The sequence below is a fragment of the Nymphaea colorata genome, chromosome 4 (genome assembly GCF_008831285.2).
Source record: "Nymphaea colorata isolate Beijing-Zhang1983 chromosome 4, ASM883128v2, whole genome shotgun sequence".
Lineage (NCBI taxonomy): Eukaryota > Viridiplantae > Streptophyta > Magnoliopsida > Nymphaeales > Nymphaeaceae > Nymphaea > Nymphaea colorata.
Window position 1 is genome coordinate 21922109 of NC_045141.1, and position 118531 is coordinate 22040639.

The window sequence follows — 118531 nt, forward strand, 5'->3', positions numbered from 1 at the left end:
GGTAGTGATCCAATGGAATTTATGGGGATGATGGAGCGTTCGCTTTCAAGCAGGTAGTAAGATGGAATACTTTGCTGCTCACCTTCGGTGTATATTTACTAGTAACCTACTTTTATTATGATTTTGACTTAGTTTAAGTAACTTAATTGTATATTTAGTTATTTCTTGTACATATATATATATATATATATATATTATAAAGTTTGTATATTTTAGTTTTTTAACGTTTTTTATAATTTCAAAAGTTTTTCTTTTTTACTTTAATGGAGGCATTTTAGTTATTACGCACCTCTCTGCATCATCAGCAGGTTTGAAAAGAAAGGGCTGATGCCGATATTTTGCCGTTAATTGGCATATCAAAAAGGAATAATCCCAGTCTTCAAAATGCTTGAGAAATTTGTCATTCTATAAGGAATCAGTTTGATCGTTGATGTTTTCGGATGAATGTGGATCGATGGTGAAAGATGATTCCTTATGAGTCTTGTACTTATGGAAACATAGCAACCAATCTCTCCCTCCCTCAATATATAAAGCAACTGAAACTCACTTTTACCATTTTTAATAACTCTCACTTGTAAATACTTTTTTTTTTTTTTCTTTAAATGTGAAGGGAGAGAATGAAATGATCACTAAATGAGCTTGCTATAAATATAAAAATATTGGCTGTCAAAGCGTGAAGGAAAGCATTAACAATGACGTAAAGCAACTAAAATACGTTGAGTGTGGTAGGGATAACGAAAGAAGTGGGACGCAGAGTATATATTCACGTTTTTTTAAATCTTTAAAATGGACGCTTTTGTTTTCGCGATAAGATGCAAACTCCCCATGTCCATGTCAAACTTTTTTATTCTCATATTGTTGCACTTCTCTCTCTCTCATTTCAAATATGGACATTGGATATCTTTTCCATGCGTCATGGAATCACCGTTCTCTCTTCATGTCGGAGCAATCTTTTGCACGTGACCTCCTCTTTGGTTTATGAGAGATCCACAAATCTAAGAGATGGCATTTTCTTTGGAGTATTTGGCTATGTTGTTTTTGGTGGCGGAAGTCACTACTATCGTTAAGACGTTGCCCGGATTTTATCTCTAACTTTACTCATCATTTTTTGTTATAATTTGTTTGTTGTATGTTTTATATCCATTGCTCTTCGATGTGTTTCGTTAGAATGAAGTCAGTTTCATCTCTTTCTTTCTTTCTTTCTTTCTTTCTTTCTTTCTTTCCTAGCTTTTTTAGCTGGTCACATTATCATTTATTTTAACAATGATAAACAAATGGTGACTTCTTATTTCTTAGAAACCAGACTTAAGCAAGATGTTGGGATGTAGCGCAGTTGGTTGGGCAAGTAAAAGCGTGATTGGCAGACGACAGTTCGACTTTCATGGACGCTACTCTTCTAAAGTGCAAATAGTGGATACGCTACTTGCACTCTAATTGACAAGTTTCTCGCTTTTTACGCAAGTCGGGAACCACCCTTGAACTCCAGGGATGGGAGCAAATGGGGTTTGTTTGGACCTCCTTTTGAATCACCATACCTAAGCAAGAGAATGATCAAATCTGTCATGATTCAGATCTCTCCATTGTCACTTTTTCACAAGCCAAAGCCATCAAGATTGTGTTTGATTGTTTTGGATCTTAAGCAGATTTTAGAACCTTGGATTTGAGATCGGAGGTTTTAAAAGCTTATGTTTAGTGTACTCCCTCAGTCTCTCACTCTCCTCCCCTCTGTACGTAGATTTGGAATCCACATTTAAAGTCATAAACCGCCCCTTCCGATTTGAGATCCATTGATTTGAGATCCATTCGTATTTATTCAGCAAATCCAACCTCGAATTTGAGATCCGAAGCAGATCTGAGGTTATCAAACGCAACCTAAGTACATCAACTACTAAGATTAAGATTAAGAAGTCATTTATATTATACTCTAGTGCGGGGTGGTGCTCGGCCTTGAAGGGTGGGGGACATTTTTCTTGGCTTTTTTTTATTTTTGTTGAGGGTATTTTCAAAAGTAAATATTTCAAGTTTCCACTTCTGTCCTATTTTTGGGCAGTTACGTCATTTGTCCTCCGAGCATTGGCATTTGATGTGCAGTGCCGACACATTGGATCTAGGGATGTACAACGAGCTCGAGCTCGACTCGTTTAAGCTCATGTTCCTTAGTATATATTTTTTGCTTAAAATCTTCATGTTTTTATTTAAGCCATTTTAAGTTTTTGAGATTACAAAAATAAGTATTAGTGTTAAACAAACTTAATTGGGTCAAGTTCATTCAACTCAAACTCGATTCGTTTACAAACTCGAATCATCAGTTAAGCTTGAATTCTACTCATTTAACTTATGAGCCAAGCTGAGTCGAGCTTAACCAAGCGAGTTTGAGTTGAGCTCGAGTTGGCTCGACTCGTTGTACATTCCTAAGCAAATCGGTAAGAAGTCTTACCACTGCTTCTCATAGTAGGGCGAAGTCAGGTTAATTGAACAGATCAGAACCATTTTCAAGGTTTCAAATGGTGTTAGATAGAGTGGAGTTATAATATAGAAATCGTGTACAACGCATGATACCAGTTAATTTACTTGTATCCTCAAGTCTTTCCTTCGACCAACTGAGGTTCTTTTCCATATTTATCTGCCTTTATTTTATGAGTTGTTCATTGTTAAAGATTGCCTAGTCGAACTATTTTTTTTAATAAAATGGCTCAAAGAGAATTGAAATCAGCCGGCGAACATTCATAGCTAGATGATTTTTTTAAAAAAATATTTTGTAACACTAAAAACTGCCAGTAAATGGTACATGTGTCAATGAGAGTTGATTGGCTATGGTTTTTAATTATAGAATGTACCATTTGCAATGTTTTTTAGCATTGCAAAATATAAAATATCATCCAGCCATAGACGTTGGCCGACTAATTTCATTTCCTCAAATGACTCATGACTCATGTTTCATTTAAAGGAGAAGATATTTCCCAAGTATTGCTCACACAAAAAAGTTAGAGCTTTCTCTCTCTCCTTCTTCTCTCTCTCCTTTTTGCCTCTAAATTTTGTTATATATTTTTATTTAATCGATTCTCTCTCTCTCTCTCTCTAGATTACTCATTCAAGACCATATCATGAAAATAACATTAATTATTTAATTCTTGTCTTCTTGGACTTGAAGGTCTGGAGTTGATCAACCTCCCGGTCGGGCATATGATTGTCCCTTTTCTTAATTTTACGAATTTGGTGTGACAAAAGATCCACACTAAGATCTGGCTCATAAAATTCAAAATTTTAAGACCCAAACCAGATTTCCATTTTGCTTTTTAATACTTATAACAAACCAGAGAAAGGTATGATCTTAAGTCCACATATCCTTAAAGATCAAACGATATGGGAACTCAAAAAATGTTCAATACAGCACTCACAAGCCAGTTATCTATATCATATGGTAAAACAATTCCACCAACAGTAAATATATAACTCTCAAGGCAGGATCACCAGCGCCATTGAGGATCACCCTCATGCATGTTATTTTCTTTTTTTAGAAGGGAAAAAGGAAAAGCTCCTTCAGGATTCTACCAATAAAGTTTTTTCCTTTTCTCTAAAGTAGAATAAACGCATGAAATACTGAAAGAAGACAAATCAGGTTTGATCAGTTCATGCTTGCTAGAATACATTTTCTTTTTTCGATACTACATTTTTCTTTCCTTTTAAACTGCAATTTTGGGTTCTGCATCTTCGTATTCCGTCCAAGTTGCGGGGCCAAAAAAATGCCTTCTCAGATAGTTCCACCCGAGTTACGCCAGTTTGTGCCCCCTGGTGCAGGAAGAAGAAGCAGGAAGATCTGGAGCCGATTGAATCCTCAAGATACAGATCAAAGAACTGGTATGTGGAAAGGTGGGGAAGGATCACAAAACTGGCTTCGACTCAGACATGACTTGTCTGATTGCATCAGCCTATCCTTGGGAGATGCAAAGAAAAATACCTTCTCTTGATTTTTTTTTTAGAGAGAGAAAGAGATGGGTCTCTGTTGTTTCTCTTTCACACGGCTGTAGTCGTCTACTGTAGATCAAATCTTTTAAAGCTGCACCCTTTCGAGCGCCGATGGCTTTGACTGTTGACTGGATCCATCCACTCCCTCCTCGGTTGAGTGTAGATATGAGGAATCTTCGCTTGGTTGAACTTCCAACATCTCAGGGCCTCTCTCAAAGAGAGGAAGGCTGACAAAGAAGGGGAAGAAGCTATTGTCCATAGCGAGATTCCCTCATTTTGCACTCTCTTTCTCTGGGCATCATTCTGCCGTTGAAAACTCAAATTGGTAGTGCATTGTTTCGATGAAGAGTGACTCTGTAATGAGTTTCAGTATCGCCTACTTGAGAAGCTTGGTGTTCGAGCAGAAGCTGCACGCTTTTTTCCTTTATTTTCTTTCTAAGTTTGTGCATTGTATAATTGTACGCTAAGTCCAGTTATGAATAATATATAGCTGAAGGCTTCCAAGGAATCGTTCTTCTTTTCTGACTTCTGTTCTCGGAATGTGCGACTCAGAGTCAAATGCATGCAAAACGAACGCGCGTCTGCAACAACATGGCCGTCACTGTAGCTGAAATGACAAGCAAGCGTAACTTTTCGGACGGCGTATAACAGGGAGGATCAGGTGATGTCTCTCCTGCACTCGAGCTTGTGAGTGTAATAGTGCATGTTTCATGGTGTGTGTGAGTCCAAACACCTACTCACACTCGTTCATATTCACATTCGAGCGTGTGTACTTGGGTGTATGTGTGTCAATTTGTGTGTGTGAATGCCTCACATTCTAGTTGTGGCAGAGCTAAAAATTTTAAGAGGATAGATTGTTTTGAAAATTTTCAAGAGCATCAATATATATAAACAAGTAAATAATTGAAGACATCCATATAAAAGTAAAAAAAATTTACGATTGGTGGGGGCACACACCTATACCAGCACACACGTGACTCAAACATCTCCAACAAATGTATGTCTGTAATGTATGTGTGTTTGTATGTGTCTTTGTTTGTGCAAACATGTCTACGAGGAATTTCCATGATTTGATCTAAGAAGGTAACCGGAGGATCCAAACTCAAGCCTGTCTTCTTTGTCATAGAAAAAAAAAAAAAACCCACTCAATATGGGATCTGGCATACTCGGTTTGGCACTTTATTGGATCCCAGTTGGATATCAAACTCGGATTTGGATTCAGTAATGAAATTACAAGACAGCTTAAGTGAATAGTCAGATAGATATCAGACTCGTTTACATCTCTAATGAGATCCGTATACAAGGACTTTGGAGACAAAGACACCTTGGTTGCCATTCACCTCGAAGATGAAATAAGGCTGGCTGCGTCCATCGATGGATTGGGGTATGGGCCGGGACGAAACGGACGGCCATGATGCGTTTAAAGAGATGGTTGCTCCTTCCCCTCAAGAACGCGCCAGCCAACGAAAGCCAGTTGTCATACGGCAGTGTCCGGATGACATGGTGCGGTCATTTTTCTGGCGAGCGCATTTTCTTCCTTTCCTTTCGTTTTTTTTTTTGTCTCATCTAAATGTCGAAGGAGGATGCGTGTTAAATTCTCTCTTATTAACGTGAAAGGACTCAATCACCTAACGATACGTGGCATACTGCTACCTGTCATGCTACGTGTCTCATGTAATTGAAATCTTTCACTAGACTCAAGTTGCCCATATCTAAACTTAGAGTTGTCGAACTTACTCTAAAAAGCTTGACTCATCGCTAGAATTTAATTTTATACTTTCGAGTTATAAGAACTTGTCTAGTTTAAATTTGTCTCAACTCGTTTATAAATGAGTCGAGCTTGAATTCAAATTTACACTCAAAATGTTAAATGAGTAGAATTCGAGTTGTAAGAACTCGGCTCATTTAAATTCGAGGGGGCAGTGTAAGGGCCGAGAGGTGGTGGTGAGGAAGAACCACGCCCTAGCGCTTGTTGGATCCTAAGTAAAAGGTTGAAGGTACGCATTGGCTTGGCATCTTTTAGAAAATATTTTTATTAAAATTATGATAATTTTTTTTTATTGGAAGCTATGATATTCTCTGAAAATTTCAAGGACAGAGACATATTTTATGAAAATTTATGAAGCGGCCATTTGTGCCCTTTGGAAAAAAAGTCTACCATTCAAATTTTCAAATGGCTCTGGCAACCATCCACTCAAGTATACAAAAGACATACCACCTTTCAAGTAACAAGTGTAGTCTAGGTATGAACTCGAGATGCACTGCCTCTTCAGATGTTAAAAACATTAAAAATTTATATATAAATCTAAAAAAAAAGTTTAATATATATATATATAATTTAAAAAATTCTATTTTGACCCTTATTAAAATTTTGAAACTATAATTCCTATCCACCACTAGCCCACCCTTGTTGCACTATGCCCCTCGGGGCCCTCTTAGTTCTTCCCTTGAGCTATCTCGTTTGACTTGAAATTCCTAAGCTTAAAAATCAAATCTTACTGCTACTTTTTTGAAAATAAATGAATTTCAAGGCAGAAGTTGGTTCTAACGTTGATCATTTCAGCTTCATTTTTCTTGTCAGTTTGAACATGTCTCAATTCCAGGTATGTAATGACATGAACTAGATTTAAGTTCTTTGCTTGCATAATTGTACCTCAATCAATGAGATTAACTTATAATTATATACATAGAATTACAACTGAATGATAGTAATCACACACATATGTTGACACAAACGATATCTAATTCTCTCAATTACATAATTATATTTCGTTCAATGAAATTGACTTAATATTATAAGTATAGAACCACAATTGAATTATTATAATCATGTGTGTGCAATAACACAAGTAAGGTTTAAGTCTTTCATTTGGACAATTGTACTTTATTCAGTGAGTTACACTTGTAGTTACATGTATACAAACTGCAATTAAATTAAATCACATGCATATAATAACATAAACAAAATCTAAGTCTTTTATTTGCATAATTGTATTTTGTTCATTGACATTATCTTGTAATTACATATACAACAATTCTGCTTATAACCACATGTCATTAGGGTTAAGCATGAACCCAATTGTCAGTCACAGAAGTTCATGCAGCTTTATTTTACCATCAAACAACCCCGTTAAGATTGTTTGATAACTAATTAGATCCCATGTAGTCACAAGAGCTTGAGGTTTTGAAATCTGTCAATCCAAATCAGATCCCCTACTCTCTCTCATCTTAAATTACATTAAAAAGTGCCGATAAAATGAAAATGTATATCAAAATTTAGGAACAAAAAGTTCCCTAGTTACATTAAAAAGTGGAATGTAAAATAGATTGTATCATTTTTTTAAATATTGCAATTTGAAAACTAACTTTAAATTGCCATCACACTTACTGCATTGGATTTAATAATGTTTATCCCATCCCACCAAAAGAATGCAGGTCCAACACGGGGGCGAAAATTATCTGCAAGCTCGAAGTGTCCATGACAAAGCGTACATTGGCTTTCTACATCAAAATATATTAATGTTAAGATAAAGTATGATCAGAAAACTCAGTTTTCAAAACACTGTTTCAAGCGGACACTGCCCGATTCACTACACTGACATCGGGAGAGCGTCGCCCAGCAGTTCGCGCCATTCACTGAGCCACCATGCATCAGGAGGGCCTGCGAATCTGTACTCACCATCAGTTTATTGGTTCAAACTATTAGGCGACTCAACAAGGTGGCCATCTTATCTCAATTCATTATATATATTATATATATTCCTACTTTAAAATTCACCAATCTTTGAATGTACCTATGGAATGGCTGCGAAAGTAAGAACTTAAAAAAGAGAGGAAGAAAGGGAAAAGTGAAGGACAAAAAATTTAAAAAATGGTTCTTCTTGAACTTATATACTCTCTCTCTCTCTCTCTCTCTCTCTCTCTCTCTCTATATATATATATATATATATATATATATATATATATATATATATAGTCTCTTTCTCTCTTTAAAATTCACGGATCTTTGAATGTTCCTATGGAATGGTTGTGAAAATAAGAGAGCAAAAACAGAGAAAGAAGAGGAAAAGTGAAAGACAAAAAGTCTAAAAAATGGGTTCAGTTGAATTCATACTCTCTCTCTCTTTCTCGATATATATATATATATATATATAGGGACTCCTTTTGCTGCAAGAATACGGGGAGCTGCTTTTGTACTTAAAAATATAAAAATGTGCCTCCGGGTTGGAAGATGGATCTGCACAAGGGAGACGCCGGTAGCCTGCTTCGGAACTCTACACTCTTCTACAGTTTTCAACAGTAACTGGTCCATATCCTGTCATATGAGCTGAGAAAAACTGCATGCAGAACGAGCCAAGTTAGCCACCCTCCATTTCTGATCACCGTCTCTGCGCTTGACCAGGAGCTCACTCAGAGAGAGAGAGAGAGAGAGAGGGGCTGGGCGTTAATGCATGCCGACGGCTACCAAGGGAAAGGTGGGAGCACATGGGCTGCTACTCCAAAAAACCTGACCTCTCAGAATCACAGAGCCAGTATGCGCCTATTACTCACTGCTGCCATGGGCTTTGATTTTATTAGTACTAATAATAATATTATTATTATTATTGTGAGGGAAAAGGATGAGTTTTTTTCCAAAATATCATTATCCTCCAGAGTGTACACTGCATCGTCAAATTTTTTGCAATCTGCAGATTCTGTACCATGTTTGATTAATTTTGTTTTTTTCTCGTTATTTTTTGGGAACTTCAGCGCACCGCATTGAACTTCGAGAAGTGCTATCATGATCTCTCTTTTTTCACCTTTTTCTTTATTTTTGGCTTGTCCACAGGTGTCTTTCCTTCATACGTTTTCTTCTTATTTTCCCTCCCCTGAAAAACTTCATTATTTATTTACAGTTTACTGGTTCTAGATTGTTCTGATATTGCCGCAGTCAATACATACTTTTGCTCACTGTCTTGTGTCCTGCCGCGCTGCGACCTTTCCCTGTCCATGGTGAAGAAGAGTCGCACTGCTTCAGCCTTCGTAATGGCCAGTTTTCAACAATGGCGTATTCCTCAGAATGTATGAATGCCACAGAAGCCAGTTCAGGCTAGCTGGCCAACATGCTAATTTTTCACATCGAGTCCGAACCTTCGTTTTCAAACTTGGCCCACAACAGTGCAATTCAGACTATGGTTCAGCCTGCATGCATGTGATACTTGACCGGGTTAATTCGATCGAGTACTGCACTGGCTGTAGGCCTAGCCAAGCCCCAGTCTTGCACACTAGACGCGAGCCCAGAGGGGACCAAGTCAAAGCAATGGCGCAAAGAGGCTGCATATTCATTTAGAACATACTGTGTTTGTAAGAGAGAGCAAAAGAGACGTTGGTCTTATGTTATTCATGGGGACTTTGCTGATGTATGTTGGTCTCTACATGGTGCCTAGAGTTCTCCCGGAAAATAAAACCAAGAGAATTTTAGGAAAGGAATATCGTTGATCAGGTTTTCATTTGACCATGGAAAGGGAACATATTCCCTGGTCTTTTCACTAGTTAAAAATCTTCTTACGACATGATTAAGAAACGGATTGCATAGTCATAATTTTATTCTCTTCTTCCACTGTCTTTCTGTTTCCCGTGAGAATGACAAACGCATCATGTCTCTAGGTTTTATATGTGCAAAGAAATTCAAAATGGTCTCGCTGGAAATGAGTGAAGAAGATAACATCTCCCTCAGATTTGAGGTACCAATCTCTCTCTCTCTCTCTCTCTCTCTCTCTAGCATATGGGCAGTGTACCTGCTTATGGATGCTGCTTTGGGTTGCAGCAAGTATTACGCGGAGAGTTTTGTCTTTTGTACTAATTGCAGTCACTTAATAGAAACAGTGTTGCATGAGCATCTACCTTTTGTGTTTGTCCATTGGCGCCTGGTAGTGTGAGATTGCCACATTCAGGCCCTCCCTACCAAAAAAGAGGGGCCTGACACCAACCTTATAAAAATTAATGGAATATGTTTCCATACTTATGAAAGTTTTCCCTTTCCTGAAATAACGAATATATCCCTGAATTTGATGGTACACAGTACAAGAGGCAGCATGACATTAGATCCACAATGATTGTCTAGAAGCCCACAAACAACAGTGCCCATGACAAGCTTACCCGGTTCCATTTTGAATCCACCCTCCTAATTCCCTTTGTTATCTGTTCCTCTAACTTAATATATATACTTTACATTTTATCATTCATGGTTTCATGGCTGACTATTTAGTTCTGTTTTTCTGTGTGTATATATATATATATATATATATATATATATATATATATATATCTGTTTGTGTGTATATATGTATGTGAGCAAAATAAGAAAAATTAGCTTTATGCAGGTGATTATAGTATATGGGTTCAGCGCATATGATTCTCTCTGCTTATTCTTCAGTCCTACTTACAAGCTGGGGATGTCAGAGGTTTCCATCTGTAGCTTTTCAATAAGATATACAGATCTATTATTGATCCTGAAATGGGTCTTCATTGTTATACCTGAAATCTCTCTCTCTCTCTCTCTCTCTCTCTCTTTCCTGATCTCTGCCTGTCTCTATCATCCTGAATCCTAAAGGTGTGTGGCCTTTTCCCCGGTCCCGACCGTGGAATTGGTCACGGTGGTAAGTCTAGTAGAAGATTCAGCCGCATTCCGGTGAGAAGAAGTGGGAACTGAATGAGAAGAACTTGGATATAATCCACCGTATCTTTGGTTAGATGTTTGGTTTTATAATTTCTGTAAAAAAGGTAAATGAGTGTTTGGTCCCCTCAGAGCCAGAGTATGGCAGCAAACAGATGAAAGACACAGCAATGTCAGGATCTATGTACCTGGAAAACCAAAACACCTTTTTCCTTCACTTTTTTGAAGCAGGAAAAAAAAACTCTACTGCCCTCTTTTCCTGGTTTCTCACGTGCATATCTCTCTCTCTCTCTCTCTCTCTCTCTCTCTTTCTCTCTCTCTCTCTCTCTTTCTCTCTGGTATGGTGATATGGGTTAAAAGCAAGTGAAAAGCTGGGTTTTGGTTCTAAGCACTTACAAGGCTTTTGATTTTTCCTTCTCACAAGAGGAGCTTATAAGACCCGATCATGTTCTTCCCACCCACCACCACAGCCCCAAGTCTGGCATTGGCTTCTCTCGTTTGTTGAAGGAAGAAACAGGTCTTCTAAGTCCTTATCATGGCTCTAGAAGCAATTACATCTCGTTACCTCTCCAACTTCAACACCAACGAACTCTCTTCCTCCTCCTCTTCGTTTGTCGTCGGTCATGAAACCCATGAAACACAAGAAGTAATTGGTTTCTGCTTAAAGGGGAAAGAAGCAGGCAGCTTCCCTGCTTTCCCACATTTTCCATCATACGACTTGCCTTCCTACTCATCTTCTGCTGCTTTGTGCCAATCTTCTTCTGCCTTGGCCTCTTCCTTCGGTCCCATGGATGCCAACGATCAACAAAGGCTGGAGGGCCTGTCTGCAGAGAACCAGAAGAAACGAAGACGGTCCCGGAGCTCAAAGAACAGACAGGATCTGGAGACTCAGAGGATGACGCACATCACCGTGGAGCGCAACCGCAGGAGGCAGATGAATGAACATCTCGCCATGCTACGTTCTCTCATGCCTGAGTCTTACATTCAGAGGGTGAACTCTTTGTGATACCAATGTCAAAATCTTTTTCATGAATAGCTCTCCCGTTGCTTCAATTGCTGCAATTTTCCATTTGCTTCTATCTGTTCTCCATTGGAGCAAATGGGGAGAGTGGTGCCAAGAACTATTTGAGCTTCTTGGAGCTCCCTCTGCTCCCAGAGAACAGCTTAATGCATTGCTGAAAGTTACTCGGGTGCTCCCTTGGTAGTATACTTACCAACCAGTGTCTTTTTGAGACTTGGCAGACAATCTCTTGCTAGACTTTATCATAAATAGGTCGCATTTTCTGAATTTAAATGCAAACCTAATCCACTTTTCTGGAAACACAGTCATGTTCACATTAAGAATAAATAAATCCCATTTTTTTAGTTTTTATTATGAGCATTTTTGCTTTTGCGCTGGCTATTCAATTAGATTACCCTCGTAGACCAGCCTCCAACGTAATCTAGAGAATCAGGAATACAGTAAAATAGTTCAGAATTCAGATTATCCCAAGCCTCTAGATATTATAAGGCTGCCTTGGATGTGACGTACTTGCTCATTCCTGGCAGAGTCAAATGGAAAAAGAAATTTGCCGTTCTTGTATGGGGTTCCTAGTAGCCCTTATTAATGTCTTTTTGTTTTGTTTGAAAGCTGCCCACATTGGATGGCACTAGAACTTGTCATACTTAAACCGTAAGCATGTGGGTAGGTGGCCGGACGCGGCTCAACTGCCTATAATGCCCAGCAAGGCTTGTTGGTCTAAGCGCGTACATCTTTTTACCCTACCAAGTAATTCTTCATGAACTTGGCAGAACCTGTTTATAAGGGAAACTGGGCGCTGCTGGGTACAGTAAAATTCGAGCGGCCTGGACGAAAGGTAAAAACCAGGACACAAGAAAGAAAGAGGAACAATTGCGTACAAAAATTAAGTACATTCTAGAAGATTAAAGAGAGAGTAATTAATTAATACTACTTAACATAGTAGATTGCAATTTTATGAATACAAGTTTTTAGAGTACAATTCTTATGTTTCTTTTTTCTCTTTGGGTTGTTCAGGGAGACCAGGCTTCCATCGTAGGTGGTGCTATTGATTTTGTGAAGGAGTTGGAGCAGTTGGTCCAGTCTCTAGAGGTAGAAAAGAGAGAGAGCGACAAGACGAGGGCCAACCTCTCACAGACGCCCTTCTCCAGATTCTTTACATGCCCACAGTACGCGTTCACCAGCAGGGTGTCTAAAGATCCCTCGCCGGAGAACCCGCGGGCCTTGGCCGACATCGAAGTCACCATGTCTGAGACACATGCCAACCTCAAGGTCCTGTCCCTCAGGAGGCCCAAGCAGCTCCTGCAAATGGTGGCTGGGTTGCAGAGCCTCCATCTCACAGTTCTTCACCTCAATGTTACCACCATGGACCCCTTTGTGCTCTACACCTTTAGTACAAAGGTCTCTCTCTCTCTCTCTCTCTCTCTCTTGTGACGCCTTGTCGCTATATTTTGCTTTGGATGAATTTCTCGGCACACTCTCTCTATGTGATATTAGTGCAACCGGTTGAGTATTTCTCGAGGATGCTATGATGATGATGATGATATTAAAGAGTATTCTTAATCTTAAGATTCCATTATGAAGCCGTGTGTGACTGAAAGAATTGTGTATTGATGGTGGTGAATTGCAGGTTGAAGAAGAATGCAAGCTGAGCAGTGTAGAGGACATCGCTGCAGCTACTTATCAGTTGTTGATAATAATCCACGAAGAGGCGGCCATGTCTGGCTTGGACCCCAAACTGGAAAAATATTCTTGATCTGCCTCCACCCACCCCATTCTAGCTACCCAAAATGATCATATGTCTCTACCCCTGTCTGCTGATTCTGTAATTTTTTTTTTCTTTCGTTCATCAGTATATATATTTATACCATGTGATCTGATGTCTTATAACGCTTCGGTGGGACGTGCCATTTCTATTCTTCATCAATTCGTTTCAAATATTTTAACAAAAAATGCTTGTGACCTGTCGATTCTGTAAACTTTTCGCACCAATTTTATGCTTGTTTTCTCCCCACGACAAACTTCTTTGAGTTACGGTGGCAGTTTAGTTGTCTCGGAAAGCTCGTTCTGGAACTGATTCTAAGTTAGTACCCTTTTTTCATTCTAAAACTGAAGCAGGAACTTGAAATAAAATAAAAAAACAAGGTAAAAAAGATTCCCTGATGTTCAAAGATGGGTTGGTTCCTGGCGGCTTATAAGTTTATCAACTGTCTCTTTCTCTTTACTCAATCAATAATCTTGTTCTTCTTTTCTTTATGACTTGCTTATTCTTGCACAGAGTCGACCTTGCGCGACTGTGACATAGTAGGTCGACTGTATTGATTCGTTCCTAGCAGCTTTAGTGTGTGTTTGTGTGTGTGTGCGTGCACAATTGTGTGTGTAATCAGCATGTTTCTTAAAACAAGAAAGTAATGGCCCTATTAGAACATGTGTTCGAAGAATACAATGTTCTTATCAAATTTCCACTTAAGAGATCCTCAAATAATTAAAAAACATATCTAAACACAAAACCACTTCAGCATTCATTCTCATTGAGTGCATTAACATATTTTAGACTTTCCATCTTATTGGGTTGTCCATAATTAGTTATATTTTGGAATGTAAAAATAGGTTTAGACTTAACAGCTCTTGCTAAATCTGCTAAAACATTACAGTTTTTACCAAAAAAAAAAGTGGAAAAGAATTTCAACAAACTTGCAAACTGAAATGTCTAGACACAATATATTGGGGGACTCAATTTTGCATAAACTGGTCATTGATGGCGGCATTCAACAATGCCATTTAATACACTAAAACTCTTCCCAGTGAACTCCATTTTCTCCTTTATTTAATTGGAGGCTTGATCATAGAGGGAGCAAACAATAATATGAGTCATTATGAGCTTCCAGTCTTAATCTTGTCTCCTGAACGGACCTATACCTCAATAACATCAAGTACTGAAGTTGGGCTATGAACAATCTCTTTCAAAAGTGAGTCCTCATTGAATGACAGAAGGTAAGCACGAGAAGGAGGGACCATCCTCATGGATGACAAGAAATCCTCATGGGTGATAAGAGGAGATCATTTTTTACGCCCCTAGCTAGCAATTACCAGTCAGAGCCACGAAAAAGCTAAGCCCATGTACCTAACTAGGAGGTTGAACTTAAGACTTCAAGTTGAAGTAGGTCAGGAGTTTTATATTATATTATATATATTCAAATCAGTCAGATACTTCTATAGTAACAGAACACATCTTTTGCAACATTTTTTAACGATACAAAATTTAAAAAAAAAAAAATCATTTGGCCATAGAGGTAGGTCAAATACTTCGTTAGTAACAAGATATATCTTTTGCAACAGTTTTTAACTATACAAAGTGAAAAAAAAAAAACATACAGATGGTCATTGTTTATTTTATAGCATTAAAAACCATCGTAAAAGATGTGTCTTATAGCCGTAAAGGCAGCTGGTCATTCAAGTACTTCGTTGCAATTTCTTCCTCATTCCAAACTATCCAATCAATGGTGACTGGCTCTCAAGCCTCGATCGAATGGCCTGATAAGAACTTTTGGAGCAGCTAAACCTGCCTCTTTCAAAAGAAGGGTCAAGGGGCAGCCCATAAACCGTGCGAATGTGCATCAACTAGATTCATGTGCTAATCAATTTACCTTCTCACTGTACTACCCTTTCACTATAGGGCATGACAAATACGAGCACTACCATAAAAAGCTAGAGCTGTTTGTATGTTCACCAGATTTGTTGTCTGTAATAATGGAACTAGCTGTTATTCCAAAGCGATTGCCAAAAGATATATCGGTAAACCTCTCAAGACTTCGCTCATAATCCTGAGCCATATTAGAAATAGGATATAAAGTACACCAAGAGTACTGCCTTTTCTACATGGGGTAAGGGTGGGCATCGGGTCGGCCTGGCTCGGGCCCGGCCCGGTAAAGGCCAGCCCGGGCCCGGCCAGGGTCTCGGTCTAGCTCGGCCCGTTTAAAAATAAAAAACAAATTTTTAATCATAAAATAAAAATTTTAAATATAAAATATATTTATTAATAATAAATATATATTATTAAAAAAAAACTTAAACGGGCCGACCTAATGCCCACCCCTAGTATGGAGCAGAAAGCTAGCATTGGAACCTCGAATAGGCCCACGAATATGAACTCCTTACGAGTTAATTAGGCTAACCGGAAAAGGGCTCCAGCTCCAACTAGTAAGTTCCAGGGATGGTTTCTTCCATGTGAAGGTCTCCAAAATAGAGAACTCCCTCTATTTTGCCCTTGTATTTAATGAGGAAATAGATCAAAGACACTATTTTGCAACTCTATGTCAAGATGAACATTGAAAGATTTTCAAGTAAAGAATTGAAAGATCTTCAAGTAAAGATGAAGTTTTTTAGCTGGTCGGGTTAGACGGCTATAAAAAGACATGTCTTGAATTCAATTTTCGTGAGTGGTATGTCTTTGTCTAAGTGATAGGGCACAATACCTAAGTTGAATAGTCATCACTAATGCTGAAGCAACCCAAGACCTAAACAGTGAAATGTGCAAGCCTGTTATTGTTGTATTGGTGCACGAAATTTTTGTGCGCCAATAAAGTTAGTGACTAAAATACCTTAAATTCACACACACAAAAAAAAAAAGAAAACTTTTGGTAAGGATAAAAATGAAATTAAAAAAATAAAAAGACTAAAAAAGACCCTTCTTTTTTAAAAATTACTAAAACGTCCCCTATGCTATTACGACATATATATGGGTTGCGTGTACACATGCAACTCAGTCCAAAAGGGGTGAGGGTTAAAGCCCTCCGGTGGGTTGTTAACCTCCCACTCACACTCACCCTGAAAGACAAAACGTAGCTAACAAACTGACCTCAATGTTCAGTTTTTGTTGAAAGATCTTAATGCCCTCTTCTCACGCCCATATCAGCACATCATATTGTGTTCTTCCTCAATAATGAACGGTCTGAACAACTTCTACCGTGCTAATTTAGCTACCATCTGTCCCACCAAATGCCGACCACCAATTTTTTACACCTAAGCAGCGTCGTCATCATGGTCGATGAATTGATCTCTCAACGAGTTAGATGAACATCCCTCAGAAAATTGCGAGTTGACTCTGTCCTGATCGAATGCGTAGTGTTAGAGAGCGGGACTAAATACAAACGTAGCATCAGCACCCCTAAGCAACGACCCTTCTGATACAATTCCAAAAATAACTCAAGTACTGAGCTGCAGATCAAAAGCTTTAGGTGAAAGTCTCGACAAATTTGCTTACGCACAGTATGGCTTTTGAAAACCACCTAATATTAATGGAGTTTTTCCGATTGTTGCCTCACAATGATGCCACTTCGCATCACCAAGCGTGCTTCTTCAGCTCGTCACCCTCATTTAGGAATCGGTCGACCAAAATTCTCTGGCTCTCTTCTTTCCATTTGCCGGTTTTTGGAATAGGAAGAATGAAGAACGATCTAGAGACAGAGTCTCAAGGGAACGCCTCACCCGACGAAGCGCAATTCTTGAAAGTTTTGTCCATGCCATGCATCCCTTCCACTGGTAGGTGGCGTTTTGGCCGCCTAATTCCCAACTTGTCCTTTAAAATAAAGTGGAAACTGAAAGAAAGGTGGGGAACTACATATTCCCATATCATAAAAAATCAGAAGAATCAATTGGTTATTTCGTTCTTTAATATATAAGAACCATTAATTATATATGTTATTGTGTTTCTGTACAGGCTTTTCCCTTCACTGAAGAGAAGAATTATTAGCATCAAAGGGATTAACTCCCACAAAGCCCTACCCAGCCCTACGCAGTAGTTGGTATGTCCTAATCTGTTTTATATCCCAAACAAGTCCAGAGGCCTAAAACTATATGTTTGACGTGATTTTTACCTAATCCAAGCACTTGCCTGTCTTTAGTTTTTCTTTGTTTCAGTAAAATTTACGAAAGAAATTAATTAGGCCTTCCTCTTAAGTTAACATTTTTTTTTTACATAATATGAGTTCATTTTTGCTTACTTGGAAACATATTTAAGCATTAAAATAATCAGTCTTAAAAATTTGTTATTAAATGAATTAAAAGATCCTGACTACAGGTTAATTTAGATCAGTTAAAAAAAACATGCAAAACTATGTTAAGCACCCAATATATACCAAAGATAGACCAGTGTTAGGGATAAAGAGAATTTGACAGTGTAAGGCTGTTCAAATTGTAGCTACCAGGATCCAGTTTATCTTTCTCTGTATTTTTTTTTATAGGAGAAATCCTTGCATGTGCAAGTAGTTGACACAGTAAGGGCTCAGGCTCTCTAGAGAAGCGGCAGGCAGAAAATCTTCTCGATTACGATATCTCTTTAGTTGCAATTGTTTATTGTTTTCTAATATATCGATCATAAGCTAACGCCGATCAGGAGAATCTTTTGCATTTCCATAACACAGTTTACAAAAAAATGAACATGTGAAATTCAAATGACTTGAATTCCAGACTCTGTTAGGCCACTTGATGTAGGCTGACAGACCAGCATTTACATCAAGATTGGTGCTGCCCATCTTGGGTTCCGCTTTGCGTGAAATCGTTTGATTTCTTAAGATTATTGTGCCAATAAGCCGTCATCACAAGTGGCGTTACTGTAGTTATCAAAAAATGTTAATCCTTGGGCTTAATGAAGTCACAGAGGAACTTATCATCATTCCCAGATGCTGAAGAACAATTGCCCATTTCAATAAACGTTGGGAATATAGAAAAGCTAGTCTTCTCTGCTGGAAGTCTTTCAGAAAAGGTGATGAAGATTCTCCATCAACGAATAAAGTGAAAAATGCAGTACTTGGCTTTAAACATGCATCCTGTTCTGTACCACATTCATGTAACAAAAGAATATATATATATTTATAGAGAGAGAGAGAGAGCAGGGGAGAGAATTTCTGAACATATCGTAGGGAAGAGATTCTAACCTTGTCTGGTACAAAACAGCCAAGCAGGCGGACTCTTGTATATGAACTTGCAGCTGCAAATTTACCATATTATATTCAACATAAGCATCAAATCCGTATCCTATTTCCTGATCACACCTTCACTGTACTACAAAAAAGAAAAGCCCAACTATTCCACCAATCAGGCCTGTCTTGGATTTGAGCTTACAGTCTGCAGTTTACACCCACTTTCACAAAACTTTATGAAGCACAAAATGATTCCTCAATAAAGATGGAGAAATCAAGAGAGAGACAAATAAATGGATTTTATCTCTGTAACATGAATTTTAATCATACTGCGCCATCACAGTGGAAGAATTGCATTCTTTCCTATGCCATATCTAGAGAACAGGAACTTCCCACCGGATAATGGCCTTTTCATCTTCAATGGCGCTCTTACGGAATAAAAATTCTTGCATCTTGAAACCCTCAACCTGCTCTGCTCCTCAGTTACGGTTTCCGAACATTCAACACCCTCCCCTGTGGGTTCACGTTCAGCATCCTTTTCCATCCGGTTGATCAGTAACATATCAGCAACAGACCTGCAATTCATGCTTGAGGAATCCATCGAAAATGACCGCCTTAGAGCTTGAATCTCTTCCTCACTGATCTCAATCAGCACATCTTCTTCCCTACCCAAGTCGCTTAGAGTTCTTAAAGGAATCTGAGGAACACTACTCATAAATCTTTCTCCATCTTGATCTGACCCACCCGTAATATCTGAGTTCCCCGCACCGGTGGTGCTGCTCCCAGCATCTTGGACCGCTGGAATTTCAACGCGGGCTCCATTCTCTGGAGAGTTTGTTGGTTCTGCCACCGATTCCTCAGGCACCACTATAGCGATTTCCGGCGGCGGCAATGGGGGCGAAATTGGAATGGAGTGGTATACAACGCTTGCTCTACAAAGAGGACAACTGGAGTGTGCTTGCAACCATCGATCAATACAGGAAAGGTGGAAAGCATGACAGCACTTTGGCAGCAATCGGAGGCTTTCACCTTCTTGAAACTCACCCAAACATACAGAGCAATCAGTGCCTTCAATGAGCCCATCACCTTTTTTATACTTGCAAACAGTAATAGATCTTATCACAGATTCATCCAATCCAGAGTTTAGCGCATGCCACGGTTCATATAGAGAAACATGATGAGTTTCGTCAAAACCTGGGTCCCCTTGAGAACGCCTTGTGAATCTATCCCAATTGCCACAGTACTTGGACACTACGGTATAGTAGCTAACAAGAAGGAAAGCACTGGCAAGGATACCTATGATAGCGATCACCAGAGGCGAGAAACTTGAGCCTGAGTCCTGGTCATCGAGACCAAAGGGGGGAGGAGGGGGATATGTCAGATAGCACCACTGAGGGCAATAGATGCTACAGAAGCGCTGCGAGCAATCTGTTGCATTCGATGGTGGCCATATTGGTTGGTACTCTGGAGAGCTCATTGAATCGAAGCAAATGGGATTAGTCAGTCAACCTACAGAAAGGAAGAGTTGTCACCTGATTCGATGCAATTTGCAGGCGGCGCAGAAAGAAAGAAACATGGCAGATTGCAATGACAGGAGGAACAAACAGAAGGGCGACTCCTAGAAGGTGATTCGTCCTGGAATTGTTCTGAAGGGAACCACTGGAATAATAAAAAGTCGAAGGCTTTGCAGGAGAATACTGGGTAGGGGAGCAGGGGAGAGACTGAGAAAGGAGCTAAACTGCTCCGGGTTAGTGCGTGGTGACACATATCATGCCATGGCTTGGCGTCTGAACTGCAGCTTGATGTGATTTCTCTTGAAGTGGGGAATGGGTGGCGATGGTGATATCAGACCAATGAATAGAAAACTATCGGAATTTATGTGCTCTACGTTAGGCGTGGAATTTGGAGTGAAACAAGACTATCTTCTACATCTTTAACTTTAAGGAGATAGCTGTTTGGACGTGCTGTCTAAAGAATAATGGGGAATTTAGGTACAGTGGTGTATGGCCATCTTCTTTGGCTGAACTGGAATCTGGGTCACCTATCTTGGAAATTGGGTGGTTTTGCTTTAGCTTTTCAAATACTTTTTTCCTTCTTTTTAATTTGTGGGCTTGCCCTCTGCACCATAGAACCTGCTAATTTTTGAAGCTGCGGAGTCAGGATTTGAGAGAATCAGCGCAGAGAGAAAGAGAAAGGGTTGACGATACCTGTGGACAATCGATTGTCTTTTCTCAACCAATAAATTATGATATCTTGAGTATTGGAATCTTGTGGACATCGTAGGCTGATTTTCAAAGATTTTAAGAAACATAAGCTTGCAAGCCGGTGATCTAACAGTTAATTCTGTGTCAAAATTTTAACTTGAAGTTCACATGCACATGGTTAAAGGCTCTACAATGCCAGAGAAAATGACAAAAAGCTTTTTTTTTTTTTGAAAAATGCGGGTTGCAGTCAATGATGAGAATGAGAATACGAGAATTCGTTAGAATTACTTTGAGCCATCAATTAAATTGTCGACGTCCAAAGCATGTTACAAAGTAAATCCTCCTGTTTTCGTTTACACTGAGAAAGTATTTTTAATGGGTCAAGCTAATAATCATTCAATTACATTAATTGAATGGTTCAGTGTGGTTTTCATGGCGGCTTTTATGTGTGTGTATATATATATATATATATATATATATATATATATATATATATATATATATTACTACTTCGGGTCAATCCTCCCCACTATGGTTTGCTGGTCCCTATGATATTCGTATCGTTTGAATATCTTAAAAACTTCATAAGCACGATTACTCGGGTTTGATCCTTTACTTATTTTACACTAAGCAACATAAATTATATTCGGCAATACAGAATTTGCAGAAGGATTGACAAATTATAGTCCTATATTGGTGAGGGAGTGCAAACGAAGCACCCTCCTCCTAAATTTTGAGGGACCATATACATGCCAATACCATATAATCTATAATTTGTTTTATGTTAAAGCAACCTATCACAATCACATCATTATGCTTGGTCGGCAAAAGGAGGTAGAAGAGTTATAAAAATCATATTTCTATTATGTAGGTGACTCTGCAACCTAAGCAACTTTTTGGGGTCATATCTTCGTGGCCCTTGCCTATTCTAAAACCATTCAATCAGGTGATCATATTGCCAAAATAGTTTGGCTAATGAGATTAACGTAGTTTATTTAACAAATAATGAATATTAACAAATAAGAACATTTCAAACCTTGCTATTTCAAGGTCTAAGGAAGATCAAGGACATAAAAAATCAGTCGATTTTAAAATGCATCAAAATTTGATGAGCCAAAAAAAGCACAAGTTCGTTTTCTAAATCTAAGCAGGATTTGATGTTAAACCCATCTTCAAGAAACTCATTTCCCTTAGCTGGAGGCACACACTTATATATATATGAATGGTGACTCCACTTTTATATATATGAATAGTGACTCTGGCTATTCTGAATCACGCAACTCTTGACTTATGAGGGTCATCCAATTTATCGCAAAAAAGGTTGAGAGAAAAGAATGGAAAAAGAGTGTGAGCTAATACTAAATGATTCTTTTTGTTTTTTTCTTACAGCTGTCTCTTATCATAAATTGGATGGCCCTTATTTTATATATATATATAAACAATTGCAGCCGACCAACCGTCATTAGAATCTGGTTCAATACTTCTTTTTGAGTGTCATATGTAAAGAAAAAGGAGGGAAGAAGTGAACGAAATGACTGGCGCGCTATGTTCAGTGGCCCAGCGTGGGGACCCAATACTCCATGGCATCTTCAATATTGGGCAGTAGGTGAAGGTGAGACGAAGCATGCAATCCTCACCGCTCATTCCTACGATGTAGTGTTCTCCATGACCCGGACTAATTTAAGAAAGGCTTTTCGTGAAAGACGCTGAAGGCATTTTGTTTTCTTCTTCTTCTTAACTACTAAGCCCCCTGTTAATGGTTCTTCTTTTTCTTCTTCTTCTATTATATCGTCAAATTAAAGACTTTTAGATTGTAACTGGTAAGGCACTCCAAGTAACGTCATAACCTTCATATTTTTTAAAGTAAACTTGAACGACGAAAATACAGATATAGTTAGTAAAGATGGACGCGTAAATATCGACGGGTGCGTCTCCTTTTCTGTATTGAGTTTTGTGGTTCACCCATACTTGACTTTCGAAAGAGTGATTATGACGATAACCCTCAGATCTTATGCATCCAAATAATACATGTACCGCCACTGCGGTGCATATATAAGCATATGATATATATTTATATAGATAATGGTAGATACACCGACGAACTTGAACAAAACAAGAGCAACTTCTTGTATTCTTTAGTTGGCAAGAGTTCTAATTTGGATCCTGTAACTTTCAGAAATTGTGGTCTTTCAATCGTTTGCTCTTATTAACTGCTCAACCTTTTCTCCGAATAGCAAAAAGAGAAACAGCACCGTTCATTTGGCCATCTAATTTAGCGATCTAAAGCAGCAGCTAGCGTGCTGTTTGATGGCTTTACGCGCGTGTCTTGTTGTCACCATCAATTAGATGGACTTTCGAGATGACAATCGATCAGCTAAAACACAAAAAATTGGATTTGGATCGGATTTGAAGAAGTTCAAAAATATAAAACCTCAAATCCAAGTACCCAAGCCTCTTTAACCCTTCTCCGTAATCCACCTAACAAGAGAGCCGAAGCCCCCACCCTTCCCCTTCCCCATGACTCAGGGTGATACACCGAAATTCTTCGACTTGCATATTAGTTCCTGCTTTTGTAGTACGGAGAGTTACTACCCTCAAACCTTGAAATGAAAACTAACCTCCTACCAGCCCCCACCTGTTCATTTCGCTATCCCTCTTGGGGATCTTCCATCATAATTAATTTTTCTTAGTTGCTGATAATTACCAATTAGGCTTGGATAGCAAGTTTTTAACTCCAAGGCAACGTTGACATTCAAACTACCAACAGTAGTTAACTGAATTTTATGTTAAACTATATCACCATCAAATCCTTTTAATTTTCCAATGCTTGTATCCACCTTAGTAATTCACTTATGCACGTTTTTGTCATAGTAAAGATAATAGCTAAACAAACAAATAATTGAATGGGCACTATTCCATATTAGGTCAATATCTCAAGATGCTTGCCTTACTATTACTTTCTTTTAATTAGCCATGGTATTAGTTAATTATTGGTCTTAAAGAGAAGATTTTCCGTGTGAGGCAGAGATAATTAATTGGAAATAGTAAATGAGCTTCCGGCTTAATTTGAACTTGTCACTGATCCTGCAGCTTTCTGGAACATCTCATGATATCTTTGACGAACCAAAAAAAATTAAAAATTATGAAGTAAAAACATATGAAAATATGTAAAAATAAAGAATGTCAACTAAAATGTTCATGTCATGAGGGTAACTCTGAACTCATTTGTTTTTTGATTTTTTAATGAGTTCATCTGACTTTGGGGCAGCAAAGGAACTGACCTGGTATTGGAATTGAAGTTAGGTCACTTCTTGCGAAGCTTACTCGGCCCATACACGATTCACCTCTGCTCTAAACAGCAACAAAAATACTTTGGTATTTAGTAAGAAAAATAGTGTGTTTTTGAAACTCAAGTTCTTAGAATTCATTATCCAAATTATCATACATACTTTTGTTTCAAGAAACATGATACGACACAGTTTTCTAGAAGAAGAATTTATTCTTGAAACGAGTGTTATAAGAACATGATGTTCTTCTTAGCAGATGCCCTTAAAACAGGTCTAACTTGAGACAGCTTATATAAATCCAGCCGGAATTTCAGGTTCAAGCAGGAACTCGAACATTCTCACACTTTTCATTCCAATATTTGATTCCTTGAATCCCATCAACCATGTTTAGATTAAAGATTTTGAAACCTTCGCTTTCTTACTTCAGCTTCACACGTCACGTCCCAATTTTCATATGGCTAGCTGGTGGAACTATGCCCCCGTCCACACTCAAACAGACAAGAAAATTTTTTGCAAGTAAAAAGTAAGAAAACATAAATGCAAGTTGAGTTCTTTGACGATCAAATTTCGCAAGGACGAGACTGGAGCAGTCCCAACCTTCAGCAAAGAACAACAATGACAATCATAAATCAATTAATAACACTGCCATCAACAACAACAGCAACAATAGTAAAGCTTGAAACGATCATGAGAAAATTAGAGGACTGTGTACCTCCGGAGGTCAATTTTTCTGCGGTGATTATGCAATTCCAAGGAAAATGAGTTATCTGAAAAAGAATAGCAGCAAAGCTTTATGGTCTCATCGTCACTAGGTTCAAAACTTCTCTTCATCCAATGTAAGTGAATGAACAACAGTTCATGCGTTGAAAGGAACGTCGGTAACAAACCAAGTGGCGCCAATACCACAAAATCTCTTTATTTTCGTACTGATACTTCAAAAGATATGCTCATTTAGTGCTCAGGTTTTATACTTAGTGCTCAGCTAAATTTTTTTGATTCCACGGCCGACCTACCCTGTTGGACTTGCATGCACCTTTTGCGTGGTTTAAAGAGAAATAGCGAAAGCAATAGTTCCATCTTTCCAGACAATGACAAGCAACCTAACCAACAACCCCGGCAAGGAGGACTGGGACGCATATTGCATTTGAAGAACAATATTCCATAAGAAGAAGCGCATGTGCTTTTTCTTAGAACATACGTATAATCTTGAGATAAATGTTATAAGAACGTTCTGTTCTTGTTCTAGGAAATGCAAAATAATTATAGATGTTATTTCTATATTTAACAATAAAAAAACATTGGATATATATAATCACTCCATCTTCTCCTGCACAAAAAAAATGTATATTTTACTGTGATTCTTCTTATGACGTACATATAATCACTCCATCTTCTCTGGCACAAAAAAAAAATGTATATTTTACTGTGATTCTTCTTATGACGCATATGTGCTGATGAGTGACAGTAACGGAGTGCATGCGAGTGCGGCTGCTTTTCATGCTTAATTCGGTCAAATTATTCTGATCAAGCTTGGGGAGTTTAAGTTGAAACATGAGGGAACAGTGCATACAAGGAGCAGCTATTAGCTGGGGACTAGCTTATCTTAGTGCATGCATCAACTAATTATGAAGCCCATGCGCCCAGACACGGCCTCCCTTCAGTATTAATTCCATCGCCATGTTAAAACTGCAGACGTCTCTAAGCGTGTGTATTTCACCATGACACGCTTTTTTTCTTTTCCACCTTAAAAGATTCAGAGTTTGTGACTTTGATTTACTCGGTAATTATGTCGCGGGAATGTCAACCGATTGCATTCAAATAGGATATACCATTAATCGCTTCCGTTTTGTAGATATTCATACATTGACATTCGAATACTAACAGAGGAAAGTCATATCTGAATGTAAATCTGAATTCTAATTTCATAATCTGAATCTAATTTTATATTCATATCCAAACTCGAATCTGACCAATTTTCATCATCATCTAAAACTAAATTTGATCTAAACCCAAATCTTAATCCGATTAGATATTTATATATATCTGAATCTGACAGATGTTATTTCTTAAATCTGAATTTGATTTGATTTCTTAATGAGATATGAGTTTTTCTTCACATCTGCTTTTTTTGGAAACGGTTCAATCAAATTATTCAACTCAAATCGGATATATTAATATTCCTAAGTTGCAACTGCGCAATCGCCTAGACAAGATCCCTCTTAAGTCAACTCAAATGTGGAATGAATACATGAGGACACGCCAACTCCACCAGGTAATCGCACCAAAAAAATTATGAAGTTATAGTTCAGAATTTAATATTTCAGCTTTCTTTTTTCTTTTACTGCTACCTCCCTTTGATGCAATCTTCACACCCTTACCCCCAAAACCTAAAAGTCAGATTTTGGATCGCCTTATTCGGACATACACATAATCTCACTAAATTTGGATCTTTGAATTTTCGGTACTCGCAAAGACCTGTCTACGGATCCAAATGAAATATGGAAGACATGAAAAGTTGGTTCTCCTAATCATAAAACGCGTTAATCAGTTGTTGGAATGTAAGTCGTGAAATTTATGGGTGTTGTAGTTAGTATTGGTTTATTAACTATGGCATGAATTGGATGGTATAACATGATGTGCTCCTGAATTTAAAAGTAGAGAACAATATATGTGTCGTCATTTTTTTAAAATCAGTCGAGACGAGTTGAATCGGCCTATTCAGGCCAATTAGCCGATTCAGCCGGAATTCAGATCGAATCCGCTGTGGCCCGACCTTTCTGCAGATAGTCTCTGAAAGCCTTACAAATCTAACCCAAAGATTAGGGCATGTTTATTACAGTACTTCACAGCTCTGCCTCAATTTTTGCAATAGGTTCATGGGATGGTAACAAAATGTTATTATCACCAAATATCGGCTAATAAAATTATTATATGCCGGTACATAAACCTGCCCAGAATTGGAGCCGATTCCGTAATCTGCCCCAATTTTTTAGTCAATTTTAGGACAATTTATGGAATAATGCTAGAATAATATTTCATGGAGGTGCCCCAATTTTAAGGCAGTTCATAAAATAGTAAAATAGTATGTAACTATTCTATTAATCAAACGACGTCTAAAAGACCGGTATGGATGCGACGGGCTGTAGGATTCAAAGGCCCACTTCTATTCAAAACGGGAAACTAATCAAAGTCAAACGAACATTCAGGCTCGTTCTTCTCTTTCACCATGTTTTTATCAGCCTGTAAATATGTTTATCATCGGCTATTTACGAAAACCTGTTCCTGGTATTGAAATGATTTTACTGAAAATCTGGGTGTATTTTTATTAACTCATTGATCTTTAATCACCCTAACGTGACATCCAAATATGAAAATTCATATTCACCTTCATGCCTCAAATCAAAACACACATCCAAAGCCGAGATAAAAAAAAGCTAGTCGCAAGGCCCACGGTTGTTCTTAAGGCTTCTAAAAGATCTTATTATTGCCATTGCTAAACAGCCCTTAAGCGTGTAAGAGGGTTACTTTTTCTGTGATTTTCAAGCAACTCTCCTGGATACGAAACTTTGAAGCATCCAACTAAAATGCAATTTTTACGTGTCTTCAAAATTTCCTTTACATTAGGACCTACAAATGATGGGTACTTTGAGAAAAGTGACCGAAGAGGTGTTAGATTCTCGTTCTTTGGAAACGCCAAGAACAGATGCCCTGTTTCAAGAGTTTCAAAAGCAGAAAGACAATGGCAGAGGCAGATGAGGCTTTCGCATACAGACCACAAATTGTTTACTATATATTATTGGCTCATAATCATTCTTTTATTTACATATTGGTGTCTTTTAAAGGTCTACAATGTGAAGTATTAGTACCCTTTGTTACAAACTGAACATGGCCGCTGCCGCATCTGATTCATAACAAAAGAATGTTTTACATAACATGTCCCTAAATCAAACATCCTCAAAGATGCATTCAAGTGAAAATGACGATCTGCTGTTACCTTCCTTTGTTCGTTTTACTGCCGAGAGACTTACCTGCGTCCAATGAATCACGCAAGGATAGACACTTGTTACTTTTTTGCAGTTCTCAGAAACCAAAGGTGCTATATTGGAAAGTCGCAAAAATGAGGTTATCTTTCGCATTTATGACAAAAGTTTCCCCATTAATAAGTAATTCATGAAGCCCACCTGGAACATGCTTGAGCTGTAGATATGCTCGAATTTCACTTTGCACAAAGTGCTTTATGTAAAGCTGAAACAGGTGAACTTAGGAAGGAAGTAAGGAATCTACGTATCAAGTGCTCTTTCTCAATTGATTTTCTCTTTAGTTTATACAACCAAATTCATGAACTGAATGAAGGAGGGTAAGGCCAAGGAGTTGTGAAAATTATTTCTTCAATCTCCTTGCTCTGCAAATCCCTTTCCACAAACTCATACTCAATCGTGAACCAGCAAAAAGAGATGCCAGTGGTCAGCAATGTGCTTGGAGCCGTCAACTTCGTCGCTATGCTTCTGTCGGTACCGGTCATCGGCGCCGGAGTGTGGCTGACGATGGAGCCAGACAATGCATGCGTGAAGATCCTTCAGTGGCCCGTGATCATACTTGGGATTCTGATCTTGGTCGTTGCACTAGCTGGACTCGTTGGCGGACTTTGGAGAATTCATTGGCTTCTATTATTTTACCTTGTAGCGATGCTCGTGCTCATAGCATTGCTCCTGGCCATGGTGCTCTTCGCCTACTTTGTGACGGATAAGGGAATGGGCCACTCGGTTCCGGGCCGTGTTTACCTCGAATATCATCTTGACGACTACTCTGGCTGGCTCCGGCGAAGGGTTGAAGGACCGCTGAAGTGGGAACGGATCAAATTTTGCTTGAGCACTTCCACGATGTGTGCAGAGCTGAACCAGAGCTATCATTTTGCCCAAGACTTCTTCAAGACGTACCTTACCCCCTTACAGGTAACAATCTATGTAGTTTTTGCTATCAATATGCTTTATTGCAGAATCTGCAGTCACCCCCATATTTACTAGTGCATGTGATGTTTATGTAATTGGGATGATTTTCTTCATGAATAATGAAGTCTGGATGCTGCAAACCACCAACCGAGTGTGGCTACACATTCGTGAACCCGACGTACTGGATCAGCCCCATAAGCTCTGCTGCAAATAAGGACTGCATGGAGTGGAGCAACGAGCAGACTCAACTCTGCTACGGCTGTGATTCTTGCAAGGCAGGGTTGATCGCCAATCTCAGAAGGGAATGGAGGAGGGCAGACGTCATTCTGCTGTGCACTCTGATAGGCCTTGTTGTTGTCTACTTGGCGGGGTGTTGTGCATTCAGAAACGCAAAGACAGAGGAGCTCTTCCGAAGGTACAAGCAAGGATATTCATAACCTCAGCGGTGCGTCTGTGGTGTGAATTTTCTACCAGTTTCTTTGTGTGACTTGCCTTGATTTTGATGGAATGCTTGCTCAGTATGGAACCAAGTGACGGGCATACTTTGAGAAACTTTGCAAGCGGACTTTTGAAGAACATTGGGTTAATCTGTGGATCGAAGGTTCATGTTCCTGTTCCGAAGCTGTAGTTGCAATTATATGGCCGATCTGTTCCGAACCAAGATACATATGTACGGCTGCGTTGGGTTTTTCACTATCACAGAAAAATCCAAAAAATACGAGGAATTGTCCCCTCGTGGAATTGAGGCAAACCTGTAAATGGCAAAATTACATAAATGCTCTTACAAAAGATTAGAAAGCCCAAAAATAAGAGAAGGGTATTAAGTATAGATGAGGTTTTACACTCCAACACTTTTAAGTTGACAAGGGATCAGGCCCAAGGGAGTAGGTGTAGTTTATTGCCCTTTGGCAGTTAGGAAGCAGTCAGAGTTAAAATTCTTAGGCACCACCTTAGAGTTTGATCCTATACTCCTAATAGAATAATAACTTCTTTCCTTCTTTTTTCTCTCCCTCTCCCTATTTTAGATCAGAAGGAACCTTCATAGGACGACGACACTTGATGGTAACTCTAGTAGAATAAACATAACCCGGTTACAGAAATTTGCTATAGAAACATATAGTTAGTAGACAGCTTTGGATAAGAAGAAAAAGCTCCTTTCATCTTAAAAAACGAATTGGTAGGGGGCTCTTTGAATGTCATATATTAGAACTTCATGATTTGGGTTGAGGCCACCTACTTTGGACAAAGCCCTATAACTTGCCATAAGTGCCTGTTTATTATACCCATCACTGTTTCTCCTCTCTTTTCAAACCAAATATTGAAAATGACATGGCATCATAATTAGGTAGTCTCACTACAAGCCTAGAAATGCAGAAACCATAACGATCTGGACCGCGCAACCTTAGATATAACTTTCCACGAAGTAATGAAAATTGCCAGTGTGAATATGTAGCTTGTGTGCATGCAGCTGCTTGTACATTAGTTCAGTTATCTCCCCTATCAATCTCTTAAAATCTGTTGCGGCCTTCCCCCCTTCTTCCCCCACAAGACTGCTTCCCAATAGCATGGTAGTTCAAAGGCGGAGATAGAAATATTTTGTTGCAGATCAAGCTATAATTTCAAATGCAAGGGATTGGACATTGGCCCCTGCCAGTAACCCCTTGCCTCCACCAATGTGGTACTTGTTTCATCAAGTGCAGAGAGGACACTTCCTCACCTATGTTCACTGTTGTGCCGACTTAGCCTGGATCCGAGCCCATCTAGCGAACCTCACACCTCCGGACCTCATAGAGTATGGATAGGCTCACAGAGTTCAACAACTCTCTTACACAAACTCTATGTTGTTTAATTAATATCAAGCATCCATTAGAAAAGGTAAAGTAAACCTTGTGTAAACCTGCAATTATAGATTATATTTTTCATTTCATAAATATCCCTTTGGTATGATATCCCTATTCTGCATACGAATTTTGTTCGTATAGGCATTTTGCGCCCCGCTGTTTCCATAGCGGGCCACGGTTTCTGATACTCCACCCAACAAAGCAACATGGCTAAGACAAATTATTTAAATTAAATTCATATATAAAAATTAATTCATGCTTGATCATCATTCATGATTCTTGTTTAAGTTCCAAACGTATATTTCTGGACATGCTCGTTAGTTAGATTCATCATGAGATAGAGCGACCTCAAAGTACGAAAAGATTTAGAACGCCGGGATGCCATGATCAAATAGGTGGTTTGATCTAGGAATTCATATAAGAACAAGATACAAAAGAATAACATGTGTGTGCGTGTGTGCATATGAGACAATAAACGAGGATTCTGATATTGCGTACACGAAGGGATTACTTTGTATAAAACTAATGTGTTTCACGCATTAATTGTCGCACTTCGATTTTTTTATTTTGTTCTTGGTCAAATACATGATTGACTTATATTCGATTGACGCATTTGGTCCCACCTTATTCTGAACATTGACAAATCTATCGTTCATATTTGACTATTAGGACAAATCAATCTTTTTATGTTACTTTAGCCATAGTTATCAATTTGCTATAGTTACGGACTAAATAAAACGAGTTTAGGTTATCTAAGGATTATCAGTATAACTTGCTACCAATTCATTCATCGTTCATTTTTTAAAGCTCGGATTAGGTCACTACTGTGGAAGAAAATGTTTTTTTAGTTGTCAGATTTGTCCCTAAATATCAATTTGGAGCAATTAAAGTTGAAGTTAGGGATGAATTTGTTAATGGAAATATGGCAGTGATGAATGTCAATCGACTAAAGAAACGAAAAATGAAATTAACTAGAAAAAACCCTGCAGCAGTTCTGATTCATCGCTTCACTGGATATTTTTGATCCGTTTTTGCCCGGGTCAAATCAAGATGCTTAAGCGCAATGTATCTTTCGTAGGCTTTTGAGGGAACTTGCCCCACATACAGGGTACGCATTGACCGTTTCATGAAGTATTAGTACTTTCTTGCATTATGATCTGATGAGCATGCTTCAGTTTTTTTAGGCAAGGTCGAATACATTGATCGATCCAATTTACCATCTGGATGATGCACCATTTTGACATCCAACTTAAGATGGACGGCTGCAAAATTAGATAGTAAATCCAAAATGTCCTACCATATCCATCCATATTAAAACGGCAGTCTCATAAATAATTCCTAATTTTCAAGCATTCATTACAGTTATTTAATTTTCATCCATCATGATAGCAACTTGCTCAAATAAATTTGGCTAATTGAAATAAAATTTTTATTTTCGGATTCCTCGGTTTGTAGATGTGTGTGATGTAGAATATGCGAAGTCAGTTTTTTATTTTGATTATTAAATTGTTTTGCTTATTAAAGGGTATTTCTTTTGGCCCACAGATGGATTCTTTTTAATATAAATTTTAGTTTACCAAAAAAACCCTAATGACGTGAAAAATTCTGCAAAGGGTAAAGCGTCAGTGAAGATTCACTAAGGCGACAGAAAACGTAAGTGAAAGTAGAGGCACCGGAAGGATTACTAACGAAATTAACGTGCATGACATCAAGGAAGGCCTATTACTGACGTGTAAGACCCACCAACGAAGACCAACCATTACTGACAGGGAAACCGCATAAGACCATGCTATGAACACACACACACACATATATATATATATGTGTGTGTGTGTGTGTGTGTGTGTGTGTGTATCATGTGTTGTAAAAAAAAGGCCCTACTTGGAAAATACGTTGCCCTAAATCTGTAGACCTCTAGAAAGGACACACACACTCTTACCAGGCTGCCAATGTTTGCCTACGTCGCTGGATGTCGCCGGCTGTCGGCTATGGTAGCTGCCGCCTGCTATTGCAAAGGGGAAGCAGTAGGAGCGCAGTGGAAAGCCTAGCAGAAGGTCGACCATTAGACTGTTAACTATAGCGTTTAACATTTAAACATATTTCATATCTGACATGAAGGAAGAAACCATACTGAATGAAAGAGCCTACCAACTTCTAGAGAAATAGCCGATATAGGAGGACCATGGAATCGCTGTACCGCCCTTTCTATCACAAAAAAAGGTGAATCTCCAGTGTATTATTTGCTACGCGCACACTAATGAAATTCAAAATGAAGGCTTTGGCAGAAACAAGCACTGGTTTTTGTTTTTTGCTTTTCTTTTTTTTTTTTAAATCCTTATTTTTGAGCTTCCCCTGCATCTCCATGATAGACTGCCAACATTTTAATAATTTTCTCAATAACCCATGTTTAACTTGAGCCTTTACCTGAATATACACATGAAAATACTGTTTCCTGGCTGCTATAATTCTTATCATCAGTTATAACTATCGAGACCCACTATAGAGGCAGAACCCATAGTATTTCAGCTAGATTGCGAAAAACAGGCAGCACTATATAATTTACCTTCTGCTTGAGGCACAAAAAATGGCTTACCCCCAACAATGTACTTGTTTGAAGTACTAACTGGACCCTGGCTACAGCAATTTGTGTGAAAAGTAAAATCTGTCAACAAAAGCCATGAGAATGTCATTTGAAGGAATCAGGTATTGGAAGAACAATTCCAAGTTTGGGCTTGAAAGAAAAACCAGGAGAATAACCTCACATTACTGCATCAATAGGTAAAACAAAAATGTTAATACAAGTAGGAGACCAGCTGCTTGTTCATTCTGAAAAAATTTCTATTGTCAAAAGTCCAAAATGCAAAGAACGAAGCTTACTCTTTTTCCTGTGCCTTCACACTTTTTAACTAGATTGCTGAAGAATGGTAGTAGTGATTGTCAGCGACAATGAGGAACATAATGGACGAAAAAACATGAAACTGTATGGGGGCTCTTACAGGCTTTGTTGCACGCAAGAAGTTGCTACATTAGAAGACATGTTTGTGAAGCTATTGTATGACAAGTCTCTGCATGGTAATGCCACTATGAATGTGAAAATCACCTAGGCATAAATGCAAGTCACCTCATCTAAGCCCTTTACACTTGGGGCCTGCAAACTGAGATAACTTGAAGCAGGAATGACAGTGAAGTTAAATGTTTCAATGCAACACGATTTCCATTACCTAGTGTAAATAATTAAGTTTTTTTAGTACAAGAAAATTAATTGCAGATCCTTGAGCCCCCAATGGCAGCTAGTGAAATTAATCTGCAGATTCAATATGAAGGGTGTACTACTTATATATAACTTCAGATATGGCACTCTCCCGTGTTTATGACGTTATGTGTGTGCACATGAATACTTATTTTGACAAGCAAGTTCGAGTGGATATCCTGAGAAGAGGAATTACTTTCATTTTCAAGTGCATGCAAATGCATTTCAAGGAAAATAATCACCATTCAATTGATTATTGTGATTGAAACTCAAAACAAAGGACCATTCAATGTTTATATAAGTCTACCCAACCAACTCCTTGTAGACATAATGCATGGCAGTACAACCTGCCCATGAATGAGAATCAGAACAAGTAAACTATAAACCTAGCAGTGGACAGAAAATTACAAAAGAAATGAAGCTGTAGAGGAAATAACACTTTCATCATCAACACTAGAACATTTGACTCTGGAAGGATAAAGCACATTTATTAAGGAGAAACATACCCTTAAGTGTATCTTTTCTTGTCAATTCTGCATACTGCATGGGGCCAGCAAGGTTGTTGTTTGTCAAAACCCTACACCAAAAGTATACTTGTAACATCCTTTACAGGATAACTGCTAGCCGTAATCTAAAAACATACACCCTCACAAGAACCTTTAACTTTGTCACTTCTCCTAAAGGTTTAGGCACCTTACCTGTCAGGTTCTTAAAGCTTAGGTTGCAGCAAGAAAAAAGAAAACATAAGCAGTTACTTGATAAACACCCATTGCCCTTAGAGGGGATAATCCAACAAGCATTTTTCAGTTCAATGTTTGCATATTAGTTACTAACTTACAATACTTTTAAGCTTTAGACCAACACATTCAGCCTTGGAGGGGTAATCCAACGAGCATTTTTCAGTTCAATGTTTACCTATTAGTTACGAACTTACAGTACTTTCAAGCTTTTGACCAACACATTCAGCCTTAGAGGGGATAATCCAACGGGCATTTTTCAGCTCAATGTTTACATATTAGTTACTAACTTACAGTACTTTTAAGCTTTCGACCAACACATTCAGGAACTTGACCAGATGGCGTACAGTCCAGCAATACCTTTATCACAAGATTATAGTTCATAACATCCATCCTACGCATTGAGAAACACAAAGTCAGAGGAAAACAATGTAGCATCAGCAGAAAGTTCAGAAATACATTCTTTTTTACCCATTAATAACTAAAGCAACAGATCTTACTGTAAGAACGTACATGAGCTCTTATACATTTGTATATCTTGTCGCACATAACTATTTCTATACAGCTGTGTTCATAACTTCATGTAGATATACAGTGATCAGTATTTGTATGATTTGCATATATGGATATTTCTTGGCATAGGTTTTCACGCAATTTTTTATTTCTTTTTTCCTGTCCTCCTCTTCCTACTTCTCTGCTCCTGCAGATGCTGCTGTGAGCTTCTTCTTTTCTTTCTTCACTTGCAGCAATTGCAGCTTCTCTTTTTCTTTTTTTCTTTTACTCCCACGTACTCTCTCTGCTCTCTACCTCACTTCCTTCTGTCTCCTGATCTCCCTCTGACTTGCTCAGCCTCTCAATCTCCCTCTGCCTCGTTCTGTCAGTGAGCCCCCCATCTCTCATCTCTCGCTGTTTTTATTTTGGAAGAGACATGAGAGGTGGTGAGTGGGGTTGAGTTGATCTTGACCTTTGGGTCAAACCCAACTCCCCTCCCTCATCTCCATCATGTGTATAGATGTTAGAAATATACATAAACATATATTATTATTCTTTTCCAATAATACCTTTTTGCTATATGCACACGCACGCACACATATACACTCTACAATCTTCCAACTCATTCCTAACCCTAAAATTTGATATTTTCAATGGAAATTCAGAGTTTACCACCACATATACATATACATATTCCTGAAAAGTCATGCTTGCTTTACGTTTAGTGTTCAATCCTTCCTGCTGTTGTCCCCAAATTAAGAAGTAAATTGCGGATCCTAATCTGTAGATATGGATTTTCGCACACCATGTAGTCCAATAATTTCATTTATATACACATCAATAAGGCAAATCAAGAGAATGACCGATTGCTATCCATAGAAAATGGGATGGCTTGATGAGTTGAATACAATAATCACCTGAATAGCATTATCTTGCCTACGGGTGAGAGGTAATACTATCACAAAATCCATGGCACTGTCGTCCATTTTCACAATGAAATAAACATTCCTTTTAATAAACCACCAAGTCACTGATTTATTCTCTGACAGATTAAACATTTGACAACATATTTGGTGACTTCTCGTTTAATTGTGAGCCCACAAAAGTTTTATCTTGAAACATCTTAGTATTGACAGGATCTAGGAAACTTCAATTGATAGACCCTTTGAAGAATTGTCTTTTCACAAAGAATGTTATGATGTTCACCAAGTTTTCAACTAGTGCAAAGAATTTTACTAGAAAATATCAAAAGATATTAGTTTAGAAAGGCAGAAATAACTGTCAAAATCCCTTAAAAAAATGAAGAATTATGAGTTAGCAATCTCACTAGCAAAATTTTTGAAAATTAAAGACTGTTTTAAGCCTTTGAAATTTTTAAGATTTTTCTCGTGAAATGCCTAAGCATATAGAACTTGTGAAAGTTGTGAACTATGTAAATTAAAAACAATTCCAAAGTACATTGTAAAACTAAAAAACATTTATCAAGATTAAAGTCTGCCGTGAACGTCCATATTCGTCTATCTTCAAGGGCTTGTCATGACTGCAAATCTACAACATGGCCCTGGAAATCAGCCAGCTGAGGCTGGGGTAGAGTACAAAGTATTCTCAAATCCTTTTTCTTTTGGATCTACTATCAAACTCGATGGATCTAATTATGATGTTTGGGCTAGAACTTTCATGTTATCAGTTGTTGGACATGGAAAGAAATATATATTAGAAGAAGATGAACCAACAGAAAAAGTTGGCAAGTATGCACGGTGGGAGGAAGAAAACAGTATAATTAGTGTGTGGCTTATGAATAGCACTCAACCTCATATTGCTGCTGGTCTTTGCTATTATAACACAGCTAAAGATATGTGGAATTCGCTTCGACAGACATACTCTCAAGACAAGAACATCAGCAAAATTCTTCAGGTTCAGCAAGAACTATTACAAATGCAACAAGGTGACATGGATTTAACTGAATATTTTACCAAATTGAAGTTTAATTATGAAAAGATGAACTCTTTAAAGTCTCCTTGCAAGCATTGTCTCAAATCTCACATGGAGCAAATGATAGTTGTTAAATTTCTTGCTGGACTATCATCAGATTATTCTGCAGCCAAGGCACAAATGCTTACAGGGTCTGATTTTCCGGATCTTGAGGAGGCCTTCAACAGGGTAAATAGACTGGCGGTTACCCTTCCTCCCTCTACAAATAATTCACAGCCTTCTGCACTTGCCTCATTTAGAAGAGGCCGAAGTGTACAATACCCTTCTCGTGGTAGAGGAAGAGGTCGTGGCCTAGGAGGGCGTGGGAGACTCCAATGCACGTATTGCAGTCGTCTTGGTCACCTAGAGGATAAGTGCTGGAACAAAGTGGGTAAACCGAACAATTCTTTGTCCACGACTATGACATCCTCCTCCATACCAGCTTCAAACTCACAGTCCATTAGTATGGATCCCAAGGTGAATCCCACTGCTGCTTCGGTAGATGCCACGTCTCTCAAGTTAACTCCGGTCGAACTTGAATTAATTATGGTGCATCGATCAAATGTTGCACCGTCCACCTCATCGGCTTCTACTGCTATCACAGATTCAGCATTTTCTGCAGGTAGAACTCCCTCTAATGGTTGTTGGATAATTGACTTTGTAGCGTCTAGACATTTTTGTGGAGATGCTAGTATTCCGAACTTGCAGAAATTTTATCCCTCCCAATATGTAAGATTAGCTGATGGAAGACTATCTTCGGTGGAAGGTCATGGAGATGTCCGCCTATCTCCATCTTTACATGTTCATGAAGTGCTTTATACTCCTGAATTCCCAAAGAACCCGTTATCTGTAAGCAAAATTACTAAAGAGATGAATTGTCGAGTTATTTTTTACACTGGCACTTGTGTATTTCAGGACTTATAGACTGAGAGGAAGATTGGTGGAGGCCATGAGAGATATGGAATCTACTTCATGGATACATTCATTAAAGAGGCGTCCATTTTGGTTGATTCATCTTCAAGTGCATTCCAATGGCATCTCAGACTTGGCCATCCGTCATTTCATAAACTTCGGCAGTTATGTCCTCAGATTTCTTCTTCAACCTCCATTGAGTGTGAAGCTTGTCAATTAGGCAAGCATAGTCGTACATCTTTTCCATCGAGTCAAAGTCAATCCAGCCAAAGTCTATTTGATTTAGTTCATGTTGATGTATGGGGGCCTAGTCGGGTTCCGAGTCGGTTGTGGTCCCGTTATTATTTTTCCATTGTTGATGTTTTTTCTCGAGTTTTTTGGGTGTTCTTGATGAAAGAAAGATCTAAAGCATCTTGTATCTTGAAATCTTTCATCTTGGAAATAAAAGCTCAATTTAACACTTGTGTTAAGGTTGTTCGCACTGACAATGCTCTTGAGTTTAAATCTACTTCCCTACTTGAATTCCACAACTGGCAATTTTACTGACGCATCAAGTTGGCCATGCAATCGTAGTGTCAAACTCTACTTGACAATTTTAACATAATGGACGGAATGTTGCTTCATCAAAATCCTTCTGCATATCTCAAGGTCTAATAGTACAGTTTTCCCTCATGTTGTAAAGGGTTTATCGCATCTTTTGACCTCACAATGAGATGATCATCACACATAAACTCTCAAAACTGACCACTATGTCGATGCATCAAGTTGGTCATGCATTTGTTGTGTCAATCGGTCAGTCATTTATTTCAATTTCATCAATTTGAAATTCTTAACTTGATGGAGGGTACGTTGCTTCATCAAGATCCTTCAGCAGTTCCCAGGTCTAGCGGGACTGTTTCCCCTCTTGTTGTAGAGGGTTCATCGCAACTTTTGCGCACATAATGAGATGGTCACACATAAACTCCTAAAACAGATAATTATACCGATGCATCAAGTTGGCCATGCATTGGCATTTTTAAACTTTAATTGACAATTTTAACTTGATGGAGGCGACGTTCTTGATCAAAATCCTTTTTGTGATCATAGCTCCGACGGGACTGTTTCCCCTTTGGTTGTAAAGGGTTCATCGCATCTTTCGCGCTCACAATTAAACGATCATACATAACCTCTAAAAGTTGAACATTATACCGATGCATCAAGTTGGCTATGCATTGGTTGTGTCATTCAGTCAGTCATTTATTTCTATTTCATCCAATTGAAATTTTTAACTTGAAGGAGGGTACCTTGCTTCATCAAGATCCTTCAGAAGTTCCGAGGTCTCACGGGACTGTTTCCACTCTTGTTGTAGAGGGTTCATCGCATCTTTTGTGATCATAATGAGATCATCACAAAAAAAATCTTAAAATTGACCGTTGCAAAAATGCATCAGGTTGGCCACGCATTGGTTATGTCTATCAGTCTGCTATTCATTTCAATTGCATCTAATTAACATTTTAAACTTGACGGATTGGGCATTGTATCATCAAGATCCATGAGCAATTTTAAAGTCTCGCAGGACTGTTTTCCCTTTTCTTGTGCAAGCGTCATCGCATCTTTTCCGCTCATAATAAGATGATCACACATAACCTCCAAAAGCTGCCAATTATACCGACCCATCAAGTTGGCCATGCATTGGTTGTATCAATCTCTAATTGAAATTTTTAACTTGATGGAGGGTACGTTGTTTCATCAAGATCCTTCAGCAGTTCCCAGGTCTCACGGGACTGTTTCCCCTCTTATTGTAGAGGGTTCGTCGCATTTTTTTTTATCATAATGAGATCATCACACATAAACTCCAAAAACTGACCATTACACCAATGCGTCAGGTTGGCCATGCATTCGTTATGTCTATCAATCAGCTATTCATTTCAATTGCATCTAATTAACATTTTTAACTTGATAGAGAGGACGTTGTTTCATCAAGATCATTGATCAATTCCCAGGTCTCGCGTGACTGTTTTCCCTTTTGTTGTGTAGGGCTCATCGCATCTTTTCGATCATAATAAGATGATCACACATAACCTCCTAAAACTGCCAATTATACCGACGCAACAAGTTGGCCATGCATTGGTTGTATCAATCTCCAATTGACATTTTAAACGGTTTATCGCATCTTTTGAGCTCACAATGAGACGATCATCACACATAAACTCTTAAAACTGACCACTATACCGATGCATCAAGTTGGTCATGCATTTGTTGTGTCAATCGGTCAGTCATTTGTTTCAATTTCATCCAGTTGAAATTTTTAACTTGATGGAGGGTACGTTGCATCATCAACATCCTTCAGCAGTTCCCAGGTCTCACGGGACTGTTTCCCCTCTTATTGTAGGGGGTTCGTCGCATTTTTTTCGATCATAATGAGATCATCACACATAAACTCTAAAAACTGACCATTACACCAATACATCAGGTTGGTCATGCATTCGTTATGTCTATCAACCAGCTATTCATTTCAATAGCATCTAATTAACATTTTTAACTTGATAGAGAGGACGTTGTTTCATCAAGATCATTGATCAATTCCCAGGTCTCGCGGGACTGTTTTCCCTTTTCTTGTGCAGGGCTTATCGCATCTCTTCCGCTCATAATAAGATGATCACACATAACCTCCTAAAACTGCCAATTATACCGACGCATCAAGTTGGCCATGCATTGGTTGTATCAATCTCCAATTGACATTTTTAATTTGACGGAGGGGACGTTGTTTCATCAAGATCCTTTTGGTGATCTTAGGTCTGACGGGAATATTTCCCCTTTCGTTGTAAAGGGTTTATCGCATCTTTTGAGCTCACAATGAGACGATCATCACACATAAACTCTTAAAACTGACCACTATATTGATGCATCAAGTTGGTCATGCATTTGTTGTGTCAATCGGTCAGTCATTTGTTTCAATTTCATCCATTTGAAATTTTTAACTTGATGGAGGGTACGTTGCTTCATCAACATCCTTCAGCAGTTCTCAGGTCTCACGGGACTGTTTCCCCTCTTGTTGTAGAGGGTTCATCGCATTTTTTTCGATCATAATGAGATCATCCCACATAAACTCCAAAAACTGAACATTACACCAATGCATCAGGTTGGCCATGCATTCGTTATGTCTATCAATCAGCTATTCATTTCAATTGCATCTAAATAACATTTTTAACTTGATAGAGAAGACGTTGTTTCATCAAGATCCTTGATCAATTCCCAGGTCTCACGGGACTGTTTTCCCTTTTCTTGTGCAGGGCTTATCGCATCTTTTCCGCTCATAATAAGATGATCACACATAACCTCCTAAAACTGCCAATTATACCGACGCATCAAGTTGGCCATGCATTGGTTGTATCAATCTCCAATTGACATTTTTAATTTGATGGAGGGGACGTTGTTTCATCAAGATCCTTTTGGTGATCTTAGGTCTGACGGGACTATTTCCCCTTTCGTTGTAAAGGGTTTATCGCATCTTTTGAGCTCACAATGAGACGATCATCACACATAAACTCTTAAAAATGACCACTATACCGATGCATCAAGTTGGTCATGCATTTGTTGTGTCAATCGGTCAGTCATTTGTTTCAATTTCATCCATTTGAAATTTTTAACTTGATGGAGGGTACGTTGCTTCATCAACATCCTTCAGCAGTTCCCAGGTCTCACGGGACTGTTTCCCCTCTTGTTGTAGAGGGTTCATCGCAACTTTTGAGCACATAATGAGATGGTCACACATAAACTCTTAAAACTGACAATTATACCGATGCATCAAGTTGGCCATGCATTGGCATTGTCAAACTCTAATTGACAATTTTAACTTGATGGAGGGGACGTTCTTCATCAAGATCCTTTTTGTGATCATAGCTCCGACGGGACTGTGTCCCCTTTGGTTGTAAAGGGTTCATCGCATCTTTCGCGCTCACAATGAAACGATCATACATAACCTCTAAAAGTTGACCATTATAACGATGCACCAAGTTGGCTATGCAATGGTTGCGTCATTCAGTCAGTCATATATTTCTATTTCATCCAATTGAAATTTTTAACTTGAAGGAGGGTACCTTGTTCCATAATGATCCTTCAGAAGTTCCGAGGTCTCATGGGACTGTTTCCACTCTTGTTGTAGAGGGTTCATCGCATCTTTTGTGATCATAATGAGATCATCACAAAAAAACTCCTAAAACTGACCGTTGCACCAATGCATCAGGTTGGCCATGCATTGGTTATGTCTATCGGTCTGCTATTCATTTCAATTGCATCTAATTAACATTTTAAACTTGACGGATTGGACATTGTTTCATCAAGATCCTTGAGCAATTTTAAAGTCTCGCAGGACTGTTTTCCCTTTTGTTGTGTAGGAGTCATCGCATCTTTTCCGCTCATAATAAGATGATCACACATAACCGCCTAAAACTGCCAATTATACCGACGCATCTAGTTGGTCATGCATTGGTTGCATCAATCTCTAATTGAAATTTTTAACTTGATGAAGGGTACGTTGTTTCATCAAGATCCTTCAGCAGGTCTCACGGGACTGTTTCCCCTCTTATTGTAGGGGGTTCGTCGCATTTTTTTCGATCATAATGAGATCATCACACATAAACTCTAAAAACTGACCATTACACCAATACATCAGGTTGGTCATGCATTCGTTATGTCTATCAACCAGCTATTCATTTCAATTGCATCTAATTAACATTTTTAACTTGATAGAGAGGACGTTGTTTCATCAAGATCATTGATCAATTCCCAGGTCTCGCGGGACTGTTTTCCCTTTTCTTGTGCAGGGCTTATCGCATCTCTTCCGCTCATAATAAGATGATCACACATAACCTCCTAAAACTGCCAATTATACCGACGCATCAAGTTGGCCATGCATTGGTTGTATCAATCTCCAATTGACATTTTTAATTTGACGGAGGGGACGTTGTTTCATCAAGATCCTTTTGGTGATCTTAGGTCTGACGGGAATATTTCCCCTTTCGTTGTAAAGGGTTTATCGCATCTTTTGAGCTCACAATGAGACGATCATCACACATAAACTCTTAAAACTGACCACTATATTGATGCATCAAGTTGGTCATGCATTTGTTGTGTCAATCGGTCAGTCATTTGTTTCAATTTCATCCATTTGAAATTTTAAACTTGATGGAGGGTACGTTGCTTCATCAACATCCTTCAGCAGTTCCCAGGTCTCACGGGACTGTTTCCCCTCTTGTTGTAGAGGGTTCATCGCATTTTTTTCGATCATAATGAGATCATCCCACATAAACTCCAAAAACTGAACATTACACCAATGCATCAGGTTGGCCATGCATTCGTTATGTCTATCAATCAGCTATTCATTTCAATTGCATCTAAATAACATTTTTAACTTGATAGAGAAGACGTTGTTTCATCAAGATCCTTGATCAATTCCCAGGTCTCGCGGGACTGTTTTCCCTTTTCTTGTGCAGGGCTTATCGCATCTTTTCCGCTCATAATAAGATGATCACACATAACCTCCTAAAACTGCCAATTATACCGACGCATCAAGTTGGCCATGCATTGGTTGTATCAATCTCCAATTGACATTTTTAATTTGATGGAGGGGACGTTGTTTCATCAAGATCCTTTTGGTGATCTTAGGTCTGACGGGACTATTTCCCCTTTCGTTGTAAAGGGTTTATCGCATCTTTTGAGCTCACAATGAGACGATCATCACACATAAACTCTTAAAACTGACCACTATACCGATGCATCAAGTTGGTCATGCATTTGTTGTGTCAATCGGTCAGTCATTTGTTTCAATTTCATCCATTTGAAATTTTTAACTTGATGGAGGGTACGTTGCTTCATCAACATCCTTCAGCAGTTCCCAGGTCTCACGGGACTGTTTCCCCTCTTGTTGTAGAGGGTTCATCGCAACTTTTGAGCACATAATGAGATGGTCACACATAAACTCTTAAAACTGACAATTATATCGATGCATCAAGTTGGCCATGCATTGGCATTGTCAAACTCTAATTGACAATTTTAACTTGATGGAGGGGACGTTCTTCATCAAGATCCTTTTTGTGATCATAGCTCCGACGGGACTGTGTCCCCTTTGGTTGTAAAGGGTTCATCGCATCTTTCGCGCTCACAATGAAACGATCATACATAACCTCTAAAAGTTGACCATTATAACGATGCACCAAGTTGGCTATGCATTGGTTGCGTCATTCAGTCAGTCATATATTTCTATTTCATCCAATTGAAATTTTTAACTTGAAGGAGGGTACCTTGTTCCATAATGATCCTTCAGAAGTTCCGAGGTCTCATGGGACTGTTTCCACTCTTGTTGTAGAGGGTTCATCGCATCTTTTGTGATCATAATGAGATCATCACAAAAAAACTCCTAAAACTGACCGTTGCACCAATGCATCAGGTTGGCCATGCATTGGTTATGTCTATCGGTCTGCTATTCATTTCAATTGCATCTAATTAACATTTTAAACTTGACGGATTGGACATTGTTTCATCAAGATCCTTGAGCAATTTTAAAGTCTCGCAGGACTGTTTTCCCTTTTGTTGTGTAGGAGCCATCGCATCTTTTCCGCTCATAATAAGATGATCACACATAATCGCCTAAAACTGCCAATTATACCGACGCATCTAGTTGGTCATGCATTGGTTGCATCAATCTCTAATTGAAATTTTCAACTTGATGAAGGGTACGTTGTTTCATCAAGATCCTTCAGCAGGTCTCACGGGACTGTTTCCCCTCTTATTGTAGGCGGTTCGTCGCATTTTTTTCGATCATAATGAGATCATCACACATAAACTCTAAAAACTGACCATTACACCAATACATCAGGTTGGTCATGCATTCTTTATGTCTATCAACCAGCTATTCATTTCAATTGCATCTAATTAACATTTTTAACTTGATAGAGAGGACGTTGTTTCATCAAGATCATTGATCAATTCCCAGGTCTCGCGGGACTGTTTTCCCTTTTGTTGTGCAGGGCTTATCGCATCTTTTCCGCTCATAATAAGATGATCACACATAACCTCCTAAAACTGCCAATTATACCGACGCATCAAGTTGGCCATGCATTGGTTGTATCAATCTCCAATTGACATTTTTAATTTGACGGAGGGGACGTTGTTTCATCAAGATCCTTTTGGTGATCTTAGGTCTGACGGGAATATTTCCCCTTTCGTTGTAAAGGGTTTATCGCATCTTTTGAGCTCACAATGAGACGATCATCACACATAAACTCTTAAAACTGACCACTATATTGATGCATCAAGTTGGTCATGCATTTGTTGTGTCAATCGGTCAGTCATTTGTTTCAATTTCATCCATTTGAAATTTTAAACTTGATGGAGGGTACGTTGCTTCATCAACATCCTTCAGCAGTTCCCAGGTCTCACGGGACTGTTTCCCCTCTTGTTGTAGAGGGTTCATCGCATTTTTTTCGATCATAATGAGATCATCCCACATAAACTCCAAAAACTGAACATTACACCAATGCATCAGGTTGGCCATGCATTCGTTATGTCTATCAATCAGCTATTCATTTCAATTGCATCTAAATAACATTTTTAACTTGATAGAGAAGACGTTGTTTCATCAAGATCCTTGATCAATTCCCAGGTCTCGCGGGACTGTTTTCCCTTTTCTTGTGCAGGGCTTATCGCATCTTTTCCGCTCATAATAAGATGATCACACATAACCTCCTAAAACTGCCAATTATACCGACGCATCAAGTTGGCCATGCATTGGTTGTATCAATCTCCAATTGACATTTTTAATTTGATGGAGGGGACGTTGTTTCATCAAGATCCTTTTGGTGATCTTAGGTCTGACGGGACTATTTCCCCTTTCGTTGTAAAGGGTTTATCGCATCTTTTGAGCTCACAATGAGACGATCATCACACATAAACTCTTAAAACTGACCACTATACCGATGCATCAAGTTGGTCATGCATTTGTTGTGTCAATCGGTCAGTCATTTGTTTCAATTTCATCCATTTGAAATTTTTAACTTGATGGAGGGTACGTTGCTTCATCAACATCCTTCAGCAGTTCCCAGGTCTCACGGGACTGTTTCCCCTCTTGTTGTAGAGGGTTCATCGCAACTTTTGAGCACATAATGAGATGGTCACACATAAACTCTTAAAACTGACAATTATACCGATGCATCAAGTTGGCCATGCATTGGCATTGTCAAACTCTAATTGACAATTTTAACTTGATGGAGGGGACGTTCTTCATCAAGATCCTTTTTGTGATCATAGCTCCGACGGGACTGTGTCCCCTTTTGTTGTAAAGGGTTCATCGCATCTTTCGCGCTCACAATGAAACGATCATACATAACCTCTAAAAGTTGACCATTATAACGATGCACCAAGTTGGCTATGCATTGGTTACGTCATTCAGTCAGTCATATATTTCTATTTCATCCAATTGAAATTTTTAACTTGAAGGAGGGTACCTTGTTCCATAATGATCCTTCAGAAGTTCCGAGGTCTCATGGGACTGTTTCCACTCTTGTTGTAGAGGGTTCATCGCATCTTTTGTGATCATAATGAGATCATCACAAAAAAACTCCTAAAACTGACCGTTGCACCAATGCATCAGGTTGGCCATGCATTGGTTATGCCTATCGGTCTGCTATTCATTTCAATTGCATCTAATTAACATTTTAAACTTGACGGATTGGACATTGTTTCATCAAGATCCTTGAGCAATTTTAAAGTCTCGCAGGACTGTTTTCCCTTTTGTTGTGTAGGAGCCATCGCATCTTTTCCGCTCATAATAAGATGATCACACATAACCGCCTAAAACTGCCAATTATACCGACGCATCTAGTTGGTCATGCATTGGTTGCATCAATCTCTAATTGAAATTTTTAACTTGATGAAGGGTACGTTGTTTCATCAAGATCCTTCAGCAGTTCCCAGGTCTCACGGGACTGTTTCCCCTCTTATTGTAGGCGGTTCGTCGCATTTTTTCGATCATAATGAGATCATCACACATAAACTCTAAAAACTGACCATTACACCAATACATCAGGTTGGTCATGCATTCGTTATGTCTATCAACCAGCTATTCATTTCAATTGCATCTAATTAACATTTTTAACTTGATAGAGAGGACGTTGTTTCATCAAGATCATTGATCAATTCCCAGGTCTCGCGGGACTGTTTTCCCTTTTCTTGTGCAGGGCTTATCGCATCTTTTCCGCTCATAATAAGATGATCACACATAACCTCCTAAAACTGCCAATTATACCGACGCATCAAGTTGGCCATGCATTGGTTGTATCAATCTCCAATTGACATTTTTAATTTGACGGAGGGGACGTTGTTTCATCAAGATCCTTTTGGTGATCTTAGGTCTGACGGGAATATTTCCCCTTTCGTTGTAAAGGGTTTATCGCATCTTTTGAGCTCACAATGAGACGATCATCACACATAAACTCTTAAAACTGACCACTATATTGATGCATCAAGTTGGTCATGCATTTGTTGTGTCAATCGGTCAGTCAATTGTTTCAATTTCATCCATTTGAAATTTTAAACTTGATGGAGGGTACGTTGCTTCATCAACATCCTTCAGCAGTTCCCAGGTCTCACGGGACTGTTTCCCCTCTTGTTGTAGAGGGTTCATCGCATTTTTTTCGATCATAATGAGATCATCTCACATAAACTCCAAAAACTGAACATTACACCAATGCATCAGGTTGGCCATGCATTCGTTATGTCTATCAATCAGCTATTCATTTCAATTGCATCTAAATAACATTTTTAACTTGATAGAGAAGACGTTGTTTCATCAAGATCCTTGATCAATTCCCAGGTCTCGCGGGACTGTTTTCCCTTTCTTGTGCAGGGCTTATCGCATCTTTTCCGCTCATAATAAGATGATCACACATAACCTCCTAAAACTGCCAATTATACCGACGCATCAAGTTGGCCATGCATTGGTTGTATCAATCTCCAATTGACATTTTTAATTTGATGGAGGGGACGTTGTTTCATCAAGATCCTTTTGGTGATCTTAGGTCTGACGGGACTATTTCCCCTTTCGTTGTAAAGGGTTTATCGCATCTTTTGAGCTCACAATGAGACGATCATCACACATAAACTCTTAAAACTGACCACTATACCGATGCATCAAGTTGGTCATGCATTTGTTGTGTCAATCGGTCAGTCATTTGTTTCAATTTCATCCATTTGAAATTTTTAACTTGATGGAGGGTACGTTGCTTCATCAACATCCTTCAGCAGTTCCCAGGTCTCACGGGACTGTTTCCCCTCTTGTTGTAGAGGGTTCATCGCAACTTTTGAGCACATAATGAGATGGTCACACATAAACTCTTAAAACTGACAATTATACCGATGCATCAAGTTGGCCATGCATTGGCATTGTCAAACTCTAATTGACAATTTTAACTTGATGGAGGGGACGTTCTTCATCAAGATCCTTTTTGTGATCATAGCTCCGACGGGACTGTGTCCCCTTTGGTTGTAAAGGGTTCATCGCATCTTTCGCGCTCACAATGAAACGATCATACATAACCTCTAAAAGTTGATCATTATAACGATGCACCAAGTTGGCTATGCATTGGTTGCGTCATTCAGTCAGTCATATATTTCTATTTCATCCAATTGAAATTTTTAACTTGAAGGAGGGTACCTTGTTCCATAATGATCCTTCAGAAGTTCCGAGGTCTCATGGGACTGTTTCCACTCTTGTTGTAGAGGGTTCATCGCATCTTTTGTGATCATAATGAGATCATCACAAAAAAACTCCTAAAACTGACCGTTGCACCAATGCATCAGGTTGGCCATGCATTGGTTATGCCTATCGGTCTGCTATTCATTTCAATTGCATCTAATTAACATTTTAAACTTGACGGATTGGACATTGTTTCATCAAGATCCTTGAGCAATTTTAAAGTCTCGCAGGACTGTTTTCCCTTTTGTTGTGTAGGAGCCATCGCATCTTTTCCGCTTATAATAAGATGATCACACATAACCGCCTAAAACTGCCAATTATACCGACGCATCTAGTTGGTCATGCATTGGTTGCATCAATCTCTAATTGAAATTTTTAACTTGATGAAGGGTACGTTGTTTCATCAAGATCCTTCAGCAGGTCTCACGGGACTGTTTCCCCTCTTATTGTAGGCGGTTCGTCGCATTTTTTTCGATCATAATGAGATCATCACACATAAACTCTAAAAACTGACCATTACACCAATACATCAGGTTGGTCATGCATTCGTTATGTCTATCAACCAGCTACTCATTTCAATTGCATCTAATTAACATTTTTAACTTGATAGAGAGGACGTTGTTTCATCAAGATCATTGATCAATTCCCAGGTCTCGCGGGACTGTTTTCCCTTTTGTTGTGCAGGGCTTATCGCATCTTTTCCGCTCATAATAAGATGATCACACATAACCTCCTAAAACTGCCAATTATACCGACGCATCAAGTTGGCCATGCATTGGTTGTATCAATCTCCAATTGACATTTTTAATTTGACGGAGGGGACGTTGTTTCATCAAGATCCTTTTGGTGATCTTAGGTCTGACGGGAATATTTCCCCTTTCGTTGTAAAGGGTTTATCGCATCTTTTGAGCTCACAATGAGACGATCATCACACATAAACTCTTAAAACTGACCACTATATCGATGCATCAAGTTGGTCATGCATTTGTTGTGTCAATCGGTCAGTCATTTGTTTCAATTTCATCCATTTGAAATTTTTAACTTGATGGAGGGTACGTTGCTTCATCAACATCCTTCAGCAGTTCCCAGGTCTCACGGTACTGTTTCCCCTCTTGTTGTAGAGGGTTCATCGCAACTTTTGAGCACATAATGAGATGGTCACACATAAACTCTTAAAACTGATAATTATACCGATGCATCAAGTTGGCCATGCACTGGCATTGACAAACTCTAATTGACAATTTTAACTTGATGGAGGGGACGTTCTTCATCAAGATCCTTTTTGTGATCATAGCTCCGACGGGACTGTGTCCCCTTTGGTTGTAAAGGGTTCATCGCATCTTTCGCGCTCACAATGAAACGATCATACATAACCTCTAAAAGTTGACCATTATAACGATGCACCAAGTTGGCTATGCATTGGTTGCGTCATTCAGTCAGTCATATATTTCTATTTCATCCAATTGAAATTTTTAACTTGAAGGAGGGTACCTTGTTCCATAATGATCCTTCAGAAGTTCCGAGGTCTCATGGGACTGTTTCCACTCTTGTTGTAGAGGGTTCATCGCATCTTTTGTGATCATAATGAGATCATCACAAAAAAACTCCTAAAACTGACCGTTGCACCAATGCATCAGGTTGGCCATGCATTGGTTATGTCTATCGGTCTGCTATTCATTTCAACTGCATCTAATTAACATTTTAAACTTGACGGATTGGACATTGTTTCATCAAGATCCTTGAGCAATTTTAAAGTCTCGCAGGACTGTTTTCCCTTTTGTTGTGTAGGAGCCATCGCATCTTTTCCGCTCATAATAAGATGATCACACATAACCGCCTAAAACTGTGAATTATACCGACGCATCAAGTTGGCCATGCATTGGTTGTATCAATCTCTAATTGAAATTTTTTACTTGATGGAGGGTACGTTGTTTCATCAAGATCCTTCAGCAGTTCCCAGGTCTCACGGGACTGTTTCCCCTCTTATTGTAGGGGGTTCGTCGCATTTTTTTCGATCATAATGAGATCATCACACATAAACTCTAAAAACTGACCATTACAAAAATACATCAGGTTGGTCATGCATTCGTTATGTCTATCAACCAGCTATTCATTTCAATTGCATCTAATTAACATTTTTAACTTGATAGAGAGGACGTTGTTTCATCAAGATCATTGATCAATTCCCAGGTCTCGCGGGACTGTTTTCCCTTTTCTTGTGCAGGGCTTATCGCATCTTTTCCGCTCATAATAAGATGATCACACATAACCTCCTAAAACTGCCAATTATACCGACGCATCAAATTGGCCATGCATTGGTTGTATCAATCTCCAATTGACATTTTTAATTTGACGGCGAGGACGTTTCATCAAGATCCTTTTGGTGATCTTAGGTCTGACGGGAATATTTCCCCTTTCGTTCTAAAGGGTTTATCGCATCTTTTGAGCTCACAATGAGACGATCATCACACATAAACTCTTAAAACTGACCACTATATTGATGTATCAAGTTGGTCATGCATTTGTTGTGTCAATCGGTCAGTCATTTGTTTCAATTTCAGCCATTTGAAATTTTTAACTTGATGGAGGGTACGTTGCTTCATCAACATCCTTCAGCAGTTCCCAGGTCTCACGGGACTGTTTCCCCTCTTGTTGTAGAGGGTTCATCGCATTTTTTTCGATCATAATGAGATCATCCCACATAAACTCCAAAAACTGAACATTACAACAATGCATCAGGTTGGCCATGCATTGGCATTTTCAAAATTTAATTGACAATTTTAACTTGATAGAGGGGACATTCTTCATCAAGATCCTTTCTGTGATCATAACTCCGACGGGACTATTTCCCCTTTGGTTGTAAAGGGTTCATCGCATCTTTCGCACTCACAATGAAACGATCATACATAACCTCTAAAAGTTGACCATTATACCGATGCACCAAGTTGGCTATGCATTGATTGTGTCATTCAGTCAGTCATTTCTTTCTATTTCATCCAATTGAAATTTTTAACTTGAAGGAGGGTACCTTGCTTCATCAAGATCCTTCAAAAGTTCCGAGGTCTCACGAGACTGTTTCCACTCTTGTTCTAGAGGGTTCATCGCATCTTTTGTGATCATAATGAGATCATCACAAAAAAACTCCTAAAACTGTCCGTTGCACCAATGCATCAAGTTGGCCATGCATTGGTAATGTCTATCAGTCTGCAATTCATTTCAATTGCATCTAATTAACATTTCAAACTTGACGGATGGGACATTGTTTCGTCAAGATCCTTGAGCAATTTTAAAGTCTCGCAGGACTGTTTTCCCTTTTGTTGTGCAAGCGTCATGGCATCCTTTCCGCTCATTATAAAATGATCACACATAACCTCCTAAAACTGCCAATTATACCGACGCATCAAGTTGGCCTTGCATTGGTTGTATCAATCTCTAATTGAAATTTTTAACTTGATGGAGGGTACGTTGTTTCATCAAGATCCTTCAGCAGTTCCCAGGTCTCACGGGACTGTTTCCCCTCTTATTGTAGAGGGTTCGTCGCATTTTTTTCGATCATAATGAGATCATCACACATAAACTCCAAAAACTGACCATTACACCAATGCGTCAGCTTGGCCATGCATTCGTTATGTCTATCAATCAGCAATTCATTTCAATTGCATCTAATTAACATTTTTAACTTGATAGAGAGGACGTTGTTTGATTAATATCATTGATCAATTCCCAGGTCTCGCGGGACTGTTTTCCCTTTTGTTGGGAAGGGCTATCGCATATTTTCGATCATAATAAGATGATCACACATAACCTCCGAAAACTGCCAATTATACCAACGCATCAAGTTGGCCATGCATTGGTTGTACCAATCTCCAATTGACTTTTTAATTTGATGGAGGGGACGTTGTTTCATCAAGATCCTTTTGCCGATCTTAGGTCTGATGGGACTATATACCCTTTTGTTGTAAAGGGTTTATCGCATCTTTTGAGCCCACAGTGAGATGATCATCACACATAAACTCTTAAAACTGACCACTATATCGATGCATCAAGTTGGTCATGCATTTGTTGTGTCAATCCGTCAGTCATTTATTTCAATTTCATCCATTTGAAATTCTTAACTTGATGGAGGGTACGTTGCTTCATCAAGATCCTTCAGCAGTTCCCAGGCCTCGCGGAACTGTTTCCCCTCTTGTTGTAGAGGGTTCATCGCATTTTTTTCGATCATAATGAGATCATCCCACATAAACTCCAAAAACTAACCATTACACCAATGCATCAGGTTGGCAATGCATTTGTTACGTCAATCAATCAGCTATTCATTTCAATTGCATCTAAATAACATTTTTAACTTGATAGAGAAGACGTTCTTTCATCAAGATCCTTGATCAATTCCCAGGTCTCGCGGGACTGTTTTACCTTTTGTTGTGCAGGGCTTATCGCAACTTTTCCGCTCATAATAAGATGATCACACATAACCCCCTAAAACTGCCAATTGACATTTTTAATTTGATGGAGGGGAAGTTGTTTCATCAAGATCCTTTTGTTGATCTTAGGTCTGACGGGACTATTTCCCCTTTTGTTGTAAAGGGTTTATCGCATCTTTTGACCTCACAATGAGATGATCATCACACATAAACTCTTAACACTGACCACTATGTCGATGCATTAAGTTGGTCATGCATTTGTTGTGTCAATCGGTCAGTCATTTATTTCAATTTCATCAATTTGAAATTCTTAACTTGATGGAGGGTACGTTGCTTCATCAAGATCCTTCAGCAGTTCCAAGGACTCGCGGGACTGTTTCCCCTGTTGTTGTAGAGGGTTCATCGCAATTTTGCGCACATAATGAGATGGTCACACATAAACTCGTAAAACTGGCAATTATACCGATGCATCAAGTTGGCCATGCATTGGCATTTTCAAAATTTAATTGACAATTTTAACTTGATGGAGGGCACGTTCTTCATCAAGATCCTTTCTGTGACCATAACTCCGACGGGACTGTTTCCCCTTTGGTTGTAAAGGGTTCATCGCATCTTTCGCGCTCACAATGAAACGATCATACATAACCTCTAAAAGTTGACCATTATACCGATGCACCAAGTTGGCTATGCATTGATTGTGTCATTCAGTCAGTCATTTCTTTCTATTTCATCCAATTGAAATTTTTAACTTGAAGGAGGGTACCTTGCTTCATCAAGATCCTTCAGAAGTTCCGAGGTCTCACGAGACTGTTTCCACTCTTGTTCTAGAGGGTTCATCGCATCTTTTGTGATCATAATGAGATCATCACAAAAAAACTCCTAAAACTGTCCGTTGCACCAATGCATCAAGTTGGCCATGCATTGGTAATGTCTATCAGTCTGCAATTCATTTCAATTGCATCTAATTAACATTTCAAACTTGACGGATGGGACATTGTTTCGTCAAGATCCTTGAGCAATTTTAAAGTCTCGCAGGACTGTTTTCCCTTTTGTTGTGCAAGCGTCATGGCATCCTTTCCGCTCATTATAAAATGATCACACATAACCTCCTAAAACTGCCAATTATACCGACGCATCAAGTTGGCCTTGCATTGGTTGTATCAATCTCTAATTGAAATTTTTAACTTGATGGAGGGTACGTTGTTTCATCAAGATCCTTCAGCAGTTCCCAGGTCCCACGGGACTGTTTCCCCTCTTATTGTAGAGGGTTCGTCGCATTTTTTTCGATCATAATGAGATCATCACACATAAACTCCAAAAACTGACCATTACACCAATGCGTCAGCTTGGCCATGCATTCGTTATGTCTATCAATCAGCAATTCATTTCAATTGCATCTAATTAACATTTTTAACTTGATAGAGAGGACGTTGTTTGATTAATATCGTTGATCAATTCCCAGGTCTCGCGGGACTGTTTTCCCTTTTGTAGGAAAGGGCTATCGCATATTTTCGATCATAATAAGATGATCACACATAACCTCCGAAAACTGCCAATTATACCAACGCATCAAGTTGGCCATGCATTGGTTGTATCAATCTCCAATTGACTTCTTAATTTGATGGAGGGGACGTTGATTCATCAAGATCCTTTTGGTGATCTTAGCTCTGACGGGACTATTTCCCCCTTTGTTGTAAAGGGTTTATCGCTTCTTTTGCGCTCACAATGAGATTATCATCACACATAAACTCTTAAAACTGACCACTATATCGATGCATCAAGTTGGTCATGCATTTGTTGTGTCAATCGGTCAGTCATTTGTTTCAATTTCATCCATTTGAAATTTTCAACTTGATGGAGGGTACGTTGATTCATCAACATCCTTCAGCAGTTCCCAGGTCTCGCGGAACTGTTTCCCCTCTTGTTGTAGAGGGCTCATCGCATTTTTTTCGATCATAATGAGATCATCCCACATAAACTCCAAAAACTAACCATTACACCAATGCATCAGGTTGGCCATGCATTCGTTACGTCAATCAATCAGCTATTCATTTCAATTGCATCTAAATAACATTTTTAACTTGATAGAGAAGACATTGTTTCATCAAGATCCTTGATCAATTCCCAGGTCTCGCGGGACTGTTTTACCTTTTGTTGTGCAGGGCTTATCGCAACTTTTCCGCTCATAATAAGATGATCACACATAACCTCCTAAAACTGCCAATTATACCGACGCATCAAGTTGGCCACGCATTGGTTTTATCAATCTCCAATTGACATTTTTAATTTGATGGAGGGGACATTGTTTTATCAAGATCCTTTTGGTGATCTTATGTCTGACGGGACTATTTCCCCTTTTGTTGTAAAGGGTTTATCGCATCTTTTGACCACACAATGAGATGATCATCACACATAAACTGTAAAAACTGACCACTATGTTGATGCATCAAGTTGGTCATGCATTTGTTGTGTCAATCGGTGAGCATTTATTTCAATTTCATCCATTTGAAATTCTTAACTTGATGGAGGGTACGTTGCTTCATCAAGATCCTTCAGCAGTTCCCAGGTCTCGCGGGACTGTTTCCCTTCTTGTTGTAGAGGGTTCATCGCAACTTTTGCGCACATAATGAGATGGTCACACATAAACTCCTAAAACTGACAATTATACCGATGCATCAAGTTGGCCATGCATTGGCATTGTCAAACTCTAATTGACAATTTTAACTTGATGGAGGGAACGTTCTTCATCAAGATCCTTTTTGTGATCATAGCTCCGACGGGACTGTTTCCCCATTGGTTGTAAAGGGTTCATCGCATCTTTCGCGCTCACAATGAAAGGATCATACATAACCTCTAAAAGTTGACCATTATACCGATGCATCAAGTTGGCTATGCATTGGTTGTGTCATTCAGTCAGTCATTTATTTCTATTTCATCCAATTGAAATTTTTGAATTGAAGGAGGGTACCTTGCTTCATCAAGATCCTTCAGAAGTTCTGAGGTCTCACGCGACTGTTTCGACTCTTGTTGTAGAGGGTTCATCGCATCTTTTGTGATCATAATGAGATCATCACAAAAAAAATCCTAAAATTGACCGTTGCACCAATGCATCAGGTTGGCCACGCATTGGTTATGTCTATCAGTCTGCTATTCATTTCAATTGCATCTAATTAACATTTGAAACTTGACGGATTGGACATTGTTTCATCATGATCCTTGAGCAATTTTAAAGTCTCGCAAGACTGTTTCCCCTTTTGTTGTGCAGCCGTCATCGCATCTTTTCCGCATATAATAAGATGATCACACATAACCTCCTAAAACTGCCAATTATACCGACGCAACAAGTTGGCCATGCATTGGTTGTATCAATCTCTAATTGAAATTTTTAACTTGATGGAGGGTACGTTGTTTCATCAAGATCGTTCAGCAATTCCCAGGTCTCACGGGACTGTTTCTCCTCTTATTGTAGAGGGTTCGTCGCATTTTTTTCGATCATAATGAGATCATCACACATAAACTCCAAAAACTGACCATTACACCAATGCGTCAGGTTGGCCATGCATTCGTTATGTCTATCAATCAGCTATTCATTTCAATTGCATCTAATAAACAATTTTAACTTGATAGAGACGACGTTGTTTCATCAAGATCATTGATCAATTACCATGTCTCGCGGGACTGTTTTCCCTTTTGTTGGAAAGGGCTCATCGCATCTTTTCGATCATAATAAGATGATCACAGATAACTTCCGAAAACTGCCAATTATACCGACGCATCAAGTTGGCCATGCATTGGTTGTATCAGTCTCCAATTGACTTCTTAATTTGATGGAGGGGACGTTGTTTCATCAAGATCCTTTTGTTGATCTTAGGTCTGACGGGACTATTTCCCCTTTTGTTGTAAAGGGTTTATGGCATCTTTTCACCTCACAATGAGATGATCATCACACATAAACTCTTAAAACTGACCACTATATCGATGCATAAAGTTGGTCATGCGTTTGTTGTGTCAATCGGTCAGTCATTTATTTCAATTTCATCCATTTGAAATTCTTAACTTGATGGAGGGTACGTTGCTTCATCAAGATCCTTCAGCAGTTCCCAGGTCTAGCGGGACTGTTTCCCCTCTTGTTGTAGAGGGTTCATCGAAACTTTTGGGCACATAATGAGATGGTCACACATAAACTTCTAAAACTGACAATTATACTGATGCATCAAGTTGGCCATGCATTGGCATTGTCAAACTCTAATTGACAATTTTAACTTGATGGAGGGGACGTGCTTCATCAAGATCCTTTTTGTGATCATTGCTCCGACGGGACTGCTTCCCCTTTGGTTCTAAAGGGTTAATCGCATCTTTCGCGCTCACAATGAAACGATCATACATAACCTCTAAAAGTTGACCATTATACTGATGCATCAAGTTGGCTATGTATTGCTTGTGTCATTCAGTCAGTCATTTATTTCTATTTCATCCAATTGAAATTTTTAACTTGAAGGAGGGTACCTTGTTTCATCAAGATCCTTCAGAAGTTCCGAGGTCTCACAGGACTGTTTCCACTCTTGTTGTAGACGGTTGATCGCATCTTTTGTCATCATAATGAGATCATCAGAAAAAAACTCCTAAAACTGACCGTTGCACCAATGCATCAGGTTGGCCATGCATTGGTTATGTCTATCAGTCAGTTATTCATTTCAATTGCATCTAATTAACATTTTAAACTTGACGGATTGGACATTGTTTCATCAAGATCCTTGAGCAATTTTAAAGTCTCGCAGGACTGTTTTCCCTTTTGTTGTGCAGGCGTCATCGCATCTTTTCCGCTCATAATAAGATGATCACACATAACCTCTTAAAACTGCCAATTATAACGACGCATCAAGTTGGCCATGCATTGGTTGTATCAATCTCTAATTGAAATTTTTAACTTGATGGAGGGTACGTTGTTTCATCAAGATCTTTCAGCAGTTCCCAGGTCTCACGGGACTGTTTCCCCTCTTATTGTAGAGGGTTCGTCGCATTTTTTTCGATCATAATGAGATCATCACACATAAACTCCAAAAACTGACCATTACACCAATGCGTCAGGTTGGCCATGCATTCGTTATGTCTACAAATCAGCTATTCATTTCAATTGCATCTAATTAACAATTTTAACTTGATAGAGAGGACGTTGTTTCATCAAGATCATTGATAAATTCCCAGGTCTCGCGGGACTGTTTTCCCTTTTGTTGGAAAGGGCTCATCGCATCTTTTCGATCATAATAAGATGATCACACATAACCTCTGAAAACTGCCAATTATTCCAACGCATCAAGTAGGCCATGCATTGGTCGTATCAATCTCCAATTGACTTCATAATTTGGTGGAGGGGACGTTGTTTCATCATGATCCTTTTGCTGATCTTAGGTCTGACGAGACTATTTGCCCTTTTGTTGTAAAGGGTTTATCGCATCTTTTGCGCTCACAATGAGATGATCATCACACATAAACTCTTAAAACGGCCACTGTATCGAAGCATCAAGTTGGTCATGCATTTGTTGTGTCAATCGGTCAGTCATTCGTTTCAATTTCATCCATTTGAACTTTTTAACTTAATGGAGGGTACGTTGCTTCATCAACATCCTTCAGCAGTTCTCAGGTCTCACGGGACTGTTTCCCCTCTGGTTGTAGAGGATTCATCGCATTTTTTTCGATCATAATGAGATCATCCCACATAAACTCCAAAAACTGACCATTACAACAATGCATCAGGTTGGCAATGCATTCGTTATGTCTATCAATCAGCTATTCATTTCAATTGCATCTAAATAACATTTTTAACTTGATAGAGAAAACGTTGTTTCATCAAGATCCTTGATCAATTCCCAGGTCTCGCGGGACTGTTTTACCTTTTGTTGTGCAGGGCTTATCGCATCTTTTCCGCTCATAATAAGATGATCACACATAACCTCCTAAAACTGCCAATTATACCGACGCATCAAGTTGGCCATGCATTGGTTGTATCAATCTCCAATTGACATTTTTAATTTGATGGAGGGGACGTTGTTTCATCAAGATCCTTTTGGTGATCCTAGGTCTGACGGGACTATTTCCCCTTTCGTTGTAAAGGGTTTATCGCATCTTTTGAGCTCACAATGAGACGATCATCACACATAAACTCTTAAAACTGACCACTATATCGATGCATCAAGTTGGTCATGCATTTGTCGTGTCAATCGGTGAGTCATTTGTTGCAATTTCATTCATTTGAAATTTTTAACTTGATGGAGGGTACGTTGCTTCATCAACATCCTTCAGCAGTTCCCAGGTCTCGCGGGACTGTTTCCCCTCTTGTTGTAGAGGGTTCATCGCAACTTTTGCGCACATAATGAGATGGTCACACATAAACTCTTAAAACTGACAATTATACCGATGCATCAAGTTGGCCATGCATTGGCATTGTCAAACTCTAATTGACAATTTTAACTTGATGGAGGGGACGTTCTTCATCAAGATCCTTTTTGTGATCATAGCTCCGACGGGACTGTGTCCCCTTTGGTTGTAAAGGGTTCATCGCATCTTTCGCGCTCACAATGAAACGATCATACATAACCTCTAAAAGTTGACCATTATAACGATGCACCAAGTTGGCTATGCATTGGTTGCGTCATTCAGTCAGTCATATATTTCTATTTCATCCAATTGAAATTTTTAACTTGAAGGAGGGTACCTTGTTCCATAATGATCCTTCAGAAGTTCCGAGGTCTCATGGGACTGTTTCCACTCTTGTTGTAGAGGGTTCATCGCATCTTTTGTGATCATAATGAGATCATCACAAAAAAACTCCTAAAACTGACCGTTGCACCAATGCATCAGGTTGGCCATGCATCGGTTATGCCTATCGGTCTGCTATTCATTTCAATTGCATCTAATTAACATTTTAAACTTGACGGATTGGACATTGTTTCATCAAGATCCTTGAGCAATTTTAAAGTCTCGCAGGACTGTTTTCCCTTTTGTTGTGTAGGAGCCATCGCATCTTTTCCGCTCATAATAAGATGATCACACATAACCGCCTAAAACTGCCAATTATACCGACGCATCTAGTTGGTCATGCATTGGTTGCATCAATCTCTAATTGAAATTTTTAACTTGATGAAGGGTACGTTGTTTCATCAAGATCCTTCAGCAGTTCCCAGGTCTCACGGGACTGTTTCCCCTCTTATTGTAGGCGGTTCGTCGCATTTTTTTCGATCATAATGAGATCATCACACATAAACTCTAAAAACTGACCATTACACCAATACATCAGGTTGGTCATGCATTCGTTATGTCTATCAACCAGCTATTCATTTCAATTGCATCTAATTAACATTTTTAACTTGACAGAGAGGACGTTGTTTCATCAAGATCATTGATCAATTCCCAGGTCTCGCGGGACTGTTTTCCCTTTTCTTGTGCAGGGCTTATCGCATCTTTTCCGCTCATAATAAGATGATCACACATAACCTCCTAAAACTGCCAATTACACTGACGCATCAAGTTGGCCATGCATTGGTTGTATCAATCTCTAATTGACATTTTTAATTTGATGGAGGGGACGTTGTTTCATCAAGATCCTTTTGGTGATCTTAGGTCTAACGGGACTATTTCCCCTTTCGTTGTAAAGGGTTTATCGCATCTTTTGAGCTCACAATGAGACGATCATCACTAATAAACTCTTAAAACTGACCGCTATATCGATGCATCAAGTTGGTCATGCATTTGTTGTGTCAATCGGTCAGTCATTTATTTCAATTTCATCCATTTGAAATTTTTAACTTGATGGAGGGTACGTTGCTTCATCAACATCCTTCAGCAGTTCCCAGGTCTCGCGGGACTGTTTCCCCTCTTGTTGTAGAGGGTTCATCGCAACTTTTGAGCACATAATGAGATGGTCACACATAAACTCGTAAAACTGGCATTATACTGATGCATCAAGTTGGCCATGCATTGGCATTTTCAAAATTTAATTGACAATTTTAACTTGATGGAGGGGACGTTCTTCATCAAGATCCTTTCTGTGATCATAACTCCGACGGGACTGTTTTCCCTTTGGTTGTAAAGGGTTCATCGCATCTTTCGCACTCACAATGAAACGATCATACATAACCTCTAAAAGTTTACCATTATACCGATGCACCAAGTTGGTTATGCATTGATTGTGTCATTCAGTCAGTCATTTCTTTCTATTTCATCCAATTGAAATTTTTAACTTGAAGGAGGGTACCTTGCTTCATCAAGATCCTTCAGAAGTTCCGAGGTCTCACGAGACTGTTTCCACTCTTGTTGTAGAGGGTTCATCGCATCTTTTGTGATTATAATGAGATCATCACAAAAAAACTCCTAAAACTGACCGTTGCACCAATGCATCAAGTTGGCCATGCATTGATTATGTCGATCAGTCTGCTATTCATTTCAATTGCATCTAATTAACATTTGAAACTTGACGGATTGGACATTGTTTCATCATGATCCTTGAGCAATTTTAAAGTCTCGCAAGACTGTTTTCCCTTTTGTTGTGCAGCCGTCATCGCATCTTTTCCGCATATAATAAGATGATCACACATAACCTCCTAAAACTGCCAATTATACCGACGCAACAAGTTGGCCATGCATTGGTTGCATCAATCTCTAATTGAAATTTTTAACTTGATGGAGGGTACGTTGTTTCATCAAGATCGTTCAGCAGTTCCCAGGTCTCACGGGACTGTTTCTCCTCTTATTGTAGAGGGTTCATCGCATTTTTTTCGATCATAATGAGATCATCACACATAAACTCCAAAAACTGACCATTACACTAATGCGTCAGGTTGGCCATGCATTCGTTATGTCTATCAATCAGCTATTCATTTCAATTGCATCTAATTAATAATTTTAACTTGATAGAGACGACGTTGTTTCATCAAGATCATTGGTCAATTCCCATGTCTCGCGGGACTGTTTTCCCTTTTCTTGTGCAGGGTTTATCGCATCTTTTCTGCTCATAATAAGATGATCACACATAACCTCCTAAAACTGCCAATTATACCGATGCATCAAGTTGGGCATGCATTGGTTGTATCAATCTCCAATTGACACTTTTAATTTGATGGAAGGGACGCTCTTTCATCAAGATCCTTGTGGTGATCTTAGGTCTGACGGGACTATTTCCCCTTTTGTTGTAAAGGGTTTATCGCATCTTTCGAGCTCACAATGAGATGATCATCACACATAAACTCTTAAAACTGACCACTATATCGATGCATCAAGTTGGTCATGCTTTTGTTGTGTCAATCGGTGAGTCATTTATTTCAATTTCATCCATTTGAAATTCTTAACTTGATGGAGGGTAGGTTGCTTCATCAAGATCCTTCAGCAGTTCCCAGGTCTCGCAGGACTGTTTTCCCTCTTGTGGTAGAGGGTTCATCGCAACTTTTGCGCACATAATGAGATGGTCACACATAAACTCGTAAAATTGGCAATTATACTGATGCATCAAGTTGGCCATGCATAGACATTTTCAAAATTTAATTGACAATTTTAACTTGATGGAAGGGACATTCTTCATCAAGATCCTTTCTGTGATCATAACTCCGACGGGACTGTTTCCCCTTTGGTTGTAAAGGGTTCATCGCATCTTTTGCACTCACAATGAAACGATCATACATAACCTCTAAAAGTTGACCATTATACCGATGCACCAAGTTGGCTATGCATTGATTGTGTCATTCAGTCAGTCATTTCTTTCTATTTCATCCAATTGAAATTTTTAACTTGAAGGAGGGTACCTTGCTTCATCAAGATCCTTGAGAAGTTCCGAGGTCTCACAGAACTGTTTTCACTCTTGTTGTAGAGGGTTCATCGCATCTTTTGTGATCATAATGACATCATCACAAAAAAACTCCTAAAACTGACCGTTGCACCAATGCATCAGGTTGGCCATGCATTGGTTGTATCAATCTCTAATTGAAATTTTTAACTTGATGGAGCGTACGTTGTTTCATCAAGATCCTTCAGCAGTTCCCAGGTCTCACGGGACTGTTTCCCCTCTTATTGTAAAGGGTTCGTCGCATTTTTTTCGATCATAATGAGATCATCACACATAAACTCCAAAAACTGACCATTTACACCAATGCGTCAGGTTGGCCATGCATTGGTTATGTCTATCAATCAGCTATTCATTTCAATTGCATCTAATTAACATTTTTAACTTGATAGAGAGGACGTTGTTTCATCAAGATCATTGATCAATTCCTAGGTCTCACGGGACTGTTTTCCCTTTTGTTGTGCAGGGTTTATCGCATCTTTTCTGCTCATAATAAGATGATCACACATAACCTCCTAAAACTGCCAATTATACCGACGCATCAAGTTGGCCATGCATTGGTTGTATCAATCTCCAATTGACATTTTTAATTTGATGGAGGGGACGTTGTTTCATCAAGATCCTTTTGGTGATCTTAGGTCTGACGGGACTATTTCCCCTTTCGTTGTAAAGGGTTTATCGCATCTTTTGAGCTCACAATGAGACGATCATCACACATAAACTCTTAAAACTGACCACTATATCGATGCATCAAGTTGGTCATGCATTTGTTGTGTCAATCGGTCAGTCATTTGTTTCAATTTCATCCATTTGAAATTTGTAACTTGATGGAGGGTACGTTGCTTCATCAACATCCTTCAGCAATTCCCAGGTCTCACGGGACTGTTTCCCCTCTTGTTGTAGAGGGTTCATCGCATTTTTTTCCATCATAATGAGATCATCCCACATAAACTCCAAAAACTGACCATTACAACAATGCATCAGGTTGGCCATGCATTCGTTATGTCTATCAATCAGCTATTCATTTCAATTGCATCTAAATAACATTTTTAACTTGATAGAGAAGACGTTGTTTCATCAAGATCCTTGAACAATTCCCAGGTCTCGCGGGACTGTTTTACCTTTTGTTGTGCAGGGCTTATCGCAACTTTTCCGCTCATAATAAGATGATCACACATAACCTCCTAAAACTGCCAATTATACCGACGCATCAAGTTGGCCATGCATTGGTTGTATCAATCTCCAATTGACATTTTTAATTTGATGGAGGGGACGTTGTTTCATCAAGATCCTTTTGGTGATCCTAGGTCTGACGGGACTATTTCCCCTTTCGTTGTAAAGGGTTTATCGCATCTTTTGAGCTCACAATGAGACGATCATCACACATAAACTCTTAAAACTGACCACTATATCGATGCATCAAGTTGGTCATGCATTTGTTGTGTCAATCGGTCAGTCATTTGTTTCAAATTCATCCATTTGAAATTTTTAACTTGATGGAGGGTACGTTGCTTCATCAACATCCTTCAGCAGTTCCCAGGTCTCGCGGGACTGTTTCCCCTCTTGTTGTAGAGGGTTCATCGTAACTTTTGCGCACATAATGAGATGGTCACACATAAACTCTTAAAACTGACAATTATACCGATGCATCAAGTTGGCCATGCATTGGCATTGTCAAACTCTAATTGACAATTTTAACTTGATGGAGGGGACGTTCTTCATCAAGATCCTTTTTGTGATCATAGCTCCGACAGGACTGTGTCCCCTTTGGTTGTAAAGGGTTCATCGCATCTTTCGCGCTCACAATGAAACGATCATACATAACCTCTAAAAGTTTACCATTATAACGATGCATCAAGTTGGCTATGCATTGGTTGTGTCATTCAGTCAGTCATATATTTCTATTTCATCCAATTGAAATTTTTAACTTGAAGGAGGGTATCTTGTTTCATAATGATCCTTCAGAAGTTCCGAGGTCTCATGGGACTGTTTCCACTCTTGTTGTAGAGGGTTCATCGCATCTTTTGTGATCATAATGAGATCATCACAAAAAAACTCCTAAAACTGACCGTTGCACCAATGCATCAGGTTGGCCATGCATTGGTTATGTCTATCGGTCTGCTATTCATTTCAAATGCATCTAATTAACATTTTAAACTTGACGGATTGGACATTGTTTCATCAAGATCCTTGAGCAATTTTAAAGTCTCGCATGACTGTTTTCCCTTTTGTTGTGCAGGCGCCATCGCATCTTTTCCGCTCATAATAAGATGATCACACATAACCGCCTAAAACTGCCAATTATACCGACGCATCTAGTTGGTCATGCATTGGTTGCATCAATCTCTAATTGAAATTTTTAACTTGATGAAGGGGTACGTTGTTTCATCAAGATGGCTTCAAGTTGAAATTGTGAAGCTATGGATGCACCTTGAAGCCCGATGGGAGTTCCAGTTTGTATGCTAGTTTGCCTCATTGTTTCACCTTTAAGTTGTCCTTCATACTTCCACAACAGTGCACCATGGCGTTGATGAAAGATACCTGTTCACTCTAAATAGAGCTTCGCAAGGACCTGGCCTTCCATGCAAAGCCTAGTTGAGAGTTTGAAATTGTACTTATAAAATTTTCAAAATCTGAAAACTGTGTAAAGCTTTCAAGTTTTCAAGAATTTATTTGTGAAATGTCTGAGTTTAAAAAAACTTGTGAACGTTGTGAGTTTTGTAAATTAAAAACTGTGATAGCGCAAGAATTTTGAAAACTAAAAAGACTTTTATGAAGCTCAAAGAAATTTCAAAAATTGCAAAAGTTTTGCCAAGAACTTTTTTAAATTAACGAACTTATAAAAGCTAAAACAATTATCAAAATCTCTCAAACGTTCAAAAAAAACATTGTCCATGAAACAACACTTGAAAATTTTTGAAAATCGAAGAATGTATCAAGCTTTTGAAAAATTTAAGGCTTTACATGTTAAAGTTGGGAGTCGCAAAGCTTAAGAGAGTTGTGAGCTTTGTATAAATTAAGAGTTTGAAAGCGTTCAAAAAATGTTTAATTAAAATTTGTTAAGTTAGTCAAATAGTTTGTGTTCCTTGTACAAAATGTAAAAAACTGCAAAAGTTTTATAAAAAGAGAAGAATTTCAACATGACACTTGCAAAATTTTCAAAGGTTGAATAACATGCTAAGCTTTTGAAAATTTCAAATAGTGCCGAATCTTCATAAAAATATTTAAGAATGTGCTTCCTTAAAAAAAAAGTGAAACCATTGTCAAAATCCCACAAAATGTTCAAAAAAAATATGAGTTAGAAACAACACTTGAAAACTTCTCAAAAAATCGAAAAAAATTTTGAGCTTTCAAAATTCCTACAGAATTTTACTTCAAATTTATCAAAGATGTTAAAAAGTTTGTAGCCATTGCAAAACATGTTAAAAATTCTGTAAGATAAAAATGATAGTTATGATGGTTAGCAATCCTTCAAATTGTGCAAAGAATTTCAGCAAGAACTTTCAGAAAATGCTAGCTTAGAAAAGCCAAAGCAATTGTCGAAATCTCCAAAAGAGCAGAATGTTTATGAGTTTAAAACTCATACTTGCAAAATTTTCAAATATTCAAGAATGTGTTAGGTTTTTAAAATTCTTATGGTTTTAATTATAAAATGTCAAAACTTTGTGAAAGTTGTGAATTTTGTAAATTAAACAGTTTGAAATATAGGGAATTTGTAAACTAGGAGAACTGAGAACTTGATGATCTTGAAGGTCTCCTCACCAAAATTGTTCATCTGAATGATGGAGAAAATGTCGGAGAACTCATCGAAGTGTTTATAGTGATCCTCATGAGATAGCTCGTGAAGTGATGAGAACACATGGATCAAGTTTGGTCCGACTTCAAAGTTTTTTGTTGCAAAGTCAGGTCTTCTACTTGCAGGATTTTGTTAATAGGATACAGGAATGACTTGTTTTTCAGTGGATGGGTTTAAAGTTGAGAATTTTGTGTGTTGCAGCCTCAACAGTACTCTTATCATTAACAATATCTCTACCACTTTGCATTGGATTCACCATCTGTAAGTGTCTTTGTCTTCAGAGGATGCTTTCTGCTTATGATTCAAATTGATGAAGAAGTCTTTCCAAAGTTCTTCATCCTTTCATACAGTAAGAATACTCTTAATGTATGGCCAGGTCCTATTTATGGCTTCTAGCCTAGCCTACCTCCTGTGAAAGGACAAGCCACAGTCCTAACACAGCGAGTTGACACCAAAATAACGTTTGCTAGCATGAAACACTGCTAACAACAATACAAAGGAAAAATGCACCAAAAGCAAGCAAACAATGAATTGAACGGACTAGATGTTTCCATTCATGACAACCTGCACTTTCATAACTCATAAATATGCACAGGTTCTAAAAATGTAACAGAGTGACAAGGACACAGAAGTACTAAAATCCACCAAAAATATGAAATAAAAATGTAAGTCCAACAAAGAAGAAGAAGCTCTGGATAAGGATTTTTTCTTCAGAAAATTGAAAGTCAAGTAATCTGGTCTGGAAAACATGGAAAGAATAATTATGTTTCTACAAAGTAGAAACAGGGAATTATTAAAAATTAAATTCCTCTTTTTTTGCAACTCCAAAACTTCTGAACTTTTTAGGGCACTTTCCAAAAGTATTTATAAAACTACAGACCAAAAATGAGCCTAAAATTCGAACTTTACCCTTCGAATTGTGTTCAGCAAGCCCCTTCACTGTTACAGGGACAGGAGTTCTCTGTTTTTGATAGTTTCAAATCAGCATGTCAAAATAAAACTCTTCCGAAGAGATTTCTCTGAAGTAGTCTTTGGTCTTTGTTTTAGACAAGTTAAAATATGCCCAGATGCCCCAGACCAAAAATAAGAATTTTTCAACTAATTTAATATATATATATATATATGTATATATATATTATTTAAGTCTCAAACAAGCCCTACCAAAAACAGAATTAAGTAGGCTGAAAACTAGAGCTTTTCTTTTTTGGTTTTTTTATGACTGGAAAATACAAAATCTACTGTAAGTCATGTAAGCACTCATCTTCTACTTGCAGGATTTTGTTAATAGGATACAGGAATGACATGTTTTTCAGTGGATGGGTTTAAAGTTGAGAATTTTGTGTGTTGCAACCTCAACAGTACTCTTATCATTAACAATATCTCTACCACTTTGCATTGGATCCACCATCTGTAAGTGTCTTTGTCTTCAGAGGATGCTTTCTGCTTATGATTCAAATTGATGAAGAAGCTTTTCCAAAGTTCTTCATCCTTTCATACAGTAAGAATACTCTTAATGTATGGCCAGGTCCTATTTATGGCTTCTAGCCTAGCCTACCTCCTGTGAAAGGACAAGCCACAGTCCTAACACAGCGAGTTGACACCAAAATAACGTTTGCTAGCATGAAACACTGCTAACAACAATACAAAGGAAAAATGCACCAAAAGCAAGCAAACAATGAATTGAACGGACTAGATGTTTCCATTCATGACAACCTGCACTTTCATAACTCATAAATATGCACAGGTTCTAAAAATGTAACAGAGTGACAAGGACACAGAAGTACTAAAATCCACCAAAAATATGAAATAAAAATGTAAGTCCAACAAAGAAGAAGAAGCTCTGGATAAGGATTTTTTCTTCAGAAAATTGAAAGTCAAGTAATCTGGTCTGGAAAACATGGAAAGAATAATTATGTTTCTACAAAGTAGAAACAGGGAATTATTAAAAATTAAATTCCTCTTTTTTTGCAACTCCAAAACTTCTGAACTTTTTAGGGCACTTTCCAAAAGTATTTATAAAACTACAGACCAAAAATGAGCCTAAAATTCGAACTTTACCCTTCGAATTGTGTTCAGCAAGCCCCTTCACTGTTACAGGGACAGGAGTTCTCTGTTTTTGATAGTTTCAAATCAGCATGTCAAAATAAAACTCTTCCGAAGAGATTTCTCTGAAGTAGTCTTTGGTCTTTGTTTTAGACAAGTTAAAATATGCCCAGATGCCCCAGACCAAAAATAAGAATTTTTCAACTAATTTAATATATATATATATATATGTATATATATATTATTTAAGTCTCAAACAAGCCCTACCAAAAAACAGAATTAAGTAGGCTGAAAACTAGAGCTTTTCTTTTTTGGTTTTTTTATGACTGGAAAATACAAAATCTACTGTAAGTCATGTAAGCACTCAGAAACAATCAAAAAACATACAAACAAACTTTAAAAAACAAAAAAACAAAAAAAAAACTGGCACTTACTTGTCTACTTGCTCCATTTCATGCAATCACCATAACAAATCAAGCAAAGCAGGAAAGTGAGCCTAGAAAGTTAGAAACGTGATGTATATGAATCCAACATGTAACTAAATATATTCAAAACCTATACGTAACTAACAAATGTAACCTAAGAAAGCGATAAAAAATCAATAAAGTTATTCTAGTACTTGGAAGTTCAAAACTTCAAATAATCAAATATATCCAGCAGTTGCAGGCTTCATATACGATGAAGAAATTTTTTTTAAATCAGACCCAAAGAACGTCACACAAGTCAGACTTCAACAACTTGACAACAAAAGGAATTGAGGCATCAACAAAATCAAAACTAATAGACAACTCCATATATGATCTGAATGTTTCCCAAAAAAAAAATCAGATTTAAACACTTCACCTGTCAAGCGCATGTGATCTTTTACAAAACACATGATCAGATCCATAACTGAACTCCTTTCCATGCCCAAATCTGACACACGTCTGATTTCTTTTCCACAAGGACACATCCGAGTTTCCAACAGCAACTAGCACAGCATCAGATCTGTGCCCCTGTGACCATCTACACAAAAAATCACAAGTTTTAGATTTACCTGGGCAAACAAGAGAAAGGGGCATTTGTGCCTTGTTGTTGCAACCGATCACATCTCCTAGGTTGTCAGTATTTTTGGTGATGAAAACATCTAAGAAGGAGACCACGACAGTGGAGAAAACACCCACAATTGAGATATGTCAGATCGCATCTAGAGATGGTGCCAGATGGCCCTAGATTCAAGCCTCCTCTAGTTTATTTAACGTGGAAGAACGCATGTAAATTATAAACACAAAAAGGATAGAAGAGAGCCTTAGGAGAGCGTGGTTTTCAGCAACAAATTAACTACAACCCATATCGTCCATGGAAAATTCCCCAGCATAATAACATAATAATAGAAGAATATGAAAGTAACATCAGATCATTGTTATAAAATAGATGAGAAATACACGACGAACAAAGGAAATCGAATGAAAATCAGCCAAGCGAATCAGCGATTCATGGGTTCACAGAAGGAACTTAACGGGTCACAAAAACCTCCATTGCAACTTTAGACAATTGGGCAAAACGATGCATCCGCAAGAAAATTTGTATTCCAAAGAGACAAAACAAAAACGTTCAAGGTTGAGAGCGATGAAGAAGGACCAAGAAAAGAAAATGCTAAAGAACACGAATAAGATGGAAACATGAGAGAGAACAAGAGAAGTGCTTATTAAACGTGCAGTGGTTTAGGTATGAAGGAAAGAAAACAGAAACGAGCAATACCTAAAACTCACCGTCCGATGGCTGCCAGGTAGGCGAGCAGGCTGCGAAGGGATTCATGTGATGCGATAGAAGGTTCAAAGCTGCCGATCAGACGATCTTCAGAGGCCTCCGTCTGATGCTAGATATCCGACATTGGGTTCCTCGTATTCGCAAACCCAGGGAACCCACCCAAGGGGTCGTCGATGCCGGAAATGTTCGTCGCATTCCACCGGCTCTCCGCCTGAACCTTAGGGTACCCTGCATCCTCTCCCATTACTCTGTTTCTTTTATACGATTGCCATCAAGGCAAGAGTGACTGAAACCACAAGGCCCATGCACGAGGACGATCCCTTCGGAAGGAAGGCAATGCCGATAGAGAAAGAGAGGGAGAAAAGGAGGGAGAGGGGGATGGAGTCTTGGAGAGAGAGCGCGCGCCAGTCGAGTGCACAGCGCGAACTCTCCTTGTTGTTTTACCCGCGAAGCATTCAAAACCGTCATTTGAAGTCGGCGGAAAAATGGAAAGCGTCCAAAAACGGAAACTCACCAAGAAGGCGCGAGGACCTTTCCCGCAAACCGGTAACATCCAAACGTGTGGCCGTTCGTCATGATTATTTTTTAAATATAAAAATGGAAGCCAAAATAACTCGCTTTCCATCAAAACAAACTACGTTGTGGGATGGCAAAAACCGATTAAAAAATAATACTTAAAATTTGAATTTGATTATTTACTCTTTCGAATTGTCCCTTCAGTGAATCCGCTTATTCAAAGTCAGCTAAGTTAGTTGTGCATTAGTAAAAAAAAAATGTTACTATTATGATCTGAGATATGTCATGCTCTTGTTATGTCTGTCCAATGTGTTCATGTAAAATGCAATATGCAAGGGTTTTATGAGCATAAGTTCATTCATTAATCAATAAATAATTAATTATTTATGACCTTTGTTGTTAAGAAGCTAAGGTGAATGCACCTTGAAGCGAGAAAGGAATGAGGCTTTAGTTCTTTTTTTTTTGAGTGATAAAATGAAATACTCCTCTATGAACTAAACCCCAACGTGAACTCATATACATATACACAGTTCTCATTAATAAATTAAGAGAAAACGACTTTGATTGTATGTGGTCTTCTTGATTGAATAAGCATTGAAGTTTCGTAATTTATGGGGACAAAAATGCATCAATCGGTTCTTCGCAGGTCTTCGCATGGCATCGACACGTTAATTTTGTAACAGAATTTCTTGTCCATACATGTATATTAATTTGGTCCTCTCTCTCTCTCTTTCTCTCTAATATATATTATGCCTAATAGTTTTAAGCTATTGAGCTAATAGGCATGATTTTTAATATTTGTAAAAACAATTATGAACTATTGTCTTCCTCTTCTTTACCTTACTTACCACAATCAGAATAATGACTCCATCCCCCCTCTCCCTCCTTTTCTCCCTCTCTTTCTCTATCAGCATTAGTAGCTTGATAGTCACAGTTTTTTAATTTTGTAGTAGTTGGTTTTTGTCGTTAAAAATGTATTCTCTTGCTACTGAAGTTTAAAACTTTAAAGACTTCTTAAAAATAGTTTTGGATGGGGCTGTTAAGACCATGTCTCAAAAAGTAGGGTAAATTCATGAAACACTTTCACAAGCATTCCATGAATTGACTCTCTTTTTAGAGCATATTCATGAAACAATAGCAATATGTTACTATTGTCAAAACAACCCTAAATATGAAATTTTAAAAACTGCTAAAAGTCAGTAGTAACAAAAAACGTGTTTTCTTGGAAAAAAAGGTGAAAAAAACATGATAAATTAACTAGCCATTTAAAACAAGAAAACACGTTTTTGTGAAAGAACGTTAAAAACGAAAAAAAACACATTTTTAAAGTATTTTTTCAGTTTTTTATTTTTTTCAGTTTTTTAATGTCAAACATTTTTTTATTTTTTATTTTTTATTTGTTGCAAATCCAAATACCTTTTGATGTTTGTGTTATTAATTTCTCAATTTTTTTGTTTTTTTCAAACTCGTCATGTTATACCCAAGAAAAACCCCACTGTTTAAAACTTCGAAACATTATTTGTGATTATTGTTTAAAGTAAATTTGCAGCTTGTGTTGCTTGTTCATATAAACTTGTATGTGCATGCACTTGCGCACATACATTCAGATAAACATGTGTAAACGTTAAATTTGGTTGGTGGAAAAGGTTGATGTTGAGTAGAGGATGCAACACAAATAACCCCCCAAAAAATAAAATCCATTATAACTCCTTTTTCATGCATTTGGTCAATATATATATATATATATATATATATATGTATATATATATATATATAGGGGTGTCACATGGCATCTTTTCAACCACGATACACATGGCATCTTTTCGACCTTATCGTGGTTGGGAATATTAACGACAATGGTAGGGTACTTATACCAAGATTCTAAATGAAAGTACATGAGCTTGCGATCATGAAATAAAAACCCTTAACTTGCTTCCATAGTGAAGGCTCAAAAATTGTATTGGTGCATGGTCAATAGCGGAGCCACATAATTAAGCCGAGCAGCCTGTAGCCCCCCCTTGCTAAAACATTTTGTATATATACATAAAATATATCATTTTTTTGTGGCGGACACTAATATTTCAAACAGCAACTGTTATGGGACAATCAACTGGTTTTAAGGACAAAAGATGGTTTTAGTTTTGTCCCTTGTGTCATTCAAACGCTTCCCGGAATTTTTTCTGTTTTGCTACTCATAGGAGCATCCCAAAATGAGGCATCAATTCACAAGTTACCTTTCCTGAAATCCGACCAGTTGTCACTAACTAGTTCAAATGAACACAGGAAAGTGAAAAAAAGGGAGATCGAAATCGTTGTAGTTATTCTCTAACATCAAACAATACATGTATGCGTATACCAAATATAGTATTATTCGTTAATTTTTCACCACTACAAACTCTATACCTAACACCTCCAGCAATATTTACATATCTAATAAGCTTACAGATACTGATACACTTATCATTTTCCTCTACCTCATACCTCTCTTAGTTTACGTATCTGCCCTTATTATTTTATCTTAATTTATACTTTTTCCCTATTTCCTTGTGGGGATCTGTGAGTGAGACAGCGACGATGGACGTCCTGCTTCAAACACGCTCTTACATATGCTAGTGGGATGAACAATGTGTGCGCATCTTGAGTGTAGCCAGTTTATTTTCTTCTCCTCGTCAAAAGAAAATGCTCCCCATCGGTGATCTGTGAGGAACCCCTTTCCTCCTCTTAGTCGTCCTGTAGCTGACAGTGGTTGGAGGCGGTGTGGGCGGTGAGAAGCTGGGTGTGCTCTTCCAACTGCTTCCCGTGTTTGTGCAAGACCCTTCCGAGTCCGAGACCGACTCGTTCTGCAACTTAAGGAGACGACCCTTTGATGTTCCAGCTATCTGCGGCACAGCCATGAAGGAAAATATAAATAAAAATAGGAACTGGTAAAAAAAATAAAAATGAATTCATTTATACATATATAGTAAATAAATTGAAAAGCACAATGCAAAATGAATATTCAAATGTAGATATCAAAGGTAATTAATATAGATATTTTTTATGTGATTTGGCAGACTATATAATTTTATCCATCTTCAAAAACAGAAGAAAATAAGCCACTTGCACATTGACAGGGACTGGGTACTAACCCCCATAATATTTGAGGCTTGTGTTGGCACAAACCGGCCTATATTAATTAGGCCATGTTGACTCCTATATTGAATAGGATGACACTTGTTAATGTGGTGATACGTGGGCAGCCGCACAGGCGGCTGCTGTGCCTCTTTGAATCATCTAAACAACCAAAGCCCTCAAGTTGGGGGACTTGTGTCTCCTCCAGTATGGAACACACGAAGCAGCCATTCCCTAAAAGCAGAATGGAGAAAAGTGAAATGGAGCCAATTATAAGCCCAGTCAAAACCTAATTCTAACCATGTCCTTTTCCTTCCTCAAATCAGGGTTCCCTTCCCCTCACTCCAATAATTGAGTTCCAAGCCTGCCGCAGTCAAGGTCGCCCCTTTGAAAGTTCCTTACCAACCGTGAAGCTCATGTCCTTCTCTTTCACTTTAAACTTCACGAGAACCTTGATTTTGAAAAATGGGAAATTATTATTCTTTCAATGTAAAGTCTGTTTTGGTATTTTAAATTCCAACATAGTGTAATTTAGATACGAAGTTAACGTTATTTACAGGACATTTTCCCTCTGATATGCAATTGTTTTTTTGTTATTAAAAATATGCTAGGAATTAGTGGACTGACTTCGAGTCTTCGGAAGGGATCAATCTACAATACGATGTCAAGATCATGCGGTCCTTGTAAAGATGTGAAAAGAAAAAGAAAGAATTGTCTTGTGGAAAATGGAAACGCAACTCGTGACTTTTGGGCCTAAGTGGGCATGGGACATGGAAGATAATGCATATAGTAAACTAATGCTTGGGGAGCAAGCAAATTTCACAGGTCCACACACTAAAATGACTCATTCGCGCATGGATATAATTTCCATCACGCTTCACCTGTCCCACTAACGACACATTTCTTCTAAAATGACGATGGCCTTCTCACACCCACTTCATCTTCTTTGTTCTAGAAAAAGTACTTGTTTAATAGTTTCCCAATCTTAATAGAGAAATTCATTTTCCCCAATACACACTCATATATATACGAATAAGTTTAAAAGATGGCGGTACCATACCTTGCATCCGAGGGAGCAAAACCGGAAGTTATCAAGAAGGCCCCTCTCGCAAACCTCGCAGGTGTTGGTAACGCCCTTACCGGGCCTCGGCTGGGGTCGTTCGTTCAGGAAGACTACTCGGGCGCTGTTTATGACGTACGTCTGGACCCCGGATATGTCCAAAAACTTTTGGATCTCCGAGACCCGAATCACGTCGTGGTAGGATGACCTCCTTATCTGCCAAAGAAGAGGGTGAGTGAAATGCGATGGCCTGCAGGGGCAGATGAGAGCGGTGAAATGTGAGCCGTCGGATTTTGAGTTGTTTCGTTCTTTACCTGAATCGCACGGTGGTCCTTGTGGTGGTGGGCGAGGCAGAGGGAGCAGAGCGCACCGTTCATACAGTCGAGGCAGTACATGTTGCACTCGCTCTTGTGGGAGTCGGCGTGCCGCTTGCATTGCACGAAGAAGGGCGCCCTCAGCATCGGCTTCAGCCATTGAGGCCACCGCGCCTCGTCGTCCGGACCGCCCGCCCCCTGAGTCCGAACCATTTTTCAAAATAAATAAATAAAGCATAAAAAGACATTGCCTAGTTAAGCAAGCAAGTTTTCATATCATGAACACTTGCAGATTATCTACATCCCCATTTAAAGCCAAGATCAGAAGTGTCTAAGAAGCATGAGTAGGGGCAAAATTGGAAAAATTTTATGGGAAAACTGGTCGTTCTTATTGAAAACATGAAGCACTATTTATGTAGATTTGTTAATAAAAGTTGTTGAAAAATGGGCTTTATCTTGGTGTCTCCGTTTAGCAAAGTTAACCAAAATGTAGCTTGAACTAAAACCACTTAGAAATTTTATAACCTGGTCATTGAAAGCAACGCCAAAGGGGGGGCTATTTTGTAATATAGGGACGTAGGTTGGGTGATTGCGTGAGCAAAGACGTCAGTGGACAGACCGCGTCGTCCGTGTCGAAAACAAAGAGGGAAGGGCGAGAGGGTGCATTCATAGACATTAGAAAGCGATTGTTTCCCAATTGACAAGACGCTAATTTGCGAAAACGCCCTCTTCTTGCCGTCGCATTGAAGTTGCCCGACGTCCGTTGCCGGAAAATTTTCTCAGCCAGGGAAAAATTCACAGTAGACCAACCTTTCTGTGACTTTTATTTAGGAAAAAAAAAAATAGGATGAATACTTGAATACGAGTAAATCGATTCAGAAATGCATGATTTCCTTGAAATTATGTCGCCTACAAGAAATTTCTCACGCCAAACCGAGCTTGTCTTCACAGCACATTTGCATCTACTTTTGAGAAGGGAAATTATGACATTTCACTTCATAATTGGAAAACGCCGTCACCGGACATTTCCCACGAACACTAATCTAGCCACCTCCGGTGAACACAGATGATGAAGAGGTGAAGGGACATAGATTGATGATTTTGCCTATAAACATTTCCAAAAAATTACCGCAGCTGCTGCGTCTTCCACCACCGTGATGGGTGCTCTCGGTATTTAACAAAGTTGCAGAACAGCCCGCGCCGCCGGTTACCGGCGGCCGCCCGAGAGGGAGGGGCAATTATGTCTTAAATTACCATAAGAAAAGGTTCATGACCAAATGCTCCTGTTTCGGTACCTAGAAAGCCGCAGAACGGCCTCAGCCTGCACCGCCGGATACCGGCGTCCACCGGGAAGGGGACTTTTCAATCTTCTTCCCCGGAAAAAGGAGTTTACTGTCAATTAGAAAAACGCTTTCAGGCCCGAAAAAGCCAAGGAGGTTTGGGGGCGTCGCTGATCACCAGCATTGATGACAGAAACACCCCCAAGGACTTCCCGAATTCCACGACTCGTTCGTCCTCCGTCCGAAGAACATCCTCCAGACAAAAAGGCAAAAGCTCTTAACAGCCAGCGACGTGCCCGGAAGAGAAGACACAATTGTCATGTCATCGGAAGATGAGAGCGTTTCCCAACCACTTGGAAACGTCCCCGGTTTCCGGGAGTCCCCCGGTGGACACCAATGGAGCAAGCTAGCCACATAATGACGAAAACAGCCCAAAAGGAGACCCAGATTTCCGAAACAGAACAAGAATAAACTCAATTCTCGTTGGGAGGAGTGAAAACAACTCACCATGATTCTTCTGCTCTTTGGTTTGAGTTCCCTGACCGTCGTCGTCTCCTGATCAAGCGCCATCTTTGATTGGAAGAACTCCACAGCACAGAACAGAGAGAGGAAGAGAGAGAGAGAAAGAGAGAGAAGTTTGAAAAGAGAGAGTGCGTTCTAGACTCGATTTATAGAAGAGGAGGATTGTCTTTCTCTCTCTCTCTAGCTTAGAGAGAGAATGTGGGGTATGGGTTGAGCTCGTTCTTATCTGGAAGAGAGCTCTCTTCGCGGAGCCTATCTCTACACCGACCTCCGAACCTGAACCTGGCTTTCCTTTACCTGTGAGGCGAGGCAAATACCTTCACCTAATCATGTGATTAGTTTCCCGTGACGGTGACCGAACCCACTGATCAAACCTTCCCCTTCCTTCCTCTCCATCCCATTGGTTGAGCTACCCAACTACTCAAAGACGCGAGCCCATAGTGAGAGAAAGAACGACCTTATTGACCAACATGACCTCGCATGGGCCCCTTGCTTTCTTTATTGTAAGAGAGCGACAGGCAGAAATAAGGCGAGGTTGATTTCGTCATATACAGTGTATCTCTCTCTAACATTACGTGCCCCTGCTGCGGGGTCAAGCATTCTAAAATAACGTGATTAAGAGGAATCTTTAGTTTACGATATAGAAATTTACGCGAAGATGGCCAGATTATCCTTCATTCACGTGCTTTAGACACCTTGAGACTAACGCCCTACTAGTTTTTGCAAAAGTCTCTTCGTTCTCTCAAAGTGTTATTTTATTTTATTTAGATGGCATGTACCTGGATTATGCTCAAACTATGTAAACTTGAACTAACAAATTTTTGGTCTTCTTGTGAGGCCAACCTCGTAAGTGGGTTATCAAGTTTTTATTTTTTTACCTTCAAACTTACAAAATAAGTTGTTCTGGTATAGCTTAGTTGATCGAGTTCAAACAGTTAGATCAACCTCTTGCTCACCCAAAAAACACACATTGCTTTAACTATGATCTTAAACTTTAAACTAAACAAGAAACCGTGCATATAATCTGATCCAAATTTGGGTACCCACCCATAGCTTAGATGCAGCGTCCCATAAAATTGGAACGATGGAGAAAATATAATCTTCGGCTGAAAAAACACGGTCACAGAGGTCAGGTTCGGTGTTGACTCAGCCGCCTTGAAAGCCGGTCAAAGTTGACCGCCGCCGTGACTCCCACGCTCGACTCTTCAGACGCGGCGTGCATCTCTACAGTACGCTGTGGGCCCACCGTCCCCCCTTTGATTTGGCGCTCTTCCCTTCCTCTTTTTGCCACGTTCGTATTGCGGGCCCCACATTCAAAAGTTGAACTGGGGCCCGCCCAGTCCCCCTTCTTCCACCTCACTCCTCGAACGCGGACCCCACTTTTGTTGCGTTTTGAAGACGCGAGTGGGTCGGATTCGGGTCAACCGCATACCTACACTTCGGTTATCGGATCGGATACGATACGTCCGATCGGATCGGACGGGTATCAGTTCGAAACACATTTAGGACAATCGATTTAGGTTAATTTGAACTAAATCTGGATCTAACTGCAGTTTTGGTTGGTTATTTGGATATGAGGACGTCGAGGGGGCTGGTTTAGTTTCAATTTTTAACCGAATTCTCTGCACTACTGCAGTAAGCAAAGCGTTCAGGAATCAATAAGGAAAGCGTTTATTTCTATAGACTGGTACAACTTGGAGTTCTTGGATTTTTAAATAACTTCATTGGATCCTCGTGTAAGCTGATACATGAAATGGCTTCTGGTGGTCTCTGTATTGTTACAATGATGTGCCATTTGTTTATTGATATGGCAAAAGTATATACACTAAAGTATATGGTTTATAAGTTCTCTGAGTCTTAAATCGGACCTAATATCCACACATGAAATATTTATTTTACTTGCATTGGCATAAGTGTCCAGCCTACGAAATGGCGAACATCTGATCTTAAATCCATATATTTTAAACATTTTACATATTGAACAAAAAAATAAATAAATAAAAGTAATCAACAACCCGCATGCAAAATCCAATCTGCCCAGAACTCTAGTGAACCTCTTATAGTTAAGAGAGAAAGATGGAGAGAGAGTGGAAGCTTTTAGTCCTGATTCCAAGGAAGCACTGGTTTTGGAGGCGAGATGACGAGCAGTATTCATGGTTTCACCTAAGGTTCAGGTGAACACACGCAAGATTAATTTTCACAATTCTGAAATGGATGTTGTGACTGGAAGTCAGACATTTGAGATTCTTCTTCTACAAGAACTTGCTGATTTATCAATGTATGTTTGTTTCCATGTCAAATCTTTACTTTGTTGGTCCTTCGCTTTATTATGGACGTGTGTCACAAGTGGTTTAATAACAGATTGTTATTATTAAAATATATAATGATTAATAATAAACAATTAAATTGTCATTATTCAAGTTTTTTAGGACCTGCGCCCATCGCATGCAATGTGCCCTCAGTTTTTGAAAGTATACTATGGAGATAATTTATCAAACAAAGCATATTGCCAACATAAAACGATAAAAATAAATCTGCAAAAGAACCACTTATTATTTTAGCACATAACAACTTAGGGGCCTTATGAACATGGCCATAGGGGACCTTGTGCTATTTGACACTAATAACAATTTGTTATTATCGAATGAATTTGAACAGGTTTTTGAAATCATATAATACAGTGTTTTATAACTTTACCTAAAATTTTAAAACACATTCATGAAACCGAAGCATAAGCATTGTTGATGCATACCATGTTATTGATGTGAAACAACCCTAAGTGAAGTGAACCTATTTCAACCATGCCCTACTCTCATGGCAGAAAAATTATATATTCTTAGGAAGGGTACTTTTGTCCTTTTATATTTAAACTCCATAAGCTTTTTTTTTTTTTGAAAAGATTTTCCCATCAGAAGAGCATTTATTTGTTAATTTTTAAAAGTCGATCTATAATTTGATATTTTCTCCAAATGGTATGCACTTTCTTTTTTTGTAATATTTGTAAAAAAGGAAAAACATTTGAGTAGGGACTTTTATTTATTGAAAAATTATAAAAGTTTGTATGAGAAATGAACCACAAAAGAAACCCCGCGTTCCCAAAGTCCCCAGCCAAGCGCGCCCTCCGCTCTGTTCCAGTACAGTTTTTTTTTGCGGCAAACCCCGCGCTTCAAAATCTCCGCTCCCTCTGTCTTTCTGCCGCTCTCTCTTCTCTGCTGAACGATGGTGAAGGAGAAGAGCGTGCCGGCGGCTTCGGCCAAGCTACCGGTGGAAGCGTCGAAGCTGGTCGGCCGCATCGTCGAGAAGGGTTTCTCTTCCTCGAGCGGCGGCCGCTTCACCCTCCCCGAACCCTCTCTCCTCCCCTTTCCTGTTGCCCGCCATCGATCTCACGGTCCCGTAAGCCTCCATTCACTTTTCTTCTTTTTTCTCTTCCCCTTTGCTCCTGCGTTCGACTATTTTTTTGCCCTTAATTGATATAGCGACTGTCTCCATGATTGGTGGACTTCTGCTTATTTTCATAATTCAATCGTATAAGTTGCGTTTAACCATTTGAGGTAGTTATTGGTTCTCTCGTTGCTCGACTAGAGTGCTTTATTTTATATCTATAAAGCACATTTTTTTTTTTACGTCTCATTGTGCTCTTTTTGTTTGTCTTTTCACTTCCCAATGTTGACAAGGGCATCTTTTGCCTTTCAATTTGCACTCCAATTTTTGAGAATACGAAACATCAAGCCCATCCCACCGGGTTTCCTGAGTGAACTGAGGTAAACGAATTGTAGCCTGTTGGTTTCATACCGAAAGAGTTTGTTTTTTCGTGGTTATTATTAGTTCATCATTGTCGCGCAAAATATAGATTTGCATTTTATTTTTGTTCGTTCGATTCTTTAAGTGTACATTGGGCTGTATTTTTGCCTTTCTTTCCAATGTAATATTTTAATTGGGCCCGTATCATGTCTGATTGCTGTGACTTTCTCATTGAAGTTCATTATGTTAACAGCATTGGGCACCTAGAGCTAGTAACGAGGATGAAGAAGATGTGGAAGAGGAGGAAACGGATCCGGTTGCAGATTTTGCACAGCCAATACGAAGAAGGCCGAAGAAAGGCTTGGATTTAAGCAAATGGAAAGAGCTGGTGCCGAAAGAATGCTTGGCGGTGGCAAAAACCAAGAGCAGTAATGCCTCTGACTTGGTGGAACCTAAAGCGTCGGAAGCATCTTCTTCCGTTGGGCTATCTATATGTAAAAAGGAAATGGAAACGGTCGACAGTTTTGACACTTTACCAGCTGAAAATGAAGAACTGAGGACTTTGGGTGTGTCAGCAGCTAGTTTGTTTGATAACCTGTCACAAGGAAATGATTTTTCTCTTCTTCAAAGAAAAAGACCAGGTTGTTTTCAAGCAGAGATGCAGACTGATCCACCAAGGGAACTTGGACCTGTTGATGCTGGTGCGATGTCAAACATGAATGACATTGATGCTGATAATAATGCGCTCCTTCAAGCAATGTCATACGAGGAGATTGCTGAAGCACAAGCTGAAATAAAGGAAAGATTTAAACCTGAAATGGTAGAGATGCTGAAAAAACGTGGGAAAAAAAAGTTGGAAACACAAAACAAGATTCAATTCGAGAAAAGTCATAAGATGGTTCTTGATCAAAGGCAGTTGTCTATGAAGTCAGTAAAGTTCCCACAGGGTAAAACTGAGAAGGATCATGAATCAATGGATGTTGGATTATCTCCTAAGGCACCTAAACTTTCTGCCAGAGGGGAGGATGAAAATATAAATAAGTCTTCAAAAAACATTCCTGGTCATTCAGAAAATAATGCTACAACAGAAATGCATTTATCTAATAACAGTACGTGGCAGACTTGGTCTAATAGGGTTGAAGCTGCAAAGAAACTTAGATTTACTTTAGATGGATCTATCGTCACAGAGGGTAAATTCAAATTTCTCAATACTGAAGTATGTGAATTTTTCTGGTTATTGGAATGTATTGTGCCCATGTTAATGGATTTTTCTAAAGGCAATGTGGCAAATGCAATTAGTATTCTGTTTTACTACCTTCATTGTTGTTTGGATATTCAGATGAATTTGTGAAGTTTGTCAGTAATTTAATATGTTTATCTTTATTTGATAAAAGCTTGTTACTTGTTGACAGACTTGGGCGAATACAAATTTGATAATGTAAATGAGCGTGACTTTTTGAGAACTGAGGGCGACCCTGGAGCTGCTGGATATACAATCAAGGAAGCAGTATCTTTGGTTAGAAGCATGGTGAGCACCAGATCATGTATCATAGCAAGAGCCCTGATATTCTGTTTGCTTCTTAGCTGTTCTGTTATAGTCACCAATGGTCTACTAAAGTTATGATTCTATTGTCGTATTTGCATATGACAAGATTCCAGGACAGCGAGCTCTTGCTTTGCAACTTTTGGCTGCCGTACTTGACCAGGCTTTGTGCAATTTACAACCAAAAAATGTAACTGGTTGTGAACTCGGTGTCGTTCAAAATGGTCATGATTCTGTTGACTGGCAAGCTCTTTGGGCTTATGCTATTGGTCCAGAACCAGAACTGATCTTAACTTTAAGGTAGATGTCTCATTATATCTACACATAAATATTTGCTTCACTGAGTTTTCTTTTGGCTTTTTTGGTTATCATAAGAAGCTCTTGAAGAAACAAAAGTAGATGTGGTGCCATGTACAAATAATCTGTGAACTTGGTGGATTTGTTTCACTGGATTTTCTTTTAGCATCATTTGTTACCATTCTCTGGAAGAAGCAAAGATAAATGTTCAACAGTGTATAAAGGGTCTGCTAACTTTCTGGTTGTCTTTCGCTTGACATATCTATTGTCTGACAAGCTATATGGGCTTACAGCAAGCTTCCCAAGCTTGTCTGCTTTTAGGTGCCTTATGTCCTTTGTAGATATGCAAGGTAAACGTGCTTCATCATACCACAGTTAATTCATATTTTCTGAATTATAAAAAGGAATTATGTCTGTGTATTGTATATGTTTCTATTGTTAGTTGCTTTGTTAAGTACAACAGTTGTGAGATGGCTGGAACAATGATATTTTATTGATTGGAGAAGATGTCTTTCAATATTTTGAAATATTGAAATTCTTGATGAAGTAAACCATTTATAATTTTCTTTTACTGTTATCTTTATTTTTCTGTTTCACATAATATGACTCCTTTACTTACTAAATATGCAAATTGAGAAGCATTTAGTTATACATTGTCTCTCTCATAATCATGAAAACCTCAACAATTATTTACAGAAGAACTATGAAACTCTTGGTCCATACCCCAGGGGGCCAGAAGTTGTGAAGAACCTTTTTTTTTTTCCCTGAACATTCATGTGCTTAGAGTCTTAGACTGTACTATGGTTGCTAGGATGTTCGACAATGTGGTATTTGCAACTAATTTGTTCAATATGTAGGTCAAAATGCTGGCTATGGTATTTAAATGATTTGCATAGTAATTTTTTTTTCTCAGTTATGACTCTGTCCAGCATATTTATATCTTTATGAGCTGTGGCTCATGAATGATATTTCTTCCAGATCATGTAACTTCTTAATTGTTTGGAAATTCCTACCTTGTAATATGTTGTGAGTCTGATTTTCTCAACAGAATGGCTCTTGATGACAATCATGCATCTGTGCTTGTGGCATGCACAAAAGTTATTCATTGCATTTTGTGTTGCAACCTGAACGAGCATTACTTCCTCTTGTCAGAGGTAAATTCTTAAGGCATACTTTGTAAGCTGTTACTAGTTTGGCATGGTGCTTTTTGTTTTATTATGTATGAGAATGTAGATGAAAATATTATGACCTTTCACTTTCAAATGACAGCTAGTGGGTGTTCACTTGAAGAGCATATATACTGCCCCTGTTTTTCGGGTTAAGGGAGAAATTAGTTCAGGCTTCCTTAATGGTGGGTTTTGGAAATACAGTGCAAAACCATCAAATATCATTCCCTTCAAGGATCAGTCTATGGATGACGAGAATGATGAAGAGCACACCATAAAGGATGATGTTGTTGTAGCAGAGCAGGACATTGCAGCAGGATTGATAAGGATGGGGGTACTCCCAAGAATCCGCTACATGATGGAGGTTAGCATAATTTTTCTCATTGAATTTTCTCTGTTCCATGTGCTAATTTTGTTTTAACTCCTTATAGTCTTTTCCTAGTTTTTTTTTTTTTCCTTTCACTGTCTTGGTCTTTTTGGTTTTTCAGGGAAAGACAAGTCATTTTGATCAATTTAATGATGTTAACATCTATGAACACCACAAATGAAAAGGAAAAGAAGATGCTTTGCCTTTTAGATTTTTGTTGCTTCTTCCTGTCTGCTTAATTCACCTGTGTAATTAGGAACCTGCTGTGACCTCCTTCTTGCACACATATTAGTCAATATGTTCTCTGCAATTTTTTAGGAGTCATTTCCCAGGATGTGGGTTTTCGGTGGAGCGCATCTGGAAAATCTTGAACGTTTTAGTGAACAATAAATGGCTGAGAAATTGTAGGTTTTCTTGTGCATGTGGATATAAATAACATATCTTGTCTTAGGGACAATTTAATGAGGAAATATCAGTGTTATTAAAAAAATGATAATTGAAAATATATTGGTTAAAAAAAGTTAAAAAGAAAGAAGCATATCAATCATTTTATGGCATTCATATTGCAATAATTCTATGTGACACAGGTGCAATATATATATATATATATATATATATATATATACACACACATATATATATTATATGTGTGTGTGTGTGCACGTGTGTGTGTATAGGTGCTAAGTTTAGTATTTAGTTATTCCTCAAATAACAAAAAAAAAAAGGTACGAGCAGTTTAGTTAAATTATATAGTATATATGACCTAAAATCTATAGTATAACTGTATAGAAGGTTGAACTTAGCTTGCTGCTTCCAAGCAGTATCCACCTATACCACTCATGTGAGACGTCAGTGAATGTGCAATATTTTTGGATAGTCATTAGTTGTGTCTACCCTGTTGTGATTTTGAGGCACATAATGCTGTTTCTGTTTTCTCATGCTTCTGGTCATTGTTTTCCAGATGGATCACAATGTTGCTGCTGAAGAATACCTTCTACCTGTCCTTATTGCTTTTGCACGTCATTCCCCTGCATGTGCACGTGCTATCATGGAATGTCCTCGGCTTGTCGATACTGTCATTAACCGCTTTGTTAAAACAGGAACCTTATCAATCAGTTCTTCCGAGATAAAATCAATACGTCTTCTAACAGTAAGGATGCCACTTTACTGTGTGCCATATTTGTACTTGTTGATGCTACCTCTCTGATCAGTCATGTGAAATGTGAATTGCAAATGCTTATTGTGATGATGCTTCCTTAGTTTAATACTATCATGTGAACTTTCTAATGTAAAATGTGAAACAGTTTCTTAGTTATCATGCTCGGATATGCACAATTGTTGATACTGATACATCTAGCTTTCTGCTCAGTCTCTTTTATGAACTTCTGAATGACAGTAGGAGCAGCAAACACCTATTGCTATATCCTAGAAGTTTGAACTCATTGGTGTTTGAGCTGTCTCAGAACCTTCAGCAAGTTGTCCTCTTCATTTATGTAGCATACTTATATTGAGATAACAGGTAAATATTTTTTGATAAATTACACTGTCAAAGGCTCACCTAGGCGCAAGACTAGGGGTTTTCTTAATTGACAATCTAATCTTTTATTCTTTCATCTTTTTTTCTTCTGTTGAAACCATTCTTTTTTGTTTTTTTTTGCATCTTTTTTTTTTGTTTGTTGCATGTAATCTTGTTTTAAAAGTATATTATATGTGTGTGTTGCATGCTTGTATGCATCCCTACTTATAGTTGCAGTTACAATTTATAAGCTTTTGTGCTTTGATTTTCTTACGTTATTTGAAGTTTTTAACTCACATATATATGTATGCTCTCCCCCCCCCCAAAAAAAAAAAACACATACCGTCTCTCTCTTTTAGGCTGTTTAGTAATTTTAGGTTTCTTGTTGTTCAATTTTAGAAATTAAGATTATAGATGTAGCAAGTACGTCTAGTCGTCTAGGAAATGGTAAGATTTTTCATGCTCTATAACATTGAAAAACATTGATGTCTGACTTCACAGCTTTTTTATGTGCTGTGTAACTTGTAAAGTCTAGTTGTTCAACTTCATTAGATTTCGTCTTTCAAGAATGTGTTTGTGTTGTCATGCATTTTAATTGTTTTTATTGTTATAAGTTGATAGCTGTAGGTTTCTCAGGAAGAAATGTTTCAGTTCCATCGTTAATTTTAACTAGTAGTTTTCCATTTTTTTGTTTTCCCTTTTTGGATTGCTTGTTCTACATCCTTATTGACTGTTATGTGATGATATATGTGGCTGCACAATAACCAGAAAGGCAAGTAATGTATTGGTTGGGAGCAGAGCTCCAGCGAACTGGGGCTTATTTAGTAGGACTCTTTTGGGTGTTTCAAATCTGCACCCTTAATTTAGCTTGTTACTCTCAATTTCATTTTCATTTTAGTTTTTTTCAGGAAGGAATGTACTTTCCCTTCATGTGTTTCCCTTGCCCATCTCAGTTGACAATTGTGATACATTGACCATATAGACATGCATATTATCACTAAATGTTATATCCTGTGTTGATCCTGGTAATTTGTTGGAAATTTCCTGTTGATCAAGCTCATGCTGCATTTGTTTTCTCTTTTCTATTCCATTTACAGGTATTATCTGAATCCAGCAAGTCAAATTGTGAATATTTTATTAAGAATGGTGCTTTTACTGCTGCTATGCGGCATATATATGCATCACCCAATTCCCTAGAACAATGGCTGAAATTTGGTCGTGAATCTGCTGTACTCATTTCATCTATTTTGGTTGAACTGCTTCGCTTCTGGAAGGTCTGTATTTGTTATGGATACTGCATATCCTATTTTTCAGATTTTTTCCCTGCGATGTGCCTTTGGTTGAGCCCACCTGCCATTGACATGCTAATTGGAAGCAAGGTGTTCTGTGAGTTCAATTCTGTTGCAAAGGAATCTTACATGGTGCTTGAAATCCTTTGTAGACGACTTCCATATCCTGGCACGGAGCAAGAAGGGGAAGGAGGAAACTGCAATAGTGGAAGTTCACTCACTTGGTCATGGGGCCATGCATTTCCGATGGTTGATTTTGCATTGAAATGGATGTCCTTGAAGAATAATCCTTCCTCTTTCATTATTGAGCAGCACCTAGAAAGGAACGACCATGTTATCCAAGGCTCGTTCAGAAGCAGTTTAATCTCAGTTATTGCATCAGTCTTACACATGCTTTGCTCTCTGTTTGAGAGGATGACATCTGAGGGCAATATCGATCATGGACATGACTATCATGTTCTTTTGTCTAGGTTGTCAAAATGTGCTGCTAACATTGTGCAACAGATTGACAAAAATGGGCTGCTGAGTTTTTCTGACACAGATGCAGATGAAGAAATTTCTTCTACTAGAGGATATCCTTTTGTGGAGAAAATATGCTACTGGAGAACTCATGGTGATTGTGAGACATCAATATCTTGCTCATGCTTCCTTGATGGACTAATCCGACTTGTATTTTTGCTCCGTAAATTCTTTCATACGATTAAACAGGAAACTGGCATTGCTGATAATCAAACAATGGTAGCTATCAATATTGTTTCTCAAATTGGATTGGAAGATGTACTTGTCATCTTTATGAACTTTTTAACCCTAGAATGGCATATTGTTCAGTCCATTGAGATGTGTTACAGAGGTGGTCCAGCTCCAGGACTTGGAATTGGTTGGGGTTCTTACGGTGGTGGGTTTTGGTCAACAAAGGTTTTGCTGTCTCAAATAGATGCAAGAGTGGTGGTTGACTTGCTCGAGTTACATCCAATCAGATTTGAGAAGGAAGAAGTTTCCAAGTCTTGTGCACTGCAGAAAGTCACTGCTGCACTTGCTGTATGCTTAATTTTAGGTCCACAAGATACATTTGTTATTGAGAAGGCCTTCAAAATATTGTTTGATGTTCCTGTCTTGAAATTTCTGAGTAGCTGTATTCACTGCTTCCTTTACAATAACTTGATTGAGCCATTTGGTTTTACATTCACTGAAGAGGATTTCCATCACTTTAGTGGGGCTTTAGCTTCTCACTTCTGTAAAAGGTGGCTAAAGAGGAAAGTAAAGTCTGTTAAAGCTCATCTTGGAGCAGAAAATCAGGGCAAGCCTTTACACAGCAGGTCTAAAAAGTTAAATATCCTGGATACAGTAGATGAGGAAGTGGTGGAGGCTGAAGAAAGAAAGTATGAGTCTCATACTTCTCTAATAATAGAATGGGCACACCAGAGATTACCACTTCCTACACATTGGTTCCTCAGTCCTTTAACGACTTTGGGGAGACTGCAATCAATTTCCAACTCCACTGCAGAATTTAATCACCTGGATAATAGATTCTACGATGAGGATATTCCTCTTCTTGTCAAAAGTGGGCTTTTTTTCCTCCTAGGTCTGGAGGCTATGTCGTCCACAAAATCTGATGCTCATTGCTCTTCAATTTCAACCATACCGTTGGTTTGGAAACTGCATTCTCTTTCTATGGTTTTTCTTGTAAATGATGCTGTATTAGACGAACAAACAAAACATATGTTTGAAATATTGCAAAAATTTTATGGGCAGAAGCTGGACCAAGAAAGAGGTAAATACATCAAGGTACTTGGCAACGAGATGGACAATTCATTTTGTCACTCTGAAACATTTCATGAAAAGACTCCAGAAGGGACCTCTTTGGAAATTCTCAACTTCCAAAGGGATGTACATTCCAGTTATTCTAGCTTTATTGAAACACTTGTAGGGCAATTTGCTTCTGTATCCTATGGTGATATGGCTTATGGACGTCAACTAGCAATCTATCTGCATCGATCCGTTGACATTCTAGTTAGACTTGCAACATGGAATGCATTGTCTGATGCTCGAGTTATGGATCTCTTGCCTACAATAGAGAATTGCATTCCCAAGGTTGAAGGGTTTCTTTATCCTCCAGAGGTATGTTTTGATAAGAAACTACCAAAACTACATGATATCTTTATGTTCTTTTCTGGATATTCAGATGAATTGGTACATCAGAATTATACTTATGTTTTTTTTTTTGAGTTTATCTTTTCACCTTAAAGGCTTGTAGCACGATAATACTCATCTTCATCGATTCATGCCTTGAAGTAGCATTAGTCTTAAATTCTGCAACAAGAAAACTTGGTTGACTGCATTTGTACCCTTATTTTCAAAGCTTTGTTACTGATTTGTCTTGCAACTCCATTTCTTCATGGGGTTAATTTTACTTAGTGGTTCAGTATAGGCTGAGACATGAGCATGGTTTGGGTCCGTTACCTGTAACATGACTAGACTTGGAAATCAGTACCAGGTACGGGTACAGCTTAGATTGTGCCTGGGTCAGACCAGAGACTGTCTAGTGAAGTTTTTCTTTCTTTTGTCATGCTTTCATCCTGTCTTGTTTGAACGTGAGGACATTCAGACCTTGGGCATGGTGTTATATATTTTTTATTGGTATAAATCATGAACGTATAAATTGTCTATTACCAACTCTATATGTACATGTGTGTATGTTTATAAATAATGTAGTATGTGCTTATGAATACCTCCATAGCTGTACCTCCTTCCACCTGCCTTTTGGATTACCAAGCTATAACCTTCACACTGGTGCTTGTGTGCGATTGGGTCATTAAGGGCGAAGGGATCTTTTTTGGCTTAGTGCTGGTTACTGTTTATAGTCCGCCGTAACTTACCTTCTCCAGCTGTCCTGTTTAATATTTAATGGTGTGCTTGCTGCATTAAGGGCATTAAGTTCATGCAGTTGCTCTGCAGATGGAACTGGCATGATAATTGGGGCAGCTTGCCTGAGATAGCTTCTTGTGTGCCTGAAAAAGAATAACAGAAATCTGTTGCTATTAGAGACTGGTATCTCCAGGACTTGATATATTGGCTCGTCTGAATTGTTCAGGACTAGTATCATGTTGCGTTCACTAACCCTGATATCTTCTATGTGGGAAAATTGCTTATCCTGCTCGAAGATATTTTCCAAGTCATTCATCTATATTATTTGTTACCCTTTCTATTTGCAAGCTTGATGCGGCTCACCGTCTTTATGGTTAAATGAGTTTGGTGGTCTTGTTCGTGTGACACCTTGATAGCCAACTAGTACGTTTGATTGCTTCTTTTAGTGCAATCTGAATAGAGACGGTTTCAGGAGTGCCAGTGGACTTGGATTTGTTTTTTACATGTGCGCGGGTAATTTGTGCAGGACAATGAAGAGGTTTTGGAGGCCTATGCTAAGTCATGGATTTCTGGTTCCCTGGACAGAGCTGCTCTTAGAGAATCTATCTGTTTTACCATAGCAATGCACCATCTTTCGTCCTTGTTTTTCATCAATACCAAGATGCCCTCAAGGCTGAGGAACAAATTGGTGAAGTCGCTATTGCGTGACTATTGTCGCAAGCAAGAGCACAAGGTATGTCGTGTTTTTGCAGAATGGAGTCTCAATTTTTGGCCTTTCAAAAGCTTCACTAATTTAGTCGCTGTCTCAGGCAATGCTCCTCAGGTTAATCAGGCACGAACACACATCATCTACAGAAGCAGGACAACTGGACAAGAAGTTCCAAATGTTACGAGAAGCTTGTGAAGGGAATTCATCGTTGCTTTCTTCGGTTGAGAAGCTCAAATGTGTGTGTTCCTCGTCAACAGAATAGGCAAACCTGAAGAAATACGAGATTGTATATTATTAAAAATAAGGTCTGTAGGTAAATGGATTTGCCTGTGTAATTTAAGAAGGCGTTTGGTATCAGGAACACTGTTCCGGTAATGCTGTGTTTTTTTGGCAATGTATGATTCTCACCAAATGTCGTACAGAAGATCACAAGGAACATTGTGTTATTCGTGTCCTCCAAAAACGCCTTTTTGTTTTCTTACCCGAAACTACCGCACCTGAAATGCATGATGGGGTTCCCCCTTTTCGAAACCTTCGATTGAAGTCTTGCTCTTTCGAATGCCCCTTCTGCCGCAGGGAACCATATCTCTCTCTGCCCCTCTCTTATCGTGGTTCACTTGCTGCGGAGCGAGGCTCTCTCTTCCGCCGTTGCTGTTCTTCATTGCCGGTTTTCTTCATTCATATTTTTCTGTGGTTTTTGCTTTCTTTCGTGGCTTTCGGCTTCACCGTTTTCATTGTTAGCATCCACCACACTTTGTTGTTGCCTATCCACAGGGGGAGGTCACTCGAGAAGGTGTAAGTGTATCTCTGAGACTGTCCATTCGTCAGACTGGTTCTCGTTCTGTTTCTTCTCTTTGTTTTGTTCTGAGACACAAGTTGCGAAAGTTTGGAGGTCGTCAAGTCTGTGCGGTCTCCATTTGTTTGGTTGTTTCATTTTATTCTTGTCAAATCTTTTCCCTTCCCCCTTTTCTGTTCCCCCTGAGATCGTCTCATTATAGACTGTCGCAGGTCGTTCACGGGCATCCACGTCTGTCCTTAAAAATCATCCGTTGGTCGTTGCCTTAAATCATTCACTTGAATCTTTTTGTTCATTAGCATATTTAACTAAAGTTTTAAGTTTCTCATTATTTTTTTTTATTTCGAATGTTTGATTAAGTAGAACTTCATCAACTGATCGAATTTTCATATTATCCATTATGTTGATCCTAGGCATTTGTACATGCAATAAGAGAGATAATTTTTATTGCCTTATATATGTTTTTTATTTGGTTTATATATGTTGGGTCATTGAGAGAAAGAGAGTGTGTAATTTTATTGGTTGATATGTTTTTATGTCTGAGTTTAAAAAAAGAGTACTCTTATTGACACATTCATGCTTTACCCCTTTCATCGGGGTTTTTCACATGTGCTCTAACAATACTTGTTCTCATTACCAAACCACACCTAAAATGTCACGTACGGTTGGGATCGTTCCTACCGTTTATTTCACATGCTTGCTCAGCCGCAAATTTGCATACAATGGGAGAGCTTGTACCTTGTCGGGTTTTTGTAATCACTTTGGTCCTGTCAAACAATGGGATATTTCTTTCCGACGACGTGCACCCCCTTACACAGAGATATGCGCCAAATGCATTTTTAGACGGAATTTCCATGCCCTTTTAACTGGTCATTTGCATCTCTATACAAGACCATTCGCGCTTGTCCTTTTCTTGGTGTGTGGGAAGTTGACAACTTTGTCTTTTTCCTGGTGTGTGGGAAATTACAACCTTGTGACACGCTGCCGGTGTCAATACCTGATTCGAAGAGCTCTCAAACACCAAGTGATCTTTTTCACGCACGTACTAATGGACGGGAACGTTATTGGGAGCGTGGTTGGGCAACTATCAAGAAATTCGATGAGAGCTTAAGCGAACTGCCTAAATGAACACAACAATTCAAATTGTCATCAAATTTTGCTTACCAAACAGATTGCCTTTGAATCAGAAGACAGCCATACGATATTTAACTGATACATTATCCCATATATTTTGCATGTAAGGGAAACTCAGACCTGAACCGTTTTGAAGCACCGAGAAATTCAACGAGTATACATCGTTCATGACTTGCAACACTGGCGGCCCAAAGACCATTCTGGCGAAAATGTGATGGTCTGCCACCGCGTAAGCAACCATGAGTCACGGGATCAGGTTAAAGTGTCTAAGTGGGAGTACAGCATCTGGGCAGCAATGCATCTTGATCGGAGGTTTTGGCAACCACGCACACTGAAATTCTGAAATCAGCAAGTCACAGGGACTTGCAAATTATTGTTTTTCTGTTCCATATTAAAATGTCAGCTGACACCCCAGAGTTCCAATTTTAGAAATTAGAACCAACTAGTGATTGTAACACTCGGTCATTGTAACTGAAACATAGACGCACAAAGGATCTACGATAAGTACTTTGTGAATTTAGTTAATATAAATATCCAACGTTTACATGAAGGATTCAGTAAGTCTATACTGTGATCAACTGATAGGAAGGTGGGAGATGCATGAAAATTACAACAGAAAGTTACAACCGTGCTGGGAACCTGTTTAATTCTTTATTAGCAGAGCATAACGATATGACCATTTCCGTGGTATAACAACCAATTAACTACACCAGGAAAAAAGAAACTTAGACGTCTCATCTACACAAGGCCTGCATGAAAAATAAACAAAAGCTTATATATACAGTGTTTCAATGAAGCTTAAGGGAAAAAAAAAGCAGCTAAACAATGGAACGGAGCTCTCATGCTAGGATCATGCTTTTACTAAAGAGTACACAAATTGGGGTTACAGACCTCTACCAGATTATGCCAACAAAGGTACACCCACGGCATATTGAAACTCTTCAACATTCTCCAACTAGAAGGCCTTAAGTCCGACTCCATAGCGAAGTGCATGGACTTCTCAATGTCAAAAAGCCTTTTTTCCCTTTTTTTTTTCTTCGTACTTAAACAAAAAAAAAAAAAAGCTAGAAAGCCCTTCTCGTGACTTGCTTATTGTCCTGTGTATTTTTCAATTTGCCTGGGTTTTCCAAAAAAATCTGGTCAAGAATGGTAATTCTTAATTAATTCTATGTTAGACATGATCCAATATTACTTGAACCAAGACGATTCAAGATTATTCTTCTGATGGACGTTAAATAAATGTTATTATCTTCATCAAGAAATAAAGATATAATACCTGCTTCCAAAACTCTCTCATAGTCAATACTAAAATGTCCCTCACCCTGCAATATATCCAAAAACAGTAGAGGATATGATATTCGTCAGGAAAACAAACACAACAATTACAAAATTCTAGATAAACGACAAATCAAAAATTAATCACACTGATCCAAATCTTTAACTAGAAGATAAAACATACTAAAATAGCATATATACTTAAAGAGACATTAAAATAGTGCAGGTCAAGATAATCCTTGATCTGGTAGGTACCTTGGCCATGTTATACCATTTTCTCATGAAAATTTGTGACTACAGAACAGGAAACAATAAATTAATTGACAAGAAATAGTATCAAACACGAAAAAATAACACAGTGGTCAGAATGTTAGATCTGTGGATAATAATGTAACCGCACATGAAAAAGGATTGTCACAGGAAACTTATGTAATATACTTTGATAACTGTCCGGTTGAAACTCGACACCATGATGGGTTGGTAGATAAGCAGTTAAACCCTTTTCAGCAAGATTCACACATTGTTCGCAGCAGTAGATCTATTTAACTTCTAAGCCACAGCTGACCTACAATCAGCATAGGATATCCCCAAGGGTAGAATATATCCACGTTTCGTGTGGTTTTTGCGAGGAAGCATCAAGTTCCCAAAATGATTTCCTACTTGCACAAGTAATATTTTGAAAAAGGAAAATGTTGTCACTATAATCAGTGACCTATGAAATCACATAAATAAGCCAAAACAAGAGGAAACAATTTTAGGAGCAAAAACACTATGATGAACCGATTTATCAGATCATTAGCACAGGATGGACTGGCTAACTTCGTTGAGATATTCATGTTTTAGATATAACTTAGCACTTGAATACGTCATTAGATTTTTCATCTGAATATGACAAAAAAGTTAATCCAAGAAATCATGATGAAGAAATGCAAGGAGCTATTTGTCTGAAGCTGATTTCTATAATCAAAACTTCGAAAAGAACTAGGCGGCACCCCTAGGCAGGCCAAAATCTGTAAATGAAAAAGGAGAGGGAGGAGGAGAAAAAGAAAAAGATAAAAAAAAGGGAAAAAAGAACAAAAGCAACAAAGTAGAAGCATATGAAGAAGGAAAAGAAGAATTTAACGACATTTTTCTGCTCGGGTGCCTAGGTGCCCCTGCTTAGTCAGAAAGGTGGCTGCCTAGGGCCTAGGCAGGTGCCCAGCATGGTTTTGACCATCAAGGCACAAGCATATCGGAAATACCACTACTCAGCAAATTAATGGCAATTTCCCTAGTTCAGAGAGAGAGAGAGGGAGAAAATAATAAAGGCAGGCTAAAATCTCTATATACAACAAACTGGTAAATCGATTCTTTGACAAATTTCTGCGTAAGTCAATTACCGATCTGTGTTGGTAGACAATAGGTACCATTCACCATCTGAAATTCTCAAAATGCACTGTGTTCGGTTCCATGAAGGAATCTCAATCTGATGAAAATGAAAAAAAAAACGAGAGAGAAAGTATGGTCATCACATAAGATTTATCCATAGGACTACAAAATTTTAATTGATTGCCAAGAACTTGCCTGAAATTAGTAGCACGGTACTAAAATAATTTCAACGAAATTAAGAAAGCCTATTTTTTAGGATGCAACTTACAGATGTTTCAGCAGAATACTCCTTCTCTATTACACGGTCCGAATTATTGAATTGAACTTTGAAGCCAGATATTTCAAGTACTAAAAGAGCCTGCTCACAAGGCTCAGGATACTGTCGGAACGGCTGTGACAAGCAAGATAAAAATGTCAATAATAAAAAAGACAACATTGGACATAAATAATAAGTGAGAGAGAGAGAGAGAGATTAAAGGATGTTCTCATTGTCAAAAAGTGTTAAGACATTTTTTGTATTTGATAGCTTCAAACTTTCAAATGGTCACATGGGTACTTCAGTAAGGTCCACGTACCGTGTCGCCGTACTCGTACCCAAAATGGGTATTTTGACACTTGGGTACCTGTAGATCTAAACTGCTTAATTTTATTTTGATTTAATTTTTTCCACCTTACTTTTTATTCTATTCTTTGGATGTGAAAATTCGATTGATGTTTATATTTGACTAGAGGGCTGCTTGGTTGTCCATATGTTTAAAGTTTTTCATAGGTTTCTTAAACACATTGCTGCAAGAGCCGTTGATATACATTTTCTATGTTATTTATTTGTTTATGCTGATGTATATTCTTTATTTTGGTACATATTTTCTAAGTATTTCTTATTGTTTTTATATATATACGGCCATACCCCCACACCCAAGTTTTTTGAAAAGGGTCAATACCCATACAAGCACTGACACCCGTACCCGTACCTATGTGACATAGTAAATGGTATGGAGATGTTTTACTAAATAAGATACTGTATGAATAAAAAATAAGAAGGGCATTTAGAGCTTTGGCTCCAAAACTATTTCCATATGAGGTGGCTCATGTAAATAAACCCACAAAACAGGCTTTTATAACCGACCTCAAACACCTCACAAGAGGAAGAAACCCATAAAGCCTTGAATGACTTTTCGCAATAAGTGCACTAAGGCACTAAAAGACACACAAAAGAATGACATTTTTATTCCAAGATGCTTATAAAAGCACAACATCAAGAGGGAGCAATCCTCCCTTGTAGATGCAAAGGAAACGCTGAACTAGCCGTTGGGCAGTCCCATATAAACTCTTATGAACACAATTTAGAAGCCTATTAATGAAGAACTTCACTTGTTTGGACTCAGGAGGCAAGCTTGTTTAGAAATTCCTATCAAATACATGCAAAAAGGGGAAAGATAGTGTACAAGAAGAAAAAGGGTATTAGGCAATAACAAAAATGTCATGGGTTTTGAAAATTTGACGATGCCATAGATTGTATATGAGCACCAAAAGAATATGACCTACAAAGTGTCGATTCATCATGTTCATAAGTACTTGAGCTATATCTACCAACTCATTGCTATTGCACAAACCCCATTAATATGTGCAAGGTGCAGGAACGATAGAGGTGACAGGTGTTAAGGTATTTTGTATTGGGGTTCCTGTTCCTCACCAAGAGGGATCCTTTTTTCTTTTTTTACTACAATGATACCAACCGCTATTCTATAAGGGTATCTCACCAATGTATGTCAGTAAGTGACAACTTGTAATATGAACTTCTTGACTTATACTCAGATGAGATGGAACTGTGGGACCCCCCCTCTCTCTCTCTCTCTTCAAACCCAATCACACTACCTCTCATCAATTAACATATCAGCGACAGCCGACAAGTAACAGTAACAGTTTGTGAGAGCAAAATGTCGGTGTTCTTATTGCAAATTATCCTCTGAAGAATTCATACCTTTATAGATAGATCCTACCTTTCTTCTGGCAGAATCTTTATGAAAGGTTGACAAGACATGAATATCCAATGTCCAACTTGTACTGTTGTACATATTTCAGAACCATGCATGACTCAAAGAGATGATAATTCAAGAAGTCATAAAGGAATTTCTCTTCCCATGGCTATAACATTTGGTGGCATTATTGTAATTTTTGTTATTTTACTAATTTTAGTGTTTATTTGCATTGCATGATCTCAAAATTTCACTTTGTCTATGTACTCCTAAAAACCTCATGATCTGTTCTATTGGGATTCCTGGGCAAAAAAAATTATAATATGTTGGCCCCTCTTTCCATCAATTGAACACCAGAGGTTATCTTGTGGTTTTCTTCTAGTTTGACCCTTGTTCTGCATTCTTTACAATATCGGTGCTTATTTACAACATAGACTACAAGAAGAAACTAAAAATAATAAAAAATATAAAGAAGGATGGTGAGACCTACCGACAATAGAACATTGAATAGAGCCTTTCCCTTAGAGAGATAAGTTCGAATCTCCTGATTTATATCTGGATCTGACAGCAATGAATGTGTTCAAGATCAATAAAACAACAGCAAACATGTAAAAAAGGTATTTGAAATAAGTTTAGATCATGAATTGCAACATAATTTCACTGACAACATCTATTAAGCCAATCAATAATGCTACCAAATAAGGCCAAAGGTTGGCAAGCTCAAGTCTAATAAGGGGTTCCACTGGCAATAAAAGATAGAGAAATTGACATGTTGCACGTTTCTAGGAGATTTACCACATTGTTGGCACATGAAAATATTAGCAACTTTCTAAAAGAAGGCATCAGAAAGAGTTCAAATATTTATCCAGAGCTTAAAAGATAAATACATCATGTGTTTTCATTTTCTTGTGGTCAACATGTCTATTATGACAAGTAGTCGAATTCCTATGAGCATGGCAGCATTCCTGTACCAAGTGAAGAGTTAAAAAAAGTAATTTTCTGACTTACCAAGAGGTATTTTCTGCTTGTTGTTAGCATAAGCAATGACCACTCTTCCCTAAAAAAATTACGAGGAGTTTCAGTCCGTCATGAAAATGACTACAACAGAGGCAAAAAAGGACTATAGGAAACCATGTTATTTAACTTAGTGATTCTATAGACATCTTGTCATTTCAGATGCAAATGATTTAGAATTTCAACAGAAGCGAGTAATGCATTAAAAGAATAATGACAGAATAATGCATTAAAATAATAATGATAGGAACAAAGAAGAAGAAAAAAATTAAGACATTACCCACTACCAGCATTGTGGCTAAAACCAGTCCAAGACTATCTTCTAAAAGCAGGGCCAAGATATCAAATATAGGCATAGAAACTGGACTCATCAAGGATGAAAAAACCAAGCAGTTTACTCTTGCCCATTAGAACTCCAATTCAGAACATTCTAGGATACAGTGAGAATCTTTATATAAGTTGTAACCATTAGATATTTTAAGAACATGCTTCATGGAATGTTCATGTACTAAGCACAGGGTTTATACACACACGTATATAACAAGGAAGCTTGCCCATGTATCATTACTCATTATGGAAAGCACAAGCAGCTTACTTTTGCCCATTAGAACTCTAATTCAAAACATTCTAGGATACGGTGAGAATCTTTATATAAGTTATAATCATTAGATATTTTAAGAACATACTTTATGGAATGCTCATGTACTAAGCACACTGTTTATACACACACGTATATAACAAGGAGGCTTGCCCATGTATCATTACTCATGCTGGAAAGCACAATGTGCAAAGAAGAGTAAATGTAGTCTCTTCAAAGCAGCTTCACTTGTTTACAAGAGCTAGAGTTTGAATAAAAACAAGATCCCATTAAGCTGCAAGACTGAATAGCTAAAATTAAGCCCAAGCTTCCTTATGAGAAAGGGTCATGAGACTTGAAGGTTGAAGTACGGCTAACATAAAACATAAGAGTGACAGGCAGTTTGGTGTCACATGAGCACCATGGACCTGGCTTTTCATTACAACTATCCAAGAAGACCCATGGTGTCATACTATAGAGACTAGTTGATTTTTGTCAAGGTCACCTCAGTTTGACAGATTATAGCTTCCATTTCAAGGATACGCATGTTTGCAAGTGTAGAAAATAAGACCTTTGGCAGAGTACAACAAACAAGAGAACTATGTTCCAGAACATACCAATCACAACCAAACTTCATTGGAGCTTCATTTTAGTATTTTTTCTTGCTTAGAGGCTAGAGGATGGCATATCAGAGGTAAAATAGTACTACTGATGGCAACACAAAAACGGTTGCCTTAAACATCAAAGATATGGTTAATTAATGGGACTCAAGTAGAAACAGTGAACACTAGAAAGGATTCATTTCCTCAATAGGTCTATGTGCCATTTCCTTGACTGTCAGCTCAAATCAAAAGGATTAGATTCATAGGTTCCTATGGAGGTTAATGTCAGACATTAGGGAGGCAGTCGATCACTACTTCTCATCTTGTGCGTCATCCATTTCATTTTGCACTACTGCCCACCATATTGACTTAAAACAGTTGTGCATCCCTTTACCAGATATTGGCATCACATTATGGAAGGTTTCAACAAGGCATTTTTCATTTCTGGCATGCATTTGTTCACTTAAAAAAAAAAGCATATATTGGCATGTACATGCAAAAAAAAATGATCCTAAGAAGGATTTGAGAAAAATGAATTTCAAATGACTTGGTAATGGACTAGTCAAACCTTCTGATCATTTCCAGCAAGAGGTCTGCAACTAACTGCAATAACCTTGTCCACGTCATCAGCTGTCACTAGATATTCAGGATAAGTTGCATCTGCATTAGAATGAACATGATTAACAGTGACAAATAATCGATCTTGGCTTCAACCAGGGTATGACAACAAACAACAGTCACATATCTAGAAAGATTCATTTTAGCGCTTGTCTGCTGATTCACCTTCAATATCAATGTAATTGTCATCCTCAACATACATCCACTGGACCAAAGGCAACTAGAAAACTTGAGCACAATATTTAATTGCTATAAAAATGCAGATAGAGAGAGAGGAGCTCAGCAATTAATCTACAAAAAAGGAAAAATCATTTTGTTGACACACCTGGAACATGCACACGGTTGTCCCATTTACCTGAACTCCACAGGCTAGGATTTGAGAACCTAGTCTAGCATCACCATAGATCTGGAAATCTTCTATGCCGGGCAGTAAATGCCCTTTTGACATGGCAAAAATAAAAAAAGAAGTAAGAAAGGTGAATATACTTGTCATAAAGCAGTAGGTGTTCTTAATTACCTTCAGATACTGGGTAAACAGGTTCCTCATTGTCATTGAAGAAATTTGGTTGTCCATCAAGTACTCCTTTTACATGTAAGTCTTCTGGCAGGTTTTGCACCCTATCGAAACTAAACTGATCAGAGTAGTTGCCAGCCTCTCCAGGTCTTCCTTCTAATGTAGGAGGAGGTTTAGTGCCTCTGTCAGGACAAAAGATTCATGGAATGGTAAAGTCAGCAGAACCATATCATATAAAATGTACTGTAACTATTTAGAAATTTGATATGATACACCACCTGTATCATAAAATGGTAGTGTATCGTACATGTACTACATGTATCGTATGGTATACACACTGTATCATATGATGTGGGGCCAATATGCGAAAATGAAGCTCCCTGAAGGGTTTTTGTATGTTTCAGGGAAGAATCCTTGATTTGACTAAGAAATCATCCAGCTGGGGGAAGATTTGTGCATGCCTGCATGGAGATCAAATTGTGTTTGAAGAAAGAGGGCTTTTTATTTCTTTTATGGAAGGTGTGAAATTTCTCATTTTCACCGTAGATTTCTATTGTTTCCTAAAGTTTATTGTTCGTTTTTATTTGGTTTTCAAATTTATAGCTTTTGGATGCAATCTCGTATGGCAATGGTATGAAGGGTTAGTTGTAATCAGTGTTGTACGTATCATACGATACAGACCTAATTAGTGTTGTACATATCGTACGATACGTATCGTCGCATTTCAAAAATGCGATATGATACACCACTTGTATCGTACAATTACGATACAATTAAGATACATTACGATACACCACTTGTATCGTACAATTACGATACAATTAAGATACATTACGATACAGTTACAATACAATTACGATACGCTAATTTTTACTATTTTTCAGAATTTTTTTTAATTAATTTTTGTTTTTTTAAAAAATACGATACAATTACGATACATTACGATATTTTACGATACAGCGTATCTTAAAGCCAGACTGATACGGCTTACGATACACTTTTTACAACATTGGTTGTAAAGATCAATTAAAACTTATCTGCAACTATTGCAAAAAACAGATGTAAGGGGGGATTATTACTTATTAGATTAAAGCAACATTTGGCTAGGATACACTCTATGTGATTGTGTGCATCAATAATAGAGAGAATCAAGTGCCACCATATATGCATAAAAAAAGTTTAGGTATGCTTAGTACTTCCAAGAAAAAGAGGATTGAAAAGGAAATGGACGAGGCAAAAATAGGCAATGGTGAGCCCTGTGAACTTGAAAATGAAGATCAATACATTGAAGAGGAGGACCATGATATTGATGATGAATCTAATATCAAATATGCGAGCCCGAGAGGAACAGGGAAACACATCATGCATGAAGGATACAAATCTTCTGACAGGAGGAGAAGAAGTACACTAGCTGGTAGGTGTAAAGATAGACTGTCGAGTGGTAGATACAGTATTTTGAATCCATCAGAGGCCTTTTTCCTTCCTATACTGCACTAGTTTCCTTGCCCACCATATTGCTACAACCTTGAAAGTTATGATAGAACAAGTGGACATGGCAGTTGAGAGATGGTTTTATGACACATGTATTCTGTTTTAATGCAACTAACTCATTTCATTTCCAAGCTATGACAGATGCAGTTACTTCTATAGGTTTTGGATATAAAATACTTTCATATCATCAACTAAGAGACAAATTTCTTGATGCAACAGCTAAAGAAATAAAAGCATATTTTGATGAATTGAGATTGAGTAGAGAAGAAATAGTGTGCAGTGTTACGGCAAAGGGATGGACTGATACATGATGAAGAACACTAGTAGACATTACGGTATATTATCCTAAAGGTACTATGTTTTTGAAATCCCTTGAATTTGTCTGATATTCCTAAGATTGTTGAAATTTTGTGTATTTTTTCTTTAAAGATATTGAAAAAAAAGTTAGGCCCACCAACACTGTATAGTTAATTATGGATAATGCACCAAATTATAAAAGTGTAAGTGAGATGTGGTTTGAATGATACAGGTTATTTCATTGGACTCCATGTGCCACTCATTGTGTAAAACTCATGTATGAATATCATGGGGATATGTATGAGATGAAATCAGTTGTTGAACAATGTCAAGATATCACAACATGTATTTATAATCATGTTTATGTATTGAGTTTCATGAAAAAATTTATCAATGGTGCTAAATTGGTCTAACTTATTTGTCACAAATGTTTTGATTGTGCACAGTATAGTGAAGTAAAGAAATCCTTTGAGGCAAATGTTCTTTAGTTACGAATGGGCTACATGTCCACATGCTCATACAAGAAAATATTGCGCACTTGTGAATATTGTATTTAGTAGCGAATTTGGGAATCGTGCCTGAAGTTGTTGAAGATTTGTGTGACTTTAGTCAAAGTCCTCATATTAGTTGATAGTGAAAACAGGCCTTACATAGGATACCTATACGAAGCTATGGAGAAAAGAGGCTGTTATGGACAAACTAAAAGGGAAAAAACTATATACAACCATATAAGAAAAATATAGATCAGAAGTGGACTGGCAAGTTCATGGAACCCCTTCATACAACGGCTATTACTTAAATCATCTCATCTGATTTTCTCCATCACTTAAAAAGAATATAAAAGTCATGGTGGTGTGTTGAACTTCATTGAAACATGAGTCACGGAACCTAGCGAACAAGATGTTGTCAACAACGAGTTGGATCCATATGATAATTGTGTAGCTGAAATGACAGATTAAACTATATGTGAATTGTGTATGTGACACAGGAATAAGTACAACTATTCAAAACAAGATGACCACCTACGTCACATGGACTCTTCACAAAAGGGGCCGCACCCGCATCAACATGATGCTGGTGCTGGTATGGATACGGGTGAGGCTCCGGCATGCACCACAACCACACCCCCTCTCTTATGCTTGTTCAAAATATTTTCTGTTCTTTTTTTCTTTCTCCCTTTCCTTTTTTATGTACAGTAATACAAAGAAAAAAAAAGGACAGATTAAGCTAAGGAACAAGCTTAAAATTATATATATTACGAAATACATATATTATATATATAATAAATACCAAAACATATATTTATATATATATGTTTTGGGATATGCGATGCCAGCACCCCGCATCCGCATCTGCACCTGTACCAGCACTTGACACCTCACACTCACATGACATAAACTACCATACATCCAAATATTACACAAAAAATATCGATTTGCCTTTCATTTGTTATTTATCTATTGTTTATCACAGACTCATAGTATTTATTTGTTCATCAGAATGTTTGGGAGTGATTGCCAAACCTTAAAAATCTTGCAATCAAAGTCCTCAACTAGACATGCAGTGCTAGTGGATACGGAAGGAGTTAAACCTTTTTCCAACAAATCCACAATAAAAAGAGAAACAGATTGGAATATAAAAGGTTGAATAACCTTGTTTATGTTCGATATGACATGAAATTAAGACGAAGGAAATAAACTAACATCAGTTCGTTTCATATAATATTATAGCATACATTGGCTTTATAACCTCACACAAGTACCTTTATTTGGGTAAAGGTACTTGTGTCAACATGGGTACGACCCGGTACAGGTATAGGTATGCCTTTGGACATCGCCTGAACACGGACCTGTGTCGGGTGCGGCCAACACACTCATGTCCTTATCCATCCTTTTTTAGACTCCATCAAAGTTGACCAAATCCATTTTTGTCCACTAATTAAGTTTTTTTTTTTTAAAAAAAAATCATGTATATATGATGAAAATGAAGAACCCTTGACAGAAATTAAAGGGCTGGTCATGCTTCCTGTGGTTTAACTCCACTTGTTCACAAGGATGTTCCAGCAAACGGCAAATTTCCAGTGATTTTTCTGGTGAATTAGTTTTCTTTAATAGAATTTTCTATATTGTTTTGCTTATTCAAAATCTTATTTTTTGTTATATATATATAATATTTATATATATACATGCATACATACATACATACATATATATAATTATATATATAACCATATACTGTGTGTGTGTATGTGTGTACAACTGTGTCCCCGTACCCAAACTTTTTGAAAGTGCTCCGCACCCATACCCATATCTATGTGACATTAGCTTATAACATATGTAAACAAACATTCTCTCATCTAATTTATCAATTACAAAAAAAACATTAACAAAAAAGCACAAATCTCAATTTAACCCTATAAGCTGGACAACTTCGATGTGCCAGATTCGTGGGTTGAGGAAGAACTAGATAAAATATTTGATGAGGAGGATATTTGCTGGTTGAATATTGAAAACCTAGATGATGTTGATGAAGGTGAGCCTGGATATATTAGTAAGATATTCAATTTGAAGAGATGATGCAAATGGCAATGAAAACGAGATGACAATGAAGATGACAGATGATCATGATCATATTTTCTTATTTATATTGAACATTTCATCTCGTGTTGTATAACACTTTAAAGTTATTTCTTTATATGCTATGACTTGTGGTATTAGATTATGTTATGTTAAATACTTAAATGATGAATCTTCTTAGCTACATAAGCTTATATTTATGCATGACATGTTTTTTATAAAGGACATACTTTCCTCATTTTTCCTGATTTTTCACTATTTTTCTTCTTTTGAATTAAAAAATAAAAATATGATATTGCGATACAGATATGGATTATGGTACACACTTCACAACATTGATCAGCAGTGCCAGCATTCCCTGGTTCTACAATGAGAATCATATTTAAATTCACAAAAAGAGAAATTTTCAAGAATCATAATTGCAATCCTCAGGTAACCACCAAACAGCAAGTAAACATGAGATGATAAATTGCTGGACTAGTAGAGCACAACTCAGTAGATTGAAATTCTCATAGGTGTAACATGAAATCACTTATCAAACTACAATGCAATTTATCCTTCGCCACTTGGTATTCTTTCAAAAGAAACTAATTAGGGTTCAAATGAAATAGGAAGTTCATCAAAAGTCAAGATGGTTTCTAGAAATTGATGTAGGCTATACATACTAACTTAATCCTAGAAGATGGACTCATCAGTGGTCACAGGTTTCATGCCAGACCTCTGCAACGGGCCTCCTGTCCCATCCATCCTAAGATTATTAGACATGTTCAGAGCAGCAGACATCGGAGGATAATGTTGTTGGTAGAGTTGATCCTCATAAAAGTTGAAGGGTGCCGAAGTCTACAAGAAGAAAAAGTTACTCCAGATTAAATCGACATAAAAACTGAAACATAAGTATACAATAGACAAGTGTGAAAAAAAAGAAAGCAGAAGTAAAAGTTGTACGCCTGGAAAGTGAGAATTATTATTGCTCAATGTTGCAGGATTTTGAATATCAAAGTTCTGAGATAATTTCTCCACGTCCTTTATGGTTTGATTGTTTAAAGAATCTCCACCGGCCTGCTTAGAGTGAAGAGTCAGTTTACAATTTTCTGATAGGTGAAACAAAACTGATGCAATAAGGTGACAAACTCCAAAAAAATAAAAGAAAGTAGACCAATGAAGCTACCCTTTTTCTTCTTGCTTCAAATCTTTTGTTCCTCTTGAGTTAATACTTAATAGTCCTTAAAAAAGATCAGTTCTTTGGCCCATTGCTGCAACTCAGGCTTTAATTCTTTCAAACAGCCAATGCAGAACAAAATGATTACTGCCACTTCCATTTTTAAGGAAAGAATCTGCTTAGATGTTTAAAGAGTTTTAAAATGTACAATCCAATATACCCCATATACACATAACACATATAGATGTGTATGCCCCAGTCTGTGTGTATGTGCGTGTTTGGCAATGCATGTACATTACGTTATTTATGCTACCACTATCACTATGGACATGGCAATGAATGGTCACTAATGTTTGCAATATTTTGAAAATATTCCACATTCAAAATGTCTAAAGTCTAAACAGTAATATCAGGAAAATATTACAATAGCTTTAAAACATAGCAAAAAAATAAAAAAAAAATTGAATGATATTAAATTATTTCTTTCTTTTGAAAAGAAGACCTTTCATGGATATTTTAAGTGTACTATTTTCCATTTTTTTCCATCAGTAATTGAAAAACTCCTTGTGAACAATTTTGTAACAGAAACAGTAAAAACCCTGTAAGATTATAATTTCTTCTATGATCCTCTATATTTGGTTTTTTTATGAATTGCCAAAATTCTTTCTGAGGAAAAAAACTTCCATAAAAAACATTCCAGAAATTGCGGAGATCAACATTGTTGACTATATAACAGAGCAACCAGAAGCTTGGAAAATCAACGGAAATATTCAATTCACATCTTAAGCATTCACGTCTAGCTCTTAACCACCAGGTATCCTATTACAGTGGCACCATTTCCTTAGCAACTGATGATTGTAGGTTTTGTTTTGCAGCAAGGTCTACTGTCTTCTGTTCTGATATATCGCTTTAGGAGTTTGAATATTTTTCAAGGTTTTCCATCACTAAAGATTTCTTCCATCAGAAAACTTTTATTGGTTATTTGATACACATTACCAGAACTGCCATCCATGTCATGCAGACTTTCATACAGATCAGATGTGACAGGTGCAGATTGGGTTAGTGCAATCCAAACAGGAACCAAATTTAGTCCATTTTCCTAAGTGATCACAGGCAAGGGTAGGACTATGGCCCCAACATGACGAGAAAGAGAGAGAGAGAGATAGAGATGATGATGATGATGATGATGAAGAAGACAATGATGATGATTGAGGGACAGGAAGACAAGGTTTCAATCCAATCAGCATGCAAAAGCAAAAGTACATATCACATACAAGTGAAAATCAGAAAGGGTAACTTCCAAATGTACTATGCTTGGGGTCTATTTCATATGCCCGCCAAAGCTTGACCATCACTCAAGTAGCTCCTAAAATTTTTATATTGTTTATTGTTTCAGCAAACAGCCCCAATTTCTGAACCCCCTTGACTTTACTGGGCAGTGGGTAGTGAAGAAAGTAGGCTGGAGATAAAGGAAAATAAGCTGCAAACACTAAGGCAAAATATGACCCTTCCCAGCCCATCTCCAACTGAGAGTAGCCAGACCCATACTGGCCTATCAGTGCTGAGCTGAAACACTCACAGAAGGAGAAGGGGATCAAAAGACCCGTCTCCTTGAGAATCCAGTGGGGTGGGTGGAGGTTGCGGGGTGGTGACACAGGTACACACATGCAACACCGCCCTTCCCCCACAACCAGCTTTTCTATGAAAACATAGTTATGTAACTACCTTTTTCCATTGGAAACAAAACCAGGTTAAGTACAGAAACACTGGTCCTCAATGTTGCAACCAAAACCAGGTTATGTCCCAAAAACACTACCTTGAAATTTGTAACACTGAAAATACCATGTTTAGCTTTGTGTTCCTCATACTAGCATGTGGAAAGAAAAAGTTTCCAAACAGGCAGTTGCAAATTCTATTCAACTTGGCATAGGCAACACTTCTTGCAAAACTTTGTGACAAGTGCACCTCATAATTATCCATACTGACCAGTGTTTTAAGACAGAATCAAAGTATTGCTAAAAGGCAAATCCCAGAGTTACCACAGGAATATAGAAAATTTATATGGTTAAGTTCAACATTTTAATAGTTCGTGACCTATTAATACCCCTTCAAATCTTCTATATCATGTCAAGCCCAAACTACATAAACTACAGCGATTCATTAACCACGAACAGTAAATGCAAAGAGGTGAAGAAAAGTCTTCCCTACCAAAGTGGTCCCCAGCTTGCCCCGTAAATTTTGTAATAAAACCTGTGGATGGGCAAATGCAATTAGTACCTGCTTAAGCATATGCAGATAGTGAAATCAATTCAGCAGCTCCTAAACTGTAAAAATAAAAAGCCAAGTGAACATGATCTGGAACAAGCTTTGGTCACGTTTGAATAAAAAAATCTGGTCCCAAATGTCATTTTGATTGATTTGGTTACTTCTTCAATCAAACATCGCAGCCTGTTTCCAGAAAGATAAAGGAATTGGAAAGGAAAAAAGACGGACGTGACTTTAATCCACAGAGTGCTGCCATTGTTTTTGATATTGATAAAAGGTTTTCCAAGACACCAGCATGTGCAAGTAGGTGAGTGTAAAGTTCACAATATGCACAACTATGATGAATAAATTTTTGCTGGCATAGACCAAAAAGACTATAAATTGAAGAGATGCTCAAAACAGTCACATACTATACCTGTATATTCTGTACAATGGTTGAAGCATTCACCACAACTGGTTGCAAATCATTATCAGCCAATAACCTAAGCAGTGATGACAGAAAAATAGACCTCTCTTGTTCTGTTGCCTAAAATAAGGATTTCAGATAATTTTAATGTATACAAAATTTGAAGCATGTTTTCTAAGAACACTAAATAAAACAAATAACAAAAAGATATACAAAAGAAATTGCAACCTTATAAGTGCATGACTAACCCCTCCTCTTAGAAGGGTAGTCTTGAGCTCATGATCAAGTGAATCATATTTTGCTCATCGATATAAAGTGAAGTAAAAATCAATCTGTTCCATTTGTCCAAAAGAAAAGAAAAAAGAAAAAAAAAAAGAAAAGACTACCATGGTTCTCAGACTAATCTAGGAAACAATCAGACTACAGTTAGTGCTTGAGATGCCATTATGCTCTGGCATTAGTGGCAGTGTAACAGCACCAAGAGACAAGTGGAATTTGTACTTTGTTACTACTATTTTTGATCTATTACATAACATGCAATAGGTAGTTAGGCAAGGGAAATTTATAAACCATACATACTCAATATCAATTATGATACATGCCCAGAGAGGATAAAATGTTCTGCTAATATTTCACATGCATGGCTAGTAAGCATGAAATAGTTGCACATCCTGCGACTCTCTCGGTGTTGTGCATCATTTCTAGTCACCAGCACTTTTGACATGGACATGCACTTCTAATTATCGGCACCTTTAAGAATGAAATGTTTGTGCATCACTTACAATTAAGAGAACTTCTAAAGCATGAAACACTGTCCATCTTTTCTAGTCTCTAGCATTCTAACACGGAGATGCTTATGACAAATGCTTTTGCATATCAACAAGTTCTGGTCATATGCACTCCTATACATGGCATGGTCACTTCAGTTTGTGATGTGAAGCATGAAAAATAAGTGAGCATTCATTATAGTGTGGAAATCTTCGTATTCTACAAGAGACTTTGGCTAACTTTAACTTGAAAATTCAGCTGTGTATCATGTCGGAATCATATAATTCTGCACTTTTAATTTAGAAACGACAATTTCTTCCTTTTATATGGGGGCAAGATCTTCCTGGGCATTTGGATGAACTAGTCCAGCCCCATCACCACAGTTTATTATGCAGGAAGAAGATGACGATAAAAGGATCATCCAACCAGAACTGTGAAGAATCCTGAGTTCATTGCTTGGACAAAGAGAGATCAAGCACTTGTTGCATACATCACCTCCACTTTGTCACAAGTGACAAGTGGTACATCACCTCCACTTTATCACAAGTGATGTTATCACAGTTTCTATCAAATTATGAATAGGTTGGCTCAAACCTATTCTCAGACAGTAGAAGCAAGAATTCAATATCCCAGAAAGAAACTATGTTTGTCTGTGAATATCTAAATAAGGTAAAAGATAAAAACTGTCATGTTCCGCTAAATTTTGTTGGATGTGATATTTCAAACAAAGACCAATACAATAAACACCAAGTGATTAGCGACAGGACCACCATGTTCTCAATAACTTTTTGTCGTGTTTCCAATCTTATCTGCCTTTGAAGAGCTTTGTATGCCCAACTTCTTCGTACGAGGTAAGCTCAAAGAGCATTTCAAATGACAATAATAGATAATCAGATATACACAGTGTCTTTCTTAGCCGCAGGAATGAATAATGGTCTAGGACATGAAGGAAATAATAATGAACAGATAGAAGTCATGGAAGGCAAGAACAAGGAAGTTGTGGTTTGCTTAATACCCTGAATATGTCACCAAATCCTAAGGTAGGAAATCAAAGAGTTGTATTGTATCCACGTGTTCTCAATAACGTATCATGGTTTATGCATGTACCGAGGACTGAAGTCACTGAACACATGCATGTTGTAAAGATAATACTGAGATACTTGAACAGAATGCTGGAAATGAGACATTCTATAAAAGGAGTTAGATAGATAGAAAAATAAAAAGTCACATTAAATTATTACTTATATGGATGCAGAATGAGCAGGAAATCCAGACAAGAAGAGATTAGTTTCAAACTATTGTGTATTCCTCATCAAAAATTTGTATCTTGGAGTAGTAGAAAACAAAAGGTTGTTGTGCCATGATTGATACCACATGGGTTAGATATCTATACAGCAAATTGGAGGCGTCCATCTCAAGGTCACAATTATCTTGCGAAAGTAAAGTGTCACAAATATTTTAACATTGTTCTAATTCACCATAGGTGCATAAAACACATAGAGAGATAAGCACTTCAATAGACAAAAAAGTTAAAGAAATTGAGTCTCATCATGTTCATAGTGAAAATCAAGTGGTGAATTCATTCACAAAGGGTTTGAAAAAGCATGGTTTTTTTGGTATCTAAACGCCAAGCTGTCCATAGTGTAAGACCATCTACAACTTCAGGGAGGCTATTAAGACATACACAAATCGTCCCATGAGGTATAATATGCAAATATGTATATAAGTGAATGGATTTAGGTCATGCCACTTCCTTTTTGGGTTAACTTGTTGTGACTCTTAGGAGCCTCTTTCTCTTCCTTTGCCAAGATTTTGATGCATAACTAATCCTCAAAAACCTAATAGTTATCCCATCTAGAGTCATTAGCAAAAGGACAGAAAGAAGGAAAATAGGTTAACTGCATTTTTTGCATCTAGGAAATACTAAGATGGCTTTTCGAAAAGCTTCAGCCATGAAGAAATTATAAATGTCTGCCTCCGTGTATAATATTAACAGATGTTCCTGCTCCCATTTCTTAGAACCATAAAGGTAGATCAGATACTCTGATACTTAATGGATGTGCTAAAATACAAGTTGTTTGACAAGAATTGTGAGTACAGTAATAAGCATGCTCATATGTTTCCATGTACAATAATACTGTGGGAAGATTCAAGACAATAGAAGACATTAGACACATATGTCAACTCATCAGGAAGACCAACATATGCTATTTTTGGATATCTTCCTATCTCATTGCAAGTGCAGATTAAGAAGTTTAAAGGTATACTTGCTACAGAAAAGGAGCAAACTTGAAGCTCCTTCCAGATCAATACGGAAATAAAATAAAAGCCAGCAGATACAGGCTAGTGTTGAAGATAATGATGATATACCAATAAGGTTTCAGCCAGATTCATATTTTCTTCAATTTCCTTTTTCCTTTCAGAAAGTGCTTGTGAAGCAGCAGCTAACAGTTCTTTCTGCTGCCTATCTAAATCCTGTTGCACAAAAATGTCAATTAGATGATACCACCAAAAAAAAAAGATTCCACAGAGCCTTCATAATGGTTTTATATTGTTCCATCAAGAGAAATGATACCAACCAGGCGCATACCAGCAAACCTTTTCTCTAAGACATGCTTTTCTTTTAGCAACTCCAACTCCTGAAGCCATAGACAGATTGTCTTAGTCAATGCTGGGAAGGCCACGTATTAAAAAGGAAAATACAACCTCATAAACATAGTGGGTATATTTAAATAGAAATCTCTATTATGGTGACAAAAAATGAGGCCCGCTTTAAATTTCTTGAAGGTTTATTAGAAGTTCCATTTTCTTGAGCTCTTATGTAAAGGAAAACAGAAAATTTTATCCCTACATTGGCTGAAAACTGACGCTAACAATAGTATTTATGGTATGCTTATACCAATAAATTATCAAAGGTTTCAATTCCTACTGAAATTTTTAGAGAATTTTTGAAGGTCAGACTTTTGTCACTGTGAATATCATGCCTTAATAGAAGCATCTGCAAGCTGTTTCCTAAGCTGCATTAATTCTTGCTCTTGAGCTCTAAATCTGGAAAGTATTTCTTTCTCCTGCAACCAGTAGAATACTCAGAAGTCAAAACATCAAATATTAGGGACCAAGGGCTTCAGATTAACAGCTAACAAACCAACGTTTCAAAAGCCACTGACTTGGGACTTGACTCATTCATTCTTGTCTTGTGACTCAGTGGATCAACTTGGTGACTTGAGCCAAGTTTTAGTTAACTATTATCATTGAAAGAAGAATGAAATATTTATCATTTAAACATAAAAGGGTTGTAGAATGACTTGATTACATTTTGTCATGTAAATAACTCAGATATAAGTCAAACAAATATCAAGTAAAGTAATAAGTAAGTTATATTTACTCATGTGACAACAAGAAATTGAACAAATAAGCTACTGCTGCCACTCTATAGTTGCAAAAGTCAACATAACTAAGTAGCAAGTATCAATATATCACTAAAAAAGAACTCAACAAAAAGCAAGCATTAAGTAAATATATTCAACATTGACAGTTAACCAACAGTTAACAAACCCAACATGTATGTATATAATATCTAAAACTAAAGTCCAAATTAACAAGACCAATGCTCTAAAATTTGAAATAAATAGATAACATATCCAAAGCATCCTTATATTCCAATAGATTAGAAGATTCACATCAAAATTAAGTAATTGAATAGTTAGTAACCAACCACCTTGTTGATTACAAAATATAAAGTCTATCACCAGATTGCTGGGAGTCAAACAAGCTTTTGCTCTGAGTCAAGCGAGTTCCACACCAAGCCAAACAGAGTTTCAGCCAAGTCAAACTGAGGTTTGGCAGAGTCAACCCGAATCACACTGAGTTTCAAGCATGAACCAGTGCCCTTACTGGGTTGACCCATAAGGGGGGTGAGCCAATGAGTTGTGTCAGTGAGTTTTAAAACATGAGAGAAAACACAAGTCATGAAAGAAAAGTACTTCAGATGTTCCATTTTTCTTCCCATTGGACTCCCGAAGATGCATGAAGTTGTTTGGACTTGAGGATCGACCAACTGCGGTACCTTCCCTTTTTGACACCTAAATGAGAAGAACAGATAAAACTATTGGAACAATAGAGAACATCATTAAAAATAAAAAATAATTGCTTGAGGGATACACAAAACATTTAACATGGAAGCCTCATGGCATATTCTAGTCAGTAAATAAGTCTGAGACAATAGAAAAAGTTGAAAAAGGTGGTAATTGGTATCCTCCAAAAGCGTCAGCATTAATATGGAAAGATTTTTTACTTTTATAGAGAAAAAAACAAAGATGTGACATCATATACAGAAGACCATGACATGCCACACATTTCATCTGTCACACAAGGCAATCAAACATGATTACTAATTGAAGCAATTCTAACCTTCTAAGGAAAGGATGTTGGACTTTTATAAGAAGCATAGAAAGATAGTTTTGGCAGTCTAATAAACCAAAACGAGCTTGTTTTACTTCATCATACACAAATTCACTTCAACATTTAACACAGAATATGCTCTCGACATTTGAGACTTTAAGTAATGGAAAACAAATTTTGCAATATGAAAGGAAACTCAACTATCATAGCACTGCCATAAGAGAACATCGGATGTACCCGAGGAGGAGACAGTTTAGTGTTTCATCATGCTGAGGCATGGAATTGCATGGTAAAGAGCACTTCATAATTCATTAAATGGCTTAATCAACAATATGACAAAAAATAAGAAGAGAGACTCTGTCATCAATTAACATCTCTTCATGAGCATCGCTTGAAAGAAAAGAACAAATGTCAAACAGACAAGGTACAGGAGTCAACTAAAATAACTTACGTGATTGCAGGTTGTCACATTATAGTAACATACTATGACCATCTTTTTCTTTAACAACCATGAAGAGAAGAAAATATTAGACAAAGGAAATGAACAAACCAAGACCGAACTGTCTCCCTACAAGCATCACATAGAAAACAAACAAATCTCAAACAAAGATGATATAGGACTCAATAGACTAACTTGTATAATTGCAGGTCGTGGCATTACAGTAACATAGGTTTTGTCTGTTTTAACATTCATGAACGGAGGTATAAGGAAAATGAAACAAAAGGAGAAACTAACAACGGAAAGGAGGGAAAGAGCATGAGAAATAACATCACGTGCAAAAACACCGCATGAAAAGGGAAAAAAAGATATCAGTAAACATTTCTAACCGTTAACCTTTGGGCCCAGGCTCTTAATGTGAACCGACACAACAACAAATGAAGAAACATGGAAGCAAGTAGGCACATATCTTCATAGTGAACAAGGATAAAAAACAGCCATTGGGTGCCATAAGCAAAATAATAGGGCAACTGAGCCCCTTAGGCTCACAAAAAATTGAAGCAAAAAAAAAAAAAAAAAAAAAAAGCTGTGAATGTCACCATGAACAGCTTAACTTCAAGTTTGTGTGAAATATAGAATACTGTTCCATAGAAAGGTAGATTGAGAATAAGCCAAGGTAAGGAAGCATAAGCAAACAAGATACCCTTGGTAGCGCTTAAAGCACGAAATTGGATCCTAACATAAGAAACACGATGATGACATAACTTGTTTTTCCGTTGACTATGGCGCTGGACAAATGCCAACATAACTTCAAGTAAGAGATCCCAAGACAACGATGGTGATTTAAGTAACGATAATATATTAGTATCGTTAGCAAGAAAGAACAGGTCTACCATGTCCACACCTCAACACTCCTAACGTTCAGCAAATTACCAATCCCAACGGGTAAGAAAAAAGAACGAAAAAGTTGATATGATTCAAGAAATCAAAGCGGGAACCAGCCAATCAAAAAAATTACAAGGAGAGGGAAAGCATATCTTTCAAGAAGCTCTCAAATTTCATCCTCCCATTAAAACGCAAAAAAGGAAAAAAAATCCAAAAGTTCTTGCATTATGAACACATTATTACATCGTCAAACAAGCAAGTGAAAAACATGTTGGAGCACCCCATCAGTCGGGCGAAAACCAACATGATTACAACCAAGTAAAACACCAAATCGCAATGAATCCCGTGAAAGAAAAACTCAAGTTGCAGAATATTAACGATTGCAAAAAAAAAAAATCAAAGACTGGGTCTCGTACCATACTCCGCCTGAAGAACAGAAGAGGGCAAACCAAGAGAGAGAGGGAGAGGATTGTTACGTTGTAATAAGAGGTGGACGCGTGGGGAACCAAGTGACGACGAAGTGAAAACGACGGCGATCGCTGACGCGTTTCCAGGAAGTCGACGGACAGGGAAATGGGGAGGAAACTCAACGAGTGAACGAAAGATGGGAAGAGAGAGAGAGCCCGCGCTCTAATGAGCTATCGTTTCGGATCATGTCATGCTTCCCGGGGAGATCATCTAGCATGTCCCTGAGAAAAACGGGTCTCTCCGTATTTTTGTGCATTTTACAAAATCGTCCTTTCTTGCGAGCTTTACTACAAAATGGTCCCCTTTTTCTTACCCTTTTTTTCTAAAAACGGTGTCCCTTGTTTTTTGCATTTTAATACTCGAAACACGTCAATCCTTCAGCTAAAACGCGTTTAAATAACTCGACCGAAATCTTTATTCATGTCATCGAAAAGAGAGAAAAAAAAAGTGCAATTTATAGAAATTAATTAGAGAAGGAGTCAGTAAAATTAGCTTTAATTTGCTGATCAAATTCAATAGATTATAAATGGATTAGAAAATTCAAAAATGGAGCAGATTATACGTTCACAATAAGAATGAAGAGCATTCACAAACTCTAAAACAAGATTATGGTATTTTACTTGTGACGATGAAATATCATAATCATTTAGCAGCAGATTTAAGTTAAATCTACATGGTTTTCGAACTAAAACATAAATAGTCTTTAATTCAAATGTCTCATAGAACAACTTTTTTTAATTTTATAATACTTTTAGAGTTTTTTTATTAAAATTTCCTTTATATATACAAACAATTAAATAGATCAAATTATTAACACGAATATAAATAAAATTTTGTGAGGCCGATGCAGGCAACTGCTCGCACCAGCCACTTGTTGGAGAACTATCAACAGCAGAAGCGGTTTCGTGAAATTTTGCCGAAATGTGTTGTTATAATGAAAGAACAAAACGTGCACGGTTGCTTTGCAATATAGTTAGGTGAGATTGATAGCAAGAATGTTAAGAATGTATATAATTTAAAGGTGATCGATTCAAATCGGTTCCAAATCCAATACGCCATGCGATCTGCAATTCAGCTGAATCAAATGTGTGTGGGCAAGAATATTACAAATTTATTTTTTAAAATTTATATGTATGTTAAAACGAAAACTCCTTGTTATGATTTATATAATAGTTGAAAAATACAGTCAAATCGGTCACTGAATCAAATCAGAGCCAATTTGATTCAGATTGATTCTAATAACGTTGGGTTAAAGAGTGTTCTGGTCCGGGTCTCTCTTATGTGGTGAAATAATCTCTCTCTCTATTATTTCAATGTTAACAAAGATTTGAATTTGAAACAGAACATCTCACAACATCGAGTATAAGCTCAGCACTCTAGTTTTATTTGCGCGTCCTTAATTATACAAAATCATTATAGTTAATATCCATTTAACTCTGCAACATGAATCCAATTAAATCACCGTAGTCTCTTCATCTGCGCGTAAACTGACTAATTGGGTTCCTCAAGCATTTACTTGTTCCTTTTTTTTTCTTTTTTTTTTCAACTTATTGTTATTAGTTAATCTTTTGAAGTTGCGCTAGGAATTTGAACCTTGGAATAGTGCCATATCGGGTGGAACAAGAGCATTTATCTTTTTTTTTTCTTTTGTTTTGAAGAAAAAGAGATAAACTAGCAAAAAAGAAAAAAAGGAAAAATGTTATATGAACTTGTCCTAAAGGTCCACAAAACTTTGGTTCATTTAGATCTATATTATTAGTTCAATGTTTGTGGGGACAAAGAAAAACACAAAGAATCTTTGTGATATCTGAATTCTTGACCCAATGGCCAAGGCAGACCCTTTAGAGCAGACAGGTTATATGTTAAGTTTCTTGCATGAGAGAATGAGTTCGTGGTTGAAAATAACAAAAACACCCTTCATTGCAAACTCCATAGTTTCCTCTCTAACAAGGACAAAATGAATTTTTTATAAATGACTAAAATACCCTTGTAACTTAACATATAATAAGTTCACATATTAGCTCAAAGCTGGTTATATGCGTCATAGTGGTGCGCTAAATTTTGTGCATCAGTATAGCTAATGACAAAAGTACCTCTCATCACATAGAAAATGATAAGATTTTTTGAAAGATAAAAATGAAAAAAAGAAGAAAAAGAAATGACTATAAAAAACATGTTTTTTTGTTTTATTACAAAAAATTCATCCCCCTTCTATTACTGCCCACATAAGCTGCAGACAGAACCTTTACTACTTACTAGCATTATGATATACAATTGAAGATGTACTAGCACCAAAACATATATACATATATAGTGGTTTTGAGTGTGCCTCTTTCCATTCAAATCATGAAACAGCTTTGGACCTTAAAGGTTAGAAGAAATAAAGAAGGGCTTCAGCCTTTTCGGGTATCTCCGATTCTCTCCACTGCGACCG

At 38.0% G+C, this 118531-nt stretch overlaps 8 protein-coding genes across 21 annotated transcripts; 4 read left to right on the forward strand and 4 right to left on the reverse strand.

Annotated features, from left to right (window-relative positions):
* Window positions 1–10922: 10922 nt before the first annotated feature.
* LOC116253652 (transcription factor bHLH94-like) lies at window positions 10923–13566 on the forward strand. The gene is made up of 3 exons (XM_031628584.2): window positions 10923–11612; window positions 12657–13040; window positions 13270–13566. Exons 1-3 carry the CDS (start codon window positions 11157–11159, stop codon window positions 13393–13395), a joined length of 966 nt encoding a protein of 321 aa, XP_031484444.1. The 5' UTR covers window positions 10923–11156; the 3' UTR covers window positions 13396–13566.
* A 4990-nt stretch (window positions 13567–18556) lies between these two features.
* LOC116253651 (RING-H2 finger protein ATL52-like) lies at window positions 18557–20563 on the reverse strand. The gene has a single exon (XM_031628583.2). The coding sequence runs from the start codon at window positions 20034–20036 to the stop codon at window positions 18897–18899; it is 1140 nt and encodes a 379-aa protein (XP_031484443.1). The 5' UTR covers window positions 20037–20563; the 3' UTR covers window positions 18557–18896.
* Window positions 20564–28332: 7769 nt separating this feature from the next.
* On the forward strand, window positions 28333–30810 carry LOC116252818 (protein TORNADO 2). The gene is made up of 2 exons (XM_031627373.2): window positions 28333–29002; window positions 29125–30810. Exons 1-2 carry the CDS (start codon window positions 28505–28507, stop codon window positions 29434–29436), a joined length of 810 nt encoding a protein of 269 aa, XP_031483233.1. The 5' UTR covers window positions 28333–28504; the 3' UTR covers window positions 29437–30810.
* Window positions 29613–71196, reverse strand: LOC116252819 (uncharacterized). 10 transcript variants are annotated; one of them, XR_007573228.1, is made up of 8 exons: window positions 70775–71196; window positions 69867–70028; window positions 35188–35221; window positions 34597–34667; window positions 33837–33905; window positions 33718–33754; window positions 32780–33606; window positions 29613–29751 (listed from the first exon to the last, which is right to left on the reverse strand). XR_007573228.1 is itself a non-coding variant. In XM_050077517.1 (8 exons), exons 4-8 carry the CDS (start codon window positions 34634–34636, stop codon window positions 29696–29698), a joined length of 327 nt encoding a protein of 108 aa, XP_049933474.1. In that variant the 5' UTR covers window positions 34637–34667; window positions 35188–35221; window positions 69867–70028; window positions 70775–71196; the 3' UTR covers window positions 29613–29695. The 10 variants fall into 10 exon arrangements, 4 of the variants coding, with proteins under 4 accessions (XP_049933474.1, XP_031483236.1, XP_049933473.1 ...); XM_050077517.1 differs by lacking the exons at window positions 33718–33754; window positions 33837–33905 and having other exon boundaries at window positions 32780–32884; window positions 32989–33045; window positions 33434–33502; XM_031627376.2 differs by lacking the exons at window positions 33718–33754; window positions 33837–33905 and having other exon boundaries at window positions 32780–32884; window positions 32989–33045; window positions 33404–33502.
* Window positions 36215–39077, forward strand: LOC126410010 (uncharacterized). Its single transcript, XM_050077515.1, has 2 exons — window positions 36215–36998; window positions 37040–39077. The coding sequence occupies exon 2, from the start codon at window positions 37114–37116 to the stop codon at window positions 38212–38214; it is 1101 nt and encodes a 366-aa protein (XP_049933472.1). The 5' UTR covers window positions 36215–36998; window positions 37040–37113; the 3' UTR covers window positions 38215–39077.
* A 2443-nt stretch (window positions 71197–73639) lies between the features above and the next one.
* Window positions 73640–77716, reverse strand: LOC116253423 (protein RGF1 INDUCIBLE TRANSCRIPTION FACTOR 1-like). The gene is made up of 4 exons (XM_031628226.2): window positions 77561–77716; window positions 75774–75971; window positions 75460–75675; window positions 73640–74167 (listed from the first exon to the last, which is right to left on the reverse strand). Exons 1-4 carry the CDS (start codon window positions 77621–77623, stop codon window positions 73958–73960), a joined length of 687 nt encoding a protein of 228 aa, XP_031484086.1. The 5' UTR covers window positions 77624–77716; the 3' UTR covers window positions 73640–73957.
* Window positions 77717–80669: 2953 nt separating this feature from the next.
* Window positions 80670–91531, forward strand: LOC116252705 (transcriptional elongation regulator MINIYO). Its single transcript, XM_031627148.2, has 10 exons — window positions 80670–80968; window positions 81570–82506; window positions 82729–82844; window positions 82969–83159; window positions 84205–84310; window positions 84426–84686; window positions 85651–85839; window positions 87303–89612; window positions 90886–91092; window positions 91169–91531. The coding sequence occupies exons 1-10, from the start codon at window positions 80795–80797 to the stop codon at window positions 91328–91330; spliced, it is 4653 nt and encodes a 1550-aa protein (XP_031483008.1). The 5' UTR covers window positions 80670–80794; the 3' UTR covers window positions 91331–91531.
* A 1963-nt stretch (window positions 91532–93494) lies between these two features.
* LOC116252898 (uncharacterized) lies at window positions 93495–116290 on the reverse strand. 5 transcript variants are annotated; one of them, XM_031627512.1, is made up of 19 exons: window positions 116106–116290; window positions 113888–113986; window positions 112889–112972; window positions 112484–112543; window positions 112275–112379; window positions 109146–109256; window positions 108674–108715; window positions 106252–106365; window positions 106025–106146; window positions 100946–101124; window positions 100754–100866; window positions 100594–100633; window positions 100379–100470; window positions 98626–98674; window positions 98108–98178; window positions 95910–96032; window positions 95653–95738; window positions 94275–94320; window positions 93495–93747 (listed from the first exon to the last, which is right to left on the reverse strand). In XM_031627512.1, the coding sequence occupies exons 2-19, from the start codon at window positions 113930–113932 to the stop codon at window positions 93733–93735; spliced, it is 1497 nt and encodes a 498-aa protein (XP_031483372.1). In that variant the 5' UTR covers window positions 113933–113986; window positions 116106–116290; the 3' UTR covers window positions 93495–93732. The 5 variants fall into 5 exon arrangements, with proteins under 5 accessions (XP_031483372.1, XP_031483371.1, XP_031483369.1 ...); XM_031627511.1 differs by having other exon boundaries at window positions 100784–100866; window positions 116046–116290; XM_031627509.1 differs by having other exon boundaries at window positions 116046–116290.
* Window positions 116291–118531: the final 2241 nt, after the last annotated feature.

Coding starts and splice junctions, on each gene's coding strand:
- LOC116253652 (XM_031628584.2), top strand. CDS start 11,157: ATGGCTCTAGAAGCAATTACATCTCGTTACCTCTCCAACTTCAACACC. Junction 11,613..12,656: donor CTGAGTCTTACATTCAGAGG/GTGAACTCTTTG, acceptor TGGGTTGTTCAG/GGAGACCAGGCTTCCATCGT. Junction 13,041..13,269: donor TCTACACCTTTAGTACAAAG/GTCTCTCTCTCT, acceptor GGTGAATTGCAG/GTTGAAGAAGAATGCAAGCT.
- LOC116253651 (XM_031628583.2), bottom strand. CDS start 20,036: ATGAGCTCTCCAGAGTACCAACCAATATGGCCACCATCGAATGCAACA.
- LOC116252818 (XM_031627373.2), top strand. CDS start 28,505: ATGCCAGTGGTCAGCAATGTGCTTGGAGCCGTCAACTTCGTCGCTATG. Junction 29,003..29,124: donor CGTACCTTACCCCCTTACAG/GTAACAATCTAT, acceptor TGAATAATGAAG/TCTGGATGCTGCAAACCACC.
- LOC116252819 (XM_031627374.2), bottom strand. CDS start 34,636: ATGCAGTATGCAGAATTGACAAGAAAAGATACACTTAAGG. Junction 33,503..34,596: donor AAGAAAAGATACACTTAAGG/GTATGTTTCTCC, acceptor TTTTGTTGACAG/ATTTTACTTTTCACACAAAT. Junction 29,752..32,779: donor AGGCAAACATTGGCAGCCTG/GTAAGAGTGTGT, acceptor TGCCATTTACAG/GTTTGCCTCAATTCCACGAG.
- LOC126410010 (XM_050077515.1), top strand. CDS start 37,114: ATGAATAGCACTCAACCTCATATTGCTGCTGGTCTTTGCTATTATAAC.
- LOC116253423 (XM_031628226.2), bottom strand. CDS start 77,623: ATGGCGCTTGATCAGGAGACGACGACGGTCAGGGAACTCAAACCAAAG. Junction 75,972..77,560: donor CAAAGAGCAGAAGAATCATG/GTGAGTTGTTTT, acceptor GTTCGGACTCAG/GGGGCGGGCGGTCCGGACGA. Junction 75,676..75,773: donor AGGACCACCGTGCGATTCAG/GTAAAGAACGAA, acceptor CTTCTTTGGCAG/ATAAGGAGGTCATCCTACCA.
- LOC116252705 (XM_031627148.2), top strand. CDS start 80,795: ATGGTGAAGGAGAAGAGCGTGCCGGCGGCTTCGGCCAAGCTACCGGTG. Junction 83,160..84,204: donor GAACTGATCTTAACTTTAAG/GTAGATGTCTCA, acceptor TTTTCTCAACAG/AATGGCTCTTGATGACAATC. Junction 91,093..91,168: donor GTCGCAAGCAAGAGCACAAG/GTATGTCGTGTT, acceptor TCGCTGTCTCAG/GCAATGCTCCTCAGGTTAAT.
- LOC116252898 (XM_031627509.1), bottom strand. Junction 112,380..112,483: donor GGTTTGCTGGTATGCGCCTG/GTTGGTATCATT, acceptor TTTGTGCAACAG/GATTTAGATAGGCAGCAGAA. Junction 100,867..100,945: donor TGTTTACCCAGTATCTGAAG/GTAATTAAGAAC, acceptor CCATGTCAAAAG/GGCATTTACTGCCCGGCATA.